The 144179-nt window shown below is 41.6% G+C and overlaps 2 protein-coding genes across 2 annotated transcripts in view; one reads left to right on the top strand and one right to left on the bottom strand.

Moving 5' to 3' along the window:
- OPRM1 (opioid receptor mu 1) overlaps positions 1-15142 on the top strand; it is a 24749-nt gene extending 9607 nt beyond the window's left edge. The window contains exons 2-4 of the mRNA XM_087817783.1: positions 11137-11489; positions 12194-12714; positions 15098-15142. Coding sequence (XP_087673909.1) covers positions 11137-11489; positions 12194-12714; positions 15098-15142 — 919 coding nt within the window. The remainder of the gene's footprint in view (positions 1-11136; positions 11490-12193; positions 12715-15097) is intronic.
- Positions 15143-53984: 38842 nt separating this feature from the next.
- IPCEF1 (interaction protein for cytohesin exchange factors 1) lies at positions 53985-109287 on the bottom strand. Its single transcript, XM_087817784.1, has 10 exons — positions 109282-109287; positions 107578-107617; positions 106811-106980; positions 90193-90266; positions 88635-88706; positions 83233-83291; positions 81810-81898; positions 77608-77977; positions 61450-61643; positions 53985-54257 (listed from the first exon to the last, which is right to left on the bottom strand). Exons 1-10 carry the CDS (start codon positions 109285-109287, stop codon positions 54099-54101), a joined length of 1233 nt encoding a protein of 410 aa, XP_087673910.1. The 3' UTR covers positions 53985-54098.
- Between the last annotated feature and the right edge of the window lie 34892 nt (positions 109288-144179).

Consider the following 144179-nt stretch of genomic DNA (forward strand, 5'->3'; position numbering starts at 1 on the left):
TCAGTATTTTTGTGGGTATTAAACGTTAATTGAAAAATGCTGCTGGCAGGATAACCTGAACATTAGAACCTGGTTGTGCCTGCCAAGAGAACAAGGGGAGTTATTATCAACATTATAATTTCATACTTACTCAGCCCCCATCAGCTCTGAAAAGGAAACCACATGGGTTGAATGAAATTAAATTTGAGCATGTTTCTGGTGATGTTGGTGATCCCTGGCCACTAGAATAAGAGGCCCTATTAAAAGCAGACAACATTAATTGAGATCCTTCAAATAGTCTTTCCTTCTGATGGCAAAAGGAAGCTTATTTTATTTATTTGTAAAATGAACAAAACATGTATCTAAAGATAATGCCTTTCCACTTTATACGACTTTAATTTTTCATTACATTGAGTGATTTGATTTTTATAAAATGTTTTTGAGTATAGACAGGAAAAAATGTTACTCAAACTAATATTAAAGATGATGAAACTGAGGCTCATTTATTTATTTGCTGTTTGTTGAACACAAACTATATACAAAGTGCTTTCCTAGAAGCTCCAGATATACCAGTAAGCCAAAGAGATACAGTCCTTCCTTTTCCTAAAAGCACAGTCTACTGGGGAAGAAAATTAAAGAGTGTCACCAGTCGATAAATTCCAAGGACTGAACTATAACTAGCCTAGTGTTCTTTAGCCACACTCTGAGACAAACACCATCCCCAAGGTTTATTAAAATTACTGTAATTCATCTTCTTCCATCACCAAGCCCAGCAATGGGATAACTTCTGATTTGTCTCCACACAGTTTTCCAAATTTCACTAAAGGTGTTATTTATGCCTCAGAGACCAGATAGAGAAAAAGCGAGAGGAGAGGGCCTCGGTTAATTTTCATAAGACAATAAAAGAGAATTCTATCGACCATAATTTACAAGTATTTCTCAAAGCAGATATTGCAAACGTTTTACAAATTGTAAGTATAATGCAGTGAAATGGTAGAGTACTGAATAAGTGGGATTCGCAGGGGAAAACATCAAGACTCATCGATCCAGGCCGCGTACACGTGTGTCCCTGCGTGGAAAGGATGGCCCGTCTACCTCTGAACACTCCACAGCGTGCACACGGGCGACAGGAGGCTCGGGGTGGATGTGAGACCTGGAACCTCTGTTCTTTAAAATCATGGCCCTTTTTGTGAAATTTAAAATAGAAGTACAAAAGGAGAAATTCATACCATCTTTTGAAAAAGGACTACCACTATGAAGAGTTTCCTGCCTACAATCAAATGTGTCACATTTCCACAAAAGACGTTGGCACATTCAAAGCCGCAAAGAGTATATTAAAACATATGAATGAGCAAAATAAATGAGCAGAAACCGATTTACAGATACAGAGAAGACACTGATGGTTTCCAGGGGCAGGGGGTTGAGGGGCTGGGTGAAGAAGTGACAGGATTAAGAAGTACAAAGTAGTAGTTACGAAATAGTCATGGGATGAAAAGTAGAGCATAGGGAATATAGTCAATAATATTCTAATAACTATGTATGGTGTCCAGTGGGTACAGGAATGATCAGGGAATGACTTATAAATTGTACAAAGGTCTAACCATTACGCTGTACACCTGAAACTAAAATAAAATCTTTTAATGTCAACTGTAATTAAAAAATAAAATAAAACATATAAATGACAATTTCCACAAAAGACTATTTTTATTTTCTCACCAATTTAGAAACTCAAATTCAAACGAACATGTTCATCTATATACCCTTTTTAATTACCTTTTAAAACATATTTTACATAGAATATATATGTCCTCTGTCAATACATGTAACTCTAGTTCAAAAATAGAAACCACGCTTTGGTATAGCTGAGACATTTTGTTCACAGAGGTTTTGAAGTTCAGTTGATATTAGAAACATAATAGATTGGTCAACACTTAGTTCATCTAGAAGCTCTGAAAGAATCTGAGAGGCATCAACCTAAAAGGAAAAAAATACACCTTTACTCAAGGATTATGCTATAGATGCACCTAATGAAGTTCAAAGACGGCCATCCTACTTCATACCCTTGTCTCCCTCGTGAGCAAAACAACAGATGGCCAGAGCAGGGGACAAGCTACCTGGAATGACTGCCAAGCGAGAGGAACCAAGCGCGTCGGTGTTGCTCTGCAGAGCCTAATAAAGCGGCCCCATGCCAAAAGCGCTCCCCTCCTTCCTTCTCACGCACGGCTCCTTTCTCTGTCTTTGCTCCTCGAATGGCTAACGGGGGTCCCTAGGAGAGGTGTGGGCGCCCAGCAGTCGGCCGCAGTTCCCCCCAGTTCATCCCACGCCCGTGCCTGGGAAGCAGGCTGGAGCGCGTCGGGGACCCAAGGAGATGACCGACACGTGGAGCTCTGCGTCGCGAACCAACACGACAGGCTGAAAATGGACGTGCACCGCACGAGATTCTTCATGCTGAGATTCCCCCTCCCCCCTGAAAAGCCACGGACTCATTCCTTCCCAGGAGAAGGAAGATGAGGTGACAATAGCCATCAGATCAGAGGGACAGTACAAGCGAGGTCCTTTCCCCAGGAAATGGGAAGAAGGAAATCACAAGACAGTGTGTGACTAAGGCGTCCAGGAGTCCCGCTGGGTGGCTAAGGGGCGGTGCTGGCCTCTGCTACGGCACGGCCATTCAACAGACACAAGTACAAAGTTTAGGTCAAGAAAAGGAAGTTCTACTTCACAAAACAAAAAATAAACTGGCAATAAAATTTGATAATTAGTATCAGTAAAATGGGTAGTAAAATTTGCCAATTTAAATGTACTTAATAGAGGTTTATATTTGTCTCTGAAAAACAGATACATTATAAACTAATTGGAGAAACTATATTTACACTTATTTCTGGAAAACAGACAATAGATAGGCTTATTTGGTGGGGGTCAACCCTCTCCTAAGCCCGTCCTACCACCATCTGAGATAAAATCCTCAGCAGCAATGGACCAGCCATAGGACCCCAAGAAGGAAATTTAGTATTTTCATGGGCTCACTCCATGTGATGAGACAAAATTTGAATAATTGCAAATCTCCTGACACCTAAATGCAGGTTAAGTATTCCTTTCGACATTGTCATATCACTCCTACCTTGCCTAATATCTAACATTCTGTTTTGAAAACACTTGGTTATGTTCTCTTACCAGACCTTAAGTCTCCCCAAGGCAGGAGGGACATGAATCAGTTGAGAACCATTGCCCAGCATGGTACTTGGCAAAAATTAAAATTAAAAAAAGGTACAAACGTATAAAGGTATAAACGTATGTTTGACTCAATGTTAACACTCATAGGGTTTTATTGTGGGGGAAAAAAGTATTATAAAAATAAATATACTGTATGAAAATTAAGAACATGCCTATAATTCTTTAGATATTCTATTTCATAAATAAAGCCCAATGTAATTTTTAACTTTAGCTAGGGAGAAATGTGAAATGTATAATTTTGATCATGATGTTGGAGTATTCAACATAAAATGTTATCCATTTGCTCTACATGTTAAGGTTATGGTGATTTGTATTTTACTTTTTATATTCATCAGGTTTTTAAAAAATGAATGTGGCAATCAAGAAAACACAATAATATAAAAATTTAAAAAGGAGAAAGTTTCAAAAGTAATATATGATCCTGAAAGGTAATAAAATATTGTATTAGAGGCATTTTCACTAAAATATAATCAAGGTCACATTTGGAGCTTTCCTATTAAAACTACAGTTATATACATGAATTTACGACTAAAAATGTTGTTAGTGCCAAATGAGTCTGGTCCAAGTTGGAAGACAATTCTAATTGATTTAATAACCCTATTGGACCATAAGACTGAAATTTCAGATTTTGAAAACTAATGGGACTTATTTGCTTTGCCACATTACTGGTTATTCATGAATCATATTTTCTTTTAACAAGTGCTATTGAATTCTCCACAGGGGGAGAAAGTGCCTTCCAAAAATCTCTCTGCCTAAAATTACTTGGAAAAAAAATCTCAATAAACTGCTTTCTGTTTCCTAGGAAAATCCCAGGTCAGCATGGTAGTTACATTAGAAGGGTTTGTATAATTCTTAGATGGAAAACAGTCATCATCAATATATAATTTTATATAAGCTGAGATCTACAGGAGCTAACTGCATAACTTTTCTTTTTCCTTCAGCTGGTCCTAAAGTTTTGGAGCAGCTACTGTTGCAGGAATTAATTGAATGCCAAAATATTTAGATATCAGAAGGTGCTATGACACATTAAAAAGGGGAGACAGGACATGCTCATCCACAGTTTTGACAAATGAACTTGAAATTAAGTCTTCATGGATGTGCATTAAAAATCTCTGTTGCAAAATTCAAAAGCAATGAGAACATTTTTATCTTAACTTCTTACACAGTATCCTGATATATAATTCTCTCCAAAATGTTGTGCAGTTATTAAACATCGCTAATGGTTGTATCTACTAGACACACACACACACACCCACACCCCTCAAAATTTTAAATTATCTAGGCATTCTATTTACAAAGTAACAAACACTCAGATATTTAAATTTATGTTAAACATTTTTGTCCTTGACAATTGTCCTAACCCTCAGTTCTCTTTAAAATAGAGACATAACCACAGTTGTTATAGCTACTAAGAGGAGTTTACACAAATCTATGTAGGCGTGCTTACTGCACTTTGTAAAATTATAATGTATCACACAGATAGCTTGTATTACGTGGTGCGTATTGTCACGGTGCAGTGTAACAGTGAAGAACATAAACTGTACCAAACAGAAATGGATTTAAATCTGCCTCTGCCCCTCTCATTTTTGAGCTAGTTATTCAGCCTCCATGAGCCTCAGTTTACTTATCTACAAAAGAAGTGATAATATGCAATTCGTAAGTCTGCAGTGACGATTAAGCCAGAAAACCCAAGTGAACTGCTTACAGAAATGCCTGGCAAAAAGTAAGCATTCTGCAAAGCTTGGCTCGGGTCACAACACTCCAGGAGAGCATCTATCACCACCATCATTTAACTTGTTGTAATGGTGATTTTTAGCGATAAAATAATCAATCCCCTCTTTACAATTGTGGAAATTCAAGTTGAACCTTGTGGTCACAAAACCTTGCTCAGACCTATGTGTTTTAATTCCAAACCCAACGTTTTTCCTAGTAGCCCATGCAAGAGTGCTTAATTCCTAACCTGATTAAGAAACCAAATCAGGGGAAAATTAACAAAATCAAGGTAGTTTTAGTTACTCACTGCTCTCTAGGTTCATAGCCTTTTAATGGGACTGGTCCTGCTCTTCAGATCAAGTCAACAGTTGGTCTGACTCGAGAATCATCAGGAATCTTTCTACCTTAAAGGGTAGGATTTTTGTTCCTTAATCTCCTAACACTTAAATGTTAAAATGCAAAAACTGTATAGAAGATATAGAAAATGAGCACTGTAAATAGAAACCTCTTGATTACAATTGAGCGAGCAGGTCTCCGCTTTAATGACTGCGAGATCTAAAGACCACATTCAAGGGCTTATTGAAAGAATGGAATGCAGAATAGGTAGAGTTAACCTAGGGCGTGGTGAGGATCCTACTACAGCTGCAGCGCATAGTCATGGGCTCTGAAAGAGGGGAACAGCCCCCCAAAAGAGGTAAGATGGCATCCGATCCGAGCTTTCATGGCCCCCAGTTCCATACTGGGCTATGGAATGGGCCCTGCCTGCTACAGGTGGGCAAGTTGTGAATCCATTCGCCAAGGCTCCAGCGGTGAGGCAGCTGCTGTAGCCACTGTGCCCTCCAAGTGGCCTGTACCCATCTGCGGACATCACTGGAAAACTCCCCGCGCCTCCTTTCCATTGCTCATTGCCCCTGGCCTGCTGCTGCGGGGACACCCTCCCGATCCAAGTGCACTCTGGTATCAGTGCTCACCAGCCAAAGCCGCCAGGAGGAGACTGGGAGCCCAAAATATTAGGCTCATCAGGCTTGCTGCAGGAGGGGGAGAGGACACCTCAGGGATTTTAGTTCCTGCTTGGTGATTAAGGAGAAGATTCAAGGAAGCAGAGGTCTGTCTGGAGAGGGTATTGTCTCAAAGCAAGAGTAATTTGAAACATGGGCGCCAATGATTTCTTATCTAGAGGCAGAATTAACAGAGTAAGGCTAGTGAGCCTTCCAGTCACTGAAGCAGCAGTGGTCACAGTGTTAACCGGGAGAGGGAGATGCTTGGCATTTTTATGGTTCAGGTAATTTTGCTTTAACTCTGTTCAGGTCTGGTTACAGAGGCATCTTGTTTTTGTCTTGTGGCATCACAGTCATGGAAAGTTGATACTCTGAAGAATTATATTCCATAAATGAGTACCACCGCCTGGCTGCTAGCAACTACACTAGCTCCCTGAAAGCTGCCAGGGGTCTTTTTCTTTCTCTCCATCACTCAGCCTCACACTACTACATGCTGTCCTCTCTCCTCCTCTGCCAACAGGGAGAGACAGGAATGGGGATCAGTGCGGGGAGCAGTAAGATGATATGAGACAGGAAAGCAGGATTTATTTCTATGGCGGAAGGAAGGGAGAAGCCCTTAGGGATACGAGATGAACGGGTCAGGAGAATTCATCATGTGGCTCAGCCAAGCCGCCAGTAGAGTATAGACTGATCATGGTCTCTATACTCCAGAAGCTTCCAGGCTAAAAGACAAAACATAATTTCAATGCAATTGTCACATTTATTACACAGCACTAAGATTTCATATGCAAGTATGCAAATGGTTGAAAGTTACCCTCAAGTTGATTAATAGCAATAGCGTAAGATTTGCTTTTATACAATACTCAAATTAAAAACTTGTTTAAACTAATTACTCTGCAATGTATCATTTTCAGGATGGCTGAATGAGAACAAACACAGGACTCCATTCCCGGCCCCCAAACTCTACAACAACTTTTAGAAATTATTTTTAAAGAACACAAATGAAAGCAATAAATCGATGAGAAGCCATACACAAATTTATGAAAATGGTAGAGAAATTCCCATCAGGCAATGCGGATGTTTACAGGGCCCTGTTAAATGTCACTCCTTCTTTCCCTGATGATGTTTGGACCAACTGAGTGATAAGATGAAATGAATCAGCAGACAGAGAAAAAATATCATCTTTTATTATTGGCAAATACTCTGCCGGTTGTTGTAACTGGGCAGTGCAGTAATAACAACCTTGTAATTCTAACCCCAGAATGAAATACACAGACACAGCTAGTGACAGACCTGGACCACTGGTGACCTTCTTCTCTGGGGACCAGTCCCTTTAAAATTTAGAACCCAGAATAGTTGGATATAATATGTGTTTCCTCTGAGCAGCTGAATCTTAGAAAGAGACAGTGGAAGGGACAGAGCTACACATACCCAATTCTTCATCCTAAACGTATAAACAAGATAAGTCACTCCTCCTTTTGAAAGGAGCGAATGATGCAACAGAGAGAGATCAAGAGTCTTAGAGACACTGATGACTTTACTCAAGAAACACGAATTCAGATAAAGGAATTTCCACCGGGGGGTGGTTCTCCACAGTAGTGGCAGCCACGTCAGTTGGCCCTGGTGTGTTTTCCAGTCTACACACCACACAGAAGCAACAACTTCCCTTTAAAAACTGGTGCAGTGCTTGGGGCAGAGATACTGGCTGGACCTGGAAGTCCAGCAGTGCTCCAGAGGAAGGCAGCCACCAGGGTGCACTGTGCCTCCCTCAAGCCCGTCCAGCCTCCATTCTTATTGAAAACTGTACGGTGCACAAGGTTCAGAGGCTAATTCCAGCTCCTGTCCCCGGTAGGGCTACACAGCAGAGGAAGTGAACAATCTATTTATTAAGGAACATTAACTTCAAGGGTCAAGTCAAGATCAATATAATAGCATTGCTAATGAATGCCTATACCAGGAAAGATGTGGGGGCAGGGCACAACAAACAAAAGAATTTACACTTGAGGAAACAGAATAAAAAGCAGTCACACAAAGACTTTAAAATGACTTATATTTAATACCTTTGGAGGGATGAAAGAGAGTATCCCATGAAACAAGAAGAAACAATTAGGAAATAATAAGACAGGGCTATTAGCTAGCAGAGCATTGCAGCTCAGGGCCTAAATAACCTGGGCTCAAATCCTGGCTCCAATAATTGTTACTGATTATTTTGCTGCTACTGGTCGTGGTGAGGGTGCTGGTGGTAGATGAGAAAGAAAAATCACACTTAGGGAAGTGCTTCACTTGAGAAGCCAGCAGCAGGCACAGACGTCCAAAAGAAAGTTGGAAAGGTAGTCAGAGATCTGAAGGGACAGACTGAGAGTCACTTCCCTAGAACTGAAAGGTTTAAACCACGGGTTGTCAGAGAGTAAAGGAAGTGGAACAAACTCAGCACTCCTTTAAAAAGTATGATTCTGTTACCACATTCAACGTAAAAAATAAAGTCTCAGGATTTCTAATGGCCCGGCACGGCCGTCTTCGAAAAGGTGATGAAAAAGCTTGGCATGCTTACCCCGTTTTAGCTAGTAGCAGGCCACGTATTTCTGGGACAAACTACGGCATCATCAGAAACACATTCCCAGAAATACACCTGGCCCAGCATACAGCACAGAGGCACAGTGTAGTTCTAGATGGAGCTTCGAGAAGCGGGGGGCAGAGAGGGAGGAATCTCAAGCATTTGTACCTCTCTGCATCCCTCAGGCTCTCAGCATAACGCAAGGTGATCAAACCGCGTGGTTTTGACGCTCCTGTCAGGTCCTGCTTCTCATCATTTCATGACCTCCTATGACCAAAGCTCTTTTGATTTAACAACAAATTGACAAAACTAAAAAGAATATTTCCTGTTCACTTTTACTTCAAAAGCTTAAGATTTCCTTTTAAAAAGCTTGTTTCATCATGCCCAGAAAAATAAAAATCACCCAAACCCATCCTCCTATATTAGATTCCACCCAACAAGTATATGCTTGTATTCATCTTCTGCTGGATTTTGTGCTGAATAGGATCATTTAACTCTATTTTTATTTCTTTTAACTTTTATGTTCATACTGTCTTTTATATTTTACTTATATTGAGTGACTATGTGCACAACATCATCAGGAAAAATATAGGTGAAGCTTCATATTTGTTGTACTAAGTACAATAGAAAATAATTTTACTGACTATACCCTCTAAAAATTTGTGATCTACAACATAAGCCCGAACTTCTTCAAAAAGCAGTTTTCTAGTATTAATATTGGTAAAGTTATTTTATCATGTTTTGAAGCCATTTCCTTTTTTGTTCTTGCAACTCATAAGAAATACATAGGGCTCTACCGTTACTATTGTTAGTGGGAATGCACACTTGATGTTTTATGTACGGAGCTAATAGATTTTAAAATAGAAGAAATTTTATTTTCTCTTAGAACTCCCCAGTTTCAAAGCAAATGATTTCAAAGTTCTAAATCCAAGTATGTATAAGAAATGCAGAGCATTGTTATCTATGAACCAAAATGCGCTCGCTCCTGGGATTGATGTTCTCATGCTGTTTTTGAAGTCATTTGGTCTAAAGAGATGAATAATCTGTCTATCTATAAGCAAAAATCTAGAGTCACAAATAGAACATTTCATCCTACTACAATGGTTTATATGCATCAAAGGATTTAGCACAGTCATATATTTCTATACTGCATAAATATTAGTTATCTCAGAATACAGGAAAAAAAGGAAGCAAAACATGAGTTTCGATATAAACTTCCAGGAAGATAAATGCTACTCAAGTCCTGAAGCAGAACAAACAGAAATTGAAGAAAGCGGGAAATAAGCACTTGCAAAACGCATAATTTAAAGGTGGCCAAGCCAAGGCGCTCGGGCACGATGGAAGCCCCTCTCCCCTCCCCTCCTTCGCAGACGGGGGCACACGGTGGACGAAGGGCATGTTCCCTCCCGTCCTTCAGCTCAGCTTCCACTTTCCAAGAGAAAATGTAAAGAGTGTTACACGAATGCCCAAAACAGAATACAAGGAATAACAAAGAAAAAAGAGACCTAGGAGACCAAGGAGAAATAAGGAGATTGGTAGGAGAGAGGGCGCTGTAGACACGTGCTGGAGTCCAAGGCCAGTAGAACTCCACGGAATGACTAAGAGGAGACACTGAGCTTTCCTAGCACCAGACACAAAAGCAGGGCTTGCCCCTTGCTCTGTCTGAAAGATGCATTTCTCATGAGCTGCCATCAACGGGACATGGAGGAAGAAAGTAGGAATATAAAAGAAAACAAAACAAAACAGGAAGAACGAAGTGGGTGCGGGGAGAGAGAGCCACAGGCAGCCCAAAGCACCCGATGGCCCTCGCGCTCTGGGCCCGCTGACCTGGGGGAGCCCGCGCAGCCCTGCCTAACGGCCGGCCCGCCTCCCTGCCTTCTCGTTTGAGAACCAGTTAGCAACGGTTACGTGCCTGTCTGCAGGGCTCGGAGGTCCGAAGTTACTCTCCTTTCCTTTTGCTGGCATAAGCTCCTTGGAAATTTGATCAGCGACCACATAAAACCACTTCGAAATAAATGTAAATGAAATGTTTTAGAACATTTTATACCAAAGTGGGAAATCCCTCGCTGCCTCCTTCACTCAGCTAGTGAAGAACATGCCAGAAAATGAACTAATATGTGGTCTCTTTCTGTATTAATACCTACAATACCTATTGAGAGTATATCGCTGGGTTCGATTTTGGATTTTGTTGTTTTCAAACTTCCTTTTTTTCCTTTCTCTCTCTCTTTCTCTGTCACACACACACACAAACATGCATGCTTGCCTGGATATTGAAGTAGAATGGATAATAAAAGGAGAGAAATCCAGGTAGGTGCTCATATGATCACTTTTGTAATCTAAATAGAATTAGATGCAGGACAAGCGCCTGTATTTCATTGATTTATCCAGTTGATCGTGGGAAGTAAAAGAGGGCGTTCTAGCACTGGTCAGTGTGGCTCAGTTGGTTAGAGCATCACCTCAGGTAAGAAAACTGAGAGAAATTATATATTTAGCCTATAGGCACATGGCTATAAGTAGCCAATCTAACATTAGAAAACAGTTCTTCCATGATGAATTTCAGATGCTTTCTGCTAATTTTTTAAAAAAATTCTTGGAAGCTTATCTGTATTTCACATTGCTGTCTCTTTCTGACCCGGCCTCTGCTCTTCCTCCGTCCCCTAGATACACCAAAATGAAGACAGCCACCAATATCTACATCTTCAACCTTGCTCTGGCAGATGCCTTGGCCACCAGCACGCTGCCGTTCCAGAGTATCAATTACCTCATGGGAACGTGGCCCTTTGGAACCATCCTCTGCAAGATGGTGATCTCCATAGATTACTACAACATGTTCACCAGCATATTCACCCTCTGCACCATGAGCGTGGACCGCTACATCGCAGTCTGCCACCCCGTCAAGGCCCTAGACTTCCGTACCCCCCGCAATGCCAAAATCATCAACGTCTGCAACTGGATCCTCTCCTCGGCCATTGGCCTGCCTGTGATGTTCATGGCAACTACCAAGTACAGGCATGGTGAGCGTGCTGCGGGCCTGAGGGGTGGGCAGCTTGCACAGGTCGATATGTTGGGGAAGTCATAAGCTAAGTAGAATTTTATGGGGTGATCCAATGTCCTAGTCAAATTGTAATTTTAATGATTTTCTTTTTTTCTAGAAAGATGCCTCTGACTATTTTGAAATAGGAATTTTCCCCTGTAATTTATAAGAGACTATCGTCTAATGGTTCTTGATTTCTCTGCTCTTCACCAAAATGATGAGAAAATAAAAATACAGCTCTTCTAAGAGTCATTGGAGCTTAAACCCAAAAGTACGAAATGGAGGCTTGTTTTGCAATTTAAGTGGCTTCCTACATAAGAAATGTATCTTTCTAGACCTCATATCAGAGTAATAAGCCACCCATCAAAAGTGGAGTGAAAATATCCACTAGCTGGGATGCCCTATAGACTCTGGACAGTCATTTTATTTTTTTCGTCAACATAGACCCCACAGAGGAACTAGCAGGGGGAAAATAAATAAATAAAGAATAAATAAATGAATAAATAAATAAAAATAACTCTTCCTAAAAATCAACAGAGAACAGAGTTTCTCCTATAGTTTCTCCAAATATTTCTTTACTGGCCTGTGTACTAATAGCCTTAAGTTAGCTTAAGTCAAGGCTACGAATCAGGACGCAAACGGCGATGTTAGCACCTAACGCCACGATTCCTTCTCCTCACCCAGGGTCTATAGACTGCACGCTAACCTTCTCTCACCCAGCCTGGTACTGGGAAAACCTGCTGAAGATCTGCGTGTTCATCTTCGCCTTCGTCATGCCGGTGCTCATCATCACGGTGTGCTACGGCCTCATGATCTTACGCCTCAAGAGCGTCCGGATGCTCTCTGGCTCCAAAGAAAAAGACAGGAATCTTCGAAGAATCACCAGGATGGTGCTGGTGGTCGTGGCCGTGTTCATTGTCTGCTGGACCCCCATTCACATCTACGTGATCATCAAAGCCTTGATCACGATCCCAGAAACGACTTTCCAGACCGTCTCCTGGCACTTCTGCATCGCTCTGGGCTACACCAACAGCTGCCTGAACCCGGTGCTCTACGCATTTCTGGACGAGAACTTCAAGCGATGCTTCAGAGAGTTCTGCATCCCACCGCCCTCCACCGTCCCGCAGCAGGGCTCGGCCCGAAGGCGCCAGAGCGCCAGGGAGCAGCCCTCCACGGCCAACACAGTGGACAGGACCACCCACCAGGTACGCGGCTCCAGGAGGGGCAAAGTTAGCGGGGCTGGCGCCAGATCGCAGAGCTCTGCATCAGTCCAGGCTTTAATCTGTTAGAAAGAGACCAGCAACTACGAGGTTGGGGTTGAGCGTGAACGCAGAGGGAGGAAGGGAGCAAATTTTGACCACTGTGCCGGAGAGGCACATAGACCAGGCCCTGTACATTTGCATCTATTCATTTAAACTAGAGAAATCCGTAACTCCTCTAAAAATCATCATCTCCGAGCCTTCTCTTTTCAGAATGAATGGCCTTTAGCGCGTGGTGGAGGTGATCCTGATGTGGGATGCTTCCCGCTTCCCCCCCGCAGTGTTGTTGTGTGTTTTATGCATATCACTCCCATATCCCTGTCACCTCTCACAAGCCAGCCCTGCTCCGGTTCTGTGGTTGAAGAGAAAGGTCAGCACTTCGCTGACTCTGGTGACAGGTACACGATGTTCCCAGCAAATCAGTGTCACAGCAAAGGAGAGAGGGAAGAACAAAATGAGGAATGACGATTTGCTGGAAGATGTATTCTTAGGTGCAGAAGAGTATAGGAGCAGCCTGCAGGAAAGGTTCAAGATTTATGCGCATTATAATTAAATGAGAAATCAGTGAGGAGGAGAGAGAAATCCATCCCTAAGTCCATACTGGCTTAGGAAGCTACTGGTTTGCAAACTTTTGGAGTCTGACCTTTAAAGTAAATCAAACATATCACTTAATTATTGATATTAATTTAAGTAAATCTTCAAATAACGGTGCCAGCACCCAAAAAACCCCCACAGCTTGTGTCACTTTCTAACCTAGAACTCAAATTCAAACCTCCTGAACAGTAAACACTTGAGTCAGAGGCTGAGATAAAGTTCCTAGGGTCAGGGACAGGTTTTTCCATGACAATGACTAGAAAGAGAAGCCTGGGAGGCAAAGGGAGAGGCCCCTGCTTCTACACCCACCTCGCTCGCTGTCCTTGAGCCCCAGGCAGCCACCCAGCCGAACCCAGGCTCACCCTTTCTAATTGACTGCAGGACTAATGCGATTCTGTGGCCCACAGGGGTCATTAATCCTCATACCCCTGCTATTAAATAAAGCTCAAATGAACACAGGAACTGGCACCCCCGGAGAGTATGAGGTAATGATGGCAGACCCACTTCCAAGCAAAGGGAAATTAACTAATTATGTCTCACTTCTAAATCCATCTCAGAAATAAAAGCCAGAAAGAAATGGTTTCCGGGCCTGCTTCTTTTCTCGAACTTTTTCCACATCAAGACCTTTAAACTGGCCCCTTTTACTAAGCAGCGCTCTTTCTCGGCAGCCATCAAAAGCCTGTGAGTAACCTAAAGAGGGCAGGGATTTACATAGATTTTCTTCAACCTGAGGATAGCATATTAAATATTTGCACTGCAGCAAAATACTTCCACTGGAGCCCAAGATGGCCATTATAAAGCACCCACACCTTCCCTCTGCTTTCTGGCACTTTCGGGTGTGGCTGTCGGTAGTGTACCCTGGACCACTGCTGGGCCTCCTGCCACGTCTGATCCTCCCAGCACCATCCACTGGCCCTGCTCTCCCATGATTCAGCCCCCAGCCCACCTGCTGGAGCGTTTGTCCAACTTCAGTCTGACTGTCCCTCAGTTGCCCTCGACAGTGCCCTTGACTCCCTTCCAAAACCAGCGATTTCACATTAGTGTGGCTCTTGCATAGCCAGAGAGAGGCGAAAGGAAGCTAATTGGGGAAGGTCTGTTCTAAGTAACTAAAAGGTTTGCTTTAAAAGTGCGTCCAATTAGCACTATCTCCATGGCTCCTCCATGAGGCAGCATCAGTGTCAGATCACAGCAGAAACACATTAGCCCGGGAACTGGCTGCTTTCCCAAAAGGCCCAGCTGGGGAGCCGGACAAAGGGGGGAGAGAGCCGGCTGCCAGGAAAAGAGGAAAAGACACTCTGACATATTTGAAAATTAAGATAAATCAAAGATCCTTTCGCTAATCTCCACTAATGTGATCATTAGAATCAAGGCAGTTACACAGACATCTGGAATAATACATCAGCCTGTGGTGACAGTTTCAATAATACATCAAAATAATAAAATTATTTGAAGGAAAAATCGGAGGCTTTACGGCTGTGTCTGTAGGACATAGTTGGTTCGTTGTTCAAATTCAGAATGTGACAAACAGGTGGTTTTTGTTTTGTTTTTTAACATCATGGGCCTTCATGCTAGGAAACAAAGCTAACTGGATTTGCATTAACTTTTTAACTGCTTGTTTGAAGTGTGTTTTGTTGTAGATGTTTATGTCTGCCTGTGTATTTGTGTTTTCTCCAAGAAATATATTATACTCTATGTGTCACATCTCAAGCACATTAGTCAACTTCATATTCTGCAGATCAGAGATCCAATATCAACCCTTCCCAGGGTGTCTGTACTCTGACAACTGTACACTGAGGCCATGTCCCTACAGCGCAAAGCGAAGTGGAGAGGTGGCAGTTCTCAAGGTAATTTGATAAGCCATACTAGAAAATCCTGTACCCCAAATAAACTTGGAATCATACTTACATAGTGAAGAGCTACTCCGTCAGCTTTTGCTGCACAACAAATGCCAACATTTGGTAATTTAAAGGAGCCATTTTTTAGTGTGAGATTCTATAGATCAGTAATCTGAAGCGGGCTGGACAGTTCTTCTAGGCTTGGCTGGACTCGCTCTGTGGTCAGCAGCTGCCAGGTCAGCTGCCAACTGGCTGATCTAGGATGACCACAGCAAGAATGGCAGCTCCACATGGGCCCTCCTCTTCCAGCACGGTAGCCCAGGCATGTGTGCCCGGTGGTCACAGCTTCAAGATGCACGGGGTGGGAAAAGACCACCTATTGGTGGTAGGAGCTGCCGTCACCTTGCGAAGGGGTGTGGGTATAGGGAGGGAAGTGACTGTGGCCACCTTTGCTAACCATCTATAGGAGGCACACATTGCATGGGACAGGCAGGCCACAGCTTCCCAAGGGCATGAACCACAGCCTGCCTCCTTGTGCCTCCAGTATCTACCAAGCACCGTGTCTGGCACATTACGAATTCATCCAAAAGTACCTGTTGACTGCATGAATAATCAGAAGGCTCATGGCATTCAGGAGATAATGAAGGGTGGTGGGAATGACACCCTTCTTGTGCAACTGATTGACCACCTAAATGGCCGTGTAACACTCTGACATTATTTCAGGTTCATCCTTCCGAACCTAAAAAATACTCTCAGGAGGGGATCTTCATTTTCTCTTCGATCACCCTCTGATCAGAAGTTACACTGTTCAAAAACATGCTTATTTACACTTGGGCTGTTGCAATTTTATTGTTAACAAGTGCTATTGATGAGGCCAAGAACTGGATTTGGTGCCCAAAGAGATCTTGCCTTGGCTAAGTATGAAAAAAAGGTCCCATGTTCCTTTGTGTATTTCTGGGCTCAGCCACTGCTCCGGCCATAGCACTCCACGCCTGGCTCATGTTCAGCTTATTGTCTTTGGCTACTAGGTGTTTGTTGAGTAGATTCACACATAGGCATTCATTTTCTATGTGCCCTCAATGCCCTTTGATTTCTCCATGCATGTGCCACCCTGCTGCTGTTATTATTGGACTCCATGGTGCTTGAGAACACTCCCTCCAGTGTTGAGACCTGTTCAGGTCCAACTCAGATCTGAGATGCTGGCCGCTCGAACCTGTCTTCACTGCTTGGTTTCCACCCTGATCACATTCCGTTGTGCATTTTCTGTTTGACACCTAGATTTTTATTTAAAGGGTTTGTTACATAGGAAAACAAACAACTTTATTAGGTTAGTTGGATTATTATTTAAAGAGTTTGTGTTTACTATAACCATAATAATAATGCTACCTTCCATTTGTGTCACAGGATACAGAATAAAACGTGTTTTTCATGTGCACTACCATCTGGGCTTCCTATACCAACCCTGATGGGTAAACATGAAAAAATAAATGCTCAGGGAGGTTAAATGATTCACAAGATCAAACCACCAGTAAGAGGCAGAACCCAGATAAATACCCGAGCTTCTAACATTCATCCAAAGCTTTCCTCTGCATTCCCACACAATGCCATTTTGCACTCAAATATAAGTGTATGGGCTCAGCCAGAGGTCCTCAAGTTTTATAGAGGGCTCCAAAAAATGGAAGTTCTGAAGAACTTTTCTAAGAAATTCTGGTTCACTGGGTGGAAGTAGGGTCCAAGAATCTGTGTTCTGAATAAAACACTACACTGAAAACTCTGATTTAAACTATAACTTCATCCAAAGACCACCACAGCTGCTGTTTTGTCTAGCCAGAATGACCATTTCTGTCAAGCAGACTGATACAAATTTTTTCACCAAATGAACCTTGTGTTTAGCAAAATAATGTAGCTGTTCTTGGACAAAGCCTTAACTTTCTATTCGATCTAGCAGAAGTGTCACAGGAGAAAGTCGCGCAACAGCGGGGAAGCTAGCACCATGGGCTTCCGGCTGCCTCCGCACTGATGCAGCAGGGCCACGCCTGCACCCTCCGGTTACTATTTTTAAAGCACTTTTTTGACATTTTAATCCAAGCGGCAGGTCAAGAAATTAGGAGATCCTTTGCATTTTTACTAACTACAAAACCACACTGTCACCAGCTAAACTAACAGCTGAAGCCTAAATTTAAAGTCAACCACATGACTCTCAGAAGCTGGATCCTGCTGTTTCATAAGACACCTGTGGAGAGCTGATTTCAGAAGGAAAGCATTTCAATTCCATGACAAAAGCTTGAAATGAGAATAGCTCACACAATTACAAAGCTTAACCATATTAATACGTACTTTGTGAATAAAGGCAAGATGGCTACACTGTAGTTCTATGGTTTAAAAAGGAAATGGATCCAGTTATGAGCATATGAGTGTGTGTGTGTGTGTGTGTGTGTGCGCGCACGCGTCCATGCCCACATGTGCATAGTATGGGTGTACCTTTTTGTGCATGTGTGATTCTAGAGCATATCTACGTTTAAAAAGAAAAATATCTTTCCTAAATAGCAGGAGAACTTGGTATGTTTTGATATATTGGCTGGAAGGAAAAAATATTGTTTAATTGGAAATAAGTTTATTCCCAGAACATATTTGGCTTTAAGAATTCTAGTAGTAACATTTATTGACCAGTTCGTGCCCAGTATATCTCATCTAGTCACATGAAGTATAAATTATTATTTCTACAGTTGAGAAAAGTCGGTGTTTAAGGAATTAACTTGCCCCAGGTCATGGTTAAAAAGTAGTGGCTAAGGCATGAATCTGTTTAATTTGATCTTATGACTCAGGCTCTTAATCAATGTGCCCTATTGTCCTTCTAGTCTGGTTTTCGCTCTTCTCAGCAGTGGGTCTAGAACTAAATATTAGCCTATTACTGACAGTTCCAATGCCACAAGGTCTTTATGTAGGTTTGTCAGATGCACTCATAGAGTATTTGCGTCTCTGTGTGTAAAGATAAGCATTCAGCTAGGTTCACTGAATAGCATGGGGAATTAAGAATTTAATAATAAGGATCTTGGTCATTGTTATAGGAGCTCAAATTACTTGAACTAAAATCTTGTGACGTCAGTCAAGTCATATTGACTCTAAATGATAGCATTTGCTTTTCCACAAGTTCAAAGATTTCATTTCATGGATTAACAATATGATATAGTCCATCTCAGCTGCTGCAATTACAGCTTGATTGCATCAACAAAAGTCTAGTGTCTAGAGCCAAAGAAATGTTAGCTTCACGATCATGGACCACACACTTCAGGAATGAAAGGAGCAAATTAGGTTGTGTTCAGAGATGAGCAACCAAGAAGGTGAAGGGAGTTAAAATTCCTCACTATGACAAAGGGTTGAAATAAGAGCATGTGATTACCCTGGAAAATAGAAAACTCTGGACAAAATCGTTATCTTCATATACTTAAAGGGATAGAAATAAGGAATTGGACTTATCCAACACAACTCTACTAATGCAAGCCAAAGGGTGGAAGGGATTTCAATACAACCAAGAAAGAATCTCCTAAGCGTTGAGATATAAGGATTTCCTTGTCACTGAAAGCCTTGAATGTTCAAGCATCAGCATTTTGCCCGCATGGCAGGGATGTTACAGGAAGTCAGGTGTTAAGATTTGATACTTTGGGAACCACAGGGGATAACTCTCTGAATAATATATTAGTTTTTTTTATAGGTTCTACCAGCTTCCTACAGAACATTACTGCAGTGAAATGTTAATATGTGATCCATGAAAAAAAATAGCTCTTTAGATAAATGTTAGGAAATGTTGCCTATCTTACTTTTAGTCATGAGAACTGATACTATATATTAGTATTTTAAGGCTTTGAAAAGCCCTACTGCGGGGGGGGGGGGGGGGGACTGCATATATCTATATTTACGTATTTATGTATTTGCATTTTGTTTTTTAAGCTGAAGTTCTGAAACTTATCTGTGCACAGGCCCAGATTTTCAGGGGACATCTTGTAACACCTCACAGAATGAAGATTTCACTAAGCAGTTTCCAAAGGCCCACTGTAGACCGTCAGTCACGGTTAGGCACAAATCTATTCAAAATTCAATGTTTTACTGGAATAAATAGCAATGTCCCATAACTCCAGGCCTTCACCAGTGTTCTAAAAATGTTGACCTCTTGGCCTCACGCATTTAAAAATATATGGCTTAAATACGAACAAGATCCTGACACTACGTATCTCTGAAAATAGGACAGGCTGTGTTTTGTTTGGGTTTTCACTTTTGTTTTGCTTTATTTTGAATCTTGCAACTTTCTGGTTACAGTCCTAAAAGGGGGAAAATTCTATGCAGCTTTCAGGTGTGTTTTCACTGACTGAAACCACACATTGCTAAGAATAAGCCTTACAATTGGCACATTTTTTTGTTTTGAATGAAACATCCTTGAGAAAAATAGCTTTCTTTTGAAAAGTCACCAATGTTCAACTGTGAGAAGCACACCAAATGTTGAATAATTACAACCTTTTTTGTGACAGAGTACAAGACTGGAAGCCAGGGAACACAGATTCTGTTGTTAGCTGGCTACCAGCTGGGTGAGCATGGCATCCCATGCCACTGGCTACTTAGGGGACCTCAAGATAAACAAGACTTTTCCAGTCTTTTTTGACTGACAACACATTAGGACTCACTTCTGGGTCTGATTGATTTTCCCATGCAGACTCCCGGGGAGAAGGTGGGACTAGCATCTTCTAGTGAACATCAAAAGTAACCACCAAAGCTCCCTTTTATGAGAGAAAAGATATATTGAAAAAATAAATCCATATTAAAAGCAGGAGGCAGTACATGGCATATTGAGTCTCGAACCTTGGAACTACCAGATTATTCTACGTGTCCTTGAATTCTTTAATGAAGTTTGACTTGACCCCTTGTAATGCCTACAGCTCAGCATGTCTGACTCCAGCAACGGAGCTTGGAAGAAGAGATGAGTTCTCTGTGATATAGGTGAATGGAGAACTTTGCCACTGAGTCATCAACTCCGCAAGCATTTTGTGGGGCTCTGCTTTTATGGTTCTGTAATGAATGAGATTTTGAAGCCTGTTGTTGACTGAAATCTTGATCAGCTTCAAAAATACCCAAGGCTGCTATTGGCTTCAATGGCAACTTTGGGTGGCATCACAAATAGGAAACAGAAAATGGAAGTGGAGAAAGTAGCTTCAAAAAGCAAAAATAAAAATATTGAGCCAGCTTCCCTGGACCTATGTACTTGGCATGTCACTTCACCTCTACAGACCTCTGCTTCCTTCCATAGATGAATGAAGTTGGGAAAGACAATCTCTTAAATTCCTCCCAGGGTTGGAAACACACTCCAATCACTGTACGGATAGAAATTAAAACTACTTTAAATAGCTTTAGTTTGAACCTAAAAGCTTCTCAAAGCTTTACTTTTCAAAGTAGGCTAAAAAAAAAAAAAAAAAATAGCCCAAAGGAATTTGCTCATTGACTTCTTGGACAAATAAAATATAAAAAACAGTTGGCAAAATTGGAAAACTGATAGTAGATTAAAATAGTGTATCTATGTAAAATGTCAAGTTTACTGAAATTCATAGCATTACTGTGGTTACTGTCAGGAAAGAAGCCCAGCCTTGGAAAACAGTAGGGAGTTACAAGCTTCCAAAGAAGAGATCTCAGCGAGCAACCGGTCAGCTGGCCACAACTGGACGAGTGACAAAAATAAGCAAAGTGCCTCAATAGACCAGAGAAAGCAGCTTACTGCTGACAGCCCAGCCAACAGCAGAGACAGTTCCCCGTGGAGTGACACAGCGCGCCCAGGTTGCTGCTGTGCGGACAGTGGGCGGCCCTGACGTTGAGGAGCCCAGAGCTAAGAGTTCAATGCCTTTGCAGTAAGCAGTCAACACACCTCGCCTTCTCCCCAGGGAACAGGGGCAGCCGTCGTGCTGTGGTCTTCATGTAGTCCAGCAGCAAAGGTTCTTCACCGACTCCGTGACTATAGAAATGAGTCAGAGTCAAAAGACGGCCAGGCCTTGCCTCTCAGCCCCGCCGGCAGGAATGTGCAGGGACGCGTGCTGGGCTGCCGCTCCCAGTAACTCGCCTGTCAGCTGGACACACTCTGGGCTGAATTCAGTTTCCCCATATTTATGTCACTGCATTAGCAACTTGGGTTAGACATACTGGCAAGGTCTAGGGACAAATCTGCTCCATTTACTTCAATCGGTACTTGATGAGGGCTATTGTTCACAGAATCCCCAACCACAGGACTGGGTCAATCGGCAGTATTGACTTCAGCCATGCCCTTCAGGATCCTAGACTCAAATGAGTTAGTCCCAGAGAGGACCAATAGGTCTCACCTCAGATAGTCACTTAGCTCCCTTTTTCATGGTTTGTATGCATGGATTGTGCCACCTTACTACTGGTATTAATTAGGACACAACAGAAGGGGTTGGCAACCATACCAACCAGAATATAGTCTAAGGCCAATCGATGATCCATTTACAATCAGGAAGTTTAGCCTGATGGATTGATCTCCTACAGCTTGTTCTCTCTCATTGGCTGTGGTAGCTAACATCAAGGACAGGTTCCTGACCTGTCTCTCGAATGTGGGCTCTGATGCCAGGGAACAGTACTTGCACTGCTGTGTGGAGGCAGGACTCCATGTATCCCTCAGGTAGAGCAGCTCTCTTTTACCAGAGCCCTAACGAAGGGAGTGTGACTCAAGGAGCAGTGCTATAGCCCATAATTACAGGGGGACCAAAGATGAGTCAAACTGCAGCCCCTGTGCTCAATAGAGAGATACCCTGTGGCCCATTCTTTCCCACATGAAAACATATAGCTGAAGGGGACAGGTTCAATTTGGGATTTGTTGATAAACTTAATTTGGATCACTGTTACATGAACTTGGATATTCCATATAGGCATAGTCACCAAGTAGCTGTAGCCTTGGAAGCTATCCATGGCATAACCCAAAGGCACTCAGGTTTCAGAAAAAGCATATGAACTGGTATGAGCCCAACTGGAACAAGATTGCATCCATCTTTGTGTTTATACATGTACGAGGGACTTCACATTTAGGAGCTGCCTTTGATAATATCAGGCACACAGAGTAACTCAGAGCGGCCAAGCCCACGTGAGTTTTTCCGATCCCACACATATAGATTGAAGTGATAAGCCCTGAAGTAGGTCAGGTTGGCAGTCAGAGCTGCTGCTTGTCTCAGCGGAGCACATGATTGCGTTACCAGGCTGCAGGGCTGGGATTTGAAGATAAAGACAGCACTAATCATTTCCCCCTCCCAGCACCTCCAAGGTCTAAGCTATTCCTTCCCAACTGAAGTGGTTATTGGTGCCATGGAGGCACCAATAGGTCTTCTTCCAAATTTCGCAGATTTTCTAATTAACTTGCAGCCTCAACAAAATGCCTACGCAGATAAGGCACATATTGTCTCCAATACCTGAATAGTGCAATGAAGTGCCAGGCTTCCTTTCTGGTAGTGGAAAGCCGTAGCATGGAATATATTTTCTTTACTGTCCCTAGAACCACTTTTAAGTGGTAACTCACATTGCTCCCCAAATTTTGACTTGAGTGGCTGGTCCCTGAATCTTATCAGAATTAATGAGAAATCCCGGGCCTCATGTGAGTTAGCATCTGCAATTTTCATTGGGGCTTATCAGTATAAAATCATCAATATAGTAGGGCCAAGTCACTTGCAAGAAGAGAGAGGCGTGTTCCGTGTTCTGACCCACCCACTGGTGGCAAATAGCAGGAGAGTCCAAGTATTACCTTGGCTGCACAGTAATTATGTTTTGGAAGCTGAGTCAGGTTAAGGACCTTGATCTTGGGGTGCCAAAGGGATTGAGAAAAGGACATGACAAAAGTCCAAGATGACATGCCAGGTGCCATCTGGGCAATTGATTCAGCTACAGTCACAATGTCTGGAACAGCCAGAACTGCAGAAGCAAAAACTGAATTTGCAATGATCCTCCATGAGCCTCCAGACCCCATGAGGTTTTTTCAGTGACCACACAGGGCCATTACACTGGAAGGGAACCTGAAGGCGAATAGTCATCTCTTGTGCCTGTGTCTCACCCTCACCTCTCTACAAGAAGCTCTTCCAGACTGGGAACAGCTCCCTTGGACATCATGAGCATTCATGGAACAAGCATATAAATTACCAGTACCAATGACACAGTCAGCTTGGGGAGCAGCAGGAGTGGTGCGTAACAGCCCCCCTCAAAGCTCACAGTCACTTCCTTTCCTATTTGACTCTGTTTCAAATCTGGCTAAGCGAGTGGTTCTCAACCCCCAAGAGAGCCTGGTGCATTAGTCATTTGAGCACAGATATAAAAAAGAGACATAGAGGTTTATGTTTGCCCACTTTTATCTTTCTCCCCTCCCCCATTTTCCCCTACTTAAGGGGTAAGCCCTCTGAGATGCCTAGGGAATGAAGACACCTCACCCAGTGTCCCCTGTCCTTACAGGCTTTCCAGTGCGGGGTCAGGCAGTGGAGGCTCTGAGAGAGCCATTCGTTCGAGGGCAGCCACCTGGCTTCCCAGTCCCTGCATGAGAGAGAGTGACCTCCAGGAAGGAGTCTGGTTCTGCGGGGCATGCAGAGCTTGGCCTGCCCGAGCAACTGCCTCCCTGGAGCCCAGCATAGCCTCCTACCTGGGCTGCAAGTCTTTGGTGATCATCGCTTTAGTCTCTACTTTGGGAACTTCTATTTTAATAGGCATATCCACACTGCCTTGTAGTTTCCTATCCTGGTCTTTGTCTTGGATTTCAGAGGCTCTGCCGTTTTAGGGAATGCTATCCTGGACATCTAATGGCCTTAAATCAACACAGCTTCCAGCTAGCGAAGGGAGTCACCTCAGGAGGGTCAAGGGGGGGCAATCTTAAAAACTCATCAGTCATTTTCTGGATAAGAATCATAATCAGCCTGTCATTCCATCCAGGACAGATGCAGTCTAGAGAGACTTCAGCCCTCAGACTTCGAACAGCTTCCTCCATGGAATTTCATGGGATTTTATTGTCCTCGAGAAAGTCTCTTTAGGTTAGCCATAATGTAGTCATTAAAACAGAAATCCACAGTAGCAAAACTCATTGCGACGAATGATTCTGTCCAAATTAAATTATGTGCACAGGGGCTTAAATCATGGGGTCTAATGTCAAATAACATAGGCGCTTCCTTCTTCCTCTAAGTGCATAACTTTCCTCACTCCTTTATCAGCCGCGTGTCTAACAGGTCCTCAGTCTGTAGATCAAAGCCCCCTGGGCTTTCTTCCTTTCCCCCTCATTGGGGTCTGCAGCCTTCTATTCCCTTTAGGGGCATATTGTTCTCCAGATGTTTCCAGTTTTGACTTAAGACAGGGTGCAATTGTACTTTCCTTCCTTATGAGGCCCAGAGTGCTCCCTTGGTCCCCTAGTCCATAGGAGAGCAAGCAGCAACCATGCACCGTTTGGGCAGCTGGTTGGAGTTTATCCCTCAGCTTCCATCTCTCAACTCAATTCATGTTTTCAACAGCTAGGACAGAGGTGGGCCGCCCACTCCCTCTCTCCGCACCGCTTGGGCCAGCAGGCGCTTTAGCATGATAGTGCCTTCCCTGCCCCAAGTCCCACAGGGTGATGCAGTGGGACCAGAGGGCGGCTGCGCACACAACGGGTGGTTAAATCTCAGCCCTTTGGCAGCAGGCAGTCACCAAACCTCCCCGGGAGCAAGCAGTCACACAGTGGTCCAGGCTGTGGTCACCGCGACCTACTTAATTACTTACGTGACTATTTAGAGAAACTGTGCCAGGTCAGAGGATAGGCAAGCCTTGCAGTCTGGCAGCCAGCAAACATGCCCAGGACCACCCAGGGCCCATGGCAGGCGGTTCCTCCCAGCGGTGACAATGATTTTTCTATTCTTAGTTTTAGGAAATATATATTGAAATATTTAGGGATAAAAGATCAGCTTGTTATCAAATGGTTCAATAAGATTGTATGTGTGTGTGTGTGTGTGTGTGTGTGCGTGCATGGTTAGAAGAGAGAAAAAACAAAGAGAAAGCAACTGGTAAAGCAAGGCAAAACGTTAACAGTAGGTGAATGTGGTACCATTCATATTCCTGCACTTTTCCTGAAATTTGAAATTTACCAAAATAAAGCCAAAGAAAAAACCTTTCATCCCTTCACACGTCCTATACAAACACCTCCTTTTCTTCTCACCAAAAATTATAATAACTATGACAAGCAATGAGTATTTGTTAATTATAAAACTTGTTTCATTTCCATAATCCCTCTGCCTTACTTGAAAATATCAAGCCACATTTTCATGCGTGTGAACAAATGTCATGTTATAGCTCAACATCTGAATATGCCAGCTTAACAACAGGAGTGGGGGTGGGATGGGGAAGTCCCTGAGCTTCAAATCAATTTCTCCAGGAAAAAAAAAAAAATCCATTAATTTTGAGAATTGGGTGAAAAATAAAAATTTCTTTGTCCAGAAATTTTTTTAAAAATGTGCTGCAGTTTTCTTTTGAAATGCTGATCAAATCATGAATAATCTGAGGATATGGAGAGAAAAAGAGGGTTGACAGAGGAAGAAAAAGATTTTGCATTAAAATATGTATTTTTAAGAGAAGCCACCAAAAAATATCTCTTTGATGACCAGTATATAGTCTTATTCACTAGTGTGTATAAATACAATAGCATGACCCAAGAGATTATATAATGTCCTGACATTTAGGAAAAACTCCGAGAGTTGCAGGAGAAAGTATACACAGCGGCTCAATACCGTTCTGACACAGAGGAGATGCCTGATAAATGTGTACCCTAACCCCACCTGAAATGCTCACTGTCTTTGTTTTCCCTCTTTTTCCAGCTGGAAAATCTGGAAGCAGAAACTGCTCCATTGCCCTAACTGGGTTTTGTGCCACTGAGCCCCTCACTGAGCTTAGATGCCCCCCATCTCATGTGGAAGCAGGTCACTGCCAGAGTGTGTGGGAGGTTCTAGTTCTCTAGGAAAGTGCCTGCTCTGAGTCATCAAAACCCTTTCCTCTCTGGCCACCTCACTCTGCATTATTAGAGGGACACCGAGCCTAAGTCAAGCACTGGGAAGGAAAGAACTACTAATGCGCTCAGACTGTGTACATAATCCCAAGGAAGACGCCCGATGGAACCACAGCAGGCCATGGTATGTAAATTCAGGTCATCACGGAAGATGAACCTCCTGTAGGTAATTTTTTTTTTCAAGCTTATATTTATGGCTTCATCAAAGAAAAAACTTACATTGTCCAATTCACCATAGTAACACCTAAAGTAAATGCTACCTCTGATCAAAGCACCTTGGGTGGACCTCCAAGACTCTCGAGTAAGAGAGTGCTTTGCTCTACTTTTGACCTTTAATGTTAACTTTTAAATTATCCTCCGGTTAAGATACCATTTCTACCTTCATTTCTTGGTTCTGTATTTTTTAAAGAAAACATCTCCATTACTGCAAGGGAAGAGATGAACAGGAAAGGCGATCTGAAAACTAATAATGTGCCAGCTGCAGAAAGGTTGATTCTTGTGCATTGCAAGTACTTCCTAAGTGTTCACAAGAGGGAGGAGCAGGTCAATGAGCTCATCACTGCATTCATGCGGGAAGTCAAGTGCTGCAATGTGCTCTTCCTTTCTCAGTAGTTTCTCCATACTGCATGTTCCTTTTACATATTATTTTCTTTTGTTAACTCTGCTCAGAATACTTAGGCTTTTTGAATCAGAGTGGTAAACTGATGGATGTTTTTGTTGGTTTTCAGAACAGTTTAAACTTTTTTAAAAATATGGATTCTGTAAGCTTTATCTCAAAACAGATATAGACTCATATGACCGTAGAGAAAAAATGGATGATCTATTTTTCAATCCTGTTTTGTTACTTGGACATGAAATATTAACAATGACCCAAGAATATTTTTTTGAAGGTTGTGTTTATATAACGTCTTCACAAATATGTTGGTCTTTCTGATCTTTGCTAAATGCCAAGATTTTCTTTGTAAAATGTCAGTCTTCTGAGTAGTTTCTCTAAGGCAATTCTCTTTGACTAGTATGAAATACAGCAGAGATTTGGCAATCACTCATTTTGTTTGATCTATCTAGACATTCAAGATGGCCCATGCCAAAAAGCTCTCTACTATGAACTTTTGTCTGCATTTATTAAATGAATCAAGTACATTGTAGTTATCCATGAAGGCACAAGTAGAAAGTTATATGCCAGCTTCCCTTATAAGAGCATTCCTGAGTCTACAACCTGCCAGTAGCGCCAACTTTAAAATTGCATCTGTTCTTCAATCTAACAAGGCACAAATATGCACCAGACATCTAAACATGATGTTTCAGGAAGACAGTTCTCATGGACCAGAATAACTGAATTTACTGTCTCGGATCTGATAGGCTATAGTTATGTGGACCTAACCCAAATATCCATTGCAGGAGGAAGAAACATGTGTTCTAATGTTTCTTTCTAATGAAGTCTTATATCTGCCTCTAATAACCTTCATTTCTTAAATATTATGTTCCAGAATGTATATGCATTATTTTAATTTTTTTTTAATATTTTCTGATCAAAGTAATTAAAACTAGGGCCTTAAAAAGACTTAGAATGTTAAATAAATGTATTTGTGTATAGGGCTTCCAGAAGTAAAAGAGAGAATTCAAGCAAAACACAATAAGGGAAAATGAAATCTTTGTATATAAGTCACTGGGGAGGAAAAGTCTTGTTTTTAATGGGCTATAGCAACCTGAGCTCTCTCGGGGGACCCTACAGCACTGCTTTCCGCTCGTCTCTCAGCGTTCACCACGTCAGCCTAATGGCCGGCTCTCAGTTCTTATTTGCGCTTTATAAAGCAAATAATAAGTGTGTTTCTGATATTTTTCATCCCAAACCATTTTTATCATAAATTTGCTGAAACTACCTTACCGTTCCCTGGCAGTTGGGAAGTAACAGCCCTAACTCAGCCAGGTGGGCTAAGGTTTCCGACGCCGTCGGGAGGTAGAGAGAGCGCAGCGCTCTGCCTCCCACCCGCCCTTGCCCTTGCCCTTGCCCTTGCCCTTGCCCTTGCCCTTGCCCTTGCCCTTGGGCTGGGAGCTCTCCCTAGTCCGCGGCCCAGGCATGCGACTGTCCAGGTGGACGTTTTGGTTTCTCATCTAACTGCTTGCTGCGCGGCTTCTGATCCCAAGCAGGCCCCGTTCTCCCCTTGAACCCCAGCCTTCCCTCCCTGCCCGGCACTGCAAAGGACAGAAGAGGGGTGAGACTCTCGGCTGGGACAGAAGTGGGTCACCGGGAATCGACTGCCAAAACCTCCCTCGGGTCTTTGATCTCATTTCTGTTTTCAACCTTTAGCTGTAATAATCTTGATCCATATGAGCAATTTGATGCTGTCAAATAAAAGAGTTTGGTGAAGAAGCCGAAAGTTTAAGCTTTGAGCTCATCTGCATCCATGTCTGAGGGCACGTGGCGGCGGTTTGGGCTCTGTGGCCTTGGGCAGCATATGGAAGCTCCCTTAGCTTCTGTCCCCTCTTAAAAATAGGGCCAATAACAGCAAATTATTGGGCTGTGGTCAGGACCGAGTGAGATCATGTATATCAAAAGCTTGGCCTACCATTGTAGCAAATGCTCTCTTTTTGTAGTGAAAATTATAACTGAAAACTATCAGTGTAAAAAAATAGAGATAAACTTGGTGAATGCTCACTGGGAACCACAACTCTGATCACCCACCCACCCGTGGCACAAAACCCTGAGAGGGACCTGCCTCTTGAGGAAGCAGGAAACATCTCAAGAAAAGCCTCTGTCTATGATAGAATGGCATTCCAATGGTGCCATCAAAAGAAGTAGGTCTCTTAATTTGGCCACTGGAAACACTCCTCAACATTGAAATAGACAGTTGGCAGTTTTAAAATAAACTCTTCTAAAAATTAGCTTGCGTTGGTAAGAGAATATTCATTTCCTTTGATAACATGACATGTGTTGCTAAAACTGACATCTATTCACTTGCAAATCTCATTATTGAAAAGGCACATTTAGTTCATTTAATATTACCTAAAAGGTGTTAACAGAATTCTATTTCCAGCATTTTCACAGTGTTCCCTTTTCATCCCAGGATCCAGACAAGAGTTAAAATTCAGAAGCACAGATACGAAGCCTAGTAGAAATATGTAACTGAGGCATAAAGAAAAGATTCTCTCTGACCACATTGATCACAAAGTCCTCAAGGCACTCAAAGTCCTTACTTAAGTCAAGTATATTTATTTGTTCCAAAGTAAAACAAGATGCTTCCTGTAATGCTTGGATTAAATGTTTCATTCAAAATGTGTCTGCTGCGTCTCTCCTATAACAAAGGTGATCAGTTTGTACAGACACTCTCTGTCTGCTGGCTATCACCACGATGAGGTGGCCCATGAGTAATTCTTCCAGCTTCAGCCATAAATACTGTACAGCTCCCATTACCTCCTGTGTTTCCCAAGCTCTGAAGCCTTCTATCCAAAGCAAACTAAGGATAGAACAGGGCAGCCTCAGCTTCTCGGCTTCTCTCCTGGCCACACATTGCCCTGCTGTGGCTGTTCATATACAGCCAAAATCACTGGCCCCTTCAGAGAAATAGCCACCAGTAGGAAATGGGTGTCCTGAGAAGTCCTCACTGCCATTGCGGAAGTATCAATATTCTTACCTAGATCCTCAACATAATTTTTTTCTCACAGGCCATATTGCTTGGGTTAGGAGAAGTGGGAACAAATATGGACCTACATCGGTACCTTGGCCTAAGCAAAACCAAATACTTCGTGGGCTACAGTGTATGGCAAATATTCAAGCTATTGCCATTAAATTCCATAACATTTCTTAAAGGGAGTAGCAAATGGGTCAAGTTCATCTTAATTCTACCAATATTGGTGGGTCTTAGGCACTTGGGTTACAATAAGGACCATTGACACTGAGATTTCAGGAATATTAAAAGTGAGTTAAGAGTGGATTAAAAGTAAAGTTCTTAAGGAATTAAATGATAGCATCTTTTTTTAAAAAAGTGCATCCTATTAACAAGGTACTTTTCAAATAATATTGAACAGCTGCATATACATTTTCAAGGAATTTTAAGAGTTCAGAAATCATTAAATTAATAGATCAACCTTTTAAAGCATCTCTTGACTCAAATATATGAAAAGATGATTCTATACCCAGGGCACACATTCAGAGAAAGATCAATTTTCTGGGGTTCTTCACATCCTATATTTAATAAAAATTTAATAATAGGTTTCTTTTCAACTTACCTTGCATTTCCTATAAGCTTATAGTAAGTAACTGCATTAAACCTGTCTTGGAATCGCACCTAAGCTTTACAACGTGACAGAGGACTTCGGGAGAGTTCCTGCTGCATTTCATAGCCAACCCAGTTGGAAACTAATGCTTAGCCTTGCCCCAGACCCCAGACCCAAAAGGGACAGCCTGATGATCTCATGTGGTGCAAGGGGTGAACTCTCCCTCCTCTGCCAACCTCCAGAAACTTAGGAGTCTCTGAGCCATTCACATCCAAAAGAGATCCCCCACATGCTTGAAGACAAAAATAAAAACCTATGGCAATGATTAAGGTGTTCCCAGAGCTTACTACTAGGTCTGAGATAATACAGAAGTTTATTTGTTTGGAAAAAGTGAGTTAACACTCCAGTAGAACCAATACTGGGTAAGGAAGGAAGGAGTGGGCTTCCTCACTGTTCCCATTCTACCACTCAAACTCTTTGGCATCACACTTCACTGCCACTCGGAGAAAGCAGTTGGCATTACTACCCTCTATATAAAGAGATTCTCTCTAAAAACTCCAGTGGTTTGTAGAGCAGGTACCAATCTATTCAAAGTCGCAAAGTTTCCAGAGAATCTATCAGACCAAAACCAGGGCCTACCGAAACGATGTTTGAGTGCAAGCAGCTACACTGGAGAGGTTTACCACTCTGTCTTAGGAAACTCCGTAGTCATGAAAACATTACAAAATAGTCCTATGTTAGTGTAAAAATTGCCTGATATTAATCATAACCGTGCCAAATTTTTCAGTGGAGGCATAGATATGTTTATATTCTTCAGATCATGTGTCTTCAGCTTGGGTTCTGAAAGAATGGTAATATTGAGTGTATCTACTGAGAAAGGAGACTCACAAATTTTGTAGTGACTGAATTTGCCTCTGTCTGTACATCTAAATAATTGTACATCTAATGATTTGTTGTCATTCAGGGCTATCTCATAAACCAAATATAGTTTGCTTCTCACCCCACAATCATGTGCATTTGAGAATGAACCAGTGCAACTGAGAAAAAAGGTTATTGCTGAAGTTCCACCTATAGTATCACATTCTTAGCAATATATGCATCGTTTACAAAGAATGTGTGCATTTTATGGTTCCAGAGAAGGAGCACAGGGGTCATTTCGGAGACAGTGAAGATAATTCAGCTTAGTATTGTCACATGAACTGTAAGAGTAATGTTTCCTAACAAATCTTCCAGGAAAAGGTGGTTTTAAAGATTGCCTACACTTCTTTCTTCTCACCTTGCAATTTGAATATTTAAAGAAAACAGATCTTCAGAACAGGCTACCATACTTGCTTTCAAGTCTCTTAAAAGAAGTTTTCATTGTTTTGATTCAGATACATGTGTTTTATTTAATTGACATCACCCACTAACATTAGAAAATCTCCAGTGAATACACGGCATTACAAAATACCAAATGAAAAATGAGAGAAGTGATAGAAACCAAGGGAACTATAAGAAGAGAAGGGGAAGAAATAAAGGAGACAACTGTTCTCCTAAGAGTCTGGGCAAAATCAGACAGTCGCACACACTGAACAACCCGAGCGTGCTTCATAATTTAAGCTGAGTAAACTGTTCCGTTAACAAACTCTGGAGAAAAGGGGGAGATGATTACATTTGTGTGACCTAACGCTGTGACTTCACCGTCCACTGTGGAGGAAGAAGCTGAGGAATCTCTGGGCAGGGCAGTTACTTTTTCCTGTCCTGAGAAGGCCAGTGGCACCCCCCCCCCCCCCCCCCCCCACACACACGCACTGTGCAATATTTGCAAAAGGCTCTCCCATCCCCGGTTCCCTCAGAGGTGCGCTGGGGGCTGCAGAGACACCTTCACATTCCCTGCCCGGTGACGGCCGGAGTGCCACTGCCCACGCCGCCCCTGGCCCTACCAACCGAGCCCAGGCCCAGCAGGCACCTCTTCCAGTCTTCAAGCGCCTGGGTAGATTTGGCTTCCACAGATTTTCCCAGCTATAGGCATATAGTTGTCTTCATTAAGCCTTCAAAGGATCTTCAATCAGAAGTAAACCTGTGAAAATCCACTGGTTTTCTGAGTGACATATTACAGTTCTCACTTTCCCAAAATAATAAAAGGCAATTTGCATGAAGTTTCCATCAGACAGCATAACAGTGAGTCGCAATATTGAGCTCTGCCGCTTTCCTGGCAGAGTAATCCACATGGCTCTTCTCTTGCCATGGTCAAGACCTTCTTTGAGACCAGAGGATATTAGTCAGTCTAAGGAATCTGATATACCAGAGACTTCCAAAAGAGACCGATTTCCATTTATAAAGGGAACTGGAGGAAACAGTCCATAGTTTCAGAACGCCTATTCATTATTTGCCTACTTTTGGATGTTTTTCATTTGTTGGTTGGTTAGTTCGTTGGTTGTTTGGGTGTTTTTGTTTCTGTTGCTCAAGATGTTTTCACTTCTCCCAGGAATGTTTGTCATCACAGATACATGCTCCTCTATTTTCTCTACTGAATGGATTTCCCATTGTAATGACTGGAGTAGGGGGTCAGCATGGCCTGAATACAGTAGGAAACTGGAACATACCTTTCTCATGGTTTAACATCATGGTGTTATCGATGGAGAGATCTCCATATCTCCACAGGCTGCTAGTGGGAGCGGGCTTCTTGCAATATCCTGAGAAAAGGAATTGTCTGACACTCGCACAGAAGGATGAGATATTGTAGAAGTCTTTATTTCTGTAGAATTAAACCCCTGAGTTTCCAAGGTCCCATTTCCCTCTGTCCCGCCAAGGAAGAAGTCCCATTTTTGCTTTCAGCAGAGCTAAAATCAAAGCCAGTGTCCAGAGTTTCCCTTCCCTGTTAGGGCAAGTCCTGCCCAGCATCGGGCTTAGTTTGTGTTTCCTGCTGCAGTCTGTCAGTCTATTGCATGTGGGACCCACATGGCCACAAGGCCATGAAAAGAACACGGGCAGGAGCAAAGCCAAAGAAACCAGAGAGCCAAGTGAGTGAGCTCCTTTTGGGGGGGATTATGCATTCCCAAACTTTCACGGCCTTGCAATGGCCCTGCCTACTCTAGTCAATCCATGCTTCCCGAGGCTTGACTGACAGGCATCTTCCCTTTGAAATCCCAGCTTTACTGCGCTAGCACCCATCTCCCCTTCGTTGGACCCCTTCCCCCAGTGATCTGCAGGGAATGCACCGGTGGTTCCCTGGGGACTGTGAAATCGCAGCTTCCTGGTGGGGCTGCCCAAATGATATGCCTATGTCTGCCCTTCCCTTTGCTTCTTCTCTATTATTAATAACTGGCTAATTACAACAGTATTGATGGTGGGCCAGCTACGTTACCATTTCACCAAATAATGGCCCCCTTCTCTGCATAAGTTTGACTTTAGAATCAGCCAAAATTCATTCTCCAATAGACTAGTAAGAGAACTCCACCTCTTGTTCTCCTGCCTCTCTGCAGGTGGTAAGCTTGATTTCTATTGCCTGCTCCCGCCTCTGCAGGGGTCCTTTCAGGAAACAGAAAATAACAAGGCCTTCGTGTTATCCTCTTTGGTTGTGAGACAGTTTGTTCCCATCTGCCCCCAGGCTCACCCAGTGCTCTGACTCAGTGGGAAGCTGCTACTGATCACTGCTGTATTAACTCAAAACTCATTTGCTTGCTTTATGGAAATTCATGGCCCTTATTTCTCTAGGGAATGGGGAAAACCAATAGGCCTCCTACCCAGCTGGGTACTTTCCATGCAAGTTACTGCCTCTATATAAATTAGTTTCAGATAACATCGGGTTATTTTCAGTATTTTATAAAATCAATATTGTAACTAGTAGAACCTGGCCAGGGTTCTTAGGATCACCTTGCTACCTGTGAGTCGATCACATAATTTCTAAATGGATTGGGGGGAAATAACAACAATAAGAAAAACTTGTGTTTACATGAACAACTGCCCAATGATTTCTGTTTGTGTTATTAATAAATTCCATCCATTTATGGGGCGATAGGAATAGAAATAATCCTGATTACACGATTTCTTTTTCACCTTTATTATGAAATCTGACCTTCAAGAATGAACTAAATCTTATCATAGCCAAATTCATAAGCCAAATGGCATAATATAATTCCTGATAATGGTTGATGATCCATTCATTTTAAGTTATATCCACTACAATAAAATTTCAGTGAAAAGGAAGAAATGGGACGATCCCTTGGAGTTTCTTGCACCAGGGTGTGGCTTGGCCATACGCATGAATATGCCCATAAAAAATACGAGTATCTCTTTGAAAGTAGCATTCTCTTAATACAAGACTGAAGCTTCCAGCAGAAACTTGGAAAGTCAAGTTGACCAGTTTCTTATTGATCCTGAAGACGACTGAAGTGGTCGTGCTGGTTGTTCGCTAACTGGCTGCTTTCTCACTTAGAGACGGCCGAAAACCGGGCAATTAAAGACAGACACCTTGGGGCGGCCTTCTGTTTCAGGCGGAGCTGTGGGGGGAGCGGGGAACCCAGTAAATGCCAACTGCCTGGTGACAGCCATGCTGTTTGTGACATAAATTTAAAAACTAAAAGGGATTCCTCTCTGTTACAGAGATCTTCGCACGAATAGGAAATTAAGATTAGGTTGGATCTATAAACAGAAGTCAATTTGATTCTGTTATGTTAAAAGAAAATCATTTTGACCTGTATCTGTATTTTATAATGTTTTTAATTCTAAGAAGCTCATGGGAACAGTATATGATATTGGAGACTCCCACATACAAGTATAATTTGAGTTTGAGTGCCCACTGGTTGAGAAAATCCATAATGGAAAAAATAGAACAATAATATTTTTAGGCATACATTTTATTTCCCATAAGAACATCTACATTCATTTGAAAAATATATTCTCGAACATACTTATTTAGTGCATGGACTGATAAACATGTCACCTCCCAGATTGTTGGAAAGAGTTCTTCAGCCTCTCAAGGATCAGGGGACCCTGTGATTTTTAAAATGGCTGGTTTGGTTGAAGTTTCTGTTATCACTCAGGTGTTTTGCTTTATATAGTATATTTTTAAATAACTATCACCCCCCCCCACACACACACACACACCCATACCCATAGAAAAATGAAGCCTTGGAAATTATATGGTAATTGTGATCAAAATAGAAAGAAATCATTAAAATAAAATTTATCAAGGTCTTAGATCCTTATTTGAAACTCTACAATTGATAAATTACTTGCAGACTCATTATTTACATTTATACTCTGGAAATAAACTTAAAACAAGAATTAGAAAATGCTTTCAACTACACCTTCTCTATTTAAACCTCAATTTGAATTTCAAATTATGTTATTATCTCCACTGAAAACATCAATTTCACTGAAAAGTTTGAATGATCATAAATCCTGGATCCATAAAGTTCAATGATGCAATTTATAATTTAATACTGCCACCATAAAAACTTCTATGACTTTCAGAATATAAATTCCCATTACTTTGATGAGGATTAAACTAAAAATATTGGTATATGTATTCCCATTATATTTCCAGTGTAAATGGAATATATAAAGGGACTATATATGTGCCAAAATAAACTTACTATATATTTATATCAGTATATAAATTCCAATTAATTTGGGGGGAATTAAAGAAGAATTACCAGTTTCCACTAACTCAACCTTCCCTTGGCAATGTATTTTCTGACCTTTTAATCTACTTAATAATTCTGGAAACTTAAAATTACAAGTGATCTTATTGTTTTCATTTTATTATGTTAAATGAGAAAAAGGAAATTTTGCAAGTGGAGCTTTAAAAAAAAGAACTTGAAAAAGCTGTTCTATCAAATGTAGCCAATGGGCAAGTTCTAAAATGTTTGAATCTAAACATTAGGTGCTCTGTCACTTGTCATTAAATTTTTTTGTAACATTAATGACACATTTTTCCTTTCCAAAGATAATTTCCATTAGAAAAGAGGCGTGCTGTATATTTTTTAATTTACATTTGAAATTCAGGTAACTAAAAAAATACTCATAATGTTTCCATGGGAAAAATCAAAATATTTTAAAGAATATGTTTCATTCTCTTAGTTCAAATATTTCTTAACAGATTATAGCCCACAAAATACCCTTTTCCCCAGCAATAGAAACCGCAGCAGAATTGTTACTTCATTTTCTGAACTTAAAGTCCAACCTAACAAGCAATCAGCTCTCTACTGATAGACATTATTCAGGGCTCTGGGAGCAGAGCAGAATCATCGTTTTCCTTGGGAGTGTTGGGGATGGAAGGAAAGACACAGACCTGCTGCTCTGCACCTGCATTCTCCGCAGCAGTCAACTATCTCAAGAGCACATAGAAGTGCCCACCCATAACATAAAGTCTAGAATAGTCTGTTTTACATAGTATCTAAGTAAATGAAAACACATCTTTCACACCATAGTATGAAATCCATAGATTGAACAATGGACACAACGTTCTTCCTGTGTTTATTTTCTGATCTTCCCCCATGTCTGCCTCCATCACAATAAGTCAAATATATTTCACCTACACACCCCTGCTGCAAAAATAAAGACAAATGAATATATTGTTGGCGTGGTAACACACAGAGAGGAATGTTTAAAAATACACAACACTCTTTTCATTTTGATGGCCTGCCAATTTTGCTTTAGTTCCCTGTTTGTTTGGGGATTTAATAATTACTGTGTTAGTCCCACCATAATTTTTTTTCACCATAAAAACATATTTTCATTTGCAGTAAAGACTGTGCTGTTATTTCACAGGTCATGCACATCTGCAGGTAGGGCAGGATCATCAGCGGTCACTTTCAAAAGAATGACCCACCAAATCACAGTGGTCTCATGAGCAGAGCAAAACGCTGACTTGCACATCAGTGAGCATATCGCTACGTTATTTTTACACTACTCTTACTTGACTGTTTAAGGTAATTGTATGTAAAATAAAAGTTTGCATTGTATTTCCCTTGCTGTGCCAGAATACATACACGTTTTAGGCTGTGCTGTGATTTTCTTGCATGTAATGTACGATGACATATATCTCTAATAAAGAAAACCTGATAGTGATACAGTTTTAGTTTTTCTCTTGTCTTTCTCATTCACACATGAATCCTGACCTGTTTAAAAAGAATATTCTCCAGGTAAATGATGCAATGTAGGTCAGGAGCCTAAGAATCAGACTAATAGATGACTCTGATTCTCGATAAGCACTTCAAAATGAACGAAAGAAGTGAGCTTTTTCTCTTCATAAATTATTTCCATTTTTGGTCCTTAAAACTTGAAAACCATGAGTCCTGCAGCTAGAACTGCCAAACAAACTGTACAGAGAAAAAAAATCCTCTGCTATAACATCTATAGCTGAAAACAGATACAGCTACATTCACTTATAATCTACTTTTAAATAATAAATTTGATATCTTAAGAAGTTACCTTCTGTGAAAACACACACACACAAAGAAGTTCAATAGGGTGAAATTTAAAACATAATTTAAATTGTTAGGTATGTGTGTTTTTTTAACATGGAAGCAGTCTCGACACAAAAGTACTTTATTGTAAGAAAACAGCTATTTCAAAATAACATTGAGTAACTCCAGATTACAATATTGGAAGGAGTTATAGACAGGAACCCTTTGAAAAGGGAAACCTATGTTCAAATTCCAATACATGCAAATATCTTCCCTGCCTAGCCACAAGCAACTTCCTGCAGCACAGTTTTGTTCTGCTCCAAGCCTCTGAATGGGGTTCTATTACCTAAGAATTAAAGTCCAGTCACTTCGCATGGCACACAAGGGCCTTCATTCTTTGTGTGAATATAGCACAATTTATTCATTCACTCTACCACCCATGGACAGTTGGTCTGTTTCCTGTCTTAGGCTATCATAAGCAATGCCAATATGAGCACATCTTCTGGTGCACATACATATATGCATTTCCCTTGGGTACATGCCAGGAATTACCTGCTAAGTAATAATGAATGGTTCTCTGAAGTTTACCCTCCCTCTAATGTGTGTGAGTAATTTCCAGTGCTATGCATCCTTGCTAACTTCTGATATTTTCAATTTTTAACAATTTTAGGCATCCTAGCGGTATACAGTGATATCTTATTATAAGTTGATTTGCATTTCTCTGATAGTAATTATGTTGAGCATCTTATATTCTTATCGGCATTTGGGAATCTCTTTTGTAAAATGACTATAGAAGCATCTGCCTGTTCTTTATTGGGTTATATGCCATTTCCTATTGACTTGTAGTTCTTTGTATCTATGGGTACATGTACTGAAAGTATCTTTCCCACTCTATGTCTTTATTTTTTACTCTTTTACTGGCATATTTGGATGAACGAAAATTCCAGATTTTAATGTAGTTGAATTTATCAGTGATAGTGCCTTGTATGTCCTATTAAGACATTTTTGTCCACTACAAATCAAAGAAGATATTCTGTTTTCTTCTAGAAGCTTTTACCTTTCAGATCCTATAATCTACCTGAAAATTATGTATATGTGTGATATGAAATACGTATAATATTCACTGCTTCCATATGAACATGCAATTGACCCAGCGCCATCTATTGAAAAGGCTCTTTCTGCCCACATTGAATTATGCCCATGCTATAACTCAGGCAGCCCTGCACGCGTGGGTCTGCTGTTCAAGCTGTTCTGCTGGTCTGTGGCCACTGCTTTAGAGATCATAACTTTATAACGGATCTTGATGACCTAGTAGTGTAAGGCTTCTAACTTTGTTCTTTGTCCTCAAGATTGACTTTGCTGTTCTTGGCCCTTTATATTTCCATATAAATTTCAGAATCGACATATTTCAACAGAAAAGGCCAAATGGGTTTTAATATAAAGTGTTGCCCACTGGAAACAGCTTATGACTGTGGTATGGGGCTTGAGAGCTGAACAATGGAAGATTTAAGTTTGGCTGAAGTCAACTTATAAAGGACCTTGAAAGTTATCTAAGGTATGTATACTTTATTCAGTGGAGAGTAGGGAGCCATCAGAGGCCATCGGGCAGGGGAGTCAGATGATTAGATCTGTGTTTTTGAAAGATCACCAGGAAACAGCATCGATGCCCAACTCTATCCACCAGATGTTTACCTTAGAAGTTGGGTTATAGTCACAGCCAGGTGCAGGGAGATAGGTTATTCCCTTTGGACCCCCTAAGCAGAGGTGGGGCTGTTTCATGCCTGGGAGTGGTGGGGCAAAGGACTCCTCGTGTGTCAGAGGAAACACAGCAGCCCTGTGCTCCTTTCTGATGTACCAACATTCAGTCCAAGCCTTGGTCTGAGAGGCAGAAAAGTGCTCTGTCCTCTCTGAATCAGCCTGTGGCTGCCTGGAAGACACACGGTTCTCGGGGATGTCAAGATGAGAGCAGATGCAATGACTATGGTGCTGGAGCTGCGCACCAATTACCTGCCCTGTACCTCACATCATCGCCCCCCGCTCTTCCAACCCCAGGCCGAGGCAGGGAACGTACTCAGCACTGAGAGTGCTGGAGGCGTCAGAAGCCACACTATGTACAACAACCGCACACAGAACAGCAACTTGTTAAAAGATATTCACCCGTGACTCAGACGCCTTCCGCTCCAATTTCTGACCCAGATAGCAGAGCGATCAGGCAGTGCCCTCCCAGAAACGGGCTGGCTGAGCAGCTCAGTTAAAAATTCATGTGCAGTTTTAGGACAAGAGTCAAACAAGAAATGCTCTTTGAGAGAAGAAATGGCAATAGTAGTTTACCCACTTGTCAAAAATAAATGACAGGAACTACCGATTTAAATTAGATTTCATATTGACAAGTGACCTCAGAGCCCTGTTTTCTTTCCCTCCCACCTCCAATGGGGTCATGGGGCTTCCAGGCACAGTCTGGTGGCCAGCTGAGCCTTTGAGCTCTTCTGTAGATCAGATCTTTCATCTGCATCCTGAGAAAGCTCTGTTCGCTGTGTGTATCACACAATTAATTGGCGGTGTCTTTTGCAAAAGCAAAATAGACCAGAATAACTAGAAGTTTCTGATACTAGATATCTTCCCTAATTAAGTTTGTGTAGACTGATTGAGTTCATCTCTACCCAAGCCAGGGTGAACTTCATGGTGACAGGCTCCATGGCCAGCACATGAAAGGCTTAGACTAGCCCAACAGAGCCCAACATCTCTGAGCTCCCTGGACCTCATTTCCAAGCCTCTGGACCCTTCAGCCTTGGCAGGGACACACGGAGGCTCGCCCGGGGAATGAAGGAAGTAGTGTGGGCTTCGTTCCAAGCCTTCCTGGCTCCACCTGATGCTGGCAGAGAGCTCAAGCTTTCCCATTAAAACCAGGATGCACTTTCTTGGAGGGCAACCAGGGCAGGCACACTGAAAGCACCAAGATAGGGAAAGTTGAAAGAATTCTGATATTAATATTCCCTAAAGCACCCATGTCACCATAGTAAAAATACTCAAACCCTCACTGGAATTCCTTTTTTAGTGTTGTTTTCACTGATTCAATTTGCTATGCAGGGTAGGGGAACCATTATCTTTTGAGTGTTTGGGACCTGTAAAGTTATAATTCGGCTCTGCCCATTCAGAAAGCCGGAGACATCATACCCCAGAGAGTCCTGGTTGGTCATATGGAAATGGCTGGGTGAGTCTGTGGGTCCTGGATCTCATAAAAGAGTAGAAAGCCATATCAAAGAGATCCCATGCCAATCGTACCTGTGTCCAACCTGTCGCTAGTGCTGTTTTCCTGGCCTGCTGCTTCCCCATCTCTCTCCCATCACTCTCTCATCCCTCCCATTCTCGACTGCACCAGAGCTCCATCCTGGGGCTAATATTTAATATGAAGATTACTCTGCCTAAGGTAGACGGAGAACAGTAGAAATGAGAGAAACCCCGACGGAAATTTCTGTATTCAGCTATTCTTGACTTCCAGTAAAACCATGGTATCAAATTTCAGCTGAATAATGTAGAAACTAACGTTAGATAAAGCCAACTGATCCGGGAGGCTGAGCTCATCTAACTCTCTCATGCCACCTCACGCTCCCTCCCTAGAGTGGCTCGGGGACCTCAAGTCTCACCAAAACCTTCAGCCCCTCCACCCCCTTCCTGAGCCCTCTTTGCCCACTGCCCCAACATCCCCATAGACAGTGGCCAAGCCACGTTTTGAAATGCAGACGCAACAAAAATGTACAGCCCTTTAAATGCAAACACATGGGAGTGCAATGAAAACTGGTAGCTGCTTTCCATGATCTACCTGTGACGTGGACGGAGCTGGACTTTGAAGGGATTCCCACCTGTTCACTTGCAATGAAAAGGCAAAGAGTGAGGCAAGCAGAGTCGCAGGTAGCTCCCACACCTACCTGCCAAAAAGTCCCCCTACTACCTGGGACTATAAAGTGTCTCTGGAGCATTCACTCTATATCCCTTGTAATGATAATTAAGATGTTAATAAAGATGTTATGAACACTCATCAAGTATAAAAAGTATAAACTATTTATAGTTGTTCCACTAAGGGCTTTACAATTATTATCTCATGTAGTCTTCACAGCCACCTTATCGGGAAATACTACTAGGATCCTGTTTGCAGAAGAGGAAATCAAGACTGAGAGATTACATTCTCCATAGCAACCCAGAGAGCCAGTTATTTCAAAACTGTGCTTTAACTTCTACATCATACTACTTCTTTCAAAAATTATTCCCGAAGCTCTAGATGACATGCAAGGAAATATAAATAAAAGTCCATAATTAGAAAAATAAAGCTAGAGGTGGGCTTAAAAGATTACAGCTACATACACTAGTAGAAAGAAAGCAGGAGATAGGAGTATGTAGTATATTTACTATGTAAAGACATATCTATTATCTCTAAATATGCTTATTTTCTGTGGCATGCCTTGGGCAAGATTAACTATTTATTGTATGGTTAAATAAAGAGATAAATTTAACCTCTCTGAGCCTGTTTTTGCCTTGACAAAATCACTAATAACGGTCATGAGTATTAAATCAAACAATGTATGGAAAGCTTTCAGTAAAAAAAAAAAAAATAGGATAGTTATGTGGTTTTTGATAATGTTAATATTTTAGAATCCCTTTGTATAGATTGATGCTCACCCCATTTAGTCATTTAAATCGTCTGATTGCTTTACAATCTAAAAACACCAATGCCTGAGCCCTGCTTTAGATGAGTTACATCCATTCAGTGTCTGGAGGTGGGGCCCGGCCCCACACGTGAGGCTGTTTTGAAAGTTCCCCGGGTGATCCTCACGCGTGCCCTCCAGGGTGAGCACAGGGACGCCGGGCCCTCCGCTGTGCTCGAAGGGAGGGACACAGCCAGGTCTGCGTGCTGGACTTGATGGTGTCTGGCTCGTGCAGCAAGTGTCAGAGGCCAGCGTGAAAGACGTGGAGAGGGCCAGACGTGTGCCCGAGTTACGCTGGGGAGGTCAGGAGCAGGCTCCTATTTCTCCCTTTGGGGACTTAAAAATGGTTCCCCTTTATGGCTCATCTCAAACTCATTGAGTTCTCCCCTTACAATCTCTTGCCTAATTTAAAGTTTCTTTCAACCTGGAGCAAACTACAAACCAGAAAACACAGAGCTGAATGACTCCAATAGAAAGGGACAGCAATCGACAGCAGTGACCCTTTAAGTGGCCCCACGTCCACTTTCACTCTGGCCATGTTGACTTACTCTGACCTGGTCACTGGAGAGTCAGAAAGAGCCCCCAATGCGGGGGCCCTGAGGATGCCCTTTCTACTTTAGCATCGTCCTGATGAAAAGGAAGGGTGTCACTGTGGCTGCGTCTGGGTCTACATGGCCATAAACCTGGGGTAGGCTGATACAGTTTCAAAGAAGCGATCAGAGTGAAAGACACTCAAGGATCCTGGTAAGTGTGGGCAGCCACTTACATCAGCTCCTAAGGCCGAGCCTGGGAAATGGAATCAAGTGCTTTACATCTTCTCCACTGCAAATGAAACAAAAGACAAGATCTGCCAAACTGACCAGAAACAAGGAGTATGATCCCGCTCTCCACATTTTTTAAGTGCCCCGAGGATCATATCTCTTGGGAAAAGTCACACTTGCACCGGCCTGCCCCGGAGAACAGTGAAGAAGCCGGAGCGCGGGCTCCAGTTACGCGGTCAGGCTCTCCACGGAAAACCAGCACAGCGGGCCTGAAACAGTGACATGCAAATCACTGTCAGGCTGTGAGTCACTTTTCGTCTCAAAGCAATTAGCAATTACCAGCATTTATTCAGCGAGCAGAACCAGGCAGACGCAGGCTGACAGTCCATCATTATCACAACAAAAGAAGCGCAGCTTTTACCCTCCCGAAGGAAGTGAAATTTTAACAACTCTAACTTTCAGGCTCATACTATTCCCAGACCTATGATTTATTTCATCATCAACCTTAAAAATAATATAAAGTTCAACCATTTATTTTTAAGGAGCTGCTTACAGATGGCCCTCCCCAGAATCAGGCGCAGCCCCAGAAAGCTCTGAGACTACTCAGCAGAGATTCAACAGCTCAACCTACAGAGGGCGCCCCCTTCACACTCATCACCCTCTTGCCCACCTTCGGGGAGGCCGCACCCTTCCTGCAAAGCCCCTGCAGAGCGCTTCCCTTTTGCCACTCCCTAGCCACTCAGCTGCTGTTTTGATGTGGTCAAATCAATCATGAAGTAGATAATTTGTACACCCTGCAAGTATTAAGCAAACAGAACTTATTCTAAAATTCCCAAAAATGATATATCCAAGCCCAGACAGTATCACCGGAGAATTCTACCAAACTTTTAAAGAAGAATTAACGTCCATTCTACACAATTTCTTCCAGAAAGTGGGAGAGGAGAGAACACTTTCCAATTTGCTTTCTGAAGCTACTATTACACCGATACCAAAAAAAAAGAGATAAAAACAGAAAAATAAACATAGATCAATAGTCTTCATATAGATGTGAAAATTCTTAAAATATTAACAAGTTCAGCAATACATAAAAAGAAGTTTGCACTATGACCAAGGTGAATTTATTCCAGGGATGCAAGACTCATTCAATATTCAAAAATCAATCAAGAAATACACCATATCAACAAGCTAAAGAAAATCACATGATTATATCAATTGATACAGAAAATTCATTTGACAAAATTCAACAACTATTCATGATAAAACTCTCAGAAAAATAAGAATAAATGGAAACTTACCTTGATAAAGGAATATCTATCAAAACGTATGGTTAACATATTTAATGGTGAAAGGTAGAATGTTTTTCCCCTAAGATTGGGAACAAGGCAAAGATGTCCACTCTAACCACTTTTATCAACATCATGCTGGAAATTTTAGCCAGTGCAATAAAACAAGAAATAATAGTCATACAGATCAGAAAGGGGGGGGAAAATGAAATTTCCCATTTGCAGATGACATGGTAGTTTGTGTAAAGATTCCCAAAGAAACTTTAAAAGAATCTTCTGGAACTAATATGGGGTTTCAGCAAACTCACAGGATATAGGACAAGCATACACACCAAAAACAAATCATTTCTATATACTTGCAATGGACACTAAAGTTAAAAATACAATACCATCTATAATCACTCAAAAATAAAATATTCAGGTGTTATTCTAACAAATATATACACGACTTATATGCCAAAAACTACAAAACATTGATAAAATAAATCAAAATAACTAGAAAAACCTACCTTGTTCATAGGTTAGACGTCTCAACATAGTAAAGATGTCAATTCTCCCCAAATTAATGCACAGGTTTAATGAAATTTCTATCAAAATCTCAGCAAGGGGAATAACAGCAGCAAGATAGTGGAATAGGAGTTTCTATTGCTTTTTCTGAAACAGATGCTCTCTGGTGAGTTAGCACTCAACACAAAGATCAGATCCTCACATATTGTGCCCACTCATATGGGTACTTTCTCAAGCCTTTTTGTCCTCAAGAAGAGGTCCCTTGGGCGGCTTCTTTCTCCACATAAAGTGAACGACCAGATGCACTGTCTGAAGCTATGACCCCTGGGAGGTTTTCCACTCACCACTGGCTTTCAGATTCACTCATATGAGAGACTTTGGGCAGTAGCAATCCATGTAACCAAAAAAGACCCTGAATGGCCTCAGCAATCTTGAGAAAGAAGAACAAAGTAGGAGGGATCACAATACTAGATATCAATTATACTACAAAGCCACTGAAATCAAAACAGCCTCGTACTGGCACAAGAACAGGCATCTAGATCAACAGAACAGGAGAACCCAGAAATCGACCCAAGTAATTAAGCTCAATTAATATTTGACAAAGGAGGCAAGAGCATCCAATGGAGTAAAGACAGTCTCTTCAATAAATGGTGTTGGGAAAACAGCAAAAAAATGAAACTAGACCACCAACTTACACCATACACAAGGATGAACTCAAAATGGATTAAAGACTTAAATGGAAGCCATGAAACCATAAAAATCCTAGAAAAAAACGCAGGCCGCAGCATCTCAGACATCTCTCATAGCAACACATCTCCCAGGGCAAGGGAAACAAAGGAGAAAATAAACAAATGCGACCACATCAAAATAAAAAGCTCTGCACAGCAAAAGAAACCATCGATAAAATGAAAAGGGAGCAATCCATTTTTTACTAGAACTCACATATCAAGTCAACACATTAATGAACTAAGTCCAGGCATTCTCTTCCTCTGGCTGACAATGAGGACTCCCCCATGATGGTAAATGTGTGAACTGCTTGGATGCAATGCTGGCTTTTATTTACTTTTATTTATTTTCCTAAAGGAAACAACCGCAGGGACTTCTCTTTGGCCTCTCTTACTACAGTAGCTATTGCTGATCAATGAACCAACATGAGCATTCTTCCATCTGCTAAATAGGGTCGTTGCAATTAAACATTTAGAAGCCAGGGGATATGGGCCACTTACCCCTTTATCTGTGTATGTCCCTGTCCTACCCTAACACAGTGGCCACCATATTTGGGGGTGGTTCCTGGGAATCAGCAACAATTTGTATCCCATCTCCCCCTGGAAATCATATATATAATTTATATGTATAGTTGGCCTCCCATTTAATCTGTGTCTAGGAACATCACTGTCTGTCAGCAATCTCCAAAGATCTGTATGGATAGCACCAGCCCTAAGCTGTCCTTTCCCCCTGGCTGCCATTTCAGTGATTCTGACTGCATTGGCTGTGACTAAGTGCCGCCAGCTGGCCTCAGCCGGTCACTGACCAAGGCCACACTGGTTGGGGATGAAGAGCATAAACTCCTGCCTAAGTGGCTCTCATTTAGCTGAGGACAGCTTTCTGGAAAAGAAGGGGGGGTTGCTATTAGCTGCAAAACCTCATAGCAACCGAGGGGTAGAGCTCTGGCCTGCAGAGCAGATCTGGGCGGGCACCCACAGCGTCCACAACAATAAGCTTTGGAACAAGCAGGGTAACTGGCTGAGAACCCAGGCACCTCGCTTGCCGGGATTTCGCTTCCTCCCCCCGGACAGACCTGCCAGGACATGCTCAGCTCAGCAGAGACTTCGTGTTGGCAGAGTGTCTGTGACTTCCTCGGACACGCGACTGGACGAATTAACAGAGCAGCATGAAGAATTACCTGTAAATGCAGGTTTGCTGGAGTTTTAAAGAGAAAGACAAATGCAATGCTCAGGACCAGGACCTGCGGAAATTCTATGCTTCCTCCCACCGGAGAGGAGGCTGAGACTCGGCCAGCCCGTCGGTCAGTCTGACATGCTCAGGGCAGCTTGGAAGCCCAAGGTTTTCAGGCCTAAATTATGCTTTTCTTATGATATTTGGTTCTCAAAGTGACTTTCTAATGCCTTGTCTTTGAAGACAAGAATTGTAGAACGTGATCCGATTAGAAAAAGACTGCCCTGCTACAGCTGTGTGCGGGTGACTCTGAAAGCTGGGAATCTGGCAGCGCCCTGGGCGGTCCCCAGACCTGTCTCTTGCTCCAACGGGGTTTGGACGGAGCAGACCCAGGACGCCCCTTCTTCCAGCCTCCGGCCACCCTCCAACCTCGTTTCCAGTCACCGCCTTCGGAACCGCCTCAGCCCTCCTCGGCCTCCGAGACCAGCCAGCACCGCTCATCTTTACTGATGAACCACGACGAGCTCCCAAATTCGTCAGAATCACGCCACCGAGGTGGGGGCTGCGGCCAACCGCCCGCCTCCTGCGTCTGCGGCCTCCCGCACCTACCTCTGTCTGGGCTTCTGTCTCCACCGCGAAGATGTGGCTCTGGAGGGCGGGGGCCACTTCTTCCAGGATCTGGCAAAGCGGGAGGGTACCGAGCGTCTCTTAAGGACGCAAACCCAGGCGGTGGCCGCCTTCTCCAGGACAGGCTGGAGCCCCCCAGGATGAGTGGGGTAAGCTCGGGGCGCCATGCAGGCCGCCGGGGCCTGGGAGAGGAGCCTGAGCCCGGCCTGTGGATCCGCAGGCCCCGGGCTCTGCCCTCGCAGCCCCTCAGCCCCGCGGCTTCCTGGCTGAGCAGGTGACACGCATCAAGAAGATGGGCGACACCTGGCCACCTCCGCAGCTGGCCGCCCGCAGGCTGCGCTGGGCGAGTGTCTCTTTGAAAGGCTCCCCCTCAAGCAGGACCAGGAGCCCTTGGAGCCCAGAGGCCTTTGAGGGGCCCCTCTGCATCCCCCCGGTGCCTGACTTCTGCCTGAGCCTCTCCCCGAAACCCCTCGCCATCCTTTGAACTGCCCTGGAGCCCCCTCCCATGCATTGGACCGAGTGGAAACAATACAGCTTTTTGCAACAAATAAATAAATAAAAATAAAAGCTAGGAATTTTTTTCTCTTTTCTACTCATAAAGATAGAATTACCTCTTCTCTGGTGATCCACGTTTTAGTAAAATCAAAGTCAAGTCACAGGGTATGACAGAAAGGACTTTCATGCTCGTAGCTAAACCGTGGCAACCCTGGAATTCCTGGGGGAAACTGATGGTTCAGGGGGACTAAGCAGGACGCTTGGAGTGGAAATTTGCGGCGGGCAGGACCATGGGCATGGCGCCGCCGGGAACCCGTGTGTATGCTACAGAGGGAGTCGAGGGCTGGCGGGAAGGAAAGGTTGGAAGCTGAACCCCGGTACAGTCAGCTAACCTTAAAAGAGAGAAGCCGTCTGGATCATCCAGGTGGGCCCACTGAAGCCAGAAAGGTCTTTAAGAGCCTAAGGAGGCCTGACAGAGGAGAAAGGGGCAGAGAGACACAACACTGCTGACTTGAGGGTGGAAGAAGGGGGCCGAGAGGCAAAGAATGGGGGTGAGCTGGAGGGAGCTAGGAGATAAATGCTCCCTGGAGCCTCCAGAAGGAACGCCGCCCTGGGAACGAAACCCGGGTCAGGCTTCTGACCTCCAGGACGATATGAAAACACATTTTTAAGCTGCTAAATTTGTGGTGATTTGGTGCAGCAGCAACGGGAAGCAGGTGCGGGACTGCTCTAGGGAGCAGGCACACGCTGTGCCTACGCTTTGGGTCTAGAACGATTTTTGTTGCTTCCATCTGGGAGCCTAGACGGACCGTGCCTGGTGGTTGTAGGATGGGGAACGGGGTGGGGCTCTGCATGTAAAGTGAGAATTGGGAGAGAGAGGGAAGAACAAGCTGTGTAGACAGCAAGCCAGGAGGCGTGAATCAGTTCAAATGCAAGCTAACTTCCTCTGATCGGTGGGCCCAAAATAAAGGCAATTTATCATGCTATTTCAATGTTATCTTTATTTTCACAGAAATTACATGTATTTTAAGTAACTGATGTGCCACAGGTTGTAAATTTTATCTGAATTTTTTTGAATCTCTAAATAAGATGTGGGTGCTGAGTTATGATAAGGGGCATATTAGGTGCAAGTCAAATTATGTGGACCAACAGCTTTGAAAAATATAAGTATCTCTGTACTAACAAGCCTGTATGCCGAGGACCATCGGAGGAGACCACGCCAGCTATTGCTGAAACACATTTCCCAACACAATTAGATCTTTTATTTAAAAATAAAAACGTCAGGAGTCTAGAAGCTCGTATTTTTGTGACTGGCACCAGAGGGCGCTATAACCTTTGCAGAAGACAATGCCCAGCCCTCGCACACTTCCTGGAGAAATTTTTTTAATTTTTTTTTTTTAGAAAGCAACATTGCAGGACAGAAAATTAACACCAGCAGTATATTTTGATTTTTTCCATGTAATTTTACGATACATATTTTATCTTGTTTTTATTTTTATCTTACAAGTCAACCTCAAAAACAAAGTAGGAGAAACGAGCTGTACCATTTTTTCAGTTTAGTCCAAGAGGGGAGGTGACAGAGAATGAAAGCACATGAAATTGAAGGTGTCGTTTGCACACTAGCATCTTGTCCCCGACGATCATGCAGTGCTAACAGTGACAGCCCCATCATGCAAGGACAGTCACAGAGAGGGTGGTACATAATCTTGGAGTTTAGCATGGGATGCCAAGTCTCCAAGGGGCATGCTTCCCCTTAGGACTCAAGGCAAAGAAATATCAACACAGAGCAGGGAAGCCTCCTCACAGCAAGCGGGATGGAGGAACTCCTTTTTTAAAACAGAATCATGTTTCATGTTTTCTCCATGGCCTCTGGTAACAAGAGGAAGAGTAAAAATGTGCAGACGATGCAAGAAGATTGCTGTCTCGCCAGGTAGAGAAACAGGTAGCTGTTCACCATCTCATTCCCTGAGACAGACATCACACTGTGAGGGGCGGAACTGTCCCCCGCCCAGTCCATTTCAAGTGGGTCGTTAAAGTCTAATTTCAGGGGCTCCCCTTTTCGATTCCATATTACAAAACCCCGGGCAGGACAGTCACCTCACATTTCTAGGACTCGGGTTCTCCTGTGAGATAAGTATACAAAAACTGGAAGGGAAATAAATGGGAAAACCCCAATCAAATATCATATATTCTATGAGACAGAAGAGACACACCCTAAAACTTCATTTGGACATGGCAGCTTTTCCATAAACAGCAACTTTTAGATAGGCATCCTGTGTACTTAAATTACTCACTAAATCTTCTGTGTTGTTGTATCAAAATATTACCTGTCAATGACATCTCTCTTTAAAAGACTTAAAAGTATATTTTCCTTTTATGTTTCATCTCTGATGTTGTTTGTGATTTAAAGGCTCTCTGGGGAAATTATCATCATAATTACATGAGAAGAAATCGAGAGAAGTGACTAGTGGCCCGTAGTCCCTAAGCCGGGTCTCTGACACCTCCCAACACTCTCTGAAAGTAATGCATAATAAACACACTTCATTTCTTTAAGTACAGGGTGTCCCCCCAAAAAACTGTACACACACTTCAACAGCGGACAGCTCAATTGTGAAAAGGAAATGTATTTTAATAAACACTGCCTTTATAATTATTCAAAGTGTGTGTATACACTTTGGGGGGACACCTTATGTATCTCTTTCACCCCAGGATCTCAGAGCACCTGGCAAACGGTAGATCTTTCAGAAGGAAGGAAAGCAGGCCCAGAGTGATTAGGTTAAAGCCCAATTCACAGTCAGCAGGCCACTGCAGGAGGGTCAGGAACCTGTGGGGTCATGAGGAAGACACTGTGTTTCAAGGAAAAGAAACCCCCTCAGGGTTCAAATGGGTGACTTTGCAAAAGCCATCAGGGACTCGAGCTCATGTCGGCACAAATGGCTCGCACACTCCGAGTCAAACTACCTGGACCCAACAGTGACCGCGCAAGGCAAAGGCAGAGGAGGCGCAAGTTCAAGTCCTGGCTGTACCCCCCGGGGTTCACCCCAGCACCCCACTCTGCAGAATCTGTTTCTTCCCTGCATCATAAGGAGTAGTCAGAACCCACAGCCATCCCCTAAAGGCCACTGGGGAGGAAGAGGAAGAGCCGGAAACAACCATTTGCAAACCATAAAGTGCTACATAAATATAAGGCATGGACTTCACATTGAAACCTGACTCCAGACATAAATTCTTTCTTAGGCTGCCTGGAGTCTTTGCAAACGTATGCTTGATATTCTTCCTAGGCCTTTGGTGCTATGCTGGGATTGTAGCAGAACTAAGAATCATTAAAAGCAAAAGACGGGACCTACGTGTGGGGCCATCGGATTTAGCGTGTGCTGCGATGGAGCGGCAAGGGAGGGTATCCTATCGGGCCTCAGTGTGGGTCTGCAGGCTGACGACAGTGAGAAGCGGTCCTCCCCGAAACCCTGCGGAGGAGTCTGATCCGCCTCCTAGCCCACAGGAGGTGCCAGAGGTCCTGGACGGCCACGGGTCTGGGTCATTGCGCAGCCTCGGACCCTGTGTCCACGGGAGTGGGCAGAGCAGTCTCCCCTTAAGGTGATTTCCGTCTAGGAGAGCGGGGCACGAAATGGTGCGGGTCAGCTGCCTTAACTAACAAAGCAAATACTTCTAGACTAACTTGACCTTGAAAAATAACTGAAAGGCTTGACTGAGTAAGCTCATGGACCTACTTCGCCTTTGAGCGGTCAAGGAGTTTATACTAAATGGTCAGTTAAGTATGAATTAATGAAAAGCCAAAGAGCAGAGCACAGGATTCTAAGTCCTAGTCAAAAGCTTTTGGAAGAATTCAATTTAGGAAAAAATACTCTTAAAAAATTTATTGGTGGGTGCTGGGAGCCAGCAAACAAAAGGTTTAGAGTATGTCACACGCAGTTATTATTCCTCCATTTGCCTCCTTCCCCCAGCACGTGGGCGACACTGTGAATCCTACTCGATCAACGTTCCAAGAGCTGCAAAAGGACCTGCCCTAGAGCAGAGACATGAAAGCACTGGCCTCTCCAGCCAGAAGCCTCAGGTCCCAATCCAAGGCCATGAATGGCTCCTTCTCTCGGTGCCGAGGGTAACTGGCCGCAGGTCGGGCACCCTCTTTGTGTGGCCGGTGGCCTTGCCTAGCACATTCTGCTTGGTGCAGGAGCTTTGAAGTGTTTGCGGCCAAACTGTCTGGCGTGGCCTCTTATCTCACACAAGCTTCTAGGACCAGACGTTGCTTCCTCTTTTGGTGTTTTTGTGTGTTTTTCTTTCCTAATGCTTAGGTTGTTTCTTGTTTGCAAAGTATTAAGACTTCATAGTAAAGCTTGGGGAAAGAGTCAACAGCTGCTTCCATTTCATTTGCAGATCAAACTCAGGGGTTATTTCCATTCGAATGTCAAACTCCATTTTGATTGTATAGAGAAAACGGTGTCATGTTGACGATTTGCTAGGGGTAGGGCCAAAGTGGGGTTTTGGTGGGTTGTGGTTATTTTTATGGTGAGAAATAGTCATGATTAGCAAGGGAAGACTTTCATATTGCTTCTCTAATAAAATTAGTTCTCTTTAACAACAGACCCCTAAATTTCTATTAGTCTTTAGACAAAAGACTATATTAGTTGCATTTCATTTGGTTTAGGTCATAAATAGCATAAAGTTTAAAGTTTTCTTATCAAAAGAGATAAACAGAGATATTTAAGCCCTCTGCAGGGAGGGAGGGAGGAAGGGGGGAGAGAGCAGAAAATAAAAGATTATTATTGCATGCCTCCACATTGATCCCACAAGATTTCCTGAGCATTCCTCATACATTATATTATATAATAACTCCAATGAATCAATCATCAATAGTATTTTCAATTTTTCTCAAGCAAAATGTATATCCTTTGATAATATATACTGAGCAAAACATAGAATAGTACATCATCTTTTAAAACACTTGTAATTTGACCTTCTATAAATATACTTAAATAAAAAACATATTATAGATGGTTATTCACATAGGACACAAAGTGACACATACAAAAATAAAACAATATTTTAACTCTTTTGTTGTTTTTGTTGGCTTTTTTTTCAGTAAAGATATTTAAACAATTCAGATAACAGAATCATCTCCTAGATATAAATGTACACTGTGCATAGGTGCATGCCCAAGGACAAGAGCCGCAAACATTGCTTGCTGGACCTATTACTATCTCCTACAGTGGTTCAGAAACGCTGGGAGGGAGTAGAGGCCTTGAAGTATAAGGAGATGTTTACTTTAGATGTTCGTGGAAAGGAAACACAATCAGATCCCACCCCACCCCCAGCTGGTGAAGTGTGAAGCTATCAAGCTGCCCTTTGAGTGAGGGGAACACAGAACACGCCTCCTCCTTGGGTTCTCCCACATCCCACTCGCTATGTGTTTCTCCGCTCGTGGAAAAGGTGCCACCTTTGTGGACCGTGGGCAGGGATTTCAGTTCCATAAAAATATTTGTCCTGTTCCAGCTGCTGCTACAGAAAACATTCCTTCAGTCAACAAAATAACTTGGAGAGCTCAGCTACCCAACCCAGTAGAATATGTACACTCTCCTTGGGAAAACTGGTAAAAAGTGATCTTTTGTCCACAGAATGCTATAATTCTCGAGAGCCAGGAACGGAAGATAGAGTGCTCACACTCCGCCCAGAGCCTGGCATAACTGGGGGCTGCGCAGGAACACACGGGCCGCTCAACTGGACTCCGTCTCTCCGGTCTTCACGGGGACACGCCTGGAAGGAGTCCTGCTGCTGTGGGTGCTGGTCTCGCCCAGACTGCGCCTTACAGGGAGCTGATACTTGAGGAACCGGCCTGTTTTCCTTTTAAGGAAAAATGTAGGTTCTTGCAACATCTTAAAGAGCTGCTTGGGGGAAGGAGAGGGAGAATTCTGGCTTATTCTCCAATAGAATTTTCAACAGAGCCAAGGAAGGTGGTTTCTCGAGTCCCTAGGCGGTGCCTTCAGGGGCAGACGAGGGGTCCTGCTGCTGCTGATAGATGTCCTGAATCAGCATGGTGTTCATGACCTTCCACTCCCTGTATTTTCTGGCTGTCAGCTTTGGATCATCCAGCAACTGGTTAATCATGGCCAGGTCATGTTCTTTACACTGTACAAGTAGAAAAAAAGTGGGGCGGGGATTGTAGTGAGTATCTCAGTTTCAATAAGCCACTTTCAGCCTTTTACAAATGAATGCACATACACGGTCATCGAAATTATCAATGCGTTTTACCATTAATATTCAAACCCCTACGACAATCCTAAGATATATGGCAGGAAGTCCGTTCACGTGTGCTAGCCACCAAGGAATTAAGAACCCGGCCCCATGGAAGAACCAGACCTGCAGCCAAGGTCTCCTATGTGACTCTCCTCTGATCGACCCATTTTCCACACCATAGTGATATTTCTGTCTGTGACCACTTTTCCTCCCAAAACTCATAACTGTAACTATATAATCATTTCACTGACAGCCCAAACTTCACCAAGTAAAATGAAAAATGGTACTTTCTCTAAGATATAAGACAATACAAAATATAGCTTTTTGGTTTTTATTATCTTAACTTTTAATTAATCACACACATTATTTAATTAATACATGCAGAATAACTCTATGGGCCATTTTTTATTCAGACTACGAACCTTTCATGAAAACAGTGTGTATTGCACCGGTGCGAACAGAGTGTAGAATCTATTCACATTATTCACCCCGCCTCTTCTGTAAGCAATGACACACATTTCCAAAGTGTCAGGCCCAGGTCAGGGAAGTTTTCTGTAGTCAAGCAGTGATGTAAAAATAAGATGCAACAGCTTCCACATTCAAAAAGGATCACTCGTTTCTAACAATTTTATCTCAAGTCACACCACCTATTCTAAAGCTTCGTAAGGAAGGTGACGGTAAACGCAGCGCATGCACCCGTGTTCTTTACACGTAACACGATGCCAACTGCCAGGTAACATTCAGTCCATGTACACGGATGAGCCACCCTCTCTGCCCACCCCCAGGGCGGCCTGTGAGCAGCTAAGCATTACAGCCGCGCTCGCTGCTTACAGGGCAGATTCAGGACCGCTGCCCCGACGTGGACCTTCGCTATCGCCCAGTCATCGTATTTTCTCAACCCTTTCCTCTCTCGCTCTCCCAAATGACTATTCAACAAAAACTTCTCGTCTCTACTCTAAACCTTGACCCCATCCTCCCTGCCGCTGATGACCTTGTGCTATTTTTTTTAGGAAAGAGAAACGAGAAAAACGTTGCTCCCAAATTCTTAATGCCCACTACCTGCATCTGCACAGATGTATCGCTGCCTCCCCTCCGCTCATTCGGACGGAACACCTACGCCCCTGGCAAAGGCCCATCTCCCCCTTTGCGGTACCCGTCTCATTCTCGCCGGCGAGCCTGCACCCTGCAACGGCTCCCGTCTTAAAGGCCCTCTCCTGGCCTCGACCCCCGTTCCGGCCAATGTTCCACTTTCCTCATTGTCTCCATTGTCCCTGTGCCCATTCTTTCAGGCCCGCTCCCACCAGGCTTTTGCCCCAACCATTCTACCAAAACTGCTCTTCTTAAGGCCATCGAGGACCTTCATGTTGCCAAATGCATAACTGATTATTCATTTTCAACCTATTTGTAAACTGTTGGCTACTCCTTGAATGCTTCCATCCTGTCGCTTTTGCGACACATTCTCCTGACTTTGCTCATTCCAGAACGGCCACTTTATTCCCAGTCTCCTCCGCCAGAGGCGCCAGGGCCCCCGCCTCCAGCCTCCGGCCTCCAGCCTCCTCTCTGCTCCGTCTACGTTCACGCTGGCAGAAATCTCGTGGGATCCCTCCCACTCTCCCGTTACACTGAGGGTCACAAATTTACCCGCCAGCCTTTCCTCTCCCTTGAATTCCATACCTGTTCGTCTAAACTTCCTCTTCAGAAGCTCCATCTACATATCCAATAGGCGTCTCAAATATAACATGTCCAAAATGTCCCAAACTAAGTTTCTGTTGCTCTGCGTGCCCTCTCCACCACCCCAACTCCTGGTGCACGCTGAGGCCTGTTCCGCAGAACACTGGACGGCATTCGACCTTTCCAGTTGCTCGAGTCAAACACTGGAGTCACCCCTGGCTCCTTTCCTCACTCCCAACCCACCAGAAAACCCTGACGTTCTATCTTCAGAGTATGTGAAGCCACCGCACACCTCCTTTGAGAACCTTCCACAGGCTTCCTAGCTCACTCCAAGCAGAAGCCAAGGCGTCTGCAATGATCCCGGGCGCTCCGCAGGGTCCCTGCAGCCGTCTGCCCGGCCGCCGCCCCCAGGCCTCACTGCGCCCCAGCCACACCGGCCTCCCTGCTCTTTCTCAAGCCCACCCCAAGGCATCTGCATGGAACATTCTTTTTGTTTGTTCTTTTTGCCTGGAACATTCTACCTCAGATAGACTCAAGGCTCACTCCCTTTCCCTTTTTCAGATTTTTCTCAAATTCCAGCTTTCGAAGGCTTTTCATGCCTATCCTAATTCACAACCAACCCCTCAGCATTCCTTACCCCCCTTCTCTTCTCTATCAAATCTATCTTCTCTGTGCGCTATAAAATTACTTACTTTGTTTGCTCATTTCTCCCTCTACCTAAATATAAGCTTCATGAAGGCAGGCAATTTGGTGTGATATGCCCACAGCTATGTCCCCAAGTACCTGAAAGAATGACCGACACATGGCGGACACTCACTAAATACTTGTTGGAAAAAAATTAATGTATGAAATAAGAAATGAATGAATAAACTACTTATCCATTTGCTTTTTAACTTCATTTGCATCATGAATCATATTTGGAGCCTGAGGAAATCCTCTCCATAAACAAACAAAAATGTTTTTATACATATTATATATATAATATATCACATGTTATATGTTATAAATGTATATTATACATCTATATCTGTCTATCTATACAGACATTTAAACATAGTTTTAGGGATTCTAGAATTGTCACCATTTATTTTATGCAAGTGAAGGATCTGGTAGGAAGTTGAGCAAGGTCAAGAGAGTTTTCTGTCTTCTCTCTGCATTTTTGAGAACATTTATGCTTCAAAAACCAGTATTTTCAAAAAAATAATGAGCTTTCATCCTCTATCACCACAGTGCTATTTGTGTGAATTTACTTAAGGATTTTTACGTTTGCTCTAAAGAAATTTGACATCTGCTCAGAGAGACATCCTAACATTTTACTGAAAAACTAAGTAAGATCTTTGCAGATAAACAAAATTTAGAAAATTAATTTTTTAAAGGCAAAAATGAACTAATCACTCCTCTAAATCTGGTTAAAAATTATAGGAAAGGGTCTCTTCAATTATGAGTTATACTACACATGTTTTAGAGTTCTAAACAATTCATATTTTTTACCATTTGATTCAAGTCTGTGTTAGTTCTTTTATGGAAAGAAGAAAATATTGTAGACAAGAATTCAGAGGAAGGAAATTAATGAAACAACAAAAACTGAGCTCCCTCCTAGACCCAGCACCCTGGACTCAGCAGCGTCAGGCACCGCCCTGCTCTCCCTGTGGTACAGGAGGCTCACCCGACACCTTGGACAACTTTTACAACTTCAGCCTTGCAGGCTGGGCTTGGTAGGTATTCCAAAAAATACTGTGAAATACAGATGCTGTGAAAGACAGATGCTGTAATTCCATCTTTCACTCCAAATATGCAGTAGATGGCTTGATTCAAGACCTACACACTGGAATTGTTCTATGAGAGCAACTGGGGGAAAGAAGGGTTAGTTCCTCTTGACATAGGCCAGGGAAGCCTGAGAGAAACTTTCAACCATTAATCATTCCAGTGGTCATTCATTATAAAACAAAGGTCGATGCAGCCAAAGCTCAGTGGATGGTGAGCTAGCAGAAATCCGAAGGGTCTATATCAGAGCATGACATGAGAGTCCGCTCAGCACCCTTGAGGAACTTCCACAAAGAGCATTTGTTCCCATACATCCCAGTGCAGGGACCTTTCTTTATTTATGGAAAGTGCCTATCACTAACGTAAACATTATTGTTAATACAGTTTCCTTGTTTCTGCATGAAACTATTGTGTCTGCTTGTCCACACTCCAGCTTTGAAGTGTTTTTTTTAACTAAATATTGGTATTGCAATGTAACATATACAGAGAATAGCTCACATATAATAAGGCTTGTGCTTGATGAATTACCAAAAAGTGGATCTGTCTCTGTAACCACCACCAAGGTCAAAAAAGGAGGCCCTTACGCAGCATCTCAGAGGCTGTACTTGTGGCCCTCCCATCATACCCTTCCCTCCTCCTCAAAGACAGCCACCATCCTGACTGCTTTGAATTTTAAAGCCAGTCAGAGAAAGACAAGTACCATGTGATTCCACTTATATGTGGACTCCAATGAACAAAATAAACTAACAAAACTGAAACAGATTCATAGATACAGAGAACAGACTCACAGCTGTCAGAGGGGAGGGGAGAGGGGAGAGGGTTGGGTAAAAGAGGTGAAGGGATTAAGAAAACAAACAAACTCATAGACAGATAACAGTGTGGTGATTACCAGAGAGAAACAGGGGAGGGGGAAGGCAGAAGACAGTAAAGGGGGGATAAATGGTGATGGAAGGAAACCTGACTTAGAGTGGTGAACACACAATACAATATACAGATGGTATATTAATATTAGAATTGTACACCTGAAACATGTATAACTATTAACCAACGTCACTTTAATATATTCCATTAAAAAATTAATTAATTAAAGATAGTTCAAATAATCCTTATAGCCTACTGACATGAATAAATACACATGTACCAAATTATCTTTCTCCAATAAATAGTTTGATGTGCTTTTTTTCCCCACCAAGTTCAAATTCCACATAATCATGTCTTCCTCCCTCCTGATGAGGCTACAGGACTGCATGATATGGATGACATTTCATAGCCCCAGCATCACACTTCTGTGAGGCCTAAGGGATCTGTGGGAAGGGCTCCCTTCTGGGAATGTAGAGAGAGAGCAGTTCTCCAGCTGGGTGTCATAACCCCTGGCATGGCCCCCTATGTTCCTTGCTCCCTGTATAATCCCCTCTGTGAATCCAGCCTGACCTGGCGACTGGCTTCTAATGAACAAAATACTGTAAATACTGTAAATGTAATGTGATGTCATGATTGACACTGGATACGATCCATCTTGCCCACTCACTCTTCTTGTCTTACTTGCTCTCAGGGAAGCTGGTTTTCATTTTGGAAACTGCCCTACGAAAGAGCTCCAGGGCAAGAAACTGTGTGACTTCCCACCAACAGACAGTGAACAACTGAGACCCTCAGTCCAGCAACCTGTGAGGAACTGAATTCTGCCAACAACCTCATGAGAGAGCCTGGATGTACTTGCTGCCCCAGCGGGGGAGTGGATGCAGCCCCAGCTGATGCCTGGATCACAGGCCCATCAGGGGGAAGCACCTCAGCAACCAATGCCCAGATTCCTGACCCACAGACATGGTGAAATAAGTGTTTATTGTTTGTGGTTGCTAAGTGTTGAGATATTGTGTTACCTAGCAATAGATACCTAATGCACGGGGAGAAAAGAAAAAGCTGAATTAATCAATTCCACGGCAACATTGCATGGAGAGCAGGAGGTCACAGAGAACTGCATGGGCTGCTAAAACCTTTGAATTCTTTGTCCAAACCCTTCCTCTCAGTGGCCAGGCCAGGCATGGTCTTGTGATGGTCTAGAGTCCTAAGACTGCTGTTCTATGAAAGGCAAGAACACAGCCTTTCTCCTTCTGGAGTGGCCTGCACGGTCTCTCCCCTCCTTAGCCTCTTTCCTATCTCTCCCAGCATGCACTAGAACATTATCCACTGACATACATTTACCCAGGCAGTTCCTCCTCCCTAAACACAGTTCCTTCTCATCCGGATACTCTTCAACTCTTACTCATTGGTCAGTTGTCAGCACTGTCACTAACAGCCTCAGAGAGGTAGCCACTGTCCTCCTCTGAACTACCACAGCGCCCCACGCTCATATCAACTATGACACTTAGCACACTGCATTCTAACTGCTTTCCTCTCTGTTTCCATTGTCCAGTGGGGTCCATTCAATGGTCCCAGTGCCCTAGAATAGTGTCTGGTACATAGTAAGATTCAGGCAATATTTGTTCAATGGAAAATGTATTCATTTATAGCACTTATCACAAATAAGATAGTAAAATCCCAACATACAATGGCATATTATATCAAATAACCAAGCATTTACCTACTCTGTCCACACTATGAAATATAACATATTTGCCTCTGAAATGAGGGCTAGTGATGTTTTACATCAACAAATGTTAGGGAATTTCTCTGTGTTTGAATTTTATTTGTTTAATTAAAATGCCCCTTTTCCTTTTATTTTTCAGCCTCATTTTTGCATCCTTATAGGGTGCTGAGGTCTTCTATTGACTAATTGGGACATCTGACTAAGAGCCACTCAGCCATCTCTCTGTAGCCTTGTCCTTTGCTGATATTTCTTCCTGGAAAGAGACTCAAAAATCTTGATGCAAAAGGACATGTACAAACCAGAATTAAACTGTAGGATCTATTAAGACTTTTCAGAATCTATAAATCCTTTGCTAATTCAGGACTGTTTGACAAAGTACCCTGGCCTCCTCCTGTTTGTGCTATAATCTAAATGTGAAAGCACAATGCTTTGGCTATAAGGAACCATTTAGTTACAGGAGGCCCTGAAAATAGCTTCAGTACATCCTGTACACTGTCCCTCATTCCCATTATGAAAACATCTGCTGGTCTAGTACCATGAAGTATGTATTTCCTACTGCTCAGCTTTCATGGCATATCTTGGCTGCAGAGGCTACAGCTGAGAGCCTTTACTGCATTTAAAATCTAGAAAATTTCTTCTGTCTGTAGCACAGAACAATGGCGCTTTTTGATAAATCAGGTGAAATCCCAAGATCTTATTAATATTACTGTTTATTCTCACTAGTCAACTATCTTAAGTTCTCATCAATATTTATTGTGTTAGGTAAAAGGGTACATACACAAAAATGACGTGTGGTCCTTGCCTCCTAGCAGCTTAACATTTGAAATTTTATATTAGAGTGAATGTAAAAATCAAGGCCTAGCTATAAAAGTAGATTGGTTACCCTGTGAATGTTCTAGTGATTGAAGAACACCAAGGGTCATTTCGCCCCATAGAGACTCGATTGGCTTATACTGCGCCACTTTCCACCCACACAAACACACAGTGGCTCGCATGAATCTCTGCAGAACCAGTCATTCTTTACCCCACATCCATAGAGTTCATCCACAATATGAAATTTTGTACCTTTAATGTGCTATTCAAGGTTCTGATTTTGTGGAGTTTCTCATTGATGGATGGATTTTTACACCGCCTCACAAAGGACTTTCTCAACTCCTTTTTGGTTGAAGGTCGTCGGTCCCCAAGAGGAGATAGACTGGCTTGCTCTAACGATTTGTAGAGCTTCTCCATTTCATCATCTTCAGTTACTTTTGTTTCTTCTATTAAAATAAAAAAGCAATAACAATAAGCCCAGTTAAAATCAAAGTGAGAACATTGGACACTGTGGTCCTAAAACAAGGCCCTGCTGACACTATGATCTAGACTTCTAGCTTCCAGAACTATGAGACAATACATTTTTGTTGTCTAAGTCACTCCGTTTTTGGTACTTTGTTATGCCAGAGCCATGTTCCCTTTGAAGGTATGAGGGAAGGACCTGTTCTAGGCCTCTCTTGGTGCTTCTCTTGGTTCCTAGGCTTCTGACAGCATAACTCCAATCTTCACAGGGTGTTCTCCCTGTGCGCATGCCTGAGTCCAAATGTGTCCCTTTTACAAGGACACCAGTCATACTGGATTAGGACTTACCCTACTGTCCTCATCTTAATTACATCTGCACCTACTCGATTTCTAATAAGGTCCCATTCTGAGGCACTGGGGTTTAGGACTTCAACATAGGAATTTTGGAGGAACACCATCAAACCCATAATAGTCCACCATCTAGCCAGCCAAAATTCATGTCCTTCTCACATGCAAAACACATTCATATCTTCCCAACATCTCCAAAGTTTTAACCCATCCCAACATCAATGCTAAATCCAAAATCTAATCCAAATATCATCTATATCTGGTATTGGTGAGATCCAAGGAATGATTCATCCTTTGGCAAAAATCCTCTCCATCTGTGAACCTATGAAACCAAAAGAGTTATGTGCTTCTAAAATACAGTGATGGACAGGCAAACTCTAGCAAACTAGTACACACCCTAAGGCCTAAGAACCACTGCCCCAGATGACTTTTAGTGTTCTTCCTAGAACTGCCGTTTGAGAGAAGAAACCTGCCTGTGGTCTGTGGCTTTGAGTAAATAATGACCATTCTTTGTGACTTCTCCACTCACATTCCTAACCAGGCCTTTCCAACCTCAGCCCAAATGCTTCTAGTGAAGCAACTCTACCCAAGATCCAGGGGACCTTATGTGCTAGGCCAATCCAATGGCAGTTCCATCATGCTGGACAGTCACTGATTTAGGAATGAGCATGGGTTGCAGGTCAGGCCAGTTGGGGCCAGAGACCTCTGTTCTGAATTTTAGTTTGGGGGTATCAGGGAATTAATCTATTTTCCTAAACTGAGTGGTGTGATGATGTGAGCTAGAAGATTCCAAGAATTACACCAAGAGTCATGAAAATGGAGCCAATCTATAGGACACAGCTGAGACATGTATCTTAGTAACACGATTGGAGCTCTCTCAGCTTATGGGAGCCAACATACTGCCTCCTTAAGATAACTTTGGGTGTGGTTTCAGTCACATGCAACTGAAAGGACTGCAAACAATACAGAAGGTTACTCAAAGAAAATCTTCTTATCTTGATGTTGCTTTAATTTCTTACTAAGAACTTCAGATCTTTATTCCTTCATTCCTTGAAAATAAATCTTGGGAAAGATATGCAATGAGATTTCTCTTCCACCACATACTCCTTAGAGTCTATGTATTTCACTCCTGTCCCAAGAACAAGCTTGATAGAGGACCATATACAAAGTATGGCATTAGGAGGTACTAAAAATAGGCCTCTGCAAAGGGGAGAGGAAAGCATACAATAGTAATCTAGGACCATCAAAATCGAGCATATTTCACTTACTTTACAGTTTACTGTTGTAAGATTAGAAATCTTTAATCAGTAATTAGTTTTCCTCCATTTACTGCCAGAAAGTCATGATAGGTGTTCCCAATACTCTTTCATTAAATGGAGAGCAAAGACATTGGACTAACTTTGCAACTAACTTAACGTATTGGTCATTAAACCTTTGTTCTTTGCCAAAACAGTCTCAACAACAACAAAAAAGTGAAAATATTTAAAACTACATTTGAACATAATTCGGCTTTTTGACTCTGGCTGTGTGCAGATATCAACAGATGGATTTTTGTCAAGCACATGAAAACATTCTCAACCGTCATTAGCCATCAGAAAAATGCAAACCAAAACCACAATCAGATACTACTTCACATCCATGAGGGTGGCTAAAATAAAAAAGGCAGACAACAATAAGTGTGGGTGAGGACATGGAGAAACCGGAACCTTTATACATTGCTGGTGGGAATGTAAAATGAAGCTACGGCTTTTAGAAAACAGTTCGGCAGCTCCTCAAAATGCTAAGTGTAGAGTTATCATACAATCCAGCAATCCCACTCCTAGATATATACTCAAGAGAATGAAAAATGCGGTAACATAAAATTTGTACATGAATATTCATAACAACACTATTCACATAGACAAAAGGTTGAAACAGTCTAAATGTTCATCAACTGATGAATGGATAAACACAATGTGGCCTATACATATAATGCAATATTATTTGATAATTAAAAGAACTGAAGTACTAACCATGCCACAACATGGAAGAACCTTAAAAACATTCTGCTAAGTAAAAGAAGCCAGTGACAAAAGACCACATGTTGTATGAGTCCATTTATATAAACATCCAGACTAGGCGAAACCACAGAGACAGAAAACAGATTAGTGGTTGCCTGGGAAGGAAAATGGGGAGTGACAGCAAAAGCGTACAGGTTTCTTTGTGTGGTGCTAAAAATGTTCTCAAATTAGATTGTGGTGATAGTTGAATAACTCTGTGAATATACTGAAAACCGAACTGTATGTTTTTATGTGTGAATTTTATGGTATGTAAAATATATCTCAATAAAGCTGTAAAGAAAGTAGGCTTCTTTGAGATTATCATGACAACTGATGACACCTGCACAGAAATACTAAGCATGGTAACAACCTGGCATTTAAACTTGAGCCATTAAGACAATTAAATAAAAATTCATCTGAGCCTTAGAGGGGACATTCAGATTGAGGACTCTGGCAGTTTTTAGACACACAAGAACATGGTAATTTTATATACAGGACAGGGCAAAAGTAGGTTTACAGTTGTTCGTATGGTAAATAATACAATAATTGATAAATAATAATACAAGAATAAACTGTTTCATGTACTCACAACCGTAAACTTACTTTTGCCAAACCCTGTATTTTTTTTTATAGCTAGGCAGGTGGGACTTTACTTTGAACAAAGTCTATATGCATAGCTTTCAATACCACAGTATTTTTAAAGTAAGTAATACATATTTAATAAACTTCAAGAAGAAAATCAAACAAGCATAAAGACAAAGAAGATCAACAGAATGGTTTCTTTAAGTCTCTGTTCAAGCCGTTCAGTTATTCCACTAAAACTTATGAGAGAAAATAAGATCACTTTTGACTCATACATTAGTTTGTAATTATGTCAGAGTAAAATGATTATATTAAGACTATGTGTCTAATTCAACAGATATTCCATTGGTAAAGATAAAAATAACTAGAATCTTAGAGTAACGTGACATAAAGTACATTCCATAAGTGAAAAATAAACGGGACTGTCTTTTTGATAATTATATTATTGTTTAACACACTTATATGGATATATATTATCTTATGTTAAAATATCAGAGGCATCGCTCTTCCATACACACATATTCCTTTCCCTGGCTTAAACTTTGGGACATTAGCAATGAGAATATGGGGGTGGGGGGAGGAGTGCGTGTCTGTGTGTAACTTTAAAATTAGCATATAGGTAAAGCGGACCTATACAATTACTGAAGTTAATATAGAATTCACCTAAAATATGAGCAAATAATATTCTCTATTTGGATTCATTTAGAAATTGGAGATAATAGCTAGATAAGGTTAAAGCTGCTGGAAAAAGAAGGGAAAAAATGAAAGCAAATCGTTATTGCATTCTTCTTACCTCTCAGCCATCGTCTCTTTTTAGAGAAAACCTTAAACTGAAAGCCTATGTGTCTAACTTCTAATTATCTGACTCCAGAATAGCCTGTAAATGTAAGGACAATAAAATAACAAATAGGGCTGTGAGTCGTCAGTAAAAATACCCTTATTGGCGCTTTTGTGTCATAATCCGAGAGACATACGATGTATTGCCAGATCCCCAGGGGACATACCTGTGATCTACCCGAGGACCTTATATTGTTTTTACTGCTGCTAGTGCTTGGGTCGCCACAGAGCCATAAAACGAGCGCTCGATAATCATGGAAGCAGGTGATAAAGAGTCGTAGGGAACAAAGTGCCCAAAGGGCAGAAGAGCACCTGAGCCCGAAGCAGAGGCGCCCCTTTCCCAGCTGCTACTCCAGGACCAGCCCCAGCCTGCTGGCCCGCAGGACTAGCCCCGCACCGTCCCGGGGCTCTCCTTCCATAAAGGACTATTGTCAAAAGCTCCCTTTCATATTTTCATGTAATCATTCTTCTAAATGATAATTACATATTAGAAAGCACTAGATTATTTCTCTTATCCTACCAGATGGTAAAAAGAGCAAGAAAAAAGACTGGCAGGAAAGACCACTGTTCTCTCTCCCACTGGGATCACAAGCCAAGTTCATTATTTCCGCTTCCCTTGTCCTCTGATACAAAATAAATGAATTCTGTCAGACAGTCAAGTGTTTCCAATGCAATTGTTATCCTTCCTCTCAAGAGTGTATTTTAGTCTTACACAAAATAGGAGGCTAACTTCCTTCTCTACAGAAGATGCTTCATAGTCCATCTCATCTACCCTCACAAGCGCTTTGCCAAAAAAGGTGAAAACTATTTTATTTTACGGATGAGGGAGAAATGGAGATTCTTGAAACATAGCAAGCAATTGTTCCCAAATGTAAATTGGCGATGGAATTAAGAAGAGAAGTTCTATTCCACACCACGCAGGCCCACGTGCTTCTAGGCCAGTCTTCTCGAACTCTCACAGGCAAACGTCACCCGAAGATCTTGTTCAAATGCAGATTCTGATTTAGTCGGGCTGGGATGGTGCTGAGATTCTAAAGTTTTAACAAGCTCCTAGGTGACGCCAGAACTGCTGGTCATGGACCATACTTTTAGTGGCAAGGTTAGACTGTCTGTCATCAGTGTGGCTTGAAACACCAGTCTCAGCTCATCAGAAGACAAAGGGATTGGAGTCTCAATGAGAAAGATGAGATTTGTCCAGAAAGCAGCATCTATTTGCCCTAATTAAAAATATACATATTTACAGCTTTGCTCAAAGGAGTGTGTCCAGAATCCCTGCCCTGAAGCATCAGAATCTCATATGTTGAGTTGGCACGATTTTGAGGTGAATGTTGGTGACACTTTACATCTGTCAGACGAGCTCAGAACATCTCAAGGGATCGGACTAGTGAACTTGTCTCCAAACTTTGGTCAGTAATCTAATAATTTAGACTCAAGAAAGACATGGTATATTTTTAACAGGGTCTTTCTTGGTGACATCAGTAAAGGAGAAAAAACAACACTTTTAACTAATGGTTAGAAGTTTACTCCTTTCCAAGATTATGTCAAGTGACTGTGCTCCTCCCTCTCCTACTCCCACACGTTTCAGACTATCGTCGCTTCTGGTGGGACAGGCATGCTCCAGGAGGCCAAGAATTCAGCTGTCGAGAACACTGTCGGCAGATTCTCTCTTTAAATGCTGTATTTTCAAGTTTGCCTCCTCCACTGTTTTATTTTTAGTGTTTCCTTGTGCTTTCTAGAATGTGGTCTTTATTTTCTCTTCAGAACATAAATTCTGGCTTCAGGAGACAAGGGGAGTTCAAACACCATATTTCATATCAGAATTTGAAAGGAAATCTTTGAGAGACTAGAAAAGTCTAAACGATGTTCCAAGAAAGATAATGTTAGTTTCCAAACAGGAAACGCTTGGAAAGGTTTAGGTAGAAGCAGTCCTCCCTGTTTCATGTGTGACGTTCTGCTTGAGAAAGGAAAGACCATGGAAAGCACTGGTTACAAAGAAAAGAAATGATGAGAGACATTGGGACATTCTGTGTAGCTTTTAAGATTTTACAAATGTTATTTAACACAACACCTAATGCCAATAGATTAGAAGCATTTTATAGGCTTTCTCTAGTGATTCTGGCAAGTCTTGAATGTAGCAAAAGACTTACATCACAATGATAAACAAATTTAAAGTATAGAATTAAGATAAGTCTGGGTAACTCATTTCAACATAAGGATGCTACTGACCAAGAACATTAAACAGCATAATTTTGAGGGAGACTGACTATTCCTGCTGCTGTTAATGCTGATGGAGATAGTTGCCAGGTACAAAGTTTTGACAACATGTCAGGCACTGTGTTAACTGCTCTACCAACATTACCTCTTTATCTTTGTAGCCCTACAAGGAAAGTATTATTAATCCTGATATAAAGGAGAGAATGTCCATACATAGAAAGATCAAAAACCTTGACCAAGGTCACAAAGAGACAAACCTAGGTTCTGACCCAAAGCTCATCATCTTAAATACTACACTACACTATGAATATATTTGATATACTTTCTTTTGAATAAAGTTCGATGGTGATTGTTTCAAATCAGGTAATATATAGCCATTGAGGTGGCTGCTGGCTGGACTAGACAGGCCAAGTTCAGACCCCTGCTCCCACTATCCTGTCCTCCAAGGGAAAAATGCCCAGCCACAGCCTGTGGTTCTGAGGTGCCCAGGTTTTATTCCTCAAACTCTGTATTCACAGGGCCACAGGGCACCAGACCTTAGGACAGGAAATTCATAAGCCAGCCAGCAACCTAGAACACAGGCCAGATGATCAGGTTCTCTGCTTCGGCGTTTGAACCAGACACCTGGAGATAATGAACCAGTTTAAGTTGGGAGAAGGTGAGAGTCGAGGTCACGGTAGACTCTGGCCCCAGATGCAATAAAGGTATAAGTGCTTAGAAACACAGAGGGCAGCCCTGGTGGGTGTGGCTCAGTGATTAGGGCATCGGCCTGCGCACCAAAGGGTCACAGGTTCTATTCCCAGTCAAAGGCCGTGTACTTGCTGGTGGGCTCACTCCCTGCTCAGTCAGGGGACATGCGGAGACAGTCAATGTGTCTCTATCACATCTCTCCCTCTCCCCCTCCCTCTCTCCCTCCCTTCTACTCTCTCTGAAAAGTAATGGGAAAAATATCCTCAGGTAAGGATTAACAACAAGAAAAAGAGAGAAAAAAGAAACCGAGAGGGCAAAGTTGGAAGAATGGTAGCTGGGAATGAGGTAATTTTTTTACATGGCAGGTGAAAGAAATTCTATAAGGGAGAAAACAGATTGAGAGAGCACTCAAGGGTGAAAGCTAGTGTTTTTACTTGAGCACTTGGAAGCCTGAGAGAAGAGTTGTTTCGCTTTATTGTTCCCCATTTTTCTATATTTGTTTTACCATCTCTGCTGCGTCATGTGCCTGTTTTCTCTTGGGTGTTTGGTGTTTCTATTAGGTAAAGCAACTCAATGCTCTACTACGTGTTATTGCTTATTGATAAGAACAAGCCTCTTCTAGTAGGCGATCTTTAATGTTGTTTTCTGTTTCATTATTGTTGCCTCTTGTGGCAGTAATTTCTGGAAATAATCTAAGGTTGAGCCCATTGCCGAAGCATCTGAAATATAGCCTTACATTCTCAAAACAAATATTCCATTTGTTTTTAAAATGTATTCTTTCAATCCTATGAGCACCTAGGATTTGGTGAAGTATGTAATGGAGACATAAAAATTTCTATATTTGCTCACATCCTAAGAAAACAAAAAACACTGGTATATATACTGAAAAAGCATATGGTCAGGTTTTCTTTTTCTGTTTAAAATATATTTATGACTCCCTCTCCCTTCCTTTCTCTGAAATCAATAAAGATAGATTGGGAAAAAAAAAAGCCTGGCCGGGCGTGGCTCAGTGGTTGAGCATCAACCTAGGATCCAAGAGATGGCGGTTCGATTCCCGGTCAGGGCACATGCCCGGGTTGTGGGCTCGATCCCCAGTCGGGGGCGTGCAGGAGGCAGCCGATCAATGACTCTCTCTCTCATCACTGATGTTTCTACCTCTCTCTTCCTCTCTCTGAAATCAATAAAGATATATTAAAATAAATAAAATAAAATATGTTTATGAGGTAGAGATTGAATGGGAAATAAATGGGGGGAAAGGGAAGCCGGAAAACTGCCTAAAATCAAGGATACAAAATTCAATGCACTATAGAGAAATATGTCAATGTTGGCCCCATAACATGCTGGATGCATCAACCATGTGACTCCATGACAGAGACAAGTGAAATCAACAGATAGAAATGGAAGATTCAGGAGGAGAGACAAGAGCAGTGAGGCAAGAGGAAGGAATAAGTTACCTTATCTCCACTTCAGTACGCAGAAAATGAAGGTTTGGAGCATATAAATGCCCTTGCCTTTTTCAGATGAAGCTCTCTTCCTTCTTTCTATTATGATCGTCTGATGGGATCTATAATTACTTACCTAACATCCTTATTTTTTGCCTTAGAGAAAATCCTTAATAACAGCAGGTCCTCACTTAACCTCTGCAATAGGTTCAGGGAACTGTGGTGAGACAACATCTACTGAAACCTGTTTTACCACAGGCTAATTATACAAGCACGAGTCAGTTTCCCACAGCATCTCATCGACATTACAGTGAAATAACGCTGAGCGAACTAACATTATTCAAGCATCTACTGTACACATTTAGAGTTAGTATTTAAATATGGCCATTAAATCCCTACTAGGCAAACTTTTCCCCAGGAAATGATAATCCTCTGGAGTTGCAGTGATTTAATGCTGCAGGAGACTAAATGTGCTGGAAAACATGACTTGTCCTGGATCCTCTCTTTCCTTCACACATTCGGTTCACTCTTTTATTCAATTCATCCATCAGATATTCTGCCAGTGCCCACTGTGTGTTGGCACGGTGTATTTGAGAGCAAACGGATGGACTAGAACGGACACGAATCCTTTATGAATCTTACATTCTTACATTTTCTCTTTAAGTATGTCCCAAATATGTGTATTTTTCCTCCCCTCACTCCCATTGCTACCATCTTAAACCAACCGCCATTATTTCACTGTTGGCCTATTTCAACAGCTACGTAACTGGTATATCTTAGCTTCCTAATATCCATTTTCCATACAGTGAAGTGATCTTTTAAAAATATATAAACCACCATAACACTCCTCAGCTTCATTTTCTCCAAAAACATCTCATTGCACTTGGAACAAAAGCCAAACACCCTACAGGAGCCAACTAGTGCCACATAAGCCGGGTGCTATTGAGTTCTCTAATTCCTTTCTATGCCTCCCCAGCCCACTCTGCTTCAGCCACTACAATTACTAATGTGTTTTCAGTGATGCAGCTGAAAAGGAACCTACAGGGATGCCAGCTGCATAAAAGTAGAGCACATACAATTTCAGCAGTGGGCTACACCATCTAGGTTTGGTGAACGTACTCTATGGTGTTCACGCAACGGTAAGATCGCCTGATGATGCATTTCTCAGAATACATCCCCATCGATAAGCGATGCATGTCTGGGTTTAGATGCTTCTGTTTCTGTCACTAAGTGACCTGTACTGCTTCACTGGTAGTTATAAAACAGGAAGGAAGTTGTTCTGGTTATACTATGTGGCTTGGTTCACATCATATCTCACCCAACCCTGCTGATTATTCACGCAGAACTATTCTTAATCAAGTGCTTAAAATCTCAAGCTCTGCAGTCAAATAGAACTGCATTCCAAACACAACTATCACATGAAATTAGGTGCACGGCCACTTTCAGCAGTTTACTTAACCACTTTAAGCCCCAGTTTCTTCATCCATAAAATAGAAGCGGCAATAAAGCACCTACTTTTAAGTTTGGTGTAGCTGAGAAAGAGTAAAGGTTTTCCCTTGGAGATCAGGCACACCGCAAAAATGCCTGTAATCACCACTTCTATCAGCATGGTACTGCAGGGCCAACCCAAGGCAAGAAATGTGTATGGAAGTTAAAATGGCCAAGAACATCCCAAACGCTCTTTAAAAAGACCAAAATGGAAAGACTTGTCCTATCAGACACTAAGACTCCTTTTCTAAAAGCGTATGAATCAGGGTAGAAAAAAACAGACTGATGAAGAACAGAAGTCTAAGAAGCAACAGCACTGGCTTTACAACAAAGATGGCTCTGGGGACTCACGTGGACATCTGGGAGAAAGAGGATTTTACATAAATGAGAGTAGAAAAATTACACATGCATACAGAATAAGATATTGTATCCCATTATGGCACATGTAATAATCATTCCAAGTGGATTACAGTTTAGAAAATTATGGCAGATTATTTTCATGATATCAGTGTAGGAAAAAATTACTTAATGAAGACAAAAAAGTATTGACCATAAAGAAAAAGACTGACAAACTTAATCACATTAAGACTGACTGTTCTTCATCACCATCACAAATGAAAAGAGAAATAAAAAGTAGAGAAGATACTGGCAATACATGCAAATGCCAATGAAGGAGTATCCAATATAATTTCCAAAATATATCAAATCCATTGGGAAAAAAATTCAAAGAAGTATGAGCAAAAGAGTGAAAATAAACATAAAAATATGCTAATTCATAATCAAGATTACCAATCAAGATGGCCAATTTTGCAAAAGTCTACAAGTCTATTACTAGTGAGGATGTGGAGCTTTGAGAGCTATCACCTATCCTGGAGAGAGAGAATTAGTGCCACCAATTTAGAAAACAATTATTATTTAGTAAAGTTGAAGATAGGCATAAATCATGGCCAGTAAGTTCATTCCTAGAGAAATGCAGACATATGTAGACCAAGATACATGCATAAGAATTCTCATTCAGAGAATGAAAAGACAGGCCACAGACTGGGAGAAAATATTTGCAATCACATGCCTGATAAAATGTCTTGTATTTAAAATATACAAAGAACTCAACAAAGAGAAAACAAAATAAACAAATAAAAAGTGGGTAAAATATTTCAACAGGCACCTCACCAAATAACATATACAGAGAGCAAATAAGCATACGAAAAGATGCTCAACATTTTATATCATTAGGTAATTACAAATTAAAACAAGGAGGTACCACGGCCCACCTACTAGCATGGCAAAAAGCCAAAACACTGACAACACCAGTACTGGTGAGCAACAGAAACTCCCATTCATTGTTGATGGGAATGCAAAACGGTATAGACAATTTGGCATTTCTTACAAAGCTTACCATACAATCCAGCAATTGCACTCCTAGGTAGTTAACCAAATGAGATGAAATTTTTATATATGCACTCAAATCTGTACACACATGTGTATAGCAGCCTTATTCATAATTCCAAAAACTTAGAAGCAACTAAGATGTCCTTCAATAAATGAATGGATAACAAACTGGATCCATGCAATGGAATATCATTCAGCCATAGAAAGCAATAAGCTATTAGCCCACAAAAATGCATGGGGGAAAGAAACTAAAATGCCTATTACTAAGGGAAAAAAGGCAATCTGAAAATCATACCTACTGTATGTTTCCAACTATATTATGTTCTGGAAAAGGTAAAACTAAAGAGTAAAAAGATCAGTGGTTGTCAGAGGCTTGGGCAAAGGGTGAAAGAGATGACAAGGTGGAGCACAGGAGATTTTTAGGGCATTCAAACTATTCTGTATAATGTTGTAATGGTGGATATATGACATTATATACTTGTCAAAACCCATAGAACTGTAGAAGACAAAGAGTGAGCCCTAATGGAAACATGGACTTCAGTTAATAAAAGTTTGTCAATATTACTTGTTCATTGTATCAGGTAAACCACACTAATGCAAGATATTAGTAAAAGAGGCAATTGTGTATACAAGAGGGATTATATAGAAATTCTCTGTACCTTCTGCTCAATTTTTCTGTAAATCTAAAACTTCTATATAAGAGCCCAAAGATGGGAAAATAGAATGTTCATCAATAGAAAATATATTTCTTGCGGTATAGTAAAACAATTGAGTAGTATAAAGCAATGAAAATAAACTAATTCCACTTACACAGGGATGGTCTCACAAAGACTTATCATGGAGCAGAGAAAACAGGCGGTGGGCCATCCATGCCTGAGACCAATGCCACTGAGGTCAACAATTATAGATTCAAGATTTTCCTGGTAGTAAATATTTATGCCCATTTTCAGAGCACAGTTCAAAAAATAGTATCACTAGGAAATTTTCTAGGGACTTAATTGAGAGGTGCAAGCCCGAGATCAGTCTTCACCTTGGTAGGTCTGCTGGAGAACCCCTCACGCCTCACCTCGGCTTTCTCTCCTTGCACAGCCAGCCCAGCTGTTACCGAAGCTCCCGAACGCTTCTCATTGCCTTATTCCTGGAAGAACAAGTCTCCTCTTACTCTCCTGCTCCGTCTTCTAAGGCTGACATAATTTTTATGAAGTACAGTTCAATCACCTGATTAACCAGGTGAGAAGTCGCCATCCGTTGCCGACTGAACTAGACTAAGGACTGGCCCAGTATCCGACAGCATCTGAGCTTCTTCCCCATCCCTTTCCCGGGCCTTCCCTCTCCGCCAGAACCTCCCACGTAGATGTGACCGGCCGCATTTTGAGTCCCGGCCCTTCTATAACCGGCAGGTACCCTGTCTCCTTCTGCGACACCCATTCTCTCCTGCTCTCTTTGGTTAAGCTTCTTCCTCCTCCCATTCCCCCCATTAGACATGAAAATGCTTTAGACCAGAAATTGTTTCTGGCTCATCTCTGTGTTTCCACTGGCACGAAGCGCTTGGGTAGATGCTGGGGACTCAAAACTAATCCTGAAAATAATGCTAAACGGCATGGGGCTCAGTCTTCAACGTCTTCTTCTCATCATCTTCGTGCTTCCTAAAGAAACGGGCCACGCAGTCCCCACAGCACCATCGGAAGTAGCTGGCGGTATTGTCCTCGCTCCGGTTGTTATACAAAATGTTTTGTAAGATCTGCTAAATTCTAAAGTCTGGCTTATTTTATACTGCTTTCCTGAGATGTCACCCATGCTCTAGCGTGCTTGTCTTTTCATTAAAAATGCTTTGTATTTAACTCGAGTCTCAGATGAATTCTGCTTGTACTTGTACTTGAAAAATATATTTGCATACATTGGGTGTTAGTCCTATTAGTGATTATTAACTTTCCAGCATCCAGGGTATGGGCACTCTATTCATGGAGTAGATATAATGAAATTGTCTCCATGTTGTTAACATAATGTAAATAGAGACAACAATGTGAATCATCATCACACAGGCATAAGTCATGGGCCAAATAACCTCTCCCAAAAGGAAAATACAGCATAGAGTGAAACTGAGCTGAGGTGGACATTCCATTAACCCCATCGCCTCTTTTCCCCTAGGCTTTGTAGAAAGACTCAGGGAAGAACCTGGACAGCTCTGGAACTCTGAAACTCCCCATGTGCAAAGGCAATAGGATGCAATTAACATCCTGCATTTTTTAGTAGCTTACACAGCAGGAGAGAAATGTCTAAAAGGATATTTAAATTCAATATAGAACTCTAGCAACCACAATTTTAATTGCATACCAATTGCACAATATTTCTCTCATTGTCGAAATAGAAAGAAGGCAATAATACATGTCTGCTTATTTTAGGATTCAGTTATTAACCATGAAGAATCTTTTTTTTTTTCTAGGATAAAAGCCTCTTCCTCCAACAAATGCATCTTGAGACTGAGACTTAATTTAAAATCCTAACTCCTGTTTTGGACAATGTCGAAACTTCAATACCTGCCATGAAAATACTCTGAACAGTATTTCAGGCACAGGATTTCAGGGCTTTTATTTTATTTTTTTAACTGACAGACAAAATTAATTAATAAAAGTCACAAAAATGACTTTTTTTCCAGCAACACACAAACACATATATGTTTAAAAACATGCAAAATACACAGTCTGGTTACTCAATAGTAGGTCATCAGAAACACAAGCAAAGACTGGGTTGCCGTTTCCATAGCAATGTCTTTATGTAGTTCAACTCTTCTGGGAATTTAACCAAATCCCCAGTAGCAGGAAAAAACCATTAGCTAAAATTTTGTAACATATGGCAACCGCCAACAAATCAGGGAATACTTTTATAGTCTCTCCCTTTGTACTGATAGGAAGACTTTCATGTCAAGCTGTTTGACGAAGCATACAGATTTTATTGGTCACTCAGCACTTAAATCAAAATTTAAAAATACAAGGCTTCTTCCTTCTTAGAATAAAAGAGCTGTTGGTACCCAGCCAGGCTCTGTAATGCATGCATTCCAAGAGTGACATTTGGACATGGGTAAGAACTTCACGCATCTTCCCATGACTCTCAGGTTATTTACCCTACGGACAACTCAATCTGCAGGTTATCTTCCGGGAAAGAATGCAAACAAAATTTGATTATCTATTTTGTTTTTGAAACCATCCTCACTCTAGGGTTGTGTGTGTGTGTGCATGCAAGTTTATAATTCTACCTTATGGCCCAGTGATTAATGTAAGAGTTTTTAGCAGGAACAGAATAGATGTGGCGCTTTTCATTATGTTCTTTAGTTTCACCACACCTGTATCTGGAAGGATCTTCTAAGAATCCAGTGAGAGGCCATGGAGTTGGAGATACTTAAATTCTCTCTTCAATATGGCTTTGTAAAAGCAAATACAATGAACAATATGCAATTACTATCCAAGGAAAATGGTCGTCTCAGAATAAGAAAACACGTCCAGTGCCAAGGAATGCATTCCTTTCCCAGGAGCACATTCTATTTTGAACTTTCTCAATGTTAAAAGGAAGTTTCTTAGGCTGAACCTAAAGCTACTTCCCCTTTACTCTCACTGCTGACCTCAGCTGTGTACTTCCAAGGAGATACAAGTTAAGCCCATAAGTCTACATGACAGCACTTTGCAAGCCCGAGGCCAGCGTGAATCTGTGTCTCCCATTCCTTGCAGTCCAAACTTGACTCTTCCCTGCCCCTCAGTGACCTCACTGTCATTCTCCTCCCTACTCTACCTCATTCACCTCTAGAAGTAGCTTATTTTGCCAATCACTTCATTCACTCTACTGTTTTAGTGTAAAGTAGAACGTTGGCCTAAATTAGAGGTATCAATTGAAAATGCCATCAGAGGCCAGGCAGGTAAGTCAACTGTGTGAAACATCACAGGAAGTGCTGATTTTGTGGTGATTGAACAATGAGTTCCCAGCTTGAGTATTCCAATTCATTTTCTTTAAAATACTGTACACATACACACAACACACAACACACACACATACACACACACACTGGGTCTGCAGTTGTAATCCTTGGCCTAAATTACTCTGGTAACAAACACTAAATTAATGGAATTCATCTAAAAATTTGAGAAATAAAAACAAACAAACACTTTCCCTAATTAGGCTAAGAGAGGCGAGAGGGTCACCTATGTCATCATGCCACTCTCGCTAAATATCATGGGAATGTAGCCAGTCAACATTCTCTGGACAGCACATTGAAAAAATACAAACCAAACTCATCACTGTGTCATTGCTCAATATCTTATATCAGGTAAGCTTGTTCTACGACAGAATGAATGAGGCACAGATCATCAGAAAAGACCCATCATGATTAAACCTAATAGTAAAAGAAGTTAGACTGAGTAAAAGGTGAGGACCCACCATCACAGAGCATTAAGAAGACTCATATTATTAATTTCTACGTTCCATTAGCTCTTTCCTTTGCTAAGACTTGATTTTTTTCAAAAGTATAAACTGTGCTCTCCTTCATGTTTGAAAGTCCTAGTGCTGCCCTCCAAAATGTTTGCAAATTGTCTGTCTTCCTGTTAACCACATGGACACCTTCAGGGACCGACTAGGGACCAAAAAAAGAGTCAAGCCTTTCCTCAGATTGGTAAAAAATAAATCACTATTTTATGATCACATGTCTCCAAGTCAACGTAAGCATTTGGTCAGTGGATAGAGCATGGCCTCAAAGCTGGAGTTTCCCTCATGCAAACTCCTCTGCAGAAACAGCTCCTTGGCTTAGCCCCACAAGACTAATTACCGAAATCACCGTTCACGACTTTAAACATTCTTTCTGCAAATTAACGTTAGAGCTCTGTGTCCACACCAAATTCATTCTCTAAAGAAGAGTAAACAATTTCTTGGCTTACCTCTGCCCATCGTCCTTGCTCCAGGGGGCTTGTCTGGGACAGTAAGATGGTCTAGGTTGCTACTCAATGAAGATGTGTCACCGCCAGACAGAGGAGGGTTCAGAAGTCCACTTTCTGACACGGCGAGGCTGTTCTCCGGGGCCCTCAGATTGTCTGCCTCTGAGGGTGCAGGTGGGTGAAGCTGCACAGCAACTGCTATACATTGTCCCACATCTTCAGTGGCAGACGAACTGTTAATGTCGCTCCAGGACTGTCTTTCTTTAGATAAAGAGGACAATGTGCTGTGTCTCTTTATGGTATTTTCCAGGGAAGAGCAGGAACACGATGTTTCACTAGGCTTGGGTGGAGATGAAGATGCCTGCTCTGCCGCCTATTTTGCACACATAAAATCAAAAAGAATAAAATAAATCATGATAAACCAGCATTCTCTACTTCTCATATTCAATGAAGGTGCCCCACTGTTTCAAAAAGTGGCCAATAATAAAACAGAATGGTTGACTGTTCCAAGAATTCTGTCCCAAGAATTTTGCAAGTTCTTTATTTACTCAATATGTGCCCAGTTTTCTACATACTAGACATGGATTATCAAATACTCAATAAGTCTACCTTTTTTAGTAGCATGACATTAAAATATCTAGCTAAGATACTAACTTATCATACACATCTTCTTAGTAATGATATATTTGTGAAGATATGAAAACTTTCCATTCAGGAATGTGTCAGCGAGCTTGGGAACCCATTACCCTAAATCACTCCAACCATTTCACAACTAAGAGATCAAAGACCCGTAATTCACTGAATAAAACCCCAGGTATCTGGAGAAAGTAATGCCCACCTGCCAAACTATCCAAATAAATGCCAGGAATAACTTACTCATTAGCAGGATCTATAAGCGAAATATTACAAAAATACCTACTCGGGCCCAGTCCTGACACGTTCCCCTATTGTGAGCTATTTTGGTAAAACCTGGCTTCCAAGTGTTCAGCTTCCTTTTCTGCAGAGACTAAGCTCAGGCATTTTCTGTTGCTCCTGCTGATGCTACTCTAATTAGATCACAGCAAAATGAATGTCTGAGCCCAAACTGCACACGATTGCTGCGGCACATTCCACAAGCTTCTCCGAACCTCAACACTCTGCAGGCATCAGGAATGTCTGTGGGCGGTATTCCCGATTAGGGCACCACTCGAACACAGCGCAAAGGCTTTCAATCCGTTCTCTCCAGCACTGTGCAACAGTTATAAATGTGATTTTAAATGTGGAGAAGAATAAACCAAAGAAGAGGGGGAGGGGGAAGGAGCGAGAAGAAAAACTGGAGAAAATGAGACAAGATTACATGTATCAGGTCAGAGGGAGTTTTCATGAGAAGAGAAACTGACAAAACATAAGTCAAAGCGAACCCGGGGCGCCCCGCAGAGGACCCCACACGGGAACGTGCTTTACAGACAGCGTGGTGCTCAGTCACCGCTCACTATTTCCACCCTCCTGCAGCGACAAAGAGCTGTAGCCACATGTCAAACACAAAACTCCTAGCTCCGTGCCTTCCCCACTGCAAATGAAATGAAGGTAGAAAGGAGGGGCAGTCACACCCTGTGTGGCTAACTGGAGCCCATCCTCCTAGTATCAGTTCAGGGGCAAGCTCCTCCCAGAAGCCTTCTCTGGGGACCCCAAGGCAAGGAGGTACCTCTGCCTGATGCTCCCGGGAGCACTTCTGTCATACCAGGTGGCATATAATTTTATCTGTCAACTGACACTGTAATTGCTGATTGACTTGTTCATCTTTGCTGGTGTTCCTTGAGAACGGGCTGCTTTTCATTGTTTTCGCATCTCCGTTTGTTGCATCTGTGCCTGACACATAGTTGGTCACAAACTAATGCCAACGAAGAGCAGACAAGAGAGCCAGCTGTATGAAGAAAACCAGCCCTGAAATTTTTACTAGGCCTGTCAAAAAGCTCCCATTTCTAATTTCTCTGTTAATAAATGGATGCCCTATCCGCTATCCACCCTGTGAAGCCTTCTCAAGAAAAAGAAACAAACGAAAACCTCCTGTTCACTCATGGAAGACCCTGAAGTGCAGAGTGTGATTCAGCCACTAGATGCAGAGGTCCAAATGGGTCTTGTGCTGAAGTCTTCCTGCTTATCTTTACTTGATAGCCATTAGAATGATTGGATTTTTTTAAAATATATCTTTCTGGATACTGAATTAAAATTTTAAGTCAAGATTTTAAAACTTTTGAGAAAATTCTCCAGAATAGTATGATTTTATACTTTTGAGTGCATCATTCCAAAATGAAAATTTATTGCCCAAATTTTTTTAAAGCAAGAACTTGGGGGTGGTGGGTATTTTTTTCACCTAGGCTTGAACAGCTCAGTCAAAGCTAGACTCTGCTAGATTGAGCCAAAACAACAACTCGAGTCACACTCTGGATAAAAGTTACTATGATTTTTTTAAATTTTGTCTGTTTAAATAAAAAGCTTAAATGTTATTTTAAGCAAGTGTCTTACATGTCTGCTTTTCAGAAACAAGAAGAAATAAAAACAAAATCTGCCTGGGAAAGATGCAAGAATGAGGAAAATATTCTATTTCTAAGAAAAATAAAATCTAGCTCTTCAATATTTATCTATCTCTAACATATTTCTTCAGGAAAAAATGCTAGCCTCAGTGGCCTTCCAAAAAATGCTCAACATAGAACTCAAAGACATAACACTTGATTGATGACTCCAAACTTGTAAAGAATCCTCCCACTTCAATGACGTAACTTACTGGCCTCATAAGCACCCCTTCAATTATTTGTTTTAAAACAGCATTCCCTGCAACATCAAGTAAGGCTGTCATTGCACAACGCAACTGAGCCGTGAGCATTCACCTAAGATAATTGGTTGCATTTACTTTCATCAAGTAAAATCGTAGGTCCCTGACAATGCTTTTAGTAAATTAATCTGTGATACCAATTTTCCATCAAGAAAATGAAAATCACAATATTTTAGAACTAAAATAAATCATGTAAGCATCATATATGAGGCACTATGGGAAAGAGAGAATTTCAGGAAGAGATGGAGAGAGAACCAACCAAATCCTTGTATATTACAGGTTAAAATAAGAGAGAGAAACAGAAAGAGAGAAAAAGAGAGAGAGGAACAGAGCGAGAAAGTAAGCTGAAATATCTGTTTCTTTATTAAATCTACAAGGAACATCTAGGTAAGACCTACTCAACTTCCCAAGAAGCAATAAAGGGTCTCCCAGTAAGAACACTATTAAAAGCTGAGAGACACTGTAAGGTCTAAAGATATCATATGTTTGATATAGAAAAAAATAAAAGGTTTTTCTAAATTCAGAAACTGATTTTAAAAGAGGAAGACTACATTAAGAAAAAGCTATGAACGTATGAAGAAAGGATAGATTGCAAGACTAGTTCAAAAACTGGTCAAAAATTTACCATATTCAAAATTTAATTTTATTTATATCTTGCTTAATTTTGGCTAATCCTATTTAATAGAGATTTTAGAAAACCATATTCATTCAACATATTTATTTCTGGTCTTGCCTGCTAGCCAAATAAATTAGAAACGTGACCATAATCCTGCACTGACAGAGGGTAAAACAGTAGAGGTCATTGTTTAAATGATATTTAACACCTTAAATCCAGGAACTGGCAACACACAAAATTAACATCCATTGGATGCTTTCAAAGTTTAGAATCAAACCTGGACTTTTCTCCAGTGCATATGCAGATTCATTTCACATGCAGATTTAATGCACTAGTCCCACTCCTGGCTCCCTGCTCCCTTTCTGACTCTAGTTTCCTCCTATTGTTATCTTCGGCCCCTTTAACTCATTTCCCATTGCAGCACATGCACCCAGCAAGCACTCCAATTCTCTCTGAGAATAAGTAGGGTATAAATAAACGTTATAAAGCAAGCCTATTCGAGCCCTGGCCTATCACCAGGAGCCCTTCACATCACCATGGATCCTCTGAGAATGGCACATCCGTGGGTCACGCACAAGTACTCCCAGTCTGTCATTCCAGGGTTGCCATGGAGAAGGCTCAGAATCAGCACCCTGAGAATTGCACTTGCTCTGTGGCAAGTATCTTAATTTAGTCTGTTCCAAAAATTTATCAGTCAAGGTAATTTCTATCCCGTTGGAAGGAGTGACAGCCATGCACTTGATCAACGAACAACAGACTACTGACGTCGGTACATACCAAAGGGGACACGGTCTCCGCCGAGCAAGGAGGGGCTGCCGCCTCCATGGCCACTTCAGGGTCGTCCGGTTCACTCTCACTGTAGCACTCTAACAAAAACGAAAAGCCCTCTGTTTCAGCGCCGCTCCCACTTGCTCCAGATGCGTGAGCAGAGGTTTGTCCACCTGGCTACTGTGCTCCCGGCCCACTCAGAAAGTACTTATCTAGTGAGCTCCCGGGTGCAAGCGGGTTACAGAAGAGGGGAAAGGAAGGGCCACATCAGGGTTTCTGTCCCCAAGGAGCGCCCAGCACACGCAAGGGGACTAACTGTAGCTCAGGCAAAATGAAATAATTCCTCAAGGGATGGGAATCATTTACAAAGGGCGCATGAAGTCAGTAGTGATTAATTCTGATCACAGGAATCATAATGAGCTGAAGTTGGAAAAAGTAAACTGTCACTGCTACCAAGAGTGATGTTAGTACCCGGCCAATGGTGCAGGCCGAGCCAGGTACATGGAGCCCCTAAAAGAGATGGTGGGAAGAGAAACTGAACCATCCCTTGAGGCCGTATCATGGAAGGCCTTATGCACTGGGATGAGAGGCTTTTATGTAGTTATTCCTTTGCCTTGCAATCTATAAATGTACGTTAAAACTAGAACGATCTACTTTAGGGAAAATAGGACCAGGGAGATAGTTAGGACATTGATTGCACAGTATTGCAATGTACCTTTTTATTGTTTTAAACCAAGTTGCCACTTTTCTATTTCTATACTAAGACCGTTTGATTTTCTTATCCAAAGATAAAACTCCCTAGTTCCAATGCCGGAGTTTTACGGGGTTTAAGCATTTCAGAATAGTATCAGCTCCACAACCCTGGCACCTCACGCCTCCTTCATTTCCATATTAAGGAGCATTGGCACCATTAAGAAGCATTAGACACCTGTACATGGGAACCCTGAAAGCCACTGACCGAGCTAAAGGACTGAGACTCGGCCTGTGTCCCAATCTGACCTTCAGCTTCCTAATACAGACTCTGGGTTATTATTCTCAGCACACATGTGGTGGAAGTATTAAAATACCAGAAAGGAAATAGTGGGATGAAAGTTATCTGTCTAGATCATGATGAGATGGTGCCTATGAGTAAGAATCCAGTAAGTGGGGCAATAAAAGATTTGCATTGGCAATTGCTGGAGATGTCACTGAAGCCTACAGCTGCTAACGAGTGGGTGAAGTGTGAACATCATTCGCAGCCACCAGAGGAAGCTCTACTCTACTCTGGTGAATCTGTGTGATTATGTTTCTACATATTTTCAGATCATTTTAAATGCCAAAGTCTGTTTCATTAGGACAGGACTATGCCTAGAACTTGATGTCATGTTTTTATCTTATTTCATTCTATTCTAATTTTCTTGCTAAATTTTCAGAAATTTAACAGAGAACATACCTTCGTCCTTTGTAGTGGAGTCTTGACGGATTACAGATAATCCAAGCTTGTTTAACCACCTAAAAATTTAAATAGAAAATAAATGTTTGACCATAGAGAATAGTCATCCACTTATTCACCTTTCCCCTGGACCCCAAAGGAAGGTTTCTGGGCCAGACTTTATAATAAAATTGAGTCATAATTCTACAGTCAGTCTAAACATTCCCAGAAATAGCATAAATTTGTGGTATCAAAACCGAAGACCTCTGGTTTCACAATATTTTTTTTACTGGAGGCATTCTTTGCAAGGAAAGAAAAGAAATGAGGTGTCCCATTATCCATTTGGCTGCTGTAGGCAGCTACATTACATATTCTAAATATGTGAACAGATACATCTTTTGCAATTGTACATTTGAAATTTTTAGCAACCATGACAATCTTTATTATTGTTTACCAACTTAGCCATTAAAATTTTATCTGTGTAATTCTTAAAGTGTCCATTTATTTCACACACAAAAATAAAGATGATACATTTTTAAACCAGGATTTTTATAATAATCAGTAAAATATCTGGCTAGAGCTGGACAGGTATTCATAAACAGGGGAAAATATTAATTCCTTAAAGAATTTCATGTAAGGTAAAAATTGTCAATGTCATCTCTTCTATTGATTTACCATTTTGTTGGCAATGAATTCCAACTAAACATCAAAACAAAAATAGAACTAGACAAACCTTAAGGAATTCAAACTTAGCTTATGACTTCCAGCTACTATAGTTCCTTCTCAAGGGTTTTGCTAGGAACATATTTTATAACACTAATTTTTAAAAGATATAAAATGTCTTCTTCATATGCCCCTAACTATACAACCTTCTATTTAAACGGAAATTATTATTTTGGGTCAGTGATAATGTAAGCAATTTATTTTCCACCTCTTTCTAGTTTTCTGTATTTTAAAAAAATATCCCATATTGTGTATTATTTTTGAGAAACCAGAGCATTTAGTAGTGGCCTAAGTCTACCAATCCCAACAAAATAACAATAACAATGCTATGCACTTAGAGATTCACTTATACTTTTCACCGTGACAGAAGTATTGCACATTCCCAACAGTCAATAAAATAGGAATCTTTACCCAGTGCTCCACCTGCCACAGCCTTGCTGCATTTTTCACAGAAAATGTATAATACATTTCATTTTTTTAAAATGAGTGCAATAGGACTACTTACAAGGAAAAGATGAGCTCTACCCAGCCTCATTTATGAATCCCCTTTAGCACCATGAGAAACATCTACACTCTAACACTGGAACAATACCTGGGCCCAGATCACGCCATAGGAACTGGAAAATGTTCATCATGGCCCAACAGAATAATAAACGAAACAAGGAAACAGGAAATCGCAGAAAATACGAATGGCCAATACACATATGGAAAAAATTCTCAGAGTCAAAGGAGTTCTGGGTAATGCATATTCCAACACAAGAAAATATATTTCACCACTAGCTGCACAAAGATTTTAAATATCTCTGATTTCTAGAATTTAGGAGAAAACATTCTTATCCTTTGTTGAGTTGAACATGAAAACTGATACAGCCAATTTTAAGCAGCTAATTCCATGATACTATTCAAAATGGAAATAACTGTCCCTTTTGCCCAACAAGTCTAACTCTAAGTTTCTAGCCTACAAAAACACACGTCATGACACAAATAAATGGGGAAGAATGTTAATTCAACAAGCCTTGCAATGGCCAAAAGAAAAATAACATTAATACAATATAATAGCCCATCAAGAGGAAAATGGATACATAAAGTATGACACTGTCTCCCCTGGTACCATGTTGTAATGGAGCTAATAACAAGGCAGATGTGGGCCTTGTAATGACCTGGAAAACCCCTACCATCCTGTGAAGCGGAAAAAGAAAGTCAACACAACATGTATGGCCTAACTCAATGTACTTTTAAAATTATATATTTGTATATATGCACAAATAGTATGCGAAGAAAGCATCAGGAAAGAGATACAATATACTGCTCAAAGTGGCCAATCTAGGGAGAGAAGTTGGGGATATGGGAAGGTTTTCCCTTTGCATACTTCCGTAGTATATGATTCTGACCAGAATATGTTTTATGTATTACCTAACTAAAAGAAATACTGAAAGTACATTTTTAAACACTAATCAGGCAAAGCACAATGAATTTAATGGTTCACTTTTAAAATACCAAAATAAACCAATTCTTAGCTTATACATAATTTCATAATTATATAAGCTGATCCTCCCCTATAAAAGCATCCAAAAGTGAAATAGACCAAAAAATGTTAACATATTAAGACAAAAATAGTTTTAAATTGAGAATGCCTGAAACAAGCAAAGGCATTGCTAAGTTCCTTCCAGAACATGGAAATACAGAAACATAGCACAATGGAAGAGTACTGACAGTAAAAAAAGATTCCTCTAAGCCCTTACTCAAGAAACCAGGCCCTGCCCGGCCGGGCGTGGCTCAGCGGTTGAGCATCGACCTGGGACCCAGGGGATCGCTGTTCGATTCCCCGTCAGGGCACGTGCCCGGGTTGCGGGATCTGCACCCAGCAGGGGGTGTGCAGGAGGCAGCCGATCGATGACGCTCATCATTGATGTTTCTATCACTCTCTCTACCCCTCCCTTCCTCTCTCTGAAAATCAATAAAGATATATTTTTTTAAAAAAAGGTCCTTTGAATTGCCGTTATTAGTTACTTGCTGTGAAAAACTGGTGACTGATTAGAATCTTGTTTGACTGTTCTGTTCCAGAACCCACTGGCTTAGAGTACCTCCTTTGCTAAGAACGTTTTTTCAAACATCGAGGCAATAGAATATTTTCTATCTGTGGCTAAATAGATGGATGCACAAAAAGACTGATATTTACATAAAAGATGACAGATGTTTCCTGGGAGTTTGTTGTATGTTGACTTGACATGAATGTGTGTGTTGGAGAAACACAGTGTTAAGAAACTGATGTACAAAACAAGAACATTCGTCCCACAAGCACCGTGGGAGAAAGGCAGCTACCACCAGCCTTAGCTTAGAAGCCAGCCCTTTCATTTCCCTTAATTACCTAGCCCTGTCCTTATCAATTGAAGGTCCCTTCAGAATACACAGCTTTTCTATTCAGCTTAATTGTCTTTCCCTTCATCGTCCCTGAGAGAAGTGTCACCATCCAAAACTGCATTTTCCCAAGGAGGAAAACTCCTAAAACAGGGCTCATCCCCCCAAATGCCCCTCCCTCCTTCCCTGGCATCTCGGCATCGCACTAAGAGACGCCCAGGTGCATTATGTCCTGGCTCAGACGGGCCACATCAGCATAAAGGAGGCCCTTCAGGTGCTATCGCAGGACTGAGCGCATGCATAACCTGTCGGGGGAAGTTAACCTGAAGGCCCAAAGAAGTTCTGCATTCTCGCTCTTCAGAAAAATAAAACTGAATAATGATATTATAAATAAGAGAAATTATGATACATTTGGGCACAGACTAAAGGGGTCATTTATCTATGAGTGGCCATATGGCCGATTTTCAACTATAAAGGTCATTCACAACTATGGGATCAGGATACCTTACGTTCAAATTTCAATTTACATCTTTTTGTAAGCTGGAAAGATAAATGCTAACACAATTTCAAGTAAAATGAACAGATCTTCACAGCACAGACAGGCAATAAGATCTTTGCTTTGGTAACTCTGAAAGGCTTCGGTCTAATAGCCAACCAGGCAGAGTGTGTATGTCTTAGGGAGAGCTAATATTCACGCAGCTCTGCTTCTCTTAGAGCTCTGCAAAGGGAAAGCATGAAAAGTGACGATAAACAGACTAGAAATATAAACTGGAGAAGAGGGTGAGCAGGGAGGGAAATAAGGCAGATGTGCGACTCAGAGAGCAACTCCGCCTGAAATGTAACAGGTCTGATAACCTTGGAGGGTCTCACGCTTGTGCTAGTTTACCGATATATTTTGCTAGGCCAGGAGAGCAAGTCACCAGGTAACAAAGCACTTAGCACTAACTGTTTCCCTGCTCAACTCAGTCTCCCTGGTCCCGTGGGAGAGAAAACAGAACCACAGTGAAAGAACCAGCCACAGGATGGGTAGGAAGGGTGTAGACAGGAAGGAAGCCGGAGATACAAGATGCTGTTTGAGAGAAGCCAGGGACAGCTGGAGGCTATGGGGGGGGGGGGCATTTGGGGTTATTTGATGGCTCAGCTCCTGACTATCCTAGGGCTCCAGGTGCTGCTAGGCAATACACTCAGCCTTCCACACACCTCTTACCCACCTAGGGCTGGCTAATCAATACAAATAAAAAGTGAAAAATAAAGAGCTTTGACTATGAAGTTTTTTTAAAATCTTCTCCTTTTGTGTATCTGCTCTTATTTTTTTTCAGACGCTTGAGAAAGCCAGGAAGGAAAAGCTAAAATCAGAAAGAAGGAAGAGACAACTTCTCTCTTTGTCCAAGTACATAAAAGACTCATTTGAAAGACTCCATTGTCAGTGCCTTGCCTCGGTATTTCTAACACTGGGTTTCTCAATAAAGAGTGTTCTGCCTTCACAGGCGGGGTTGTGGTGGGGAGATGAGTGTAGGGAGCCAGTGAGAATGCTTCTAGCTAGACAGGGCTGCTGGGGGGGCGGATATCCTCTAAGGGTGTGTGTGGGTGTGGGGGGGTTATGCCATAAACTCTATGAATGGAGGAATTATTCTGTATTCTTTATTTCTAGTGCCTAGGATCTGCTACAATGGGACACATAGTAGGTGTTCCATAGACATATTTTAATTAGTTGCATAAGGTAATAAAACACACCAAGAATTCTGCAAATTCTTAAATTAAACATAATGCCCTCTGATGTCTCAAGCAGGTAGTACTCTATGCATATACTCCACTTATTTAAACAGAGCAAAGGGGAAACAGGAATTTAGGGACATAAAACTTCTGTTAGCTATACTTGGAGCAAGAATGTTCTGCAAGTATTAGAGATTGTACGTGGAGAGGTGATAAACGCATGAATCATCATGATAATCACAGAGCACATGAAGCGCTGTAAAGATCGGAACTCTGAAAGCTGTGATCAGTTATATAATACTTTCAAGCCTTTCTCCCTGTGACACTGATTCTCATTTTAACATTTTCTTATAATGGCTTGTCTCTTCCTTTCTCAACTTCGTGGTTCCCTCAGAAGAATCTCATTACACCTTCCTAAAATAGCCATTTGGATACAGATAGTTCTCCAAAACCCTTCCACATGCTAGAAAAGAAAGCAAGGAGACCCTACAGCTGCTGAAAAGGTTAACCCTTAAAGCAGCAGAAATAAATGAAACGGTAATGGATATGAACAGATGCTTAACGCCCAGCACCTGACCAAAGTCAGTCTATTCCCACAACGGCTGGGTTTAGCGATTTCCTCTACTCACACGTTCATTTCCTGCGTATTCTCGGCTGCAAAATAGAAGGTCTTGATCTGAGGATGGCTGATCTTAAAAGCACTTGAAAGGAAAAAGCAGAGACACATAAGAAATTAGTGTTTGTAATTGTCAGTGGGTTTGGAAACATGTAACTAAGTCAAATGTAAGTACGGTAAGTTCATTCGCTTTCTTTGTAAATTTACGAAAAAGAATTTAGTCACATTCAATACCTACTGTCTAATCTCTATTTCATCTCAAAAACAGAGGGTTAATCTATTATGTCATAACATCCAGAACAGGATGGAGTCTTGGCTGATCAATAGCTTCTATTTAAAGCACATGGGCATATTCTTTAATTTTCACTTACTAACTACTTTGCTATAGAGACAATAAATTAAAATACAGAGTGACAGAGGTGCCACTTCAAAACACGTAGAACAACTCTTTCAAGAAGAGTATTAATTCAATCAAATATGTTCAAAAATTTACAGGAAAATAACCAAGCATAGAACTTCCCCACTGATAACCCATCAAAAACCTGATCTGGCCACCCTCTAGTAAAGAAAAAATATAAAGTAGACTTTTCATTTAAAATAAAAGTGTAAAACATTAAAGATAACAAATAATAGAGTGTTTCCCCTTTATCGTTTAGATCGGAAGTCCTACGGCACACGGGCAAGGGTATTTACAAATGGTTTGGTCAAAACTGCAAGAATCATCGCGAACTCATGTATCGCAGGGTACATGCAGCTCCACCAGGGTGGCAAAGGCTGAAACTAGCACCAGTTCACTCTTTTTCTTAGAAACAAATCAGTTGCTGCTACGAGTAACATAGGCCACTAGGAAATGCCCTTTTCTAACAAAACATGAAAAGATGTCAAAGGCAGAGGAAGAACAGGAAAAAAGTGACAAGGACACATGGAAAATGCAGCCAGATGCCATCAAGAGCACTTGACTGGGAGTCCAGGTAGCTGGACTAGAGCCAGCCCTCCCATGAGCTCTAGGCAAGTCCGGACCTCTTGGTAAACTGAGGACCATGGCTGGTGACTGGTTTCTGTTCATTCTAAAACCTTTTGGATTTAAATTATATCAGGGTGTAATCCCCAAGTCTAAGACAGCTCAAGAATTTTCAACTGCAAGGGAGCTACTGAAAATTCTATTCTACTATAAACTAAGAAAAAGTGACGGGTCTTGCCATCATGCAGACGGCTCTGGAGAATTTTGTTTAACTAGTGATTCTCTTCATAGGACAAAACCTTGACATCTGACCTCCCTGCCAGTTCTGGAAGGGAGCTTGTTTTTAATTCTATCTCAGGCACAGTCATCAACACATGCCGTGCCAAAGCTCCATGGGGTTCTCAAATCCATCTGCTCCACAAAATGAAATTCCTGAAAATAAGAGGTGAAAAGCTCCTATTATTGTTTAGGGTTCCAACCCATAAAGCTCAAAGTTCTCAGACACTGAGTGTCACCTTCATTAACTCCCAAATCGCCGCATCTCCCAAGGAACTTTATGAATGGCTCTCATCCCGGCTCTGAGCTTTGTGGAAAATGATAGACAACTTACTGCTTTTTTTTGCACTCAGATGCTCTCTCCACAGTGAAATCGGGCAGGTTTACGAATCCGTCGGCTTTATCTGCCTGAAACACATGCATAGCATATATGTGAACAAATGCATTAGCCCTAGCAGTTCGTTTACTGAGATTACATACACTGAATAAAGATGGAATAAATGAAATGAAGGAGAGACAACAGAAAGCTCCCTGAGTCAGCACTGGACTTACCCCAGATGCACATTTTATTAGAGAAATTCATATTCTCCTATAGAGTCATCTAGAAGCTTTCCATGCGTAGTAACATGACACAGCTTAGGGATGGCCAAGGGATGGCACCCAAAGGACCTGCCCTGGCCCTTCCTCTCTCCCACCCCATCAGAGCTCTGCTTCCTGCCGAGCCTGTAGACACCCCCAGCATCATTCTCATCCGACCCCCACAGTTAGCCCCAGGGCATAAGGTGGAACCTAGTTAGCCCTGGCCCAGAGCGTGGGGACAGGCTTGCCTCCGGAGTTAGTAAATCAGTGTTCATATTATGCTCTACCACTTACTGGCTGTTATAAGACTTAAATGAGTTCAGGTAAATAAAACACTTAATGAACAACCAACAAACATTATTTCCTCTCCCAAGGCTGTAGGAAGTTCCTTGGGGAATAGATCACAGAGTCATATCAGGGAAAATCTCCGTTCCATAATTGACCCCTAGGAGTTATTTCTACAAAGGAAAGACTCCAGAAGAAAGTGACACTTTTGAGGCATAATATAAAGGCCACTTTAAAACATCAATATTTTTATAGGACATGTAATCATTCTTCCACCTCTCAAAGAATTTGTAATATTTACAATATGGATAAAATTTAACTGAACCACAAGGAGGCTAGATTGCTTATCACAGACAGAACCCAATTCTCCTTCCATCTACACTGGTGTCTGAGTGGAGAAGTACAGACCCCAAGACCAAACATAAATGAGTCAGTGGGTATCGGGAGATAAGCAAAAATTGATTTTGAAACTACAATCTTCATTTTTAAAATCAGCTCGCTATTAAGTTAGCACCATGGGTGCCCTTACTTTCCTTCATCATCTGTCTCTTCCCCTTATTGCCATCTAGAGTGCACCTTGCACTCTTTTCTTCAGAAAAATTAAACTGAATCATCCAACCCTATGCCTGTCCCGTCTTTTCTCTCCTACACGAGTCAATTTACCATACGCATCTGTGCAGTAAATCTTCCCTTCATGAGCAAAGGCATTTTCCACTGTTCTGAAGCAAGATGTGCTCAAAATCCAAGATAACTGTGTCAAAATTGTCTTTGCTTATTTGACTTGCAGAAAAAATGCCTCCAGAAAAGATCATCTCAGTGGGAAAATCCCAAAGGGATGTGAGCTTCTCGCCTTCCTCCCCCTTTGTCCCCTCCTGCCCCTCAGGTCCCTGGCCCCTTACCATGCTAACCAACACAGCGCTCTCGACGCATCCCTCCTCTTGAGAATCCCTAACTTTCTGAAGAGTTCCTTGAACGCTCTGCACTGGAGCCCCTGCACCTCCCTCTGCAGCCTGAGGTCATAAAAACATGTCATCTCGCCAGCAGTTGGCCACCGAGGGCACTGGTCGTACCGAGCCTGGGCCTACGGTGAAGCGAGACGGGCTTCCCACCCTGCGTCCGACGCCCTGCGCCCCGGAGAGCTGCCCCACCGGCCAGCCCAGCCTCCCTCCCGCAGCGCTGGTGTCCTTTGTCTCGTGGAGTCTCCCTTGCACTTGCTGTCACTAGGCAGCAAGACGTACACATCTTTATCAGAACTGTTAGGGTCACACATTCCCTTATTCAGCACATGTATCTGAGCAGCTCCTCTGTGTCGGGCACTGTGAGATGTGGGGATGTGTCAGTGAGCAAGCGGACAGAGATCTTCACTCTCAGTGGAAAAAGAGACAATAGCTCAACATAGAAGCACATAAATTACATAGCGTGTTACAGGCAATGACTGTTATGGAAAAAAGTAAAGTTGACCGAGGTAAAGGGGTCCTTTAGGAGCAGGTTGCCTTCTGCTCCTAGGCTTCTAATGCCCTTCCCACCTCGCTCCCCTAGAACTGTCCCCAGGATATCAACTCAGGTGTTACCTTCTTCAAAACTCTCCCTGTTTCTCTCAGGCTGGAGCAGGTGCCCTCTCCTCGGCACCCAGCACCAGGGGTGGGCTTCACTTACATACTTCTCTTCCTATATTTGGTTATCTGTTTATTTGTCTGTTTCTCCAATAGACTGTGAGTACTTTGAAGGAAATATTTCTGTCATTTATATTATAGCATTAATACTTGGGACAAAGTAAGTATTCAAAGCCTGTGAAATAAAAAATGTTTTATAAATGAATGAATGATAAGGAACATTGTCTTTTTCCTCTGACAATAAAGTACTAAAATGAGATGCAGAAGCCACTTTGGAAAATCAGTTTAATAGCTTCTAAAATATATAAACATATAATTACCATTTAACCCAACAATTCTGCTCATAGGTATCTACCCAAGAGATATGAAAGCATACACCCACACAAAGATTTGCATGCAGATACTATAGCAGCATTGTTCATAACAGACAAAAACTAAAAACAATTTAAATGTCCGTCAACTGATAAATAAACAGTGTAGTATATTCATACAATGAAATATTGTTTAGGGAAATATGGACACATGCTAAAAACATAAATGGACCTTGAAAACACTTTGCTAAGTGAAAGGCAGATACAAGAAACCTGTATAATTCCTGTATAGGAAATGTAGAGAAAAGGCAAGTCTATGGAGATAAAAAGTAGAATGGTTATTGCCTGGAGTTGGGGGCGGGAATGGAGATTAACTATAAATGGGCATGGAGAATTTTATTGATATATTGAAAATGATTTAAAATTGATTTATTATGATGGTGTCATCACTCAATAAACTTACCAAAAATTATTGAATTAAAAGTTTAAATAGGATGAATTTTATAACATACAAAATATATTTCAATAAAGCTGTTTTTCAAAATATGAGATGCAGGGAAAGTTTGGGGAATGAAAAGCTCTGAGTGAAATCCTGCCCATTTGCCCATCAGTAAGACCCAAAGAAGGGGAAGTCTGAGGTCCCTGACAATCTGCTTATGACTCAACATGTTTGCTGAGACATTAGACACAAAATTGCTTTACTATTTCTTATAGTCTATGGTTCAAGCCTAACTATGGCTTTAATTTTGGACCACAGGAATTTTAGAAACAAAAACATTTTACATGAAATCTGCCACACTTCAGACATATTTTTTAAATTGACAAAAACAGGACATCAAATTTTAATATTTAAATACAAAAATTAGTGTTCATTGCCATCAAAAAGTTTGGCTTTTTCACACTACAAATACATGGCAAAATAGACAAAATTACATAACTATCTACATAAATCAGGAAGGTAGAAGGGTAGACCTAGAAAAATAAGAGTGATGTATACGTTTCAAAGGCTAAGTCAGAGAAGACCCAACCAGCAACAGATGAAGTATAATAGAAGAAATTATTACGTATTTCATGGCTAAAATAAAAAGTACTTCCTATTCTCAGTGAAATCATGTTACCTTGATTCAAAGAAACCTGGTTTTTTTTTTACACTAATAATACTGAAATCAAGAGGCATCTTAGAATCTATATGAATTTTCATGTAGCATTTCCCCTCAAAACCTGTTATTAAACAAATTACAGGTATTTAAATAAAAATCATCAATTTGAGGGAAAAATAGTTTTAAAAACAAAATATAGATTTTGTTGTAATATGCTTTTGTGTTTATGTGTAAGTATGAATTTAACATTCTTGGAATTACGTTAGATAAAATATGAGGTGACCCCATGACTATCAGAATCAAGAGAAGCTACAAACTCCAGTTCTCCAAATAGGCCCACGGTTTGCTCAGTTCTGCCCTGAAGCCCCAGCACATTGGAAACCAGCAAAGTCCAAACTCTAAGCAAAGCTGCCCATTCTCATTTCACCTGGACAGTTGTCAACAAATTCTAATGGGATACACAGACTTGTGAGCTGCCAGAGAAATCTGAGTTATAGTCTCTGAAACACAAGCCTAAAATAAACAAAGATGGAAGAAAAGAAAATGTAAAGTCAACTGTGAAGGTTCTAGCTCTACAGAGAAACAGTCTCAGATACAGCTGGTGGTGATGCAAAAGGGAACACAATGCACGGAAACTGGGCAGTAACTACCAAAAATGCAAGTTCCCTCTGACCCAGGAATTCCACTCCTAGGATCTGTCCTAAATATAATGATGTGTAATGACATGTGCATTGCAACATCTGCAGCAACAAAAAAAACAGTGTAAGGAATCCAAGTGCCTATCGTCATGAGGGGACTGTTAAATAAACTGTGGCATCCACATACAATGAATAATTATTTTAAAATGACATATATACACATAGAGTAATCTCCAGGACATGGCAAAAGAAAACATAAGATACAGTACAATAGATACAGACTGCTAATTCTGTGTAAGAAATGAGAAATAGGCTATGCCTCAGTAGGCACACTTGCTTATATCTACAAAAAGGATCCATGGAAAAATAAAACAGAAACAGAAAACAGGGAAGGAAAGAGAGCAGAGGAATGAAAGCAAGATATACCTGGTTGCAACTTGTAATACTAGGTTGACTTTGGCATTGGGGTAAATGATATCTACTAAGAATAAAATAAAAACAAACCAAAAGCAGAAGTAATTCCTAAAATTAAATAACAAACAGAAACCAATGAACCTAACCAATGAATATAAGACGGTGACATAACCCCCAGGAATAACAGTGACTCCACGGGACAGTGGAGCAGAGAATCTCCCACACACAGTGCGCTATGGCCTGAGGACTGTTAGAAGTGACATTATTGTTTTTATTTACATGGTTTTAGCAGTTTCTCCGCACCTTTCCCCCACCCTAAAATGGCATTTAACCTCAGTGTTCCCTCCTGCTCTCCACAGGAGAGCGCGACACTGCTGGGTTCTGACCGGCGCTTCCTTTGAGAAACGGGACTGGGAAGGCTACATCCCAGCAGCCTGCGCCCTGAGGATTCCTGGCCCAGCAGGCAGGGCGGAGCCGCCAGCGCTGGGCTGTGCCAAGTACCGCGAAGGAACCGAGGAAAACTGATTTCTTGTTTTGTTTTCTTTCCTATTCTTCTAGGTGTCAGAAGCAGACCTGGCAGTGAGAACGCCCCAAGTTCTTTTAACAACTGTAACATGGAACAGCAGCTAACATTTACTGAGACTAAGCATAGGCCACCGAGATACTACCAGCTCAGTCTTCAAAGGAAAGTTAGTCATATCCAAGTGCCAGAGTTTAGGAGACGATCAGTTTCTAATCTAGACAACAAACTCGATGGGCACTATACAATGGGAAAGTTACATAGTGTGACTGAAGTGACAGACCTCAGGCCAGAACCCAGAAGTCAGTTAAATGATTCTAAGCAAGAGATTGAAAAACGCCTTCAGTCCCAACTTGGAGCTAAAATAAGAGAGAATTTGAGTCAATGGATGGCACAAAGAAAGGCCCCTGGATTTGGTATCAAGTATCTCAATGCAAACCACCTACTGTGTGATCCCCGGCAGAGCAAGCACCTAACCTCTCCAATCAGCATCCACACAGTGGGACAGCAGGTAGAGCCCGCGTCTTGAGGTGAACTAGACTTCACACAGGTGTAAACTATACTGTTAAATTGTTGAAACTAAAAAAACTCAGATTTTATTATTTCATTATCTGATAAGAATTGGGAAAGGAATGAAAAGAAAACAAAGGAGAAGGAAAGTCCCAGAAACACAAAGGTGAAATAACATGTTTTTACTCCCGCCATCGGCGGCTGAGCCCTCTGAACAGCTGCTGTGGTCTCAGCCTTCCCTGGCTTCTTTGCCTCAGACTGATCACTGGAAAAATATTTTAAATTCTTTAGAGAACAAAAATGTTAATAAGCTTACTATATCCTTCATACATTATTTAGGGTGTGTTTTTATTAAAATGTTGTTGCATTTGGTTGCATCTAACATTACCCTATGACTATGATGGGATTTTGACCAAAAGATATTTTATTCTTACAAATGCCTAGAAATAGAAATTCTACACCAAAAACATTTCATAAATGTTTTTGATAAATAAACAGAAAGGCCCAACTTCTTATAGAAGCCACAGATTCCTGGCATTATGAAAGTGGGCTGAAAGTGTCGCTGGTGGTAACTGTGATGGCTCGGAGGATGCTGAGGCTCCAAGACGGGGAGAGGAAAAGGCTCTGAGGGAAGCAGGCCACTCCGAGCTGGCACTGCTGGTGACCCTACCACATGCCCTCGGCCTGACCACCCAGGGCACACAGGCCAGACTTCCACTCACAGCCCCTGCATCTCTCTGCGGGGGGCTGCCCTGGCTGCTACATCCCACTCCTCCACCTGTGCTGACCGCTAAAGAGTCACTGCTTCCGGATGAGTCACTCAAGCCATGACCAGAGGACTTGGTCTAGACATACCCCAGGCCCCCGCCCGTGGAAGGAAAGCCGAGGTGCGTGTTTTCAGGGGCTCTTAGAGTCCCCAGCAGAACGAAGCTTCAGCTACCCCCGGTCATAATCTGTTTGCTAAGCAGAGCTTTCTTAGCTAATTCTCTACTCTTTCTCACTTCCCCATGCCCTTTCCAAGCATCTCTGGTATCACTTCCCAAATAAACTACTGGCGCCCAAATTCTCTTCTCAGGGTCTGCTTCTGGGAAACCTGACCTAAAATGCCATTCCTTTGCAAGAAAACATCTCTCCTCATGGTTCCCACTGATGAATGGCCCAGCTGCTGGGCACTATAAGCCCTCCTCACTGTTTCCTCCTAAAAATCCCTCAAGGATGGCCACCTCCCCAGCATACCAGGTCCTATTTCAGTGTGCCCAGGAAGTCACTGGCACCCTGCTCTAGGATTTGCCAGTCAGTTCTCCTGGCTCGCCATGCTTCTTACATTCTCCCATTCTCTCCTTATGGAGTCATGTTTTAAGTGAAACTAAGTTACTAGTAAACTCTCTGGTAGTCTGATATATGGAGATAGTCACTACCTTCTGAAATACCATTTTCAAGAAAAATTAAGATGAAAACCTCACAATGTAAAAGAATATTGTGTTACCGTTGTCTACAGCATAAGATTCTTAGCACGCAGGCCATTTGGGATCTGACCTCGTCCAACTTGATCTCCCACCTGTCCTTTAGAAACCTTAAAATCCTAGAGATAATTTTCACCCACATAGGGTTGCTCTCTTCAGCAACATGGTCAAAAAAAAGGGAAAGAAGAGCACTAAAACAGACTGGAAATTTTAAATGAGTAAGAAGGAAGTTGATTAAATCTCACTATTACACAACGAATTAAACCTCTTTCTATCTAATAAATTCTATCTACTATCCATGCTTAGGGCAGGAGTGAGGACGAGTTAATAAAGAAACACATTTAAGAAAAGCAAAAATCTGGTACATTCACTTTCAATATTAAAAATTTAGAAGAAATAAAGAATAAGGTCATTTTTCTTAAAACCACAGTTAGTAAGTATAATACATAGTCTTACCTTCACACAGTGTATATTAAATCTTCCCATACTTCTTTCAAATCTCTTCAAACTGTTTTCATGAGTTTCACGATTGCTATTAAGATGCTACTCGACCACAACAAAACAAACAGCTTGACTAAAAAATGAAAAAAGACATTTCTCCAAAGAAGATATACAAATGGCCAAAAGACCCATGAAAACATGCTCAAGGTCAATAATCATTAGGGGAATGCAAATCAAAACCACAATGGGATGCTACTTCACACCCGTTAGAATGGCTACTATCAAAAAAAAAAAAGTAACAAGTGTTGGTGAGGAGGTGGAAGAACTGAAACCCCTGTGAACAGCTGATGGGAAGGTAAAATGGTGCGGCCACGGGGGGAACAGTGTGACAGCTCAAAGAATTAAAAATAGAATTATCATAGGATCCAGTAATTCCACTTCTAAATACAAAACCAAGAAATCAAAATGAAAGCAAGGGACCCAAGAGATATTTGTACACCCACGTTCATAGCAGCACTATTTCGCAATAGCCAAAATGCAGACACAGCCCAACAGATACACATGAATAAACAAGATGCGGGAGGTACACACGATGGAATACTATTCAGCCCTAAAAAGAAAGGAAATTGTGGCCCGTGCCACAACATGAATGAAATCTGAAGCCATTAGTGAAATGAGCCAGACACAAGAGGACAAATCCTGCATGATTCCACTTACATGAAGAACCTAGAGTAGCCAAAGTCATAGTACAGAAAGTAGAACGGCAGTTGCCTGGGGCTGAGGTAACAAAGAATGGAGAGTTGCTCAGCTCAGAGTTTCCATAGACCAAGAGTTCTAGAGATGTTTGCCCAATAGGGTGAGCATACTAAGTGCCACTGAACGGGCCCCTTAAAGATGGTTAACATGGGAAATTTCGTGGTATGTGTATGTCACCACTAATTTTTAAACATAAATTAACACAATTTTTGAAGACGCTACTCCAAAAGTCATGATGTTCCAATAAAGATGAAAAGGCATTTGCCACAGTAAGTTTCATAAGCTTCAAAGTATGAAAACAGCGGCTAACGTGCTCCTGAGGAGCACCGTCCCTCACCCACCGGCCACAGCTTCTTGCCCACAGTTCTGCTGAACAGATGAGGCCCAGAGACGGAGGGTGGTTCGCCTGAGGTGCAACGTGGCTATAGCATCGGGGCAGAGCCTGCCCTCCTGATTCTGAGCCCAGGGACACCTGAGACCACAGCATGTGGTTTCCTTGTGTCATTTCTGAAGACACTGTTCCAAAGAGATTCTCCTACATTCTGACTCCTTTAAAAAATACTCCAGTTTTTAAAAATTTCCACTGCATAGCTTCCTTCTGAAATGTTCTTGAAATATGCTCTATGGGACACTAAAGGGGAAGCACAGTGACAGATGAGTTTATCACTAGCTTGTCTGCAGAAGTAGCTGGGCCTCTGGCCCGTAAAGGAGCACACTCCAGAGGGACGATATGTCCTCCTGTAATGGCTTCTCAGGAAAATCCTTAAATCCAACCAAAAGGTCAGCTCATCCCAAGGGCCACTTCTCATGCGACTGCCTGAGGATGTCCACACGGCCCTCATCACTCCATCGTGAGTTACCTGCGCTCTGCCACACAGTGAGCAACTCCCGTGCTGAGGAATCCCTGGGGCCTTCTTGCTCACTCCGTTTTATGCCTTAAAATCATCCTGTACTCAGGTTCAGGAGGCATACTTTTAGAATTTCAAGCACAAGATAAGCCACTATTGCCAAAAGAAGCCATGTCTGGTGTCTGAAAACCCTTACCACAATTCTTCTGCATCCTAAAATCGCAAATTATAAAAGCACATTTTATCTAAAGCATATCCAAAATTGCCTTTCTTTGTATAAATTCCTGTTGGTTTTTTATATTGTTGTAAGAAGCATGTGATCCTCTCAAAGCTGCTCTGAATTCTGTAGAGATAATGTTCCTGTCACAGTGTATTAGTGACAAGATAGATGCACAGAGAGTCACATCACTGACCTAGGGGAACACAGCTTCACAAGAAAACGCAGAACTAGAATCCAGGTGGGATTTCTCCCTTACACCATGCTGGCAAAATCCACCTTCCAGCTGGCTAGCTTAAAGGAATGGCTAAGTTATAAACACATACACATACATACATGTATGTATTCACACGCACTGCGATGTTTACACACATATTAACATTGATACACATATATTAATAGTTATACAAATTCATACATATGTATACATAAGTTAAATGTGTGCTGCTTTATATTTAAGTTAGTATGTGTGTGCTTGTGTATTCTACCTGCTGTCAGCTATTTTAAGAGATTTTAGAATAAAAGGTATTTATGATTTTAGATTCTATGGATCGATAAACTATAATGTATATCCATGTATAATACAGCCATTAGAAATGACGTTATGGATACATACATACTGACATGGAAATATGTTGAGAATGTATTACTTAGTGAGAAAATCGAGTTATAACACTATGCCCGGTATCATTTTATTTTTGGAAAACATAGAAAAAAGCTTGGAAATACAACAAAATGTTTACAGTGATCACACCATAGTCGTAGGATCGTGATTCAGTTAAACAAGTAAATTATCTTAATTCACTTATTTCTTTCTGTTTGCCTCCCTGTCTTTTTTATTTTGCTTAATTATATATTCTCGTTTTTCTAAATGAACACATATTATTGTAGAATATTTTAAGACATTTTTTAAGTTAATTTACATTTTCAAGAAGCAAGAAGATGGATTCTACCAAGGAAAAATAAAGCCAAACAGAAGTGTGGCAACACCAGGGAAGGCACTCTGCATGCCCACCAGGGAAGAGGGGACAGTGCCGCATGCGGTGACTGGGCAGCTCGGTCACTGCCATGCCCTGGGGTTGGCCTGTGACGTAGCCAGGCCCATGTCATTAACTCCGGTGCCCTCGTCCAAAGAAGCAGTGCCTGAGCACATCACTGCCTCCTGGGAACAAGACAAAAGACACGAGGGATCTCATAGTCTTAGTGTTTCACAACCGATTTGGAAAAGTCTGGAAAAAATATAAAGGAAAATAAATTTGCAACATAAGCGATTGCTCCCATGTTCTATGAATTTAGCAAGTGGAAGTTATTAAAAACTGCCTGCTCCAACTGCAGACCGGCCGGGTCATAACACTACGGTGGAAAACCACTATTTTAGAAATACACTGTGGGAACTACCCAGAAAATAAATACCAGGGCCCAGTGATAGCATCATCAATATATATAGACTAAGGCAAATGTCCATTTTACAGACCTCCTCACACACCGGAAATGACAGTGAGGGAAGGAGCAGAATTTTCAGTCCTCAGTGGCTCCTGTGTTCAGGCTTTCAAGTGGTGCCTAAGCCACCGCATCTGCCCCTTTCCTGCGCCGGTCATCACCCTGAGGTGAACTGAGAGCTGCTGAACACCCCCTTTCGACCTGTGTAGCCCCTATAGCCAAGCTCTTAACAAGCCTTGCCTCTCATGTAGTGTGCCCCAAATTTTCCATTTCTGCTCTAGTCCAGGAGTCCAGGGCTCAGTGCCTGCATTTTAGCATCCTCTCCCGCTGGCCTTGGAAAGCTCCTTCATTCTCCAGTGCATCCCATTAATTTCTGCTGGGTTCATATCTTCACGTGCCAATTTCATTAGATCACCTGCTGATCCCTCCTGGGTCAGACCCACATTCCTGCGCTGTCTCTTTGAGGGCCCCATTTCCTGGCCCTGGCTCACCTCGAAATGGGGACACCACGCAGTCTGAGGGAATGAGCCCGGCTTTGGCGTAGGTAGATCCTATTTTTAATCCCAGTTCTTACATGACTAACGTGACTTTGAGCAAGTTACTTAAATTCCCTGAGCTCTAGTAAACTCCCTTCAAAATTGGAAATAATCAAATCGATCATGTCACGTTATTATGAGAATTCACCATACTGCCCAGAACACTGGCCCGGCTCACTTCTACACATTTTCATTCTTTCTTCACAGTCACCTCTGGACTGGAATGCCCATCCCCCTACTCTCTACCCCTCTCCTCCCAAGAAAAAACTGTCCTCCAAGGCTGATTTTAAGAGAATCTTCTTTCTGAAGCTTTTCTACATTCACCTCAAACCACAGAAAAAATGTGTTTGGATTGGTTAAAAACTATGGTTACCTAGTAAAGAAGGCAGGCCTCTATGACCAAGGAAACCATGCAGCTTTGGAATTGATAAAAGGGGAAAATGCACCTTCCCAGGTAGAAAGCAAAGAGAACCTTCCAGGGATAACAACTGCTATGGCAGAACTTCCTTACATTAACCCAAAATATTTCTCTTAACCCCGGAATTTACAGGATTCACCTGTATTGCTCAAACTCACAGCCATCTTTTTCTATGAATTTTTCTTTGATAATGTCATTTACATAGATTTTTTTTACCTCCCTCACCAGTCTAGACAAGATCTTAATAAAGAGAAAAAATGTTGTCTCTTATATATTTTTAAAAATCCTCACCCCAGGATATGTTCCATTGATTTGAGAGAGAGAGAGAAAGAGAGGGAGAAACATCAATGTGAGAGAGAAACAGCGATTGGCTGCCTCGCGTAGCCCCTGGCTTCCCCTCCCGAGTGGGAGTCCAATCCACAACCTTTTTGGTGTACTAGATGATGCTTCCACCAACTGAGTCACCCAACCAGCGCTTTTGTTTTTTTAATTCTGTAATAGTATTTTTTTAATTCTGTAATAGTATTTACGACAGCTAGCCCAAATTATTTTTAATCCTTAATAAAAACCAGTGGAAGGTCATGTAGGTAAATGGTAGGTGGATGAACAATGGATGGATGATAAGCTTTGTGGGGTGGGCTCAAAAAGAGATTTTTAAAATCTATTATCTGTAACTAATATTAAACTGCACTCTATAATTAAAGCTCAAATTGTTTAGACAGCGCCTCTAAGTTGAATGCCAGCGTAATGTATATGTTCCCTCAATGACAGGCCACACAGGCTCCTGGGTAATGTAGGAAAACCCACCAGTAAGATGAATACATGCTCTCTGACTATAGAAACATGGAAGAACCTCACTGACTTTAACTGTGTCATATAATGCACATTAGCTTTATGATCTGTCTTGGATGTAAATAAAATCCACAATATATTTCCCAAGAAACTAAGCGAGATTTGAATTAAGAATTCTTAGAGAGAAAAAAAACAAAAAACCAAGTTATAGCAAAACGGGGAAACCTGAAATTTTTAAAATATAAGAAAGTTCTGATGAATAACTAAAACCTTAAGGACTTATCTTGCCACTATTTCACAGCAACAAGCCTGAAGGAAAACAATACATCAGAGCTTTGCTTCTTTCACCAGAGAGAAGATACTGATCCCAAACTTGGGTCTCCAGCTGGGCCTGGAATGCAGGTGAAAAGCGAGAGTGGACATTCCCGGGAGTAGCTGTGCGGGACCCATTCGAGACCATGGAGCCCTTCTAGCAAATCTCAAATTACACCTTTTCCTGTATCTTTTGGATTTCTTTTGCTTAATCTTTTTTTAGTTTATCCTTATTGTTGAAAGTATTACAGATGTCCCCATTTTTGCCCCCATTGACCCTCTCCACCACCCCCTGCCCCCTCCCCAGGCCTTCCCCACACTATCGTCTGTCTATGGGTTATGCATATATGCATATAAATTCTTTGGTTAATCTCTTCCTGCCACCTCCCCTTTCCTCTGAAATTCATCAATCTGTTGCATGCTTCAATATCTCTGGATCTATTTTGTTTGTCAGTTTATTTTGTTCATTAGATTCCACATATAATTGAGATCATGTGATATTTGTCCTTCTCTGACCGGCTTATTTCGCTTAGCATAATATTCTACCAGAAGTGGAAATCTCTTCACTGGAAAATTATTTTCCATCAGAAGCAGTCCTTATTTAGCATTTCATTTCTCAAAATTCCCGTGGGTAATATAAATGCTGATGATTCCTAAATCTCATTTATGAAACCAACAAATATTCATTGAGTGCCCAGTAAGTGTCAGTACTGTCCAAGCTGTTAAAGATATACTTGTAGTCCTGTCCTACAGAGATCATTATCAATTATGGAAAAGAGAAAGTCTAACAAACATGTACAAGTGAGGAAAATAGTATAGTAAGAAAATTATAGAACGCTATGGGAGCAGACAGAGAGAGGAGGCCTAATGTAGGTTGCTGTCTAAGTAAGACCACCTGGAAGAAGGGCTATTGGAACTCAAATCTGACTTATGAAGAGGAAGGAGCCTGATGGGATTGGGTGGGAGGAAGACTGAGAGCACGGAGACAGAGTATTCTGGGCAGAGAGACAACATATGCAAAGGCTTAAAGAGAGAGCCAGCATCTGTGATGTTAACCAGCACTGAAAAGAAGTCCTCTAGTGGAAGCCAGGGAGGGTGGGGAAGTAAGAGACTCCGGTCGGGAGACTCTCACAAGCCTGGAAATGAATTTACACTTTATCCCAGGGGTAACGATTTTAAACAGCACGCATTTTTATGGCTGATAAACTTGAATCTGCTCTTGTAAGACTTGGCACCCACTCTCGTGTGCTGTACCACATTCTAAGCACGTAAAATGAGGTGTGAAAGAAGGCGGATTAGAGTCTGGACTTGACTTTTCTCAAGGAAATCCGGGTAGTGCTGTTCAAAGCAGCGAGGCATCTCGAAAAAGGAGGTATGCCATGAGTCACGCTGACTGCCAGCCATAACCACCAAACATGCTAAGAGAAGAGAGGAAGAGCTGGTCTCCCCGGGCGCGGTTAGGAGGCAGCAGAGAGAGCCAAAGGGGTCCCGGGAGGTCACTTGTGCTTTCTCATGAAAATTACCCTCAATCTCATCGCTAGAGATGTTCTCTCAGGACCCTACTGAAGGCAGAAAACAAGGGGATCTAATCATGTCATTTATCCTGGCCCCTGCGTGCAGGCAGGTTGGCAGATGGCAGCGGTCCTGGGCTGAGGCTATTCCTCTCTGGCACAGTCACAGAATTAAGGAGTTGGAAGGGTCCTGACTACCTACCACCAGTTTAACTGGGTAATTCCATGGCCAGGTAACAGCACGTTTCTTCTCCGTTCAATGTTACTGATCTAGCTCTGCTCAAGTGCAGGATCTGCCCCTGAATATTGCCGTGTGCATGTGCCGGTGAGGACAGGCGTGCCTGGGGGCGGCTGATGCTGTCCCCTTTTCTTCTCCCTAACCTGGCCTCGGTCAACGCTGCTGCTCCCTGTGGAAGCATCAGATTCCTGACGCCCAAAATAGTAATTCATTGCTCCTCCAAGAGAAGCTTAAGCCAAATGAGCTGATGAAGCCAAATAACCAGATCTGTAACTATGTGCTGCTCAGAGGGGGCTTCCTTTCAACTCCATCAAGTCAAGCGCAGCACCCAGAACATAGCTGCTGCATAACTGGATCGAATGAGAGAATGAATGTCGTGTTTCTCCCTGAGCTTTGTTATTTCCCACAGACACGCCATCCTCCATCAGCACCCAATCCTTCCAACACCCTCTGGAAATCCCTGGGGAGCTATCAAAAGTTAAATCAGTAAACCCTCTCATTCTGTAAAAGATGCAGACTCTCACTCCCCACAGATAACCAAAAGCAAGAACCTAAGAGGTTGACATTTATATTAACCTTAATTCTTAAGAAGGAATGTATTTGGGTAGGAAAAGTGCCTTAGGATAGAAGGTGAGACCCCAGCTCCAGGTTGCCTCGATTTGCCTAAAGCCTTCCATGCTAGTCAAGGTGACACGAGTATCCAGGAGGGCAGGAGAGAGAGAAAAGGAGAGACCGTGGGAGACTGCACGGTCTTCCAGGTGATTCTTTCCTCTGAATCTCCCAAATATTTAATCAAGTTGTTAAAACTCACAAAAGGCTTGAGGAAAGATATTTCTATAGAACTTTACGAAGAATTTGATAGCATGTTTTGCATAGAGTGAAACCAAAGCAATAAGCTTGGGGCCAGGGGAGGGGAGGGGGTGCAGAGAGAAGCATAGGAGAGAGAGGATTCCAGGTCCCTAGAATTGGATTTGGGTCCAGTTTAACCAAATCTTTACAGAGCAGGTGCCAGTGTACTAGTGCCCAGGGAATGTCAATTTATCAACCAAAAATTTTGCCCACAAACTATACACAGCACTTATGTTTCATTTATAAAGTTACATGCTCTAATACTCTGTGGCCCAAGCTATGGGCACACACAAGTTACTTTAAAAGAATGGTGTCATATGAAAAGAATTTTCCTGGCTTATGAGTAACTCCCTTAACTGATCAAAAGACACCCATTGCTGATCTTCACGTTACCCCCAAAACAACCTCAAGCTCTGCTGAGATCAGCAGCTGGCCACTCGGAGGTTTGTGGAGAGAGTTCCTGTGTGAAAAGTCTCTACTGGTTCAATCTTCAACAACACCATGCTTTTCAAAATGTTTCAAACCAGGAAAGATCAGCACACCTTCTAACAGTAACTTTATCCCTAACCCTGCCCAACAGAAAACTAGCCTGTGAGGCAGACCACAAAAGTGCACTGCCTCTAAATGATTAGACAACTCTCTTATCAAGTGTTATCCAAGCATCAGTAGTTTAAGGCCATCACTGCACATGCCAAGGACCCAGAGACAGCTATGGGAGAAATGGAAAGAGCTTCTGTGGACTGAGTCAACTGACACCCCTAACAGGTCTGAAAGCTGAGTCTCCTTTTCTGCAGAGACCATAACAATGTCAATTTCCCATACCCAGTGCTGTCCACAGAAATCCTGAAATGATGAGAATCTCTCGTGGAATAGTGACATCAATAGACACCAAAAGCCTCCCTTAGTAGAGACAGAGCACTTGGACACCCTTCTCCAACCAAAGATCAGTCAGTCAAGCAGGACGGCTTTCTCTCCCATGAAATGCGGTAGAACGACCTATGGATGTTCTGGACTAGAAACAGTTTCTAGAACTTGCTTATTTGCTCTGTTCCAAGGCCCAGAAATAAAAATTAACCTTCCCACGGGGACCGTCTGGCCGACAGGGACCCTGAAGGCACCGCTGGTTGGAGAGGCGGGGACGGAGGGAGGGCGCCGACTCACCATTTGATTGCTGTACCAGTATAGCGCCGACGCCTTCAGCACCACCCAGAACTTTTTCCATTTGGTGCTTAGGAAGGTCCCCTTTTCCTTCTTCTTGTAAAGCCACCCCTGGCAGTCGGCGTGCCCCAGGTCCTTACAGGAGATCCTCCTCCGGCTCATGGCGAAAAAGCCTGCGACAACGACGGGAGAAGGTGGTCACGCGTCGCCCCGGTGCATGTGACAGGGTGAAGGGTAGCTTTTCATTTTTACCCCCAGGAGTTGCTTTTATTTTGCAACCAAGATTTATGCAAAGTGAATGCAAAAATATATATATATATTTTATTTTTAAACAGTCATTTGGTGCTTAGAGGGTACAAGACATGACCAAAGAAACAGTGAGACCAACATGCAAGTGTTAGTCTAAGACTGTCACCCAAGAATTAAGTGGAAAAATTAAAGTCCTGAGGCTGCCGGGCGCATCGCCCCACCGACAGCTCCCGGCAGCAGTGACAGCGCTGGTTATGCGAGACGGGGAAGGGTTAATGCCACCAGAAACCCAGCCACTTCCCCGGCAGTGCCAGGCTTGCTCAGCGCCAGGGACACGGCACGGGGATTCGCCCGGGCGAGCAGCTCCCGCGACCCAGCCGGAAAGAGCCAAGAATGAACCTGCCGTCCACCCCGACAGCAGCGGCCAGACGGGCACGGAGCTGGTCCCCAAGAAGGCGCCCCGAGAAAAGCCCACTCCCCCGCGCAGGAAGGGGGCACATAGACAAAGGAGATCTAATTACCTGGAGCTTGCTTTCTCGGCTTCTGACGCAAGGGAACCTGCTGAAAGCGCAGGAAGAAAAGAAAAGAGGAAATTTCTGATTGTGTTGTAACATTTGTAAAGCGACAAGGAGGGAGGAGGTGGCGGTGTTTATGAGCAGGATGAAGCTAAAAAAAACTCCCAGCACAGCCGAGGGGAGCTGAAGCTGAGGCACAAAATGTGCTAATTAGAATCAATAGACATAGAGATGAACCTGAAAAAAAGGTAACACAACATTTTCACTGATGTTTCCTGTTTCCACCCACAGGCAGTCTTCTCACTACTTCGGTTATGACAGGACACTGCTCAGCCAAGTTCTTAAAAAAATAAAATATTTCCCTTTTATTTTTTTTGTGAGAGAAGGAAAATATATATATCCTGCTTGTTTTCCTGCAATTTCTAAAGAACGATTATTTAAACAAACCTGGAAGATAATCATTGCAACCTCACAATACCCCAGGTTCACATCAGACCAATAAATTCGTGGTCCGGCTACCACACAGGGTTCCAGCTAAACCACAGGAATTAAATGTCCCAGAAAAAGAAATTCCAGTCTGTTTGGGTGACCTCTAAGCAGCCATCAAGCCTCCTCATCAGGAAAGTTCTGCTTACAGCCAAATTAAATTGCTTATTCGGTCTTACGTATCTGGGAATATTTCTCACAGGTTTTATAAAAGATAAATTAGCGATTTCTATTTTATAATAGCTTTGCAAATATTCAAATCAGACATAAGAAAAAACATCTGAAATACTCATTTTTTCATGATACATTTTAAACAATTCGTGTAAAATCAGACTATCAGTAAAAATAGAGAACAAAATGTTTTTGAATGGCCTTCTTGGCGTGTGTGGGGGTGTGTAGAAGAGAGACATTTTAGATTAGGGAAGTTTCATTTTTTTCTCCACAATATCTAAGCTGAATTTACTCAGGCTTAAGTGACAGATTTTTATGCTAACAAATAGAGAACTTGAAAAAATTGTACATAATTGAAAAGCAGTTCTAAAAGTTGGTAGGCAATCTTATTACAACATTTTATAACATTACTCCAGATGCACCCGGCTAGTATTCTACATATCTAACTATTGACCCAATAGCTGTTGTATATGGTTCTACTATACATTCAAGGGAGGAATACTATAATATAGTGGAATTAGGATGGGATTTTTCAATCCAGGGGCCTGAAATCAATTCATGGCTGTCATAATTAGTAGCTGTGCTACCCAGACACAAGCTCACTTACCACTCAGAACTCACTTCCACATTTGTAAAATCAAGATACTCATAATTCCAGTACTAAAGGCTTCAAAAATATTTAACAAGACAGTATGTGAAAATATTCTGAAAACTAAAAAACATTACTTTATATGATTACATGTACTATAACATTATATGATTACAGATATAAATACTTCATATCTAATAAACAGAAATTTCATAATAAATTTTAGGATACGTAGAATTTGTATTTCTTTCAGCAACAATGATGAAGTTAAAAGGCTTAAATTATATTTCCTGGGAAATCCCAAACTGACTTTTTATTTTACAAATGTTAGAATAAAAATTTATCCCCAAAGAAATTAATCATCCTTGTGAATAAAATACTTAACAAAGGCAATAACTGTCCCAAATTCCGGCAAGAATAGTCTTAGTCTCAGCTCCACTTTACAGGATCTCTCCCTCACTGACCTGCATCTTGGTCTAAAATCCCCACCATTCCCTCAAACGGCTCCTGGGCCTGTTTTATATGCAGTTATCTGAGATCAGTAAACCAACAGTACCTATTAACAAAATATTTTAACCCAAACATATAGATTATTGGGATAGCCAAAGCTTATCTGAGAGCCAGAACTAAAGGCAAGGAAGAGAGTAAGTAAATTTAGATAGTGGGAGTGACTTGAGAAAACTGGGGTGCAGAATTTTCTCACCCCAAGGGAGTACCCAAGACAAACTAAAACCAGGGCAATAGGGAGAAAAGGGAGTTGGTTTTATAGAGACATTCCTAGAGGGTTCTGGCCCCAGACGGACAAGGTGAAATCGCATTATAAATAGAGCTCTTGGAATAAAAGCAGCTTTAAAAAGAATGAGAGACAGAGAAAGAAAGTTGTGAGAGGACCGCTGCAGGATCTGTGAAGGGAACCTGTGAATCTCCTCCACCCACCACTCATGAACTCCTTGGGGCTGGTTCTAGAGACAGCCCCAAATCAAACTGTAGCCTTTGTCTTAATCTTGCCCAAGACCAGCCCTTGGTCTACTCCAGATTCTTGTGCCTAGGCTGGATAAGAAGTGGGACCACTAAGCAGAAGGGTAATACCTAAAACAGGGTGATCACCCAACATCAAGAAAGGACTTTATTCAGACTTTTTAAAAGGGGGGCAGGGGGGTTGAGTCACTGAGTCAACTCTCCTCTGATAGCACTTCTCTTAAACCAAATCATTTCACAATCTGCATAACTGTTGAAACAGTTTCCCCCACCAGAAACACACTGCATGGTACAGAAATAACAAATTACAGGGAGGTTCAGTTTCCCTTGGTATGTATGAATTTCAAACCTATATTGGTTGACATCAGAGAATGAAAACAATCTTAAGAACTTTGGCGAGTTTAAGACACATCTCACTCCTCACAACAGGAAGTGGAACTGGTGAACTAGTCAGTTTCAAAAAGGCCCTACATGTGGTTTTTCTCTAGGTGAGTGAAAAAAAGACAAGCAACCGGTTGAGCATTTATGAGGCAGTTTCAACAGGGGAATTGTAACTCTTTCTCATAACAATAATCCAGAGCCTAGTTAGTAAGATATTTTCTCATACTGTTTTCTTCCCCTTGGTAAAACTAAAAATGACTCTAAATTACAAATTTGCCCTCACTTGCTTCTAAAATTGGTGGGAAATTTTACTTTTAAATACATTTTTTCTTTTGATTGTAATAGAGCACTTTTCTTTTACTTTCTAAGATGGCTAAAAAAAATCATTTGGTCACTAATTACTCAAAAACACAAACATACAAAGAAACCAGTACAAAATATACAAAAGGACCTCCTTTGATGTTGGATGATGGCACTGACACCCAGATCACAGGGTGTAATTATTACATTGACTTTTAATCTCAATAGTAATTGTTAAACCTTGCAGGCACAATTTCCCCTCTTGCTATATCAAAATCCACAGTAAGATAGTTCGTCATTGCATCAGACTTCATGATGATCCTGGTCTTTAGCCAAATGACACAGTGATATGCTGCCGAATGGGCCCTGATTTGTAGCATTTACCCAATTGCCATGGATAAAACCTCACATGTTGTCCATTTCAAGGTACCAATACTTAACCAAGCCATAAAATTTCCTAAGTATTTTAAAGCCAGGCCAATACCAGTTGATACAGCTGTTAGGGATGTTTCTCCACAAACAACTGCCCCCCCACACACACACACATACATCTTTACTCCTTTCTAGAAAATTAAACTCAATTTTTAAAGGAAATTTTAAAGCTTTTAATTATTAAAATTTTGATTATTAAACTACATGAAAAACTTGCTTAATTTTTTCAGAAACTACCTACCTTAAATATTACTTAATAAATTAATATTTTTTTAAATCTCTAGTAGTGAAATGGAGATAAATAATAGATATTCCAGTAATAATAGATAGTAATCGAAAACAACAGGAAAGAAATATGTATAAAGCTTGTACTCGTATAATGTTTCCCACACGCCAGGCACTGCCCTGAGCCTTTTCACAAATTCTGGGGCTGAATTCTCACATTTGTTGCTTAGGTGCTATTTTTAGTCCCATTTTACAGAAGAGGAAAATAAAGCAAATGAAGTCTTAGTGTGTTGCCCAAAGTCACAAAATTCAGTGGCAAACCACAAATATTTATTTTGAGAATCAGACTCCCAGAGCAGGAGCCTGAGAAGGTATTTGCTGTTGTGGTCAACGTGATTTAAAGGAGCAGGACGCAGAAGCAAGGTCCAGAGTTCAAGGGGAAGCTGGATGCAACGGCGCTTTCTACAAAGAAGAGAAACAGAAGAAATTAAAGGACTGAGAGGAAGAAAGAGGGAGGAGAGCGGGAGCTGGAGGGGAGGGGCGAAGGAGGGAGGGGCCCAGGGAGAGGAAGGTGAGGAGGGGGCGTTACAACGGGGACAGTGAGCGAGAGCAGTGTGCCAGGGAAAATCTTGAGTTTCTAGCTTAAACGAGTAAATAAATGACCACACTATAGAGAGCACAGTTTTAAATATATATATTTGCTCAGTAGTAAGCATATTGAGTTTGATGTACATATGAAGCACACAAGTGGAAATAGTACATACAGTAGTTAAGGGTCTAGGGATTTGGAGAAAATCTGGACTAAAGATATAAAATTGAGAATCATCGGCATGCAGAGAGTAAAAGTCTTGAGTTTGGATAAGATCACCCAGATGTGTAGAGTGGCAAACGACAGAAGTCAGAATCCAAGGGAAGATCAGTATGTTGCACAGAAGCAGTAAAAGAGGTGATTCCAAGGAGACTTAGCAGAACAGCCAGCGAAATACAGAAAATCCAGAAAAGGGTTGTCCTGGGAATGAGGGAGAGACTCAAGAGAAAGATGGGTCCAAACCATCCAATGCTGCCAGGATGAAAGAGAAAGGCAAAGGCAAAGTTCAGCAGAGATCTTGGCAAAAGTAGCTTCTTTGTCAAGTCGGGCTAGAAGACCAATTCCAGTGGGTTGGGAATGAATGGGAATTGCAGACATGAACACTGCATGGAAGATTGTCCTGCCAATAATCTTAACATCCAGGCTTTAAAAAACTGATTTCAAATAAAATAAAGTTATCTTTGAATTTTTTATTCTATATTCTGTCTTTCTTAGCATTTTGCAAATGTTTTAAAATTTAAAGTTGCAGAATTGTGAATGGAAGGGCTCTCTCTTTCTCCCCCCCCCCCCCCCCCCCCCGTCTCTCTCCTCCCCTCCCTCCCTCCTTCCCTTTCCCAGTTTGGAGGTTGCTTCCCTTGGTGTGTTATCAGTCCTACAATTATGTCTAGAGACTATCATGGAGACTCTTGCATATCCAGTCCCTGATCTAGTTGGTGACTAGGTTTGGTTCCTGATTTTGAGTCTGTGTCTCTAAACCCACTGTCATCAAGCAGCAGGTCTCCTCACATTAATGGAGCATTTTTTACCCCCTTACCTCAGGCCAGGAGGTCACTACTTCCCGCCTCCAGTAGGGGCGCCCGTCAAGCCCATAGCTTCAGTGGCACTTGATTCATTTCTCATTCACAGAGATGATTACCAGGTGCTTGACCCTAATTGTGCTTTTCTGGTGTTCTGTTTCCTTCTGTCTATCGGTGCTCTATGTTTGCAACAGAGTGGAGTGTGACAATGTGGACTCACAGGACTGTGACTGAATGGAAGCCAGTCATTTCATGTATAAGGTTCCATCTTGAAATCGCAATCCCTGCCCATAGTAGCCTCAATATGCCACCAAGACATCTGTTTCCTCTCCTGGCACCTTCAACTTTTTTATATTCTGCTAAAATGCCAGGCACTTTAGCAACTTCATACTTCTGTATATATTATTCATTTCCCCTGTTTCCCCTACTTTGCATCTGGTTGATGCTTACTCATCTTTTTAGACCCAGGTCCGATGTCACCTCTGCCATGAAGCTTTCTTGGACTTTAGAAGGCAGTTAGCTCTTATCATAACCTTATATTCATTCAGTGTTATTTATTCATTATAACCATAATAATTGATTCATATTATCTCCCAAACTTCTTATGGCAGGTACCATTTTAATCTTCCCTTTCACAAAGGAGGAACTTCATCTTGGTGTGGTTAAGTAACTTCCCCTAAGATCATACATAACTAGTAGCAGAGCCAAGACTGGGACGGTGGCCAGCCCGACTCCTAGGCCTATTGTTTAACTCACTGTTACTCTGCTTCTTCTGATATCTGAATCCCACAATGCTCTGCTGATGTCTCTGAAATGGGTATTATCATTTATTTGTTTATATATCTGTGTGGCACATACTGGCAGTAACATTATCCACCCAATGGTCCAACCCAGAGTCTATGCATGACCTCAGATAGACCCTTTTCTCCTATCTCACAGATTTAATCACGCTGCTTCTTAAAGTTTATCAAACCTCGTATCACCTCTGTAATGTAATGATGGTAACTGTTTAGATTCAATGATTGGCCAAGACTTCAAGATAGAATTGATGATTTTGAACTTGTCATTACCTCAAAGTCTAGCACCTAGCCCAATGTCTGACACATGGGGATCACTCACTGAATATTTACCAAGAGTTTAACTGTGTCTTACATCAATTTTTACTTTCTACAATGCCTTACCAGTAGCCCCTGAATGAGTGGAGATTTACCAAATATCTGAAAAGTCATCTTCTGCTTGATTATTGAGAAATGCCTTCACTAGTAAATAACATCAGCAGAGTTAAGCAACATAAAAGTTAGTCCAACACATTTCTCACCTCCAAAGCAGCACATACGTAGAGGAAAGTCCCTGGGGTTGGCTGACACTAAATTTGAACCCACCTGGAGAGTCAAACCTTGGTATTTCCTTGAAGGTGAAATGGACTTGTGCTGAATAAATCTCTACTTCTATCTAAAATACTGTTTCCTCAAAAACCACAGTAGCTTTCTCCAACATCCTGTTTTAACCATATCCTCCAACTACTAAGAATCTGGAACCCCAAAATAGAAATGCATGGGGCGCAGAAGGGAGGAAGGACAGAAGTTTTCCGGTGGTAGCTAGCAAGCCCCTACTCATAATTTACTCCCTAGGCACTTCTCCACTTGAAGTGGAGATGCTCTTCTCCACTTGAAGTCCTTTTGGGGCAGGACATATGTTAAACAGCCTCCTGAGCTTGAGCTGAGGGGCAGGCTCACGCATAGCAGCATTGGCTCGTATTTTTCAGCACAGACTTATGTTGATGTAGCCTAGAAAACCAAGCTGCCAAAATTTCATCTGTTTTTAGTTGATGAAAAATGTGAAAATACATATTCCTCACTTCATCTCTGAATATCACCACATCCCTGAGACACACACCGCAGGCGTGGAGATGGAATGAGGGGCAGAGTAGGTTCCCGTTGAGCTGGAATCACGCTGGGACGGTCACTGCCCAGAGGACACGTAAAGAGCGGCCAATACGTGTCCTGTGAGTCATGAGGGCAGAACTTGCTTGTGAGGCAAACACAAAATGTACAAGTTTGCTGTTGGACTGATCATCCCAAAGATGGCAGTCCAAGCAGCAGCAGGTAACCCAGCCACAGGGCTAGAAGTCCCTGTCCATCCTCAGTCCGAGAACGGGCCCTCCTCAGCATGAAACCCCAGCAAAGTCACCATGATTCACCTGCAGAGACTTTGTTTCAGGAAAACGTTTTCACTTGACATTTTCTTTTCAGGCGCTATTTAATGAAGGGATTTTATGGAAAAGAAGTCTTGAGCAAACACTGTCATAAAGTTTTGATCTAAGATAATTCTGACATTTCTCCCCCACAAGAGCCATCGTGAAAGATAAGAAATCTCAGAAGCTTAAGGTAAAAGAATTATGTATAGCAGTAAAAGAGATAACATGTCACACTCCCTCTGAGCCTTGTCATCTTTAATTAAGGCTATTTTTTCTTTCTTAGCTAAAACAATGTTGCGAAAGTCTGAGACCAGAGAACTTTCTTAATCAAGCTCTGAAGATTCATATATGCTAGCAGTTGTTTATCTCTCTTTATTTGTTCGTCTCTTTGTTTACTAATGTGAGAAACTAATCACAGAAGAAAACTCGTGTATCATACTTCGTTGTTACCACAGTGTGATGTACAGAAAGCCTTATAAATATCAAGGGCGACAGAAATGGATTCTTAGAGACGTTTAGGGACTGCACCGAATCTAATCACGTTGAAGATTTCCCAACAAGCTATGACCAGATTCTAAAGGTGATTACAGTTTAATTCTTTTCTTCAGGCCACAACTTGGTAGATTATGGCGTTTGTTTATTCAACCACCAGTGCCTGAAAAATTACTCAGTGTCAAGGATTAGAGATTCAAAGGCAAGCTCCCAGTCCCACACGGAGGGCACAGGATGAAAGAGGGAAAACGAGGCCTGCGTGTGAGCGCTGTCCTGTAGCTCGCTATGGCGTCTGCCCAGCCCCGGGGAGCCAGGAAGGGCACCCCAGGAGTTGATAAAAACACGACCTGAGAGAGAAAGACCTGAACGCAGAGGATCTGAGACGGCAAGCGGGCGCGACCCGGGAGACATCAGCCGCAGAGTGGGGGCGACAGCCGTGCTCAGAGTAGCGAAGTCGCTTCGCGCAGGGCCACGTAAGCTGTGTTTGAAAGTGTCGAGTTTACCCGAAAGCCAGTGGGAAGCCGCCGGGGGCGCCTGCAGGAGAGCGGCCTTATCGGGTCTGCGCTTAGGAACCTTCCCTCTGGGCTGCAGGGAGGGCAGGTGCAGGGACAGAGGGCCCCGCGGGCAGAGTAAGGACGCGCGCTGTGTCTGTCAGGCTGAGAAGGATTCGGGAGGGAAAGCCAACACACCTTGGCCAGTTAACCCCTTTGATTCTACGTGAAGCTTTAGCTTTGAAAATTCTGCCATTTCCCTTCAGAGGAGAGAAAGGAGTACTCCTCGGAGAGCAGGCACCTCAGCCTGACGGGGTGGCCTGTCCACTGCCAGGCCCCCAGGCTCCCCAGCGTTTCAGTCGCTGCGTTTGCCGCGCCAGCCTCAGTGGTGACCGTCGGGTCAGAATCAACGAACGTGCCCTAAAAGCATCGCCCTCCCGCCACCAGGGGCTGAGCGCCTCGTCTCGGTGCCCCAGCGCCAAGCCCGATAAACGCGGCGTGGAGGGCGCGACGCGTGTCTGGGTGCGCCTGGGCCAGGCGCGTCGAGCCCGCCGGAGCTGCCTGGCAGAAAGCAGGCCTCCTGTGCTACGTTTTATTTAGGCAGCAAACGACAGCAGAAAATTGAACTAATCTTCTGAATGGGCGGATAAAGCAGGGTAAGCACTGAAAAGCAGCTGGAGGAACTGCTTAAGAGGGACGCTAAGCAGGCCCACCCAGGCGCATGGGCCGGGGACAGAGATAACAGGCAAATACACGCGCAGCGAGAGCTGAGCCGGCTGCATCTGGGCGTGGAGGCTGGCTCGTGAAATGAGAGCGACCCACACACAGCCGGAGCTCCCTCCCACAAAAACAGAACCCACCTGTGCCCGGGGTCCAGGGGAAGCAGGTGACACATTTCAGTGGTAAGGGCTCTAGACAGAATTATATGGGTGATACGTTAATCCGTAGGTAGTCAGATCTTCAGTCTTTGTTCCAATACCCAGCATTATGCTTTTTCATAAGATGTGGAGAATTCAACTTGTCTTAAGTCACAATTAAATCTCCAGGTCCTACCTAGTCAGTGGCGGATGCCTGATAGAGTCGGGAGAGGCCATCGGTGAACATTAAAAGAATGTCTCAGTGGATGGATGGATGATTGAGTGACGGGATTTATTAATTTGAAGTGCTTAGGAGTTCTCTTATTTTCATAATTTCTGTTTCTTCTGAAGCATTCTTTCAGTGGGAAAGGAGAAGCAACGTAAGAGGGAGGCTCTGCACTGCCTTTCTCAAGGCTCCACCAGTCCTCACCCGCCTTCTTCGTTGCCGCAGAGCACACACCGTGTGCTTATAATCACATGCGTTTCTTCTTTCAAAAATCGGATCCACTTTGGATGCTCTGAACTTTAGTCTTCCTGACTCCATCTTTACAGATCGGTGGTATCTGTCTGCTCTTGCCCTTGACCATAGGGGCCTCCTTCAACCTCCCGTATACATATTTTTATATCTAATTTCAGCCACATTTATTCTCAGTTGGTGTTCTCTGTCTTTACTGTGATTATCCCATTTCTGTTATCAAACAACACCCACCCATTTCCGCAGGTTTCAGGTGGTTCATTTCCTGGGGTACAGGACTGACTATAATTCATGTTTTCATTTTTAGCTTTTGGCAGTCCTGTCTCCCAAAGTTTCCACCATTCTGTATCACTAGCAAGCAGTTTTTCCCCATTTAAAATTAGCATCAGAATTAAAGTGTTCTCCTTGCCTTCTCTATTTCTGGCATGAAAAATTGTTAAAGTAAGCAGATCATTTCTCTTCTGCCCTGCTTTTTAGTAAGGTGTTCCTTCCAGGAGCTGTCTGATTCAATTTCCCCAGCACTAGTACCACAACCTTCCTTGACATCTGTTTTCTAGTCTGCAGCAGGAAACCATTGTCCATGTTCCCCATTTGGCAGGAAGTCTATACTAACTTCTCTCAGCACCCTACTTCTGATTCTGCTCTTGGCTCTACTCCAAACACCCTAACCGATGGATCCACCATGAGGTCATCAGATTTGCGGGAAGACGCACACGTACAATCCCAACCCCCATCCCCTTCTGTTGGAAATGTCATGCTGCTTAATCAACACCTCGATTTTCCCTGCCTACGTTTTTTCATCTATTAGAAATAATAGACTTGCTCAGTTGACTTACCTAATTCAGGCAAATTTATGGCTATAAAATTATTTTAAAAGAAACCTTCAATTTCAGTGTAATAATTAACAGAATCTGTTCCCATAGAGGTTGTATGAGAGGTTGCACTGGTACCATAGTCCATTTAAAACAGAAATAATTTGTGTACAGTACATTAAAATCATGGGTGTGTGCCTTGATCTTTAAAAGGAAATAGGTAGGAGTCTAAATGCTTGGTGATCAGAAGAAAACCGTGAAACCTAACAAAGGGTCATTTAATTCCACTGTGGCTAATGAAGTGGGGGACAAATAACTACGTAGCCAAACTTAAATCAGCTTGTCTAGTTTTTTACCCATCCGTGAAACTAATGATTAATATTTAAAATCCAGGGTGTTCCAAAGGGCACTTACAAGAAGACCATTGCCATCTGAAGCCATGTATGATTCCAAATTGGTAGAAACAAAAGCTAGAAGACAAAAGAGATTTCGGATAAATGTGGGGTTAAAGGGTTCGTAAAAACATGTATCTCTTTAACCTGGGGGTGGGGGTGATAGGCATTTCTATTCCAATTGACAAATTTCACAGTAAAAGCAATTCATTAAATGGAGTTTTAATACACAACTCCACAAACTAACTGTTTAAAACTGAGTTTATAAAATAAGCCAGAATTTCATCTGCACATTTGTCAGTATTCTTTCAAGTCTAATACTATTTATGCATTCATTATTGTAATATATATATATCTTTGAAAAGTAAAAACATTTCCCTCTTCATGATGAACACGCAATGTAGGATGTGGAACTACTGGATCCATTACTATCATTCTGGTGATATTTACTAAACAATTTCAAAACTACAACTCATTCCTCTGCCTCTGTCCCAGCTTTCATATGGAGATGAGCCACTTTTGATGTATTACACTTTGTAGTGGATTACCTGAAAAACACACACTTGTGGTTTCAAGAGAAGCAGATGAAAACAGAAGAAACAAATCTCATATTTTCAGACTTTGACAAGCAAGAAACCTGTTAAACATCTACAAGCCACTGAAACTCTCCCCAAAGCACAAAGCCTTTCAATTCCTTCCTAGTGACACCACAAGCACAGATCCATAGCCCGTGTAACTATTTCTTATACAAGTGGCTCCCAACTTGCGAAGAATGAATACTCCTTTCTAATATCCAAAATGCCATATTTATATTACATAAATGTGAATAAAACATTTATTTGTAAAATGCCAAAGAGAAAACCCACAATTTAAAAACCTGATACATTTCATTAATGTCTTTTACTTGATTTAATTTACTTAATTTAATCTGTTTATTTAAAAAAAATACACTAAGCCCTGGCTGGGTGGCTCAGTTGGTTAGAGCGCCATTCGGCACACCAAAAAGGCGGCAGGTTCGATTCCCCGTCGGGTGTGTGTAACCTAGGCGTGTGCCCGACCGGAAAGCAAACCTGCAGCCTTCGTGTGCGAGACAACACTCCAGCCAAGTGAGCCACCCAGCCAGGGCTCTGTACCTATTTTTTTAAGTTTTTATTTATAAAATAAAAATGTTCAGATAAAATGTTATAAATATTTTGACTCTTTATAGCAATATATTTTTAGTATGCATTGATTATGCAAAAACATAACAAGGAAGAGTTGGTTTGGATTCAGCAGCGCCGTCGGGTAAAGAAACTTACAGACGAGTGACTGGGGAGTAAGTGGAGGAAGGTAGGAATGTATAAAGGAGTAAATGGTGGTGGAGGGGCCCTGACTTTGAGGGGCGAGCCCACGATGCAATATGCAGGTGATGCGTTGTAGAACTGTGCACCCGAGGCCTGCATAATTTGTTAACCAGCATCACCCCAAAAATGTCAGTTTTAAAATGAAAAAGCAGCTTTTAGAATGTGTAGAAGCTACGAGCGAAGCGTTGGATTGGTCTGGACTGGATTTAAATCCGAGCTTGGCAATTTATTGTGTAATCTCGAGCAAGTCACTCATATTTGGGGCCTCAGGACTCCCATCTGTGAAATGGGGGTAATAATAGTATTTCCTTCTAAAGACTAGCTAAGAATTAAGTGAGAAAATATATTTAGAATGCTCACAGCAGGGTTTAGCATGTAATAAATGCTCACTAAGTTGTTTAATTGTATAAAACATTTATTCCTTAAGCAATCATCTATTAGAGGTAAACTGCATATGCCCTTTAAATATGATATAAACTATCTCTGTGTAACTTTTCCTGACTCCACCCAGATGACTGACCAGCTTCTCCCCTGTAATAATACAATAGCTGAATATATTACATTTTTAAGCAGTTACTATGTGCATGGCGATTGATGATTTTTATGTATCATGACATACGATTGTTAGGACCACTTTATGAATAATGTATTGTTGGGCCCATATCTTAGATGAGACAATTTAGGCAATTTAGAGGAGGACATTAGTAAATGAATATTTCTGAACTCAAACTCAGACTCCAAATCCTGCTCCCTTAACCACCACAGTACCACCCTGGCTCCCCCCTCGTCTCCCACAAGACACAGTCCACAACTAGCTCCTCGGGGTCTGTGGTAGTCATACCATGATGCTGTGGAGAGGTCTCCTGGTGGGATAATGGGAATGTCAAAGGTAGAGGCCAAGACCTAGTCTTCTTCATGCCCCAGGGCCAAGCCCAGTGAAGGCCGCCGCTTAGGCAAGGGTTGTCAAAATGACTTTGAACTAATAGATCACACTCCCAGACAACTTTGTTATTTCAGTGGGGTTCTGAATCCCTTCACTCAGCCAGCTTACTGATGGTAAAACAAGTGCCAAATTCATAGGAGGTGATGAAGGAAAGAAAGAAGGGAAAGAAATTATCTTTAATTCTTCCCCTAAGCATTGGGATTTGTTGTCAAGACCCTGCTTTGGTCATTGATACTAAGCCTTTGTTGTATCTTGAGGAATATTTCTCTTGTACATATTGCGTCTTTTTACCTACTAACTATCTCTTTAGTGTGTCCACTCTGTCTATACCCATTGCTGCCACCCAGTCCAAAGCATGAGCACCTCCTTCTTGGGCCAATCCATGAACATCCTAGCTGATGTCCCAGCTTTCTTTCTTGCCCAGAGTGATGCTTCTTCATGCACTTGACTATTCATCTCTGTTTTTAAATCTCTACAATGGCCATTGAGTTTTGAGATAAAGAACAAAAATGTGAAAATCTCCTACATGGAAGGCTTTGTCCTACCTGGCCTCTGTCTTCTCTCCAGCTCCACCTTGGATCATTTTCATGACTTGCTTTCCATTTCACTGACTTACTAGCTTTTTTTAAAATTCCATACACATGTTTCTGCCAGTTTCAGAACCTTTGCGCATGCTCTTCAACAGCCCTCACCCAACATGGCTTATACTATCTAATCTTTCAGCCCTCGGACCAAATATCATTTAGTCAAGAAAGTGCTCCCTGATCCTATGAGACATCAATCCCCTTTTACATGCTCTCTTAGCACCTTATCTTTTATGCATAGATATTCTCATAATTGTATTATTAATTTTGCAATTGATTCTTTAACATCTGACTCCCCACTATAGTATAACTTTTTTTAAAAAGTAATGGGACATATAAAATCTCTGTGATATTTTTATTGCATCGGTTATATTTAAAGAGAAATCTAAAGTTTGTTACTATCAAGATTTATAATATGCCAGAAATTAGATCTTTAACAACTTTAAACATATGACAAAAACTCTAAATGACCACTTAAAGCATAAGTGGATATATAGGGTTTCCAAATTATGTTATGGCTACACAACCAAAAACAATATTATAAAACGGCTGTACACACAGATCTGTCAAACAGATTTCACTCTGCCACTTGTTAAATATGGAAACTTGTGAAAATTACTTAATTTCTCTGAATAGCAGATGCCTCATCTGTTAGACAGAAATAACCAACTCCTAGGATTTTTGTGAGAATTAAATGAAATATCATATGGGAAACAGGGCACAACGCAATCTCCGCGAGTGGTAGCAATTACCTCCAACAGGAGCAATTACTTAGAAATAGCTTTGTTATAGGAAACTGTCCTCCCTAATGGAATTAGCACACAACTAAAGGCTTTGAGCAAGTGTGATAACAAGTTTCATCAAATAAAATAGCTTCTGCACTTCAAGGTTGAGGGAACTCCCTAACTACTCTCCCAGCAACATTTCTGGTGCCTTGTTTCAGAGTTTGAGAGAATAGCTTTCTTAGCCATACTGGAGACAGTTGCCTTCTTTAAGGGACAATTTAACACACCACAGCATGAGACTCAGCCAAAATAAGGAGGTCATTCATTTTTTTAAGGTTGTGATATGAAAGAAAATGTATTCTGATAAACTCTGTAACTGAAAAGTGGAAAACACATTTCATTATCAAATGAATGATAAAGTTAATTTCAAAAAAATAAAAGAGAGATCTTCCTTAATATATACTGGTTGTTAAGGACTGAATGTGTCCCGCCCCACACAGAAAAATTCCATAGGTTGAAATCTAATCCCCAAAGTAATAGTATTTGTAGGTTGGCCTTTGGGGAGGGAATTAGGTCATGAGGGTGGAGCCTTCATAAATGGGATTAGTGCCCTAAGAAGAGGCCAAAGAGCTAGCAGTCTTTCCTCCATGTGAGGACACAATGAGAGACAGGATTCTGCAACCCAGTAGAAGGCTCTCACCAGAACTGACCATGCTGGTGCCATGATGTTGGACTTCTAGCCTCTAGACTGTGAGAAATAAATTTCTATTATTAAGAAGCCACCCCTAAAGTTTACGGTATTTTATTTTAGCACCCCGAACTGATTAAGACACTGGTGAAGAATCATTCCATTTTGTTTTAGGCACAAACAAAATGCAGTTTATTCCTGCAATTATTTTATAAACTATTTTGTCAGTTAAGTCAGAAACATGGACTATGGTCCAACATAGTTTGAAAATGAGAAAATAAACCAAGACTATCAATATGCAACAAATGCTCTATTGATAAAGATGGCCATTGCTAGTGCAATTAGTATTTTTTTGAGAACTAAAACATAATTCACTAAAAGGAGTTTTAGGTTCAACTGATCCAAAAGTAACTGCCTTGATTACCCCCAACAGACATTATACTCTTTAAGGTGGTGCAGGAGAATGAGCCTCTTGGTTAACGTCTTCACAGTTCTCTTTCAAAGAAGACAAGTTAATGTGAAATAGAGATAACTTTTCCAACTGAAATAAACTCTGGGTTAGATTTATTCTCTTTTTTACAGAGCCTTAAGTGAAAAGAACATAACTCTGAGTTAAATCTTAAAAAGCCATTTTTCATTCACAACATGTTTATCCTTTAAAACGACATATGACAAGACATTCTCAGAGCAAAAAATGGATTTATAGGAAGAAAGTTCCTGAACACAGGCAAACAATGTGAATTACTCTTAATCCAAAAACCAGAGCTAAGGAGGGAAGAGAAGGCGGGTTATTCTGGAGGCAGAAGCCTCAGTCGCCAGCGAGCCCTAACGCCCGGCAGTCGGGCGCCCACCTAGCCAGCGCCGAGGGCCGTCTCCGAGCCAGCGCGTTCGGTGAGACGATGCTCCCCCCGAGAAGCGCCGGGGAAGCAGGGCAGGAAACTCATCTTTGCTCGCCCAGATGAGCAACGGGCATGGAATAATCCATTCGTTTTGCCAGTTAGCAGGAGATCTGCTTGTCAAGGCAGAACAGGAGAGGTGAAGGCAAAATGCCAGGCGACCTCCCGGTGGGCACAGGCGCAGGGTGTGCGCTGGGGGCGGCCTGGGGTTGTTACTTTATCCAGGAAATGTGGGGAAGTAGAAAATGGCTTTATCCGCAGTAGTTCCAATTTTTTTTCTTTTAAATTTAAGCTCTATTGTCACTCTGATTCCAGTTCATTTATTGCATGTTTTAAAAGAGTCTCATTCTTTCTTTTTAATTTATTTTCTCTTTTTTATGGTTAACCTTCCACTCATTTTGCTGCATTGCTTTGCCGCTATCTCTCCACTTTGAGGTGAACTGACAGACGGCTTTAAGAGCCACAGCTTTTCTTAGTTGAATTTATTGGGGTGACATTGGTTAATAAAATTATCCAGGTTTCAGGCACATCATCTGCATATTGTATTGTGAGTTCAGCGTCCCAAGTCAAGTCTCCTTCCGTCACCATTTATGGCCCCTACACCCTCTTCCACCCCCACCCCCCTCCCCATGCCCTTCCCCCTGGTAACCACCACACTCTTCTCTGTGTCAATGGGCATTTTTCTTTGCTCTGCTTAATCCCTCCACCCTTTTCGCCGAGCCCCCCGACCCCCTCCCCTCCGACAGCTGTCAGTCTGTTCTCTGTCTCTATGAGTCTGTTTCTGTTTTGTTTGCTAGTTTGTTTTGTCCATTAGATTCCACATATGAGTGAAATCACATGGTGTTTGTCTTTCTCTGCCTGGCTTATCTCACTTAGCATAATGCTGTCCAGGTCCATCCCAGAGCTTTTTTCCATAGAAACTGATGGTTAAAATCACTTTATTTTTAACACCACTAAATACCGTGATGCATTGTCTGGGGAGATTGGCAGCTTCTTCCTTACTCTTTTTTTGTGCATTCCCACGTAAACTGTCAGTCCCAACAGTCAAGGCTTAGACATAAAACTCCACAAATCTAAGGGGGGGGGGGAACCCTTCCTTCAGCCAGTGTCAATCTCTGCTCCGAAAGGACTATTTTACCATAGTAACAAGTAGGCTGCAAACAAGAGATCTCGAACAATCTGCTGCTTTTTCCTGAAAGAACCTGCACCAAACACAAATGGGTGTTGGCCATACACCTCACGGAGGCATGAAGCTCCTTGCATCTCTGGACTGGAGGGGTCCTCTGCCCTTCTGCTGCCATCCAGAACCAAAACTTCAAAATTATGGCCTGCACCCACAGCATGCCCTTACACTTGGGCAGGCAGGGCCCTTCCGATCTGCCCTGAGGCCATAGCAGGGTGCCACCCATGTGTGCCCTGTGCCCATTGCTCCCAACTGAGGCATTTCTCCTTCACCAGGGCGTGGAGTTGACCAGATGCCCAAAGAGCAGGGGGCCTCATTTCTATGGGATTAATTCTGATCTCTTTTTAAAAAATATTTATTTTCTTTTTTATTAGATTTATTGGGGTGGCATTGGTTAATAAGATTATATAGGTTTCGGGTGTAGATTTCTATAGTGCATGGTCTGTACATTGCTTTCTTCTCTCACAATTGTCAATGATGAGATACCAATCCCCTGATTGTTCCCACCAGCCCTCCAGAGTCAGGCTAACACTGTGACTTTTGGGTATTTGAATTATTTATATAGGCAGGAGCCAGGCAAAACACACTTGCACATACCCCCCCCCACACACACACACACACCATACCAGCAGCCCTGTGCCCCAGTGCAAGTAAAACCTGAATGGCACCTGCCTCCTCTCCTAGTCCAGGGACAGAGATCCAAGGAACTTCCAGGAAGGAGCCAGTCACCGTAAGGTCCAAATCAGCTTCATGCTTAGGTCCCATTTAAGAGATTTGTGATCAGAACCCAAGGAGCCTACTCATGGTGAGCACTAGCCCCAGGAAACTGCATCACACAGGGAAGGCGCCAGCAGCCCGATGATGAGGCCAAGGGAGCACCGGCAGCCCCTAGGCAGCGCAGCCGTGGTTAGGCCCACCACAGCCTGTCGCATGCGCATACCTTGGTTCCCTGCAATGGCAACGCCTACGTAACACCACCTGATGCCTAGGTTCTCTTTGGCCCGGCCTGTGGGGTGACAGCAGATACTGAGTGCTGAACTGGGCCAGGCAAGAGTGGCAAATTTGGATGGCCCTTACCTTTCTGTAATTTGCAACTCTAAGTTCCTCCCCATGAATAATGATTTACTTTCTGTCTTTGGAAGATGGCACGTTGTCTGCCTGTGAAATCTAGAATGTCGTGCACACTGCTCTGAGGCACCAATCACTTTAATGCAGCTTCAACAAACAGCCTCCCACTGAGCACTCTTTACATCCCGGTGAATAAGAGCACCCTGCGTGGAAGTGGCCTCGGCCTCAGGACCACTGCTGGCTGGAAGGAAGCCGCAGAAGGAAACTGTTATAAAAGCTAACTACTGTTTGCACCAGTTGCACTGGAGTTGGAGCTAAAATTCCTCTTTTGTCCGATTGGCTCTTTCATTGGGAAATATCACTTTAACGGGGACTGTGACTTTGCAAAGGTATTGTCCCAGGCCTATTCAGACCAGAGAGGTAGAGACCGTGCGGAATGAAACTGCTGCGCCTGAAAATGGGAAAGTCTGCCTTTACCGCTAATAGAGTGGCTTCTCTTGGTGGTTCTTTTAATGATATTTGGCAGAATTATTGCAAACTGTTTTCCACCTTCACATCAACTCTGTAAAATAATATTACCTCTACTTTTACAAATGAAGAAGCTAACATACAGAACAAGTAGAGTAAGTACTTTACAGAGCTAGTTAGTTACAAAGTCAGAATTTGAATTCAGGTTTTCAAACTCCAAGCTCAGGGCACTTTGGACATTAGCAGAGCTGTCACTTATAACAGCGATTTTCAACTGTTGTGCAACAAAAAATTTTAAAACATGCAATACCTATTCAGTCAGGGACACCCACCTCGTTGCCCTTAGATCATCAAATTTAAAAAATGACAACAGCCAACATAACAATAGCCATCCAGTGTGGTTGAATCAAAATTATACCTATTTTTTGTCATACCAGCAAACATTATACTTTGTGGTGTGCCTCAGAATTTTATAATTGGTTTAGGTGTGCCATGAGATGAAAAAGGTTGAAAATGGCTGTCTTATAATAATCTTTGCCTTTTCAACTTCCCCTTAGCAGTATGCTTAATTTTTCTGCAAACAGTAAAATCCATTACATTTTTAAGCAATTAATGAGTCTAGTAATTCTTGTAGATGCTCCAGGCCAGGCATACAATGGGCGCCTAATAAATATCTGTTGATTTATGTATTAATCCTGCCTCTACTTTAAGACAACTTAGAGTGAGTAAACTATACACCAAATTTGGACACTCCAGAGGGGCCTTATGTGACTCACAGCCATGATATCTTGTACCCAAAGGGCCACATGTGGGACCACAGATCAACAGTCACTGGGATTTTGAAGGGTCTGATCAGCGAGGCATACAGCTCCTGGAAAGAGACATTGGAGAGCCAAACGCAGTTTGTTTTGGAATCAAGCATTCTTGCCAAGGCTTCATTCAGAAATAATGTGGGGCTGGTTTCCTGGTCGGAATCCTGAATGGGCAGGCTATTGAGTCTAAAGCTTCTATCCATTGCAGCCTGCCAACAACCCTGGTACAAGCACCTGAGTTCTGCATCTGCTGACAATTCTGGGTTAACGTCTCTAAAATTTCTAAAGCAAGAGTGAGCAATGGAGCCAGGACACATCTACTTATTCTTTAGGAGGGATTATTAAATTAAAGTCATTCTTAAATAGCCCAAAATTGAGACATTTGTTGACACAATCCATATAAACCATTGCCTTCAGCAACAGATGAGCTCTCTCTCTGGAATTATAACATGTAAGCAAAGAGACACCTAGTGGACAGGAGTGTAAGTACACCGTTTAGCTTGAGACCAAAGACTGAAACATCACTCTGACTTCCTAATTTAACATTCTTTTTATTTCAACAGAGCATTACAGCCAGAATTATAAACCCAGAAATCCAAGCTTTACAAAAGAATGTATTTTAATTAGACTCTCTCTTACTGCATCAAGTTCTGAGAATACAAAAGTGAGATTGCAATTGGCCAGCCATGTTGTTTCTCCTTTCCCTGAACACAGGTGCTTATTTTTTGTTTCCATCCCTTTATAGACTTTGTGTGTGAGATTTTCCATTTGTCTTTGGGTCTTTTTATTCTTGCTTGTAATTAAGTAAAGCCAGAGACATTTGGGGGTTATTTTCCAGCCAGCTTCCTGTGGTCTGCCCAGCTTCCTGTGGCCAACCCACTCTATTCGTTTCATACTCGCGTTCACACTCGCACCTCACCTACACACAGCGCTGTTTTATACCCACCTCCTCACGTTCAGCTATGTGCCTGCCATCCTCCCACTGTCCTTCATCTAACCTCAAAAGTAAAACTCTGTCATCAAAATATGGAATCACCTATTTTTTTCTTTACCTCATACTATTGACATTTGTTTGTGTTAAACCATTATATTGGAAATTGTTTTCTAATTAAATAGATAGGCTCAACTGCAATTTATATGAGCTCATGGACTCTAACTCATAGAACTTTAGATCTGAGAGGAATGCTTGTTCTAGGGGCAGCCAGAAGACATTTACAGAATTCAGTTATATTGAGGCCACCGTGTTGTAAAAGTCAAGCCATGTAGATAGTCCCAGAAGAATGAAGCATCGTGGGGAGAAGGAGAAGCCAAGGAACTCCAAGGCTCCAGATATGTGGATGCGGTAGTGATATTGGAATTAATCCTCCTGTCCCACCTCTTCATCTGAAACCACATGGGTCAGAGGTGGACTGCCCAGCCCAGCCAAGCCCAGCCTTTCCCAATTTCCTCTCACTGGCAAAACAAAGAGATTCTCACCCCTTTATCTGCAGTCACTACGGGGGTCCTTACTTCCTCTACCATGTATTTGATGGTGAAATGTTGAACCCTTTTCTTTGGTATTGGGAATAAACCAAAGATGCTCATTATAATTCAAGAACATTGCATTAGAAGTGCTCATTTTAAAAAGCAGTAAGAAATATAAAAAGACTGTCAATATTTTCAGATGATATGATTTTACATGTGACAATCTACCCATGAAGTATTAAAACTAAAAACCGGACATAGAAGGGTTGCCAGTACAAGGCCAACAGGTAAAACCCAATAACATTTTTACATATCAGCAAGAAAAAGCATGAAAATAAATATTTTAAGAAGATACATATAGAGGAACATCATTAAATTACAAATACATTAGAATGAATTCAACAAAAGCCCAATGTTTCTATGAAGAAATCTATAAAACACTGTCGAAAGAAATTAAAGATATAAATAAATGGAAGGATATGTTCTGTTCATTAATTGGACGACCCCAGATGGTGAAGATGACTATGGTAATTGCTTTTTCTTTGCTGTTAATTTTATTATCCTGTGTACATAGCCTATTATCTTACCTTTTCTTCTATAACATTTGGGGTTTTTTGCCTTTCATATTGGATCTACAATCTACTTACAATTGATTTTTTATTATGGTTTCAAATAAGAATAAAGATTCAGCTTTTAAATTAATAACAAATTGTCTCAGTATATTTATTTGAAAATACCGTTTTCCCCATTGGCTCTAACCATAAAGGGAAAGCTTAATAAGTTAAAACACGCCAAAATTAAGAATTTCTATTCATCAAAGGACAATCTTAGGGATTATAAAAGGAAGCAAATGAATGACAAAAAAATATGTGCAATACATATAATCTATGTAAAGTTTATATCAGAATGTATAGCACAGATCTCTCAAAAATCAATAGTTTAGCCCCTCTCCTGAATACTTTGCTTGGAAGGTGGCTTTATGAGGAAGGGCATTTACATTTCTATGGAGGATAATGAACTCAGGGAAAATGAAAAGTCTGTCAACAATAAACCACTTGCTCCAGAGTAAGCTCATCCCTCCCACCCTCTCCTCCCACTGCACATAAACAATAAATGCAAAAACAACAACAAAACCTTTCTGGAAAGGTGCCCTATTGATTTGTGGTAATAACCTCAAAATATTTTTGAGATTTTTAGCTAATACCTATCAGTTTGGGCATTGAGTTCTATCTCTTAGAAAGCTATCTTCATATTTTTGAACCAAATTTAAGAAAGCACAGATGTAATTAACCAGAAAAAGTGATAGCTCAGTTATTAACCTGTCCTCTTGATAATTTGAAAAGCTTGCAAATTCTCTTTCGAAAAATAACCTCTCTCTAATTATTTCTTCAGCTAGCCAATCCTCTCTTTGTAATCTAGTTGTCCCCATTCCTGTTTACATTGGTGTATTTTGTGCAAAAATATTACAAGCCTTCGAGAAGAAAACACATGTGGTCATCTATTCCTCTACTGGCAGCACACAGGATTTTAACATAGAGCTCATTTTCAAATCATCCAAGAAATCCTTGGAGTTCAAGTTGCTTTTCCATTTGCGGTATGAAACTTGGCATCACATGTTTCTGTTCTGGGAAAAGTCCACTGACACTCTGAATCACCTGGTAACATAAATTAACATGCAGTAGGTCTTAGAACATAACTCTCAGAAGCAGAGGGAGAGAAAAAAGAATAGGAAAAATAGAACCTTGTTTTCAAAATGTATTCACATAAAACTTTACAATAGGCTCTGCCCAGTAGGAAAATATCAAAATAATTAGGCAAGCAGACCATACTTAAGAATTCTGGGACTACTGTGGGTGAGAATGTAAGGAGGTACAGCCACTGTGGAAAACAGGATGGTAGTTCTACAAAAAGTTAGAACTAGAATCACCAGGATGGCAGTTCTACAAAAAGTTAGAACTAGAATTACCACGTGATCCATCAATCCCACTTCTAGGGATATGGGCAAAAGTGTTGAAGCAAGGCCTCAGGTATTTGTGCATTCGTATCCGTGCCAGCTAAAATGCCGAAGCAGCCCAAGTGCCCATCGCTGGATAAGTGGACGGGTAAAATGTGGTGTATACGCAGACAGTAGAATATTATTCAGCTTTAAAAATGAAATTCTGCAATATGCTACAACATGGGTGGACTTTGAGGATATTATGCTAAGTGAAACTACTCCAGTCACAAAAAGGCAAATACTATATGATTCCACTCATAGGAAATACTTAGAATAGTCGAAATCATAAAGACAGAAAGTATAATGGTGTTTTCAAGGGCTGTGGGGAAGGGTTAATGAAGAGTTATGGTTTAATAGGTATAAAAATGCAGTTCTCCAGGATAAAAAAAAGAGTTATGGGGATGGATAGGGGTGATGGTCGTGCAACAATATAAATGTGTTTAATACCACTGAACCATACACTATAAAAGGTCTAGACTGTAAGTTTTATGGTCTGTGCATTTCACCATAATTTTTTTCAAAGTGAAAATAAAATACAGAATTCTGTGCAGAATTCAAAATAATCATGAGGCCAGGAATTTAAACACACATGAATAAGTACTAAATATATACTGTTTTCTCCCACTACTTGCATTTCGACTAAGAACTATTCCTGTAATATATCAGAGCGACTTTGTAGGCAGTGGTCCTTTGCTATTGCTTAATGACAGTGGGAAAGATGAAAATCAATTATATGCTTTTGCATTAAGTCAGAGGACATTTTATTGTCCCAGAAGCTGGTTCAAGACTTTCTTTTAGGTAAACATCTAGCTTGGCTGGAAAAATACCATAATAAGCCCCTTGTAAAATCTGGACTCCAGAAGTGCAGGAGGAAATGAGAGGAAGATGGAAGATGGAGCCTTGAAAGTAGAGGGAAGCAGCGTGATGGGAGCGACATTCACGTGTTGGTATAAGGAGAAAGCAGTGAAGAGTTAAGCTTTGCCTTCCTGTTGGCTTCAGGTGGGACCAAGACAATCAGTGTATAAGGACACCAAGAGAAATACGCTGTTGGGACCTTGCCCAAATCATTGCCATATGTGCTTCATTCTTAAAGGTCATTAATTTGGGGGGATTCGTGCCAAATGCATAAAATCTCCAAGATGCACAGATGCCTCAGCTGTTGACAGCAGTGTTTCTTCATCGCCATCGTAACTAACGTTTCTTGACCACCTGGCTATATACCAAGTATTGTTCTAGGAGCTCTAGTCATACTAACTCAGTAGATCCTCGCACCAGCTTTATGAGGTACTATGATGATCTCCATTTAACAAGTGAGCAAAGTGAGGCGCATAGGATTAAGTGATGCAACCAAAGTCACACAGCTAGTGTGAGAGACAAGGTTCAAACCCAGGCCGTCTGAGTTTGAACCCAGACCCTGCCCTCCTCAGTGTTATGCTGTGTCCCTGATTCTGCTCAACGCAAGATTTCTATGATTGACAAGACTCAGATCATCTAATTTGGTCACGGGTGGCATAGCTAGGTATAGCCTTCCATAAAATCAAGTTTTGTATAGCCAGAGACCATACATAGAGTTTATCTAACCCAGTCTTTCACCCAATGCAGGGTTTCCTCATAATACACCTTTTTTTAATGGCAAACCAGTCTTTTTCTAGATACCTGTTGCGAGGGGAGGCCGCAAATCTGAGGATCAGGATCATTTTGAAGACGGTAAAATCCACCCATTTTTGTCAACATCTTAAGGTAACCAGTTTTGTAAACCATCCATGAAATGTATGCATATGAAAAGTATCACTTAAAATTCCTCAATGAAATATCAACTGTTATGGCAAATAGAGCATTCTTTAGTAGAGTGGGCAACATGGGAGGCCTACTGACTGAGCTAGACAATCTGTCTCATCAATAAATGCTTATTTTAGTACACACGTGCGTAAGCATTAGATATATATATATATTTGAAGACTCTGAACAGCTAAGGTATTCACCGAAACTAATTTTTTTTACAATGAGTTGAGACAACGGGAACCATGGATTTTAACAGCTACGAAAGGGGAAGAAGCACCAAAAAAGAAAGTAACAGTGTTTCAAAGACAGCTGCAAGAAAATTTTAAATGATATGAAGAATATACTGGGAGAAATAGTGATTATTATCACTGTTGCTTGGCTCACAGAGAAAAATAGCCCTTAAGTTAATATACTAATATTTTCAGAAAATGTACCAGAATTTCAGTTATATCCATGGAGTCACAAAAGGATGTGTCCTTTGTAGATAGCTGTGAAAAGAATGCTTCCCTTTCATTCCCCAGCAAGTTTAGGGTTGTATTTTGTCGTAAAAGGGAGTTAAACCAAACTAGAAATGTATTTCCCAGTCAGGAGCCAAAACACATAATTCTTTCAAATCATTTTACAAATAGGAAAATAAAAGGACTAATGAGAAAAATTACACACATTCAAAGAATTCCGCCCCTGCCCAGATCGTCAGTTTTGAACTTTAAAAGCAGAAACACCTTAAGATTATTTTCTTTTTATATCATAATATTAAATATATTTTATTTTAATTATTGGTCAATTTAGATCAGTAAATGCCTTCCATCTAGAGCATTCAATTTACTATCAGGCATCTAAACACATAGTTGCTTACAAAATAGATTTTTCATATAATTATAATTCTATGATACTTTGATAATTGTGGTACATTCCTGATCATTGAGGGAGTCAAAAAAGATAATTCCATAAATAAATTGCTTTACTATACAACTCTCTTACTGAGAAGTAATCACCACCACAAATCCATTTTCAAGGGAAATCCAGAGGATTAAATATGATTGGTTATTTATCAATAGTATTAGCTTCCGTCTGCTTTAATCCTAACCTAGTGATAAATATACCTAGGCTATCATAGTTTGGTTCACAAAGTAGAAATAACAAACTAGAGTACAGGCTCTTCAGGTCATCAATATCGCTAACGAATTAATTTTGAAGAATTCTCAATTACATACCTAAAATCTGTGAGCTTCTTTGTTCCAGTTATGTTGCCTCTGATCTGTACAAGAAAAAGACGAGAGAAGGGGTCATGAGATTTCTACCTGGACTCGACTGTCTAGGAGGCAGCCAGAACCCTACCATGTCAACCCCAAGAAGAGGCAATAAAATAGTAACTTGGTCATCGTAATAGCTACCCCGTGTCTCTCCTGCAGAATGAGACAGAAAGTTCTATCTCATAGAAAAAAAGACCTGGGTAGCAAACTAGCAGAAAACCGTTCAGCTGAGATCCCCTAGAATTACATGTTTTCTAAAATATGAAGTGAAAATAATGTTCTAATCCTCTGAACACTCCTCCAGATACATTTTTACTTTGCTTTTAAACACAGGCATACCTTGTATTATTGGGCTTCACTTTATTGCTTTTCGCAGATCTTGGGTTTGGTCTTGGGTTTTTTTACAAGTTGAATGTTTGTGGCAACCCTGAGCCGAGCAAATCCATTGGTACCATTTTTCCAGCAGGCTCAGATGATGATTAGCATTTTTTAGCAATAAAGTATTTTTTAATTAAAGTGGGTACAGTGTTGTTTCAGACATAATGCTATTGCTCGCTTAATAGACTACAGAATAGTGCAAACATAACTTTTATATGCACTGGGAAAACAAAAACTTCATTGAACTCACTTTATTGAGATATTTACTTTATTATGGTCGTTTGGAACTGAACCAGCAATATCTCTGAGCTATGCCAGTACCTTGAAGACATTGCACATGGATCTGTTTTCCTGGAATTTTGCCATGGGAAAATGTTTCATGTTAGTAATAATAATTCCACTTATTGCCTAAACCATATGTTTAAAAAATACAGATTGTTTTCAAAAATTTTATTTTTAAAAGAAGTTTTAGGCTTACAGTAAAACTGAGAGAAACGTGCAGATATGTCCCATCTACCCCCTTCCCTCACACATGCACAGCCCCCTTCATCATCAACATTACTCGCCAGAATAATACATTTTTTACCAAGGATGAACCTACACTGACACATAATAAGTACCCAAAGTCCATAGGATCTTTAGCGGTATCACATTTTTGTTTTAACTTGTATTTCCCTGATGGCATACAATGTGGAACATCTATTTATTTGTAATTTTCCATCTGTGTATCTTCTTTGGTGATGTATCTTTTAAGGTATTTGGCCCATTTTTAAAAAATTGGGTTGCTTTCTGTTGCTGAATATTAAGAGTTCTTTGTACATTTTGGGTAACAGTCCTTTAGCAGATGTGTCTTTTGCAAATATTTTCTCCCAGCCTGTGGCTTGTCTTCTAATTGTCTTTATATTATTTCTCACAGAGCTGAAGTTTTTAAATTTAATGAAGTCCAGCTTATCATTATTTCTTTCATAGATTGTGTCTTTGTTGCTGCATCTTAAAAAAAAAAAAACAAAAACACCATATTCAAGGTCATCTTGGTTTTCTCCTATGTTATCTTCTAGGGGTTTTATAGTTTTGTGTTTTACATGTAGGTCCATGATCCATTTTGAGTTAATTTTTTGAACAGTGTAAAGTATGGGTCTAAATTCATTTTTTGCATGTGGATGTTCAGTTGTTCCAGAACCAGTTGCTGAAGAGACTGTCTTTGCTCCACTGTATTGTCTTTGCTTCTTTGTCAGAGATCAATTGACTCTATTTATGGGGATCTATTTCTGGGCTCTATTCTGTTCCATTGAACTATTTGTCTGTTCTTTTGCCAATACCACATGGTCTTGGTTACTGGAGTTTTATAGTAAGTTTTGAAATTGGGTAGTAAAGGTCCTCCAACATTATTCTTCTCCTTCACCATTGTGTTGTCTATCCTGCGTCTTTTACCTCTTCATATAAACTATGTAACCAGTTCATCAATATCCATAAAATAAATTACGGAGATTTTAACTGCAATTGTATTGAATCTGTAGTTGAAGTTGGGAAGAACTGACATTTTGACAATATTGAGTCTTCCTATCCATAAACATGGAATATCTCTCTATTTATTTCCTTCTTTTTTTTATTCATCAGAGTTCTGTATTTTTTCTCACTTAGACCGTGTAAATATTTTGTTAGATTTATACCTAAGTATTTCATTTTGGGGTGTAGTAATGTAAATGGTATTGTGTTTTTTCATTTCAAATTCTACATGTTTATTGCTGGTATATAAGGAAGCAATCAATTTTTGTATATTAACTTTGTATCCTTCAATCTTGCTATAATTATTTATTAGTTCCAGGAAGTTTGTTGTTGTTGATCTTTTGGATTTTCTGCATAGATGATTATATCATCTGAAAACAAAGACAGTTTTAGGTCTTTCTTCCCAACCTGTATGCCTTATATTTTCTTTTCTTGCCTTATTGCATTAGCTAGAACTTCTAGTATGATGTTGAAAAGGACTGGCAAAGAGACATTTTTCTCTGTACCTGATCTAGTGGGAAAGCTTCAAATCCTTATCATTAATTATGATGTTAGCTATAGGTTTGATGTAGATTGCTTTTATTAATTTGAGAAAGTTCCCTTCTCTTCATAGTTATTACATTAATTTATTTTCAAGTGTTGAACTAGCCATGTAGACCTAAGATAAATCTCACTTGGTCGTAGTGTATAATTTTTCACACTTTTTTGGATTCTATTTGCTAATATTTTGTTGAGGATTTTTGCATCTATGTTCATGAGAGATATTGGTCTTTAGTTTAATTTTTTTGTACTGTCTATCTGGTTTTGGCATTAGGGTAATGATAGCCTCACAGAATAAGTTAAGAAGCATTTCCCTCTGCTCCTGTCCTCTGAAAGAGATTGTAGAACACTGGTGTCATATCTTCCTTAAACATTTGGTAGACTTCACCATTGAACCTATCTGGGCCTGATTCTTTCTGTTTTAGAAGGTTATTAATTATTGATTCCATTTCTTTAATAGATACTTATTCAGATCATGTATTTCTTCTTGTGTAAAGTTTGGCTGATTGTTTCTTTCAAAGAATTGGTCCATTTCACCTAGGTTATTGAATTTGTGGGCATAGAGTTACTCATAGTATCTCTTAATTATCCTTTTCATTTCTATGGTATCTGTAGTGATGTCCCCTTTCATTTCTGATTCAGTAATTTGTGTCCTTTCTCTCTTTTTTTTCTTAGTCTGGCTAGAGACATTGATTTTATTGGTCTTTTTAAAGAAGCAGCTTTTGATATTATTGATTTTTCTCTATTGATTCCTTGCCTTTTATTTCATTGATTTCTTCTCTAATTCTTATTATTTCTTTTCTTCTGCTTACTTTGGATTTAATTTTCTCTTCGTTTTTTAGTTTTCTAAGATGGAAACACAGATTAATGATTTTGGACCTTCCTACTTTTCTAATTTATGCATTCAATGCTATAAATTCCCTCAAGCACTACTTTTGCTGCAAGATTCTTTTCTTTTAAACCTATATATTTGTATCTAACAATAAAGTGAGATGCTCGAAAACATGATCTGTGAGAAGATCTATTTTTTAACAATGCAAATTTTTTGAGTAGTTGTTTTTTATAACTTTAAAAATTTTTCCCCAATGTTTTATTTTGAAAATGTTCAAACTATAGAAAAGCTACAGGAGTAGTTAACAATGAATACCTGGACAGCCTTCAACTAGATTTATTACCATTTATTTATCCCAGTTTATTACCATTTTGCCACATTTGCTTTATCTCTCTGTGTTTGTACATATTTTGCCAATTACTTGTAGACAGAAAGATGTTTCACTCCTAAATACTTTAGCATATACTTCCTAAGGACAAATATCCTACCATAATCATACAATGATCGCAACTGGGAAATTTTAAATAATGCAACACAATGATCTAGTATGCAGTTCAAATTTCCCCAAGTGCCTCAATATGGAGTCCTTTTCAGTCTGGGGGATTTATATTTTATTTGAAGTCCAGGATTCCATCAAAGATCATTATTGCATACAGGGTTGGGCAAAAGTAATTTACAGTTGTTCATGTGGATAATTAATAAATAATAATATAAGAATAAACTCTGTTTCATATACTTGCAACTGTAAACCTACTTTTGCCCTACCCTGCATATTGGCATGTGTACATAGTTCCTTTTGTCCTTGACAAATTACATTTTTGTAGAATCCAGGCCAGTTGCTTTGCATAATGTCCCTCAAATTGGACATTTGTCTAATTGGTCCCTCACAATTAAGCTAGATAAAGCATTTTTTGGCAGAGGTACACAATGTGAAATTGGAATGCTTTCCTTCTGTTTATATATTAGGAAAAGCACAAAATAGGTTGGATTAACATTTTCTTTCAATCACTCAATAACAGTGATTGTCTCAAGTAAATTTAGTGTTACAATTTGCAATTTATAAAATCCTTTGACATGAATTAATTTATTCAATTTGTACAACCCCATGAGGTAAGTATTTTTAACCATTTTTATTCTTTTGTTATTGATTTTAGAGAGAAGAAGGGAGAGAGAGAGAGAAAGGAAGAGAGAGAGAGAGAGACATGTGAGAGAAACATTGATCGGTTGCTTCCCATACGGGCCCCTACAGGGGATCAAACCTGCCACCTATTGGTGTAAGGCACGATGTTCCAACCAACTGAGCTATCTTTTTTTTTTTTTTTTTAAATGGAAATTTATCCAAGTTTATATAACCAGTAAGACTACTTCTGTAGCCAAAATTTAAGTATAGAAATACTGTAAATATTATAGATTAAGAAGCCTCCTATTTTCATGTCAAGTAAATCTAGACGTTCTTTCTCTCCTAAAACCTGCACTCCACATTGTCCAAACTTTGTCCCTTACAGCTCTAGTTTTCCTATGTTAAATTACAAGGCAGTTGGATGTTACACTTTACTTAAGCATTTTTCAACTATAATGATTTGAAGTTGTAATAGTTAAACCAGAAACAATGTGAAAGTAGATGAATGTTAGCTGAATTAAACTCCAAGTCATTGGCTTTTGTTCATGTTGATGTCTTTGCATTTGGTGTCCCTAGTAATACTCCAGCTCTTCCTTTCTCCCCAGACAAGATTTTATGTCACTTCCTTCTACTTTCCAAAGCAGTGAACACAGCATTGTTTCATGATGTCATAATCAGCATCTGTATAGTAACTAAACAAGTTAGTTTTTAATTTTTTTACCCTTGGACCTCACAATCTCAGTATTGTTTAGTTTAGAGTCAAGAAAAGTTTGAGTATCAGTGTAGGTAATTGATTCATACCCAAAAACATGAATGTCTAAGTAGACATCCCAGCCAGAAAGAGCCCAAACAGGTTTTCCCATTCTATATGTCAAGGGCACTGATGGGGATAAAAGCCCAGCAACTTTTACCGCAATACTGAAATTTCAAAAAAGTAATACCACCCATGTCCAGGCAAGGGTGACTGCAGATGCTCATCCGTTATCATACTCAGATGTACTACCTAAACCATTCCGAGTTTGGAAAGATCTTAAAGAAATAGTGTGCTATTTTTTCATGGATAAAAACCACTTTACCACCCCCAGAAAGCCTCAAGCTGAAATGACAGATCAAAATCCATTCACTCTTTCAGCCATGCACCATTTCCCTAACACTCAGTGATTTGAATATTTCATTTCACAGTGAGAGTAATTTCAAATGCCTCAATAATGAGTGTGGTATCATTGTCCTTGCCCAGTGTTCGATTTCATAAGGAAGCAGAGACATACCCTGAAAATACCCAAATAAGGGACAAAAGTCTTTTAAACTTTCGTAGAGTTCTGTAAGTGTAACGTCATTTTCTTTTGAACTGGCATGTTATGCACCTCCTTAAAAGAAAAATCTACATTTCCAGCCTAGAAAAAGCATTATGCTCAGTCTTCACTTGAACTTGTTTTCTAGGCCAGGTACAGTGAAGGGAGATGCATTTGGTGATTAGGCTGTGACTGTGTAAATTACAGCCAGACAGAAAGAGTGATGGAAGCATTTTGGCGATGGAGTTTTTAATAGAACATGTACCATTCACTTTTCCTCACAAATCCTCAACACACTCCTATTATCTTCAGACGACAATAGGAAAGGCTGCCTGCAGTCAACCTAATCACTGTGATTTCCTAAGAAATAAAGACAGGTTTCTACTGAAAATTCTTCCAATTATGTCTTTGAAAATTAGTTCAAAACTTTTAAAATTACTACTTTCAATATTATATCAACCTCCACTAGGTGTTATTAGTTATTCTCACAGTCTTTCTAGAGCAAAAAATGACATGACTGTCCAATTTTTTTATTCAGTAAAAATTCAACTTGAAGATGTCACGATTATTTCCAAAGCTTTTCAAATTCAATCTACTTAAGGTTTAATCTAACCCTTTTGTAATACATCCTGAGAAACAATTTCTCGGCTTTTTATAAAGCCAATAACGTGGCCAAAATTCATTTTATCCAATCACAGAAAATCAATGTAACCATTTGAAAATAAGTAGAAGATAAATTGAGAGAAGGATCTCACAAGAATGACAATGAAGGTAACAGCAGCCACCATTTCTCAAGCTCTGATTGTGACTTAATTTGTACCAGCATGTTCTAAATGCTGCACACACGAGTCATTGCGTTTCCACAGCAGCCCTGTGAGGCTGGTCCTGTCTTTGCTCCCATTTAACAGGTGAAGATGACTGCCCTGAAATCTGCAGCTCTAGCTGTGTCCCCTACTCTGTGGACAGCTAACCCCACCTCCTCTAGACACCCCCACACTCACATCTGTTTCCAACTCGGACTTTGCTGAGGACTCTCCCCAGTGACACATGCTTAGATCGTAGCTCTTCCTCCAGAGCCCACAGACACTCTAGAAGGGGGGCTGGGTGGGAAGGATATGGGACGGGGGGGATCTGTGTCGGCAACCTCTGCTCCCACAGCCGCGCCTCCTCCAGCCGGGCCAGGCTCCCTGCCCAGCTTAGCTTTCCCTAGGGCTCCCCCTCCGGGCCAGCTCCCTCGGGGGGTCTTCAATCCCCCAGCCAAGCCTGCAGTGTATGAACCACAACCGCAGGAAAGCTGGGCCCCTCTTCCCGGGACCCCTGGGCCCCACACCATGCACCTCGCCTGGCCTGTGTGTCCCGGAACATCCTGGAGGGTGCTGCTGTTCACAGGACGCTCCCCGCCAGCTGGGGGCGACCCTGCTTTGAGTGGCACAAGCACACGGGCAGCTGGCTGGCCGCGGCCTAGCTCCGGGCGCCCTGCTGGCAGCCCCATCCCGGGCAGCTCAACGCGCCACGCTCCCGGTCACCAGCTCTGGGCAGGAGGCAACGCTCCTGCCTCCCGGCTGCTCTGCTTTGGTTTCTGATGTGCCGCGAGCTCCGTATGCATTGGATGAAGGTGAAGGAAAAAAGGAAAGTACACCGAGGAAAAGGGAGGAAAGGGGACTTTGTTGTGAGCAGTGCCATCGGTGTTATTGTGGAGTTTGGCCAGCCAGGGGCCAGGGGCCAGGCCGAGGGAGGCGGGGAGAGGGACCTGCGTGGGAGAGAGGATGAGGACAGAGGCACGCCACGAACAAGCGCCGCTCCTCAGCTTTCCTCTCTGCCTCCCCCTCCCCGAGGCCAGTACCACCGTCAGCCCCCTGAGCCCGCCGTAAGGGTCCGCTCCACACCCCAGAAACACCCGTGAGTGGAGATTCATTTGGGTCGACTACCTGCACCCAGAAAAACTGTCCCGCACCTCCCTTCGACCAGCGCCACTTAGCTGAACCTCAGGGTCTGTGGCCTGTGGTAAAGGCAGAGGAACATTGACGTGAAAGAGGCTGGCAGCGGCCCTGGCCCTGCCCCCAGCGGTGGGGGGGGGAGAGCTGGATGCAGGCGCCAAACGCATATTAGGCAATAAAGCCCTCCCTTCCCTTCCGCGCTGGAGCACAGTCACTGCATGTCTAGCTGCTTGGCCCGCCTCGCACAGGGCAGCCTCTGCTTCGCCTCGCCTACCGTGCGCATGCTTTTAAAGCCAAAGCTGATATGCGTGCCCGACCACGGTGCCTACTATTGAGCAGTGGAAGGGACAGGGTATGGCCAGGACCCGTGCTCACCACGTTCTTACCCCAAGGTTGGCTCTGCCCATATGACAGCATCTATTACATTTTTTAAAAATAAAATTTTTCTTTATATTAAAAATATGCATTGTCATGATTATAAACTTTAAAATGCAAAAGAAAAAGTTAATCAAAGAAACCAGAAACCACCCATAATCCTGAAATCCAGAGATAGCCACTCTTAACTTGTGTATTTCCGGCTCCATTTTCTTCTATTTGGAAAGTTTGTAATGTCACAAGGGTACTCTGTATCCGCAGCTTCGTGTCTACGAGGCCTAACCTTAGAGCTCTGCACAGATGGGGACTGGAGCTAGCATTTGAGCTACTTGACAAGTCACACTGAGATCCTTTCATCACAGCAGAGGCCCTGGCGTCCCACTAACTTTATCAGGCACGCGTGAGGCTTTGGACAGCACCCTAACCTCGAAAAGCTCCGGAGAGCATTCTCTCCTTATCTCAGTGTTGAGCGTAGGTCCTCGGGTGCAGAGTAAAGTGAAAGTTCATGTGTTTGAAAACCAGCACAGAAAGCTCGGAAGTGCTTTTGAGGACAAGACCAGTAATACTTCCACGCTGGGGCAATCTCGAATAAGTCATTGGTTAACATTTCTGTGTTCTTTTAGGGAACAGCATGCAGAGATTTTTTTTTTTTTTAACTTGAAATTCCCTGCTAATAGGAAAACACAGGATTCAGGATCATCTGACTTAATTTTACAGAACTATAAAAAAAGATTTTCTTAGGAAAAAACTTAAGGACACATTAAAAAATACATTTCAATGATATTCCATACACACACCGCTTTGATTTAACAATTTCTCACAGTTTCCAAAATGTCTTTTTAGAATTGGTTGCAGAGAACTTCTTACTAATAACTTAAACTCGATTTAAGCCAGAATCTTAACTTGAACTTCCCAAACACTTTATGAGTTATTATAGTCAATTATATAATCTCAAATCAAGAGCACATTTTTTGTGTTCATATAAGAATCCAACTTTGCCCAGTTAATTCAATTGAAAAATGATGCTAACCTGAAGAAAGCAAAATAAGTGGAGAACAACTTTCCTTCAAAGAGTGAAGAACTGTAAGGGTCTCCTCTTTCAGTAGAGAATGTGCGATTCCCATAAACATTACCAGCAGCAGCTGTTCACACACACACACACACACACACACACACACACACACACACACACGGGTGCAAGCAAGTGACTTAAAATGCCATTGGCAGCCCCAGGGGGAGGCTGGGAGGGAGGAAATCACAAAGGATGGCTGCGTTCTGAGAGCAGGCACATCTAGAGACAGATATACTTGCTTTGTAGTTCATGGGGAAATTTATGTTGCTGGAAGTCTCTTCTTTGAATAGTGAAGCTATTGCTAGCTGTTCAAGCGCAGGAATAATTTCCAGTCACACCCTACATGCCACTGGCCAGTTCACCTGGTATGGAGATACGACTGGCTCAGGGCCAGAGGTTACATTACAATATGAACAGGTCCTGTGACTCAATGGGGAGCAGAGGGAAAGAGTTTCTAATGAACAGAACCAAAATTAAGTTGGGGGGAAGTCCTTGCCGATTTTAAAGCTCATAGTTGAAAGAAACATGAGAGAGGAATCCTAAAAATTTACATTACCAGTAATAAACTGTGAAGCCAAAAGAAGTTTTTCTAAACAATCAATAAAAATGCAAAACAATTCTGATTGACTTATGCTAGAGGATACACTGGATTATCTTTCTATGCTCTCTAGAGAAAAATAACTTTACAAAAGCATTATCATATGAAGAGGCAGCTAAACATGTAGGGAAACAAGGATTTAGAGATGTCAGGCAGTTAATTTTAAAAGTATCTTATTTTTCTGAATGTTGTTTCTGGTATTTTGTCAGCTTTTTAAAATTTGAAATTTATTGTCATTTCTGTCATGTCTTTTAAATATTAAGTTTCTTACAACTCTCTTTAATTTTATATCATTTTTCCTTTAAAAAGACCCTTCCAATTGTATAAGCTTCAGGCCCCACAGAATCTGTGTCCCACCCTGGGAGCCACCGTTTGGCCTCAGCTAGGCTACGGCGAATGATCGGTCCAGTGGGGGGAGCTGTGTCCACATCTGGGCCGTTATCTGCTGGGACCACGCAATGGTGGTAGCAGGAAATTTGCAAGGTCCTCTGAGGGCCATGAGAACCTTGAGCACAAGAGTTGAAGCTGAATGATCCCAGCACCCTTCCAACCTTGAAATATTGGCTTTGCATTTTATTAAATATGCCTGCGGGTTTCCTGTTCTCCCAGCTATTAAAGCATTTGTTTAATCTGCAGCATAGAATAGCTGCTTTCCCACGCTTGCCAGGAGCTTTAAATCCGAATGGCTGGTTCTCAATGCAAGTCATGTGCTCAATTGCAATAAACAATATTTATATTACATGTTTAAAGGCGTACCTATTACTTTGAATCCCAGAGTTATTTACTGTTCAGAGTGTTGGGACTTCAGGACACCTACGATTCCCTAAAACTATATGCAGGATGTAATGTTTGCTTGCATTTACAGCTCTC

This window comes from Miniopterus natalensis, chromosome 5, assembly GCF_054644295.1.
Source record: "Miniopterus natalensis isolate mMinNat1 chromosome 5, mMinNat1.hap1, whole genome shotgun sequence".
In the NCBI taxonomy this organism is placed as follows: domain Eukaryota; kingdom Metazoa; phylum Chordata; class Mammalia; order Chiroptera; family Miniopteridae; genus Miniopterus; species Miniopterus natalensis.

Bases quoted from the DNA above. Each gene is read 5' to 3' on its own strand.
- IPCEF1 (XM_087817784.1), bottom strand. The intron at 90,267-106,810 runs GTGAGTCGGCGC...CATGTGTTTCAG, and splicing joins ACTGGTACAGCAATCAAATG to GCAGATAAAGCCGACGGATT. The intron at 81,899-83,232 runs GTATGTTCTCTG...CGTTTTTGTTAG, and splicing joins CTCCACTACAAAGGACGAAG to AGTGCTACAGTGAGAGTGAA.